Consider the following 142,082-nt stretch of genomic DNA (forward strand, 5'->3'; position numbering starts at 1 on the left):
TTCTGATCCCCAGCCTCACTACTGTCCTCAATGCTATACATTCCTTTGTCTCATGCCCTTCTGCACACTTCTCACACCTAGGAACCTCAAATAATGTATACAAAATGCTCCAGTCTGGTTTTAGACCCCATCATAGTACTGAGACTGCACTCATGAAGGTGGTAAATCATATTTGAATTGTGTCAGACCAAGGCTCTGCATCTGTGCTTGTGCTCCTAGACCTTAGTGATGCTTTTGACACCATCGATCACCACATTCTTTTGGAGAGATTGGAAACGCTAATTGGTCTACAAGGACAAGTTCTTGTCTGGTTTCGATCTTATCTGTCAGAAGATATCAGTTTGGCTCTGTGGATGGTTTGTCCTCTGACAAATCAATGATACGTTTTTGAATTCCTCAAGGTTCTATTTTAGGACCACTATTGTTTTCACTATATATTCTACCTCTTGGTGATGTTATTCGGAAACACAATGTCAACATTTACTGCTATGCGGACGACACACAGCTATACATTTTGATGAAACATGGTGAAGCCCCATAATTGCCAACCCTGAAAGTCTGTTTCAGACATAAGGAAGTGGAGGGTGGAAAATGTTTTACTTTTAAACTCGGACCAAACAGAGATGCTAGTTCTAGGTCCCAAGAAACAAAGAGATCTGCTGTTTAATCTGACAATTGATCTTGATGGTTGTACAGTTGTCTCAAATAAAACTGTGAAGGACCTTGGCATTACTCTAGACCATGATCTCTTTTTTGATGAATATATCAAGAATATTTAATGGGCAGCTTTTTCCATCTTCGTAACATTGCAAAACTCTGAACGTTTTTGTCCAAAAATGATGCAGAAAAGCTCATTCATGCATTTGTCCCTTCTAGATTAGACTACTGCAACACTCTACTCTCCAGCTACCTGGATAAAGTACGAAATACATTTCAGTTAGTGCTAAATACCTCTGCTAGAATCTTGACCAGAACCACATTTTTTTTCATATTACTCTGGCTTCCTTTTAGGGCTTGGGCTGATTTCAAGGTTTTACTGCTAACCTACAAAGCATTACAGGGACTTGCTCCTACATATCTCTCCGATTTGGTCCTGCCATACATACCTACACATACGCTACAGTCACAAGATGCAGGCCTCCTTATTGTCCCTAGAATTCTAAGCAAACAGCTTGAGGCTGGGCTTTCTCCTATAGAGCTCATTTTTTATGCAATGGTCTGCCTATCCATGTGAGATAAGCATTCTCGGTCTCGATCTTTAAGTCTTTACTGAAGACTCATCTCTTCAGGTGGTCCTATAATTGAGTCTGGCCCAGGGGTGTGAAGGTGAATGGCAAGGCACTGAACCGCCCTTGCTGTCTCTGCCTGGACTGCTCCCCTCTCTCAACTGGAATTCTCTGACCCTATGACGGGGGGCTGAGTCAGTGGCTCACTAGTTCTCTTCAATGTCGTCCCTAGGAGGGGTGCGTCACATTGTGCCAGGTTTTTTTTGCAATACTCGACTTGAGTGGGTTGAGTCACTGACGTGATCTTCCTGTCCGGTTTGAAGCCCCTTCAGACTTGTGCAGTGGAGGAGATCTTCGTGGGCTATACTCAGCCTTATCTCAGGGTAGTAAGTTAGTGGTCTGTTGATATCCCTCTAGTGGTGTGGGGGCTGTGCATTGGCAAAGTGGGTGGGGTTATATACTGCCTGGTTGGCCCTACCTGGGGGTATTGTCTGACAGGGCCAGAGTGTCCCCAGACCACCCTTGTCTCAGCCTCCAGTATCTACACTGCAATAGTCTATGTGCTGGGGGACTAGGGTCAGTCTGTCCTATCTGGTGAAATTCTCCTGTCTTATCTGTTGTCCTCTGTGAACTTAAGTACACTCTCTCTCTCTCAGGACCTGAGCCCTAGGGCCATGTCTCCTAAATCCTGGCTGTCCCCATCCCCAGTCCACCTGGTCATGCTGCTGATCCAGTTTCTACTGTTTTGCCTGCGGCTATTGGAGCCCTGACTTGTTCACCAGATGTGCTAACTTGTCGTGCTGCTGCTCCAGTTTCAACTGTTCTGCCTGCGGCTATGGAACCCAGACCGGTTCACCGGATGTGCTACCTTGTCCCGGACCTGCTGTTTTCTACCCTATTTCTCTTTCTCCCTCTCCCTCTTTCTCTCCCTCTTTACTGCACCTGCTGTCTTGACCTCTGAATGCTCGGCTATGAAAAACCAACTGACATTTACTCTTGAGATGCTGACCTGTTGCACCTTCTACAACCACTGTGATTATTATTTGACGCTGCTGGTCATCTATAAACTTTTGAACATCTTGAAGAACAATCTGGCCTTAACGGCCATATACTCTTATAATCTTCACCCGGCAAAGCCAGAAGAGGGCTGGCCAACTCTCACAGCCTGGTTCCTCTCTCTAGGTTTCTTCCTAGGTTCCTCCCTTTCTAGGTAGTTTTTCCTAGCCATGTCACGTCCTGACCAGCAGAGGGCGAATTTGTATTAGTTTTGGTCAGGACGTGGCAGAAGTTTTGTGTTATGTGTTAGTTAATTGGGATTGGACTCCCAATTGAAGGCAGGTGTGTTGAGTTGCCTTTGATTGGGAGTCCTATATAGTAGTGTGTGTTTTTTTGGGGGGTTGTTGGTAATTGTTTCTGTTCAGTGTGATATGCTGTCAGTACTGGTGAGCTGTCGGTATTTTCTTGTTTTGTAGTGTTCCAGTGATCTTTTTTTTTTTATTAAATGATGCTGAACACTAACTCTGCTGCATTTTGGTCCATTTCTGAAGACAGATGTGACAAGCCACAATGCTTCTACATCCACATTGCTTGCTGTTTGGGGTTTTAGGCTGGGTTTCTGTATGAGCACTTTGTGACAGCTGCTGATGTAAAAACTCCTTTATAAATGAATGTGATTGATTAATTACAGGCACACATTCTCTTTCTCTCTGACATGCAAGAGTTCAAATAGTTTCTTTCTGTTGCATGAGAGTGGTGGAAGAGTGCCCCTCCCTCTCTCACTCTGTTCCACCTTTTACTCACTGTCGCACTTTAGCAGTTGATGTTATTCTTCAATAACACAGACACCAAAGAAAATCAGGAGTAGAAAAATATATTTATTCAAAGAGAACAAATCATAGTCGTTATGCTGGAAAGTAGATGTTTATTCTTCCCTGTCCTCAGTGTTTTCTCCACTGAACAAAGAGACAGGATGTAGTTTCTACCCAGGCCTAACCTGTGGTTGACCAAGAGCTTAGTTCCTCTCTAGGTTTCTTCCTAGGTTCCCGCCTTTTTAGGGAGTTTTTCCTAGCCACTGTGCTTCTACATCCACATTGCTTGTTGTTTGGGGTTATATGCTGGGTTTCTGTATAAGCACTTTGTGACATTTGCTGATGTAAAAAGGGCTTTATAAATAGATGTGATTGATTGATTACAGGCACACATTCTCTTTCTCTCTGACATGCAAGAGTTCAAATAGTTTATCTTTCTGTTGCATGAGACTGGTGGAAGAGTGCCCCTCCCTCTCTCACTCTGTTCCACCCTTTACTCTCTGTCACGCACATACCTCAGAGATTCATACTCCCACTTTCAGTTTGTGTCACGCACACACAAATGCAATCACCTTAACATATACTGTTGCCTGTAGACGACATCTTATGGGAACTGGTTGCTCAAATCCCTCCTTCTTCTCTGAGTAGACAAATTGTTTGGTCCGAGGGTCGCTTGTTCCAGTGTTCCGGAAAGCAAGTGCTTTCTTGAAAAGGGGCCAACAATGTGTCCCAGCGGACTAGAGGCAGAGGGGTACAAGAGAGCCTGGGTCCTCTCTAGGTTTGTTCCTAGGTTTCTACGTTTCTAGAAAGTGTTTCCTAGCTACCATGCTTCTACATCCACATTGCTTGTTGTTTGAGGTTTTAGGCTGGGTTTCTGTATAAACACTTTGTGACATCTGCCTATGTAAAAAGGGCTTTATGAATAGATGTGATTGATTGATTGATTACAGGCACACATTCTCTTTCTCTCTGACATGCAAGAGTTCAAATAGTTTATCTTTCTGTTGCATGAGAGTGGTGGAAGAGTGCCCCTCCCTCTCTCACTCTGTTCCACCCTTTACTCTCTGTCACGCACATACCTCCGAGATTCATACTCCCACTTTCAGTTTGTGTCACGCACACACACATGCAATCACCTTAACATATACTGTTGCCTGTAGACAACATCTTATGGGAACTGGTTGCACAAATCCCTCCTTCTCTAAGTAGACAAATTCTTTGGTTCGAGGGTCGCTTGGTCCAGTGTTTCGGAAAGCAAGTGCTTACTTGAAAAGGGGCCAACAATGTGTCCCAGTGGACTAGAGGCCGAGGGGTAAAAGAGAGGGCATACGAGGGCGGCAAATTAAATTAGGCTTAACAAGGACATTAAGAGGGGAAGTACCTGAGGATTAAAGAACATTATGGTGAAGTGGTAATTCACAGACCCAGAGCACAAAGGATCCAACCAGTGCATTACTTCAAGAGAGAGGAGAGGTCATCTAGAACCAGACCCACGCAGACTTTCTACGCATCTCTCTGGGGATCCATTGTGCTGTTGAAATCTGCTCATATCCGCTAGCCTGACCAATCAGAGCAGGCGTGGAATGAATCAAGGAGTGAGAGGATGGGTATTCTCCAGTTTCTTTGACAACATATGTTCTAGGGAGCTTCAAAAGAGCTGAAACCCTTATATTAAAAACCAGTTTTCAGGGTCATGTGTGTTTATTGAAGTGAGTTGCTTTATGCTCTTGTCACCTTACCCATTTTGTGACATAATTTGTGAGAGGAGTGCTAATACACACATACATGTGTGCATGAAATAAAAACCAACCCACACACTGGAAAGAAGAATTAAAAACCATTTGAAGAAAGAAGTATTAGAGTGAGTGCATGTGTGCGTGTGAAGCAGAAGGAGGGTGGTCACTAACGGGGGAATAAAAGGATATGGAGGGGGTGGCTTGACACAATACATCTGTGATTGCAGTAACGAGAGAGAGAGAGAGAGAGAGAGTTCTGAACTTATGTAAGAAGGAGTGGAGGTAAGATAAGAATGCAAAGCTGGGTTGGAAAATAAAAACCAAAGCAAGAGAGAAAATACATTGACTGTAGTGAGGGAAGAGAAAGGAACAGGAGGAGAAACAGAAGGAACGGTTGGACAGAGACAAGAAGAGACTGAGAAGCTGCGAAGAGTGGCCAAACAGGATACTACTGAATTCCATTCAACATGGAAAATGTGAGCTTCTCTTTTTTATTTTTCAAATGTTCTGTGACAGTAGCTGATATATCTTATGATTCTATTTACATATTTCAACATTTTGAGTGTAATGTAACTGACTTTTATTTATTTTCTCTGCTCACAAATTGTGTTGTCTTACCGCAGATGGCTTTCTATTGTGTATTTGTGCATGATGGCTTTGTAATTTAGCATGAATAAATGTGACTGTGGTGTACATTAAGTTCATTAAGGGTCAAAAGGAAGTTGTTTTAAAGCAGAAAGTTGTTTAAGTTATTCAATGTTTTTACTGACACCAATGCAAATATTATGAAATGTATTCAAATGTACATTTTACTATTCGATAGAATCGAAGAGATTGTTGCCTTTTCTTAGATCTTTTCCATGAGACTGAAAAAGATTTTACATGCCTAAGTCTGAAAGTGTTTGTGCTCTGGTTTTGAAGTGTGTACAGATAAGATCTTGGCCCGAAATTACTGACCATCTACCTATAGAGACCATGCCAGGAAACCTGCAGACCTTTTCCCTTTAACGTAACATAACCAGCTTCTTACTTTTGTAGAGACAGGATCAAATGGCCTATTCAACCTATTTTTTATAGATCACATATCAGGCTCATTATGTTGGAAACATACAATGTTAATAGTCAACTAGTTGTGCTTTGGAAAGTTATAGTGACCATCTACAGTCTATCATTTTCTGTACTGTATGTATTTTGACAAGGGAACTGTCAAGGAATTATAAGTGGAAACTGGGATCTCTTGTCACCTGGAGAATATCCTTGAATGAAGCAAGAATATTAGTGAATAGTTGATTATTATAACTCTCCCTGATAATATCTCTCTGATCAGCGGTGGACTGTGTTGTTGTTACAGATGGAGCTGCCACCTCGACCAAAACTCTTTGACTTCCATGGAGTCTCCATGACCCACTATTTCACTGACAACTGGGAGAACATACAAAACTTCCAGGCCAGGCCAGATGATATCCTCATCGCCACTTACCCCAAAGCAGGTCTGTGTGTGTGTTTGTGTGTGTGTTTGTGTGTGTGTTTGTGTGTTGTCAACATTTTGTAAAGATAAATCTTTGACATGCTTCTCTTTCCCCATTTCTCCATCTTCCCTCCCCCTTCTTTCTCTCTCCCAGGTACCACGTGGGTCTCCTACATTCTAGACCTGCTGTATTTTGGTCAGACAGCCCCTGAGCGTCAGACTTCACTGCCTATCTATGAGAGAGTGCCTTTCCTGGAGAGTGACTTCCATATTCTCCCTCCAGGTTAGAATACACCCTGATATAACTCCACACACTGTGAAGCCTTTATCCTGTTTAGGATAGGGGGCAGTATTTTCCCGGCCGGATAAAAAACGTACCCGATTTAATCTGTTTTTTACTCCTGCCCAGAAACTAGAATATGCATATAATTATTTGATTTGCATAGAAAACACCCTAAAGTTTCTAAAACTGTTTGAATGGTGTCTGTGAGTATAACAGAACTCATATGGCAGGCCAAAACCTGAGAAGATTCCATACAGGAAGTGCCCTGTCTGACCATTTCTTGTCCTTCTATAGCCTCTTTATCAAAAATAGAGGATCTCTGCTGTAACGTGACATTTTCTAAGGCTCCCATAGGCTCTCAGAAGGCGCCAAAACGGGGAATGATGACTCTGCAGTCCCTGGGCGAAAAACAGTAGGGGTTTTGGAAAGTGGTCGTTCTGAGAACAATGACACGGGTGCGCCCGTGCATGTGAAGACTCCATTTTCTATTTTCAGTGTTTGAACGAAAACAAGGTCTCCCGGTCGGAATATTATCGCTATTTTACGAGAAAAATCGTATAAAAATTGATTTTAAACAGCGTTTGACATGCTTCAAAGTACGGTAATGGAATATTTTGAAATGTTTTGTCATGATACGCGCTGGCGCGTCACCCTTCGGATAGTGTCTTGAACGCAAGAACAAAACGCAGCTATTTGGATATAACTATGGATTATTTGGAACCAAAACAACATTGGGTGTTGAAGTAGAAGTCCTGGGAGTGCATTCTGATGAAGAACAGCAAAGGTAATCTAATTTTTCTTATAGTAAATCTGAGTTTGGTGAGTGTCAAACTTGGTGGGTGTCAAAATAGCTAGCCATGATGGCCGGGCTATCTACTCAGAATATTGCAAATGTGCTTTCACCGAAAAGCTATTTTAAAATCGGACACCGCTATTGCATAAAGGAGTTCTGTATCTATAATTCTTAAAATAATTGTTTTGTTTTTTGTGAACGTTTATCGTGAGTAATTTCGTAAATTCACCGGAAGTTTTCGGTGGGTATGCTAGTTCTGAACGTCACATGCTAATGTAAAAAGCTGTTTTTTGATATAAATAGGAACTTGATTGAACAAAACATGCATGTATTGTATAACATAATGTCCTAGGAGTGTCATCTGATGAAGATCATCAAAGGTTAGTGCTGCATTTAGCTGTGGTTTTGGTTTTTGTGACATTATATGCTAGCTTGAAAAATGGGTGTGTGATTATTTCTGGCTGGGTACTCTCCTGACATAATCTAATGTTTTGCTTTCGTTGTAAAGCCTTTTTGAAATCGGACAATGTGGTTAGATAAAGGAGAGTCTTGTCTTTAAAATGGTGTAAAATAGTCATATGTTTGAAAAATTGAAGTTTTTGGATTTTTTGAGGTGTTTGTAATTCGCGCCACGCTCTATCATTGGATATTGGCGAGGCGTTCCGCTAGCGGAACATCTAGATGTAAGAGCTTGATTACACATCAATAAAGTATGCGTAGGTCAAATCTTTGTCATGCTTGAAAACTGAATCCGGAAAACACCACACACAATACAATAACCCAAGTCCCCATCAACAGCCTTTTTACTGTCATGAAGTTGAAGGACTTTTTGAATGACTTGAAATCTTATACTGTGAGAAGTTGTGCCAATCACTTATTCCAGCTACATGACAATAAGCAGTTTTACTGTAAAAATCATCCTTATCTCCAAAAAGTAACCTATCCAGATCCCCACCCCTCTGTACACACAGGAACGGAGCTGGCAGACAAGTTATCCACCTCTCCTCGCCTCATCAAGACTCACCTCCCAGTCCAGTTGGTGCCCAAGTCCTTCTGGGAGCAGAACTGCAGGGTAAATTATATGTAACTCTCTGCTTGTTTTCTGTGTAGTCTGTGAATATGACTCTGCTCATGTCTGCTGGTGTAGCATATGGTTAACATTTATGCATCCTCAAACCTCCTGCGCTGCTTTTTGTCCAGTAAGTGAACTTAATTAATGACACAATTTGTGTGAATCCCCAATGGAGGGCAGCATAACACAATACACTAACTTTTGCAAACCTCTCTAGAACCAGCGTGCGTCTCCGTGTGGATTGCGAAGACTCTATAGAAATCCAGTCTTTGTAAACAGTTTTTGTTGTCCTAATTTTTTCCTCTTCCATTTCCTTCTGTGTGGTTTGTTTAAGTGATATTGCCCGAGAAGCCGGTGTTAGGAGGATGTATTGACATGGGGGTTGTTAGGCCTGAGAGGAAGTCGAGGTCCGGAAAACTGTACCAATATATCCTCCAAACACTTCGAGGACATTATCACTTTTATACAACGGGTTGACAAATTGACATTAAAAAATGTTCTTTTGATGAATTTATTCATACTTTTTAATCCTTCCATGGGATATAGTCCCATCACAAATCTAAGGTTGCTACCCAAGCCGGCTGGTCATCCTTTCTATCGGTTCAGTTGCCAGAGACGGGACCCAGTTGTTAAGTCTTTTTGTTCTGTATCTATAGACGCACCCCAGTCGTTCGTTCTAAATGTTCGATTGCCATACTGGTTGGCAATGTTCTTATACCTTGCTTGCTAGCTATCCAACTATGGCTAACTTACAGTCATGTCAAACAGAGCAGCCAGAATTACTAGTAACATTTATTTGGATACATCCATAACAATTAACTAATGATGCACGATTTCACCTGGTGTAGAAAATGTGCTCTCTTGTCAGGACACTGTTGGTCAGAGGAGCTAGCCAACAACATAGCTAACACACTCACTTCAAACTGAAGCTGAAAAGACTCCAAACTATCTGCATTTCACTTCATTTTACCTGTTTCCTATTGACATTTCTTTGTATATATCCATAAAAATGATGCCAGCTGATTCATGATTTCAACTGGCTGAGAAACGCTGCCTGCCTGTCTGTCTCGTCCTGACTCCCAACACGTTCATTACTATGGGACCGCTGGAGATTGAATTTGAATATTGAAACAATGTTGCAAATGTCGGAGAGACAGACAGCAAGATTTATACAAATGCTAGTCTAAAAGAAATGTGAGATAATGTCTAGATGCTTTTTCTAGAGGAGATCAAGTTTATAAATTGCCTGGCTGGGCTGATGAGACAGTGGATTGTGCAGTGAGATACAGAGTAAATAGGCATTTCAACATCATAGCTTTAGCGGGTGGTAACTTGTGGAACAGACACCGGCTGGAATGCGGTTTTAACCAATCAGCATGCAGGATTAGACCCACCCGTTGTATAATTAAATAATATACTCTTACATCAAGTAATGTTGTAATTGCAGCGATTTCTCTCTCTCTCTCTCTCTCTCTCTCTCTGTAGGTAGTGTATGTGGCCCGTAATGCCAAGGACAATGCAGTGTCTTATTTCCACTTTGACCGCATGAACCAGGCCGACCCAGAGCCAGGAGACTGGAACAACTACTTACAGAGATTCATGGATGGAAAGAGTGAGTAAACGAGAGAATAAAGGAGTGATTGAATGAGTCTGTGAACAAATCAATTACAATGAGTAAGAGATATAGCACAGTACAGATGTTGATGAGGCTCTGTGATTCTGGCTTATTGATCAGTCTTTTTCCTGACTATATATGCATCTCTATCTATCTCCCTAACATCCTCTCATGTCCACATGGCTGCTTTCCTCAGTGGTGTTTGGTCCCTGGTATGACCATGTGACTGGCTGGTGGGAGAGGAAACAGACTCACTCAAAACTCCACTATGTTTTCTATGAGGATATGGTTGAGGTGAGTAGAACAACTACCTCCTGTGCCATAAAGGTGCTGACCTCTTTGCAGATTATGTAGCACATTAACTTACATAAAGGAAGTGTGTATATCCGTGTTATGTTGTTATATTGATCATCTCTAGCATTAGCTTTCAGTGAGGAAGAGTACTGTAGTAGGATGTCCCTTGTGGGTATCCGTACCTATGTTTGACATGCACAGCATAGGCTAGTAGACATGCTGAAGCTTGAACCTTGTCGTGCCTCCTTATTTTAAATAATACTACATGGTTTCAGAGTGGTTTTAATAATCACAAAAACGTGAAGGACTTGCCATGTGAATCATACAGCCGACAGACTGTTTCAAAGCAAGAAGGGCACAGAAACAGAGATAAGCAGCGTAGATCATAATTGGGCTAGTTAAAGAGAGAGGACTATGTTACTGCGGGCAACGTTACAAGAGGTAGAAGCCGAAAGGGGTTCAGCTGCGACATCCTCTCTCAGAGCACTCATCCCTCAGGATCTCTATACTGCCACCTACTGATATGGAATCTCAGTGCAGTGCACCTCTCAGGAAAAGAGGGGCTTTTGAAAGGAGTGGATGTTTCGAAAGGAACCATATATGGAGATGTGGGATGCGAAAGGTGCCACTCAAGACGTTGTTTGGGTTATCGGATGTTACTCATGGTCTGCACAGATGACAGTATGGAATTTCAGTTCTGCAAAAAATAAATTATATTCACTCAGCGTGAGTTGTGTCTTTGAACGTTACCTACCTACGTTTTCGTAAAGGTAAATGGTAGCTAACGTTAGCTACCTTAACTTATAAGAGCATGCATTAATTTTACAATGCATTATTTATTATTGAATATTTAAAATAATAATAATTGAAATATCAAGCCACGGTGGTTCTAGTTGTTATGGAATTCCAGCGTTTCTAGTGTTTAAAGACACTTTTTGAAATCCCCACTTCTCCTAATGCGGTTCCTTTCGACACCCCCATTTTTCCTGAGAGATGCACTGAGAGATGCACCGAGATGTCATATCAGTAGGTAGCAGCATAGAGACTCTGAAGGATGACTGCTCTGACAGATGACATCGCAGCTGGACCCTATTGAAGAAGCCGGTGGGATTTCAGGTCTGGTGACTCCCAAGTTCAATGTGCTCTTGCGCAAACCTGGACAGGCCAGTGGCTAGTGCTGACGGACTTCGAATTAGCTCCGCAGAGAATGTTGATTGTATGGTTTACACTATGGGGGATGAAGCCGAGGATATATTAAAGGCTTCAGTGTTGACTGAGGAAGAGAAACTTAACTGCAGTGCTGTTAAAGATTTCGTAGGAGGACACAACATTATACTTCAGAGAGGTAGGTTCAATGTGCGCAAACAGAAGCTGGGAGAAACCGCCGACAGCTTTATCACAGCTGTTCACAAGCTAGCGGAACATTGTCAGTTTGACAGTTTGGCTCACTCAGGAAAAAACTGATCCAAAATCAGATTGTAGTGGGAATAAGAAATATCTCACTTGTTGAAATATCTCACTTGTACAGTTGGATTTACAGCTTACCTTGTCCAAAGCTATAAATCACGTTAGGCAGTGAGACAGTAAAAAACAGCAGGGAATGCTGTGCAGCGGAAGCTCTATGCAAAAATATATGTGTTCTCATACGTGTTAAAAAAACTGAGGGGAACACAGAGACAGACGTGGAAAAAACAATCACAGACAGGGCCAGTAACCAGTTCAAGCGTTTGTGGCAAATGTAGGAAATCCCCTTTCCACAACTGGAAAGATTGCCCAGGAAAGGATGAGGAATGCAGGAAATGTCACAGGAGAGGACACTTTCAGCTGTCTGACGATCAAAGTTTTCAAAAAGAAATTCCCCCCCCAAAATTCCTAGGCTACAAGGTGACTACAAAATCTGCCTCAAGAAGGATGCCATCCCCAATGCCATTACCACCCCCCGCCGTGTGCCTATCCCTTTATTGGCCAAAGTAAAGGACGAGTTGGGGAGGGTGGAAGAAATTGAGGCTGTGTCTAAAATAGAGAGTCCCACTGACTGGTGTGCAGGGATGGTGGTGGTTCCCAAATGCCAATGGGGACATAAGGATCTCTGTGGACATGACTAACTTGAATGAGGCACTCTGCAGAGAGAGACACATCTTACCATCAATGGAACAGACGCCGGCCCAGTTGGATGGCTCACAGGTCAACACAAAGCTGGATGCCCGCTCAGGATTTTAGGAGATACCGATGTCACCAGAGAGTAGGGCGCTCACAATGTGTATAACACGGTTTGGCTGGTACTGTTTCAACGTTTTGCCATTTGGAATCGCTTCCGGTCCATTTCCAACGAGGCATGTCCCAGCTGTTGGATGGGCTGTGTCGTGTCTTTGGCTATGCCGGGTTAAGTGATATGACATGCTATTCTATAAAATCATTTCTCTGTAATTAATATTACCTGATTAAGCTAATCAGGTAGATAATTAACTAAAAAGTCGGGGCACCACGAAAAAATGTTTATAGAGCTGTTATCTTCCGAATAAACTCTTAAAGACCTGGTAATCTTTTACCTCAGTAGTAGTCAATATTTAATCCTCACCTTATTTAGTCTCATCTGAAAGTTGTAAATTCTTGGTTATCTTCACAAACCCTGGCTAACAAGTTTAATCATATTTAGTAAATATTTATTTACTAAATACCTAAATAATCACACAGAATTACATATACACAGAATGGATCATACATTGATTACAAATTATGTCATAAAGAAAACGTCCCTGGTAGACGAAGCTGACATGACGGCTGGTTACACAAAGGAAAGGGGGTTGGATTTGAGTGAAAGAGCGGAAAGACTGAGGAACAAAGGGAGAAGCTATGCTATCGTAAATACAGTATCTTATGCATTCTAAATTACCTCACATTTGAAAAAGGAGAATGCAATAAATATTTACTCTGACCTGTGCTTCGGTAGATGGGAGGCAGGGTGGTCCAGCATGGATCTCTGGTCCTCTGAAGAATATCTGGTGGTAGAATGGATACTTGGTAGTACCGTCGTCGTGTGTTAGAACGTCCTCTCCTAGCCCACATCTACAGTTGCTGCGCTAACGCGACGGCTAGGAGGTATCACTTCTTTAGTGAATAAGAGTTCAAAGTTCATACCAAGTTGCCATACTTTAAGCTCATGCTATATTCTGGCTGGTATAGTCGAAATTCATCCTTCCGGGGTGCAGGTCGTCACCTTCACATTGAAATTCGATGCTAATTTCGTTAGGTTCTCTAAGGTTGGCTTAGTTCTGTAGGTGGTCTTTGTTCTTTCAACGTGGGGACCTCAAGTCCACACGTCCTTGGAACAGCTTATTATCTGAGCCCTTTTAACGTAGGACCGTTGCCCTAATGTCCTCAGAACAGAAAGTTACATTTTCGTCAAGGGCTTTATATAGGAGGGGAGAGAAGGGTGTGTTTCATAGTTTATAACCAATGTATGTTCACATGTGCAAGGCCACTGAGTTGAGCATAGTTCACTCATGAAAACCCAATTCTCTCATTTGGAAGCTAAAATTACATTTAATCTTTTCACAAACAGTTTCATATTTAAACGTTTTAATTGCACAACAATTCCATGTGAATCTGATAGCTAGAATGTGTAGACTTTCAAAGATACAGTTTATGTCGTCCTATCATCAGCAATAATGTCTCAGACGCAAACTGATCTGGCATCATATTCATTTAGTACCAACGCATATTTTCAGCTGGTTGGATTACTGAAATATGGTTCCGTTCCCATCTTTTGATGTCACCAGACTCTCTCTCAATGTTAACCAAGGGATTTTCAATAGTCACATCGGTAGAGTAGAGAGAGGAAAAAGGGGTAAGGTATTTATGGGGGTCATAAACCTCCCCCACTCAGGCCAACGTCATGACAGCTGAGTGGAGTCATAGTCCACTCGGACAACGTGCTCGATTGCGGACAGGACAAAGCAGAGCATGAGGACTCACAGCACTTCTGACTAGACTCCAGGAGACTGGCTTGACACTCAATGAAAAATGCACCTTCTCATAGTCAGAGGTCTTGTTCTTGGGACACAGAATCAGTGCAGCTGGAATACAGCCGGACCCAGACAAGATCAGTGCCGTCACAGACATGCTCATCCCCCAGAACGTGGCTGAAGTTAGGACCTTCTTAGGCATGGCCACATATGTGGGTAAGTTCCTCCCACAGTTTTCAGACACAACCGAACCCTTAAGAGAATTATTAGCCAAAGAGAATGACTGGTCATGGGGTCACATGCAACAGGCGGCGTTTGAGAAAATCAATGGAGACCTGGCCCCACAGAGAGTGCTGGCCCAGTACCGTCCCCACGCTAAGACAAAGGTATCAGCACATGCAACATCTTTTGGGCTAGGCGTGGTCCTCACTCAGATGAAGGACAACATGGAGTGGTAGATAATACTTTAAGTACAGTATCCAGTGTGTGTTTTCCTGCAGGATACGGGGAGAGAGCTGGACAGGCTGTGCTCCTTCCTAGGTTTGTCTCCTTCAGCAGAGGAGAAGGAGAGGGTGAGAGGAGGAGTGCAGTTTGATACTATGAAGAACAACAGCATGGCCAACTATTCCACCGTCCCAATCATGGATTTCAAGATCTCTCCATTCATGCGAAAAGGTAGATTTCTCCCCTATATCTCTCTCTCTGTCAGTCTTTCCCTCCTCCCCTCTCTATGTCCACCACCTTTTCTTTGCTCACATCTCTCTCTCTCTCTCTCTCTCTCTCTCACTCTCACTCTCACTCTCACTCTCACTCTCACTCTCCCACTCTCCAGGAAAGGTTGGTGACTGGAAGAACCATTTCACTGTGGCCCAGAGTGAACAGTTTGATGAAGACTATAAGAAGAAGATGAAGAACACCACCGTACAGTTCCGCACTGTAGTCTAGGTTGTGGTCAAGTTGATTGTCTGATTGTTTGTGGTCAGGTTGATTGATTGTTTATTTGGTGCATATGGACCTACGATAGGCTGGGGTGTCAGTCTTCCATTGGTCCACAGTGAACTGGGTTATGGTGTTGAAATATACAGGGTGAGGATCAAATCATATCCTAGAGTGTGAATGAGAAAGATCATGAAGTGTCTTATAATATCATTTTTTGAGAATGATTGATGCTACTTTGAGATATGAGCTATAGGTTGAGAACTGAAAACAAAAGTAAAATGAGGACATGCTGCACAGTACATTCTTAGCAATGTGAGCTATTTGTAAATCCTCTTGCCTGGTCTGTTTACTGTCGATACAGTAATAAATATGTGAATGGAGAAGAACATTATTAAGCATCAAGCATTGTTTTATGCTGTTTAGAAAATATACATACTTTGAAACTGTAACAATTCCTACTCGTATACAGTATGACTAAACGTAATACATTGATGTTCATGTACTTGCAATTAAATTAATATAAAATGTCTATATGACCCAAAGTGGTTAAAGAGCCAGCAATTTGCACATACACACACCCTCCACTTTTCACAGCTGTATGTTCATTAAAAAAAGCATGACACTTGCACTGTAAAAAGTGGGATGATGCTGTAGTTCATCTGAAGTGCTTCTACTGTTTGGAATGATAGAAAATTACACTTTGGTTCTTCCAACCTACTTTATTCAATTTGCCTGAAATCAAATAATGCATTTTTTATATCAGTGTGATTTTTATTTATTTAATGCAAGCTTCTAAACTGCTTCCAACAACTCATGCGCATGCACATTGAATAGCAGCAGGGGCAATGTAGTGGTGGCAGCTTATCAGAAGAGTTGGAGGTGTGGCTAATGGGGGGCTTTTTTTCCACATGTGAGAGTGAATGTCATTCCAGTTAATGTGGTCTATTGTATTTGACATTAAACGTTAAACTTGTACACTGCCAGCATCTGTAATGATACTTAAATAAATGCATGTGGTACTAAAGTGCCTGATGAGGCTTCATGTTGAGGTAGCCAATGCTTGCTCATTATCTCCTCAAATACTGTATGAACATTCACCTGTGACATCTGACCTCCTCACCAGACCTCCTTACCAAGTAACATTACAGAGTATCTTTTTGTATTGATTGTGGGCGTCTAGCCAGCAACCTGGCAATAAAAAAGGTTGATGCAGTAGGTGAAAGGTGTGTACACGCTTCACACACTGCCCAGGCACACACTCTGCAGCCTAGTCTCTGGTCAGGTAAGAGCTAGACACACATACACTGTTGAACAGTGATTTAGACAGTGTGTTGAAGACAACGCAGGAGGTTTAAGGGCACAGAAAAGACAAAGACACTATCTACCCCAGGACACTGCCCATTCAGTAGCCTATCAGGTGTGTGTGTGTGTGTGTGTGTGTGTGTGTGTGTGTGTGTGTGTGTGTGTGTGTGTGTGTGTGTGTGTGTGTGTGTGTGTGTGTGTGTGTCTTTTGATGGAAGGTGGGGGATAGAGTATGTTTGGGGTCAGGTCAGGTGTGTAAAGGCATCCACAAACAGGTTTGGTTTGTTCCTAGCAGAACTCGGCAAGGCAAAGCAAGCCTTGCATACTCCCTTAAAAAGCCATTCGCTTGAAAAACAAGAAACAAGCAGCAATTGTACCGTTTGCCCTCTTGAGACGGCATGTCAAAAACATAGCCAGTCTACTTCCTCAAAATAGTCTGAATTAATCTAAAATAATTCTAGAATTTTGACGTTTTTGCCGAAGAGTTCTTGGTTGAGTAATTTTACATCTAACTAAGATGTTTGGTGCAGTATTTTTCAAGTTAATTTTTTGTTGTTGACGTTACGGATACAGGTATCCTGTGTGTATTTGTTTTCTCTCCTTCTGCCCTCGTCACAGGTGGCAGTAATCAGTCGCCAATCTGAAGACACACCTGCTCCTTTTCTCTTACCCAATCACATCCCCTTTCCCTTGGTTTAAAAGAAACTCAATCAGTTGTCTCTGCAGCTATCTCTCTTTTGTTTTTGTGCCTACATCTCACATTGACTGTTACCATGTGAGTATGTATTGCTGTGGTGTATGGCTGTTTGTTTGTTGGTGGGAAAAGGGGATATCAAGCCAAGTCGCCCTTTGGTATACATTACCGGTAGGAAAACTTTGTCTGTCACCCGACCCCCCTCCCCCATTACCGTGTGTTTGAAAAATAAACCTAAAGTGTTAGATGGTAGATTTAGGTTGTCTGTTGTTTTTAGTTCTCACTGTTCCTTTTCACTCTTATGATTTGCATGAGATATGTTACGGGTCTCGTTTCCATCCCCCCTAGACTGCAGGGCCAAAGGGGTGCGTAACAGTTGAAAACTAGCCATCTGTCATTGAATGACAACAAACACTTCATTGAAGAATCCCTACTGTTGACCAATCACAGAACTTCGACTTACCCCAAGAAAGATTGTGTGCTTCAACAGCCCACAAAAAAAACATTGAACGGTGTCGAACACCAAAACTAACAAAAATGTGTCAACATTTTGTCATACTATATGCACAAACTGTTTTGACTGGGAAGCACATGGTAAGCTTAAGGTAATAATAACTTAACTCAAATCTGTGTCCAGCTGCCACTTAGTGGTGAATTTCTTGTAATGTAAGTGCCCCAGGCGATTTAGTAGTGACACATGAGATACTGAGAGGGAGAGCAGAAAAGCCCCTCAGCTCTGGAGTAGATCCAGAACAAACCAGACCCTTTCCCTCAAGTGAAAAGAAATTGATGGAGGAGAGAATGGGGAGGAGACAGGAAAGGAGGAGCACAGAGAATAAATTAGGAGTCATTTTGTAAGCAGAGCATTCACCCTGAGGTATCTTACTCAGAAAGAGCAGGGTAAGTCAGTTATTTTGGTACGTAGGAATTGCTATCATGTGTAGTATGATTTTACTGTCATCATTTGAGAAACATTAAGACTTAGGCTTTGTTAAAAGGATCCGACCCTTTATTTCAATTTTCGCCTAAAATGACATACCCAAATTGAACTGCCTGTAGCTCAGGACCTGACGCAAGGATATGTATATTGTTGATACCATTTGAAAGGAAACACTTTGAAGCTTGTGGAAATGTGAAATGAATGTAGGAGAATATAACACATTAGATCTGGTAAAAGATTATACAAAGAAAAAAACGTTTTCTTTCTGTACCATCATCTTTGAAATGCAAGAGAAAGGCCATATTGTATTATTCCAGCTCAGGCACAATTTATATTTTGGCCACTAGATGGCAGCAGTGTATGTGCAAAGTTTTAGACTGATCCAATGAACCATTGCATATCTGTTCTAAATGCTGTATCAAGACTGCCCAAATGTGCCTAATTAGTTTATTAATACATTGTCAAGTTCATAATTGTGCACTCTCCTCAAACAATAGCATGGTATTCTTTCACTGTAATAGCTACTGTCAATTGGACAGCGCAGTTAGATTAACAAGAATGTAAGCTTTCTGCCCATATCAGATATGCCTATGTCCTGGGATTTTTTCTGTTACTTACAACCTAATGCTAATCACATTAGCCTACGTTAGCTCAACCGTCCCGCGGGGGCGACACCGATCCCGTATAAGTTTTAATTAACCACTTTGGGTCATATAGACATTTCATATTCATTTAAATACAAGTACATGAACATCAATGTATTACATTTAGTCATACAGTATACGAGTAGGAATTGTTACAGTTTCAAAGTATGTATATTTTCTAAAACAATGCTTGATGCTTAATAATGTTCTTCTCCATTCACATATTTATTACTGTATCGACTTTCACAGTTTTTTTCTCAGACACTGAAAAACAGACCAGGCAAGAGGATTTACAAATAGCTCACATTGCTGAGAATGTACTGTGCAGCATGTCCTCATTTTACTTTTGTTTTCAGTTCTCAACCTATATGTAACAGCTGTCGGGAGAGAGAGTAGACCAAGGCGCAGCGGAGTTAGTGTTCATCATGATTTTAATTAACGTAAGAACACTATACAAAACTGAACAAAAACATGACAGCAAAACAGTCCTGTTAGGAAATAATCTAACAGAAACAATTACCCACAAAACCCCAACAGTTAAACAGGTTCTTATGTGTGACTCCCAATCAGCAACAACCAACAACAGCTGTGCCTGATTGGAAGCCACACGGCCAAAATCAATGAAACAGACAACATAGAAAATGAGCATAGAACGCCCACCCAATGTAACACCCTGGCCTAACCAAAATAAAGAACAAAAAACCCCTCTCTATGGCCAGGGCGTTACACTATAGCTCATATCTCAAAGTAGCATCAATCATTCTCAAAAAATGATATTATAAGACACTTCATGATCTTTCTCATTCACACTCTAGGATATGATACGATATGATCCTCACCCTGTATATTTCAACACCATAACCCAGTTCACTGTGGACCAATGGAAGACTGACACCCCAGCCGAGCCTATCGTAGGTCCATATGCACCAAATAAACAATCAATCAACCTGACCACAAACAATCAGACAATCAACTTGACCACAACCTAGACTACAGTGCGGAACTGTAAGGTGGTGTTCTTCATCTTCTTCTTATAGTCTTCATCAAACTGTTCACTCTGGGCCACAGTGAAATGGTTCTTCCAGTCACCAACCTTTCCTGGAGAGTGGGAGAGAGAGAGAGAGAGAGAGAGAGAGAGAGAGAGGAGAGAGAGAGAGAGAGAGAGAGAGAGAGAGTTGTGAGCAAAGAAAAGGTGGTGGACATAGAGAGGGGAGGAGGGAAAGACTGATAGAGAGAGAGGTATAGGGGAGAAATCTACCTTTTCGCATGAATGGAGAGATCTTGAAATCCATGATTGGGAGGGTGGAATAGTTGGCCATGCTGTTCTTCTTCATAGTATCAAACTGCGCCCCTCTTCTCACCCTCTCCTTCTTCTCTGCTGAAGGAGACAAACCTAGGAAGGAGCACAGCCTGTCCAGCTCTCTCCCCGTATCCTGTAGGAACACATACACACTGGATGTAGAAACAGCTAACCTCCTAGAGCAGCAGTTAGTATGGCTCTTGAGCATATGTGTGCACTGAGCTCATTAGATGCATCTTAATAATACTGTAACACACACCTAGCATCAGTATTCTACTCACCTCAACCATGTCCTCATAGAAGAGGTAGAGGATTTTGGAGTGAGTCTGCTTCTTCTCCCACCAGCCAGTCACATGGTCGTACCACGAACCAAACACCACTGAGGAAGTGCAGAGTAGACAAATTCATAGTGTGCATGGGGACTATTATCCCTTGCTCATTCAATCACTCCTTTATTCTCTCGTTTACTCACTCTTTCCATCCATGACTCTCTGTAAGAAGTTGTTCCAGTCTCCTGGCTCTGGCTGTGTCTGGTTCATGCGGTCAAAGTGGAAATAAGACACAGCATTGTCCTTGGCATTACGGGCTACATACACTATCTGCCGAGAGAGAGAGATTGCATTTATATATAGTGATTATATAGTGGAGAAACATAGAAGACAAGATACAAATACTGCACCCTGCAGTTCTGCTCCCAGAAGGACTTGGGCAGCAACTGGACTGGGAGGTGAGTCTTGATGAGGCGAGGAGAGGTGGTTAAGTTGTCCAGCACCTCCACCCCTTGGACAAACAATATAATAATTCAAAATAATGTTTGATGGATATTATCACTGTTCAGCAGTTTCTGTCATGATATTAGACTTTAGTTACTGCTTTGAAGACATCAGCTCAATTTTCTACAGAGAAATGACAAAATGGGAGAGGTATGAATAAGTTTTCCAATGCTCTATTCTAACCTGGAGGGTAAAGAGGAATGAGCAACTCCAGAAAAGGAACTTTCTCAAAGATGGGTCTCTGACGCTCAGGGGCTGTCTGGCCAAAATACAGCAGGTCTAGAATGTAGGAGACCCATGTGGTTCCTAAGAGAGGAATACAGATAGGGGACATATAAACAGTCATTCACAAACCCAAACCCAATCTTTAATGAAACATCAAGATCAGACTGAGAGAGACCTGCTTTTGGGTAGGTAGCGATGAGAATGTCATCTGGTCGGGCCTGGAAGTTCTGTACATTGTCCCAGTTGTCAGTAAAGTAGTTGGTCATAGAGACTCCATGGAAGTCAAAGAGTTTTGGTCGAGGTGGCAGCTCCATCTGTAAAAGTCGGACATGTATTCGATCAAGGATCACCACAGTATTGTTTATGCTTGGATATGAAACTTGAACAGAATTGTTTTGCCATCCGAATGGTTGAATTATTCAAACGTAGAGAGGAAAAACGCTCCATTGATATGTTTGCCTACAAATGTTAATACCTCTACGGGATCAGTGTCCCCCCCGCGGGACGGTTGAGCTAACGTAGGCTAATGTGATTAGCATTAGGTTGTCCGTAAAACAAAAAATCCCAGGACATTGGCATATCTGATATGGGCAGAAAGCTTACATTCTTGTTAATCTAACTGCACTGTCCAATTTACAGTAGCTATTACAGTGAAAGAATACCATGCTATTGTTTGAGGAGAGTGCACAATTATGAACTTGACAATGTGTTAATAAACTAATTAGGCACATTTGGGCAGTCTTGATACAACATTTTGAACAGATACGCAATGGTTCATTGGATCAGTCTAGAGACTTTGCACATACGCTGCTGCCATCTATTGGACCAAATAAAAATTGCGCTTGGTCTGATAAAATACATTATGGCCTTTCTCTTGGATTTCAAAGATAATGGTACAGAAAAAAACATGTATAGATATATTTTTTCTTTTTATAATCTTTTACCAGATCTAATGTGTTATATTCTCCCACATTCGTTTTACATTTCCACAAGCTTCAAAGCGTTTCCTTTCAAATGGTATCAACAATATGCATATCCTTGCTTCAGGTCCTGAGCTACAGGCAGTTTAATTTGGGTATGTCATTTTAGGCGAAAATTGAAAAAAAAGGGTTGGATCCTTTTAACAAATCCTAAGTCTTAATGTTTCTCAAATGATGACAGTAAAGCCATACTACACATGATAGCAATTCCTACATATCAAAATAACTGACTTACCCTGCTCTTTCTGAGTAAGATACCTCAGGGTGAATGCACTGCTTACAAAATGACTCCTAATTTATTCTCTGTGCTCCTCCTTTCCTGTCTCCTTCCCATTCAATCTTCCATCATTTTCTTCTCACTTGAGGGAAAGGGTCTGGTTTGTTCTAGCTCTACTCCAGAGCTGAGGGGCTTCTCTGCTCTCCCTCTCAGTATCTCATGTGTCACTATTCAATCGCCTGGGGCACTACATTACCAGAAATTCACCAGTAGGTGGCAGCTGGACACAGAATTGAGCGAAGTTATTATTACCTTAAGCTTACCATGTGCTTCCCAGTCAAAACAGTTTGCGCATATATTATGACATTTTGTCTAATTTTTGTTAGTTTTGGTGTTCGACAGCGTTCAATGTTTTTTTTGTGGGCTGTTGAAGCACACATTCTTTCTTGAGGAAAGTCGAAGTTCTGTGATGGGTCAACAGTAGGGATTCTTCAATGAAGTGTTTGTTGTCATTCAATGACAGACGGCTAGTTTTCAAGCTATTCTTTTCCCTTGAAAAATACTTCACCAAACATCTTAGTTAGATGTAAAATTACTCAACCAAGACCTCCTCGGCAAAAACGTCAAAATTCTTGAATTATCTTAGATTAATTCAGACAATTTTGAGGAAGTGTACTGGCTGTGTTTTTTATATGCCAATGTGTGAGAATTTTCCAGTCATCTGGTGATTCTCAGTAACTATACTGTTCTCTTTGAAGTATAAAGAAAAATCGACATAAGTTTAAATATTAGACATGTGTAAGCAGAATGATGGCTGAAGCCCATGTGAGTGTACAAAGCTGCATCAACATCGAGTTAACCATTAGATATGTAAAAAACAGAACGCAAGCAGAATATGTGTGGATGAGGCAAGGTAGACTAACAATACGTGACTGGTCTGGGCCAGTCTGATCTTGTGAAGCCTAATGGACACGCACATGGGTTAATCATACATAGACAACATCGGCCTGAACATGTGAAGACCTTTGGACAGGAACATTAGTTAATCAGTGATAGGCACCAGTAGGAGTATGCATGTCACGCCACCAATAGAATCTATGCCCCAATGTCTGAGCCAATAAGAGAATGGAAACTAAGTAAGACAACAAGATTCACAAAGTGGAGTGACGGTGTTATGTAAGGGTAAAACTGTATAAAACAAAGCACTAAGAATGAAGAGTCAGTTCTTCCATGGAATTGCTCGGCTTTGTTACTCTCTGTAATAAAGTCTATTTGAATTCACAAGCTCCGGTATCTGATAAGTATTTGATTCAATATTTTCCACAACACCTTCTCAAGAGGAGAAACAGTAGAATTGCTGCTTGTTTCTTGTTTTTCAAGCGAATGGCTTTTTAAAGAGCCAGCAATTTGCACATACACACACCCTCCACTTTTCACAGCTGTATGTTCATTATGCCTGAGAAAAGCATGACACTTGCACTGTAAAAAGTGGGATGATGCTGTAGTTCATCTGAAGTGCTTCTACTGTTTGGAATGATAGAAAATTACACTTTGGTTCTTCCAACCTACTTTATTCAATTTGCCTGAAATCAAATAATGCATTTTTTATATCAGTGTGATTTTTATTTATTTAATGCAAGCTTCTAAACTGCTTCCAACAACTCATGCGCATGCACATTGAATAGCAGCAGGGGCAATGTAGTGGTGGCAGCTTATCAGAAGAGTTGGAGGTGTGGCTAATGGGGGCTTTTTTTTTCACATGTGAGAGTAAATGTCATTCCAGTTAATGTGGTCTATTGTATTTGATATTAAACGTTAAACTTGTACACTGCCAGCATCTGTAATGATACTTAAATAAATGCATGTGGTACTAAAGTGCCTGATGAGGCGTTATGTTGAGGTAGCCAATGCTTGCTCATTATCTCCTCAAATACTGTATGAACATTCACCTGTGACATCTGACCTCCTCACCAGACCTCCTTACCAAGTAACATTACAGAGTATCTTTTTGTATTGATTGTGGGCGTCTAGCCAGCAACCTGGCAATAAAAAAGGTTGATGCAGTAGGTGAAAGATGTGTACACGCTTCACACACTGCCCAGGCACACACTCTGCAGCCTAGTCTCTGGTCAGGTAAGAGTTAGACACACATACACTGTTGAACAGGGATTTAGACAGTGTGTTGAAGACAACGCAGGAGGTTTAAGGGCACAGAAAAGACAAAGACACTATCTACCCCAGGACACTGCCCATTCAGTAGCCTATCAGGTGTGTGTGTGTGTGTGTGTGATTTGATGGAAGGTGGGGGATTGAGTATGTTTGGGGTCAGGTCAGATCAAATCAAATGTATTTATATAGCCCTTCTTACATCAGCTGATATCTCAAAGTGCTGTACAGAAACCCAGCCTAAAACCCCAAACAGCAAGCAATGCAGGTGTAGAAGCACGGTGGCTAGGAAAAACTCCAAAACCTAGGAAGAAACCTAGAGAGGAACCAGGCTATGAGGGGTGGCCAGTCCTCTTCTGGCTGTGCCGGGTGGAGATTATAACAGCACATGGCCAAGATGTTCAAATGTTCATAAATGACCAGTATGGTCAAATAATAATAATCATAGTAGTTGTCGAGGGTGCAACAAGTCAGTCACACAAGAGTAAGTGTCAGTTGGCTTTTTCATAGCCGATATTTTAGAGTATCTCTACCGCTCCTGCTGTCTCTAGAGAGTTGAAAACAGCAGGTCTGGGACAGGTAGCACGTCCGGTGAACAGGTCAGGGTTCCAGCAGGTCTGGGACAGCAGGTCTGGGACAGGTAGCAGGTCCGGTGAACAGGTCAGGGTTCCATAGCTGCAGGCAGAACAGTTGGAACTGGAGCAGCAGCATGGCCAGGTGAACTGGGGACAGCAAGGAGTCATCAAGCCAGGTAGTCCTGAGGCATGGTCCTAGGGCTCAGGTCCTCCAAGAGAGAGAAAGAAAGAAAGAGAGAAAGAGAAAATTAGAGAGAGCATATTTAAATTCACACAGGACACCGGAAAAGACAAGAGAAATACCCCAGATGTGACAGACTGACCCTAGCCCCCCGACACATAAACTACTGCAGCATAAATACTGGAGGCTGAGACAGGAGGGGTCAGGAGACACTGTGGCCCCATCCGATGAAACCCCTGGACAGGGCCAAACAGGTAGGATATAACCCCACCCACTTTGCCAAAGCACAGCCCCCACACCACTGGAGGGATATCTCCAACCACCAACATACCATCCCGGGACAAGGCCGTGTATAGCCCAGGTGTGTAAAGGCATCCACAAACATAGGTTTGGTTTGTTCCTAGCAGAACTCGGCAAGGCAAAGCAAGCCTCACATTCTCCCTTAAAACCTCTCTTGGGTAGGGGGCAGTATTTTCACGTCCGGATGAAAAGCATGCCCAAAGTAAATTGCCTGTTACTCAGGCCCAGAAGCTAGGATATTCATATAATGATAATTGGATAGAAAACACTCTAAAGTTTCTAAAACTGTTATAATAATGTATGTGAGTATAACAGTATGGCAGGCAAAACTCAGAGGACAAACCATCCCCCCCAAAAAAACATTCAGCCTACTACTATTTTCAATGGCTGTCACTTTTATTATAAGGCGAAGTCCTCCCAGATTGCAGTTCCTATGGCTTCCACTAGATGTCAACAGTCTTTAGAAAGAGTTTCAGGCTGGTTTTTGAAAAAATGAGCCAGAAATTGTAGTTTTTCTAAGTGGCGCCCATTTTGGCTGTAGTGTTTCCAAGCGCGTGAATGAGAGTGCGTTCTTTGGTATTTTTCTTCGGTAAAGACAATAACGATTCTCCATCTTAAATTGTATCGTTTCCTTACGTAATAGGGTACCTAAGGTTTGATTATAAACGTTGTTTGACTTGTTTGGAAAAGTTTATTAGTAACGTTTGGGATTCATTTTGTATGCATTTTGATGGAGGGAAACTGGGTGGATTATTGACTGAAGTGCGCCAGCTAAACTGAGTTTTTCTGGATATAAAGAAGGACATTATCGAACAAAAGGACCATTTGTGATGTAACTGGGACCTTTTGGAGTGCCAACAGAAGAAGATCATATAAGGTAAGGCATTTATTATATCGCTATTACTGACTTTCGTGTCGCACCTGCCTGGTTGAAATATGTTTTTCATGTTTTTGTATGCGGGGCGCTGTCCTCAGATAATCGCATGGTGTGCTTTCGCCGTAAAGCCTTTTTGAAATCTGACACAGCGGCTGGATTAACAAGAAGTTAAGTTTTATTTTGATGTAATACACTTGTGATTTTATGAAAGTTAAATATTTATAATTCTGTAGTTTGAATTTTGCGCAGTGCAATTTCACCGGATGCTGGCCAGGTGGGACGTTACTGTCCCACCTGCACATAAGAAGTTAACCGCTTTGGGTCATATAGACATTTCATATAAATTTAAATGCAAGTACATGAACATCAATGTATTACGTTTAGTCATACTGTATACGAGTAGGAATTGTTACAGTTTCAAAGTATGTATATTTTCTAAACAGCATAAAACAATGCTTGATGCTTAATAATGTTCTTCTCCATTCACATATTTATTACTGTATCGACAGTAAACAGACCAGGCAAGAGGATTTACAAATAGCTCACATTGCTAAGAATGTACTGTGCAGCATGTCCTCATTTTACTTTTGTTTTCAGTTCTCAACCTATAGCTCATATCTCAAAGTAGCATCAATCATTCTCAAAAAAGGATATTATAAGACACTTCATGATCTTTCTCATTCACACTAGGATATGACACGATATGATCCTCACCCTGTATATTTCAACACCATAACCCAGTTCACTGTGGACCAATGGAAGACTGACACCCCAGCCGAGCCTATCGTAGGTCCATATGCGCCAAATAAACAATCAATCAACCTGACCACAAACAATCAGACAATCAACTTGACCACAACCTAGACTACAGTGCGGAACTGTAAGGTGGTGTTCTTCATCTTCTTCTTATAGTCTTCATCAAACTGTTCACTCTGGGCCACAGTGAAATGGTTCTTCCAGTCACCAACCTTTCCTAGAGAGAGAGAGAGAGAGAGAAAGAGAGAGAGAGAGAGAGAGAGAGACGTGAGCAAAGAAAAGGTGGTGGACATAGAGAGGGGAGGAGGGAAAGACTGACAGAGAGAGAGGTATAGGGGAGAAATCTACCTTTTCACATGAATGGAGAGATCTTGAAATCCATGACTGGGTCGGTGGAGTAGTTGGCCATGCTGTTCTTCTTCATAGTATCAAACTGCACTCCTCCTCTCACCCTCTCCTTCTCCTCTGCTGAAGGAGACAAACCTAGGAAGGAGCACAGCCTGTCCAGCTCTCTCCCCGTATCCTGTAGGAACACATACACACTGGATGTAGAAACAGCTAACCTCCTAGAGCAGCAGTTAGTATGGCTCTTGAGCATATGTGTGCACTGAGCTCATTAGATACATCTTAATAATACTGTAACACACACCTAGCATCAGTATTCTACTCACCTCAACCATATCCTCATAGAAGAGGTAGAGGATTTTGGAGTGAGTCTGCTTCTTCTCCCACCAGCCAGTCACATGGTCGTACCACGAACCAAACACCACTGAGGAAGTGCAGAGTAGACCAATTCATAGTGTGCATGGGGACTATTATCACTTGCTCATTCAATCACTCCTTTATTCTCTCGTTTACTCACTCTTTCCATCCATGAATCTCTGTAAGTAGTTGTTCCAGTCTCCTGGCTCTGGCTCGGCCTGGTTCATGCGGTCAAAGTGGAAATAAGACACAGCATTGTCCTTGGCATTACGGGCCACATACACTATCTGCCGAGAGAGAGAGAGAGATTGCATTTATATATAGTGGTTATATAGTGGAGAAACATAGAAGACAAGTTACAAATACTGCACCCTGCAGTTCTGCTCCCAGAAGGACTTGGGCAGCAACTGGACTGGGAGGTGAGTCTTGATGAGGCGAGGAGAGGTGGTTAAGTTGTCCAGCACCTCCACCCCTTGGACAAACAATATAATAATGCTAAATAATGTTTGATGGATATTATCACTGTTTAGCCGTTTCTGTCATGATATTGAAGACTTTAGTTACTGCTTTGAAGACATCAGCTCAATTTTCTACAGAGAAATGACAAAATGGGAGAGGTATGAATAAGTTTTCCAATGCTCTATTCTAACCTGGAGGGTAAAGAGGAATGAGCAACTCTGGAAAAAGAACTTTCTCAAAGATGGGTCTCTCACGCTCAGGGGCTGTCTGGCCAAAATACAGCAGGTCTAGAATGTAGGAGACCCATGTGGTTCCTAAGAGAGGAATACAGATAGGGGACATATATACAGTCATTCACAAACCCAAACCCAATCTTTAATGAAACATCAAGATCAGACTGAGAGAGACCTGCTTTTGGGTAGGTAGCGATGAGAATGTCATCTGGTCGGGCCTGGAAGTTCTGTACATTGTCCCAGTTGTCAGTAAAGTAGTTGGTCATAGAGACTCCATGGAAGTCAAAGAGTTTTGGTCGAGGTGGCAGCTCCATCTGTAAAAGTCGGACATGTATTCGATCAAGGATCACCACAGTATTGTTTATGCTTGGATATGAAACTTGAACAGATTTTTTTAGCCATCCGAATGGTTGTATTATTCAAACGTAGAGAGGAATAACGCTCTATTGATATGTTTGCCTACAAATGTTAAAGCTTCTCTAGTGTTCGGGAGTTATTTACTCAGAAAAATAAGAACCTAACACTAGGGACAACAACATAAGTGTAAGGCGTCTACGTGTAGCAGGTAAGGCGGAGTCAGGCGCAGGACACAGAGATGAGTAATTCACGTAACTTTACTCAAAACAACAAATATTCCGGAAGGAAAATATACCAGCTCACAAATACAGACCAACTTTCAACAAACAAACACGCACAAAACCATGGGGGAACCAGAGGGTTAAATAAGGAACATATAATTATGGGAATGGAAACCAGGTGTGCACAATAAAGACAAAACAAACGGAAAATGAAAAGTGGATCGGTGGCGGCTAGCAAACAGGTGACGTTGACCGCCGAACGCCGCCCGAACAAGGAGAGGGACCAACTTCGGCGGAAGTCATGACAATAAGACGGAAATGTCATTTTGTTAATATATTTTTGCCTAATGCTTGTGCCACTTGTTAAATCTTACTTCACAATAAGCATTCTTTACACTTGTTACATGCAATGTAATTATTATCAAAACAATGTATCAACCAATATACTTTGCATTCAGGTGATAAAGTTGTATTCACCTTTTTTTCCAAGGTTAGTGTAAATTCCCTAAATACTAATAGTGGTGCAGTTGTTTTCAACCTGGTTAAGCTGAATGCGTTGGTTGTCAATGGATACTTGCCATTTAGTGCAGGTAGGTATGAGACATAATCGATTTATAGTGTAAGCCGTGGAGCTGTGCTCCTCATGCCATGTCTCAATGATCTCTGAGTTGGTCTGGAAACCAAACACCTTCATAGGGACATCAAAGACCTCATCTGGGGTAAGATACTGTACATTCCATCCTTTGTGGTCAGTGGATACTGTGATTAGGTGAAATTCATCACCAGTCCCATGTAAATCACCTCCAATACCTGTTTGTCCAGCTTTGTGCGGCACTCATGAAGCCAACTGTTGGAGCGGCCAAGGGGGTGAGGACCTGTCACGCCGTGATCTGTTTCATCTGTATTGTGCTTGTCTCCACCCCCCAACGGGTGTCCTCATTTGTCCCCATTTTCCCCTGTGTATTTTTACCAGTGTTAACTGTTTGTCTGTTGCCAGTTTGTCTTGTCCCTACAAGTCTTACCAGCGTGTTTTCCCATTTTCGAGTCTTTCTAGTTACTGTTTTCTAGTCTTCCCAGTTCTGACCATTCCGCCTGCCCTGAGCCTGCCTGCCGTTGTGTACCTCATTGACTCTGCCCTGGACTACTGACCATTCTGCCTGCCCTGAGCCTGCCTGCCGTTGTGTACCTCATTGACTCTGCCCTGGACTACTGACCATTCTGCCTGCCCTGAGCCTGCCTGCCGTTGTGTACCTCATTGACTCTGCCCTGGATTAATGACCTGCCTGACCTCGACCTGCCCTGGCCTGTCCCCTTGTATAATACATATCATGAGAACTGTACTATCCGCCTCCTGTGTCTGCAACTGGGTCATATCCTGAGTCGTGATAGGGCCACACTCTTTGAGAAGACACAGCATAAGAAGAGTGACAATGAACAGATCCATGGCGTTAACATGTATGAGTGCTATGAGCCAGCTTGAGACAATTTATATCAAACTCAGTCTGGGCATTTGATGATAACATCTCTGGCATTTAAAGAAAGATGATTGTTTGAAAAAATGACACTGTCTCTCTCAGTAGAAATTTCCACGACACTGGGGCAAAGGTTCACCTTCCAATAGGACAACGGACCTAAGCACACTGTTTTAGCTTCGTCATTATGCGGTATTTTGTGTAGATTGATGAGGGGGAAAAAACGATTTAATCAATTATAGAATAAGGTTGTAACATAACAAAATGTGGAAAAAGTTAAGGGGTCTGAATACTTTCCAAATGCACTGTATGGCAGAACCAAATTGGAGATAGGTAGGAGCAAGTCCATGAAATGTTTTGTAGGTTAGCAGTAAAACCTTAATCAGCCCTAGCTTAAACAGGAAGCCAGCATAGAGAGGCTAGCACTGGAGTCATATGATAACATTTTGGGGTTCTATTCAAGATTCTAGCAGACATACAGTATTTAGCAATAACTGAAGTTTATGTAGTGCTTTATCCGGGTAGCCGGAGAGTATAGCGTTTCAGTAGTCTAATTTAGAAGTGACAAAAGCACGGATTAGCTTTTCTGCATCCTTTTTGGGCAAAAAGTTATAGATTTTTGCAATGTTACAAAGATGGAAAAAAGCTGCCCCTTGATAGGTTCATCAAAAGAGTGATCAGGGTTCAGATTAACGCTGAGGTCCTTCACAGTTTTGTTTGAGATGGCTGTACAACCCTCAAGATTGTCAGATCCAACAGTAGATCCCTTTGTTTCTTGGGACCTAGAAATAGCATCTCTGTTTTGTCCAAGTGTTAAAGTTAAACATTTGCTGCAATCCACTTCCTTATGTCTGAAACACAGGATTTTGGGGCTTCACTGTGATTCATATAAATGTACAGCTGTGTGTCATCCATGTAGCAGTGAAAGTTGACATTGTGTTCCCAAATGACTTCACCAAGGGGTAGAATATATAATGAAAACAATAGTGGTCCTAAAACGTAACCTTGAGGAACACCGAAACTTACAATTGATTTGTCGGAGGACAAACAATCAACAGAGACGACCTGATATCTTTCAGACAGATAATGATGATCTAAACCAGGCAATAACTTGTCCGTGTAGCCAAATTAGGGTTTCCAATCTCTCCAAAAGAACGTTGTGAACGATGGTGTCAACACACACACACACTCATCTGATGGGCTACTGAATGGAAAGTGTCCTGAGTTCTAGGAGCATGAGGACAGATGCAGGGCCTTGTTCTGACACCATTAAAAGGTAATTTACAACCTTCACGATTGCAGTCTTAGTATTTTGATTGTGTCTAAAACCAGACTGGTGCGTTTTGTATACATTATTTGTCTTCAGGAAGGCAGTGACAGCTTTTTCAAAATGTTTGAGAGGAATGGGAGATTCGATCTCGGCCGATTAGTTTTTAAAATTTTCCGGGTCAAGGTTTGGCTTATTCAGGAGAGGCTTTATTACTGCAACTTTTAGTGAGTTTGATATACATCAGAAGGATAGGGAGCCGTTTAGGATGGCCAAGCACAGGAAGTAGCTCTTTCAGACAGTTTAGTTGGAATAGGGTCCTGTCAGTAGTTGCTAGGAGTGGTGGTAGGAGTCAGGCGCAGAGAGCAGAGGTAAGGAACTTTGTGTTTATTAAATAAAACACAACATGATCGACGCCAACACAACCGGCGTGGAAAAAATGCAAATTGCCCAGAACAGGTGCATAGCATGCATAAAAGATAATAGTAGTAGATCGCCAGCACATCCAAATACAAAAACACAACCTGACGCTAAATAATCCCGCACAACACTGGGCGGGCTAACCAGGCTTAAATAACCAAAATCAATAAACCAAATGAGGGACAGGTGCAAACAATAAGACATACCAAACGAAAAGGAAAAAAGGATCAGCGGCGGCTAGTAGGTCGGTGACGACGACCGCCGAGCGCCGCCCGAGCAGGCAGGGGAGCCACCTTCGGTGGGATTCGTGACAGTACCCCCCTCCTGACGCGCGGCTCCCGCAGCGCGCCGCCACCGACCTCGAGGGCGACCCGGAGGACGAGGTGCAGGGCGATCCCCATGAAGGCGGTGGAACTCCCTCAGTAGTGGGGGGTCCAAAATGTCCCTCCTGGGTACCCAGCACCTCTCCTCCGCGCCGTACCCCTCCCAGTCGACGAGGTACTGTAGGCCCCCCCCCCCGAAGTCTGGAGTCCAGAATGGCGCGTATCCTATACGCCGGGGACCCCCAATGTCCAGCGGGGGGGGAGGAACCTCCGGCACCTCACCTTCCTGCATGGGACCAGCCACCACCGGCCTGAGGAGAGACACATGAAACGAGGGGTTAATACGGTAGTAAGATGGAAGTTGTAATCGGTAACACACCTCGTTTATCCTCCTCAGGACTTTAAACGGCCCTACACACTGCGGACCCAGCTTCCGGCAGGGCAAGCGGAGGGGCAGGTTTCTAGCCGAGAGCCAGACTCGATCCCCTGGTGCAAACACAGGGGTCTCACTGCGGTGCTGGTCAGCGCTCTTCTTTTGCCGTCCACTCGCCTTGGTGAGTGCGTCCTTGACGGCTCTCCATGTGTCCTTCGAGCGCTGCACCCAATCCTCCACCGCAGGAGCCTCGGTCTGGCTCTGGTGCCATGGAGCCAGGACCGGCTGGTAGCCCAACACGCACTGGAACGGTGACATGTTGGTAGATGAGTGCCGTAGAGAATTTTGGGCTATTTCTGCCCATGGCACGTATCTCGCCCATTCTCTGGGCCGGTCCTGGCAATACGTCCTTAGAAACCTACCCACCTCTTGGTTCACCCTCTCAACCTGCCCATTACTCTCGGGGTGGAAACCCGAGGTCAGGCTGACCGAGACCCCCAAACGTTCCATGAACGCCCTCCAAACTCTGGACGTGAACTGGGGACCCCGATCAGAAACGATGTCCTCGGGCACCCCGTAGTGCCGGAAGACATGGGTAAACAGTGCCTCCGCAGTCTGCAGAGCCGTAGGGAGACCGGGCAACGGGATGAGACGACAGGACTTCGAGAACCGATCCACAACGACCAGGATAGTGGTGTTCCCCTGAGATACGGGAAGGTCAGTGAGGAAGTCCACTGACAAGTGTGACCACGGCCGCTGTGGAACGGGGAGGGGGTGTAATTTCCCTCTAGGCAGGTGTCGAGGAGCCTTGCTCTGAGCGCACACCGAGCAGGAGGAAACATAGAACCGCACGTCTTTACCCAAGGTGGGCCACCAGTATTTCCCCCTCAGGTTCCGCACTGTCCTCTCAATCCCAGGGTGACCCGAAGAGGGGAGATTATGGGCCCATCGAATCAATCGATCACGGAGACCAAGCGTTACGTACTGAACACCTGCCGGACACTGCGATGGTGCAGGTTCCGACCGTAACGCCCGCTCGATCTCCGCGTCCAGCTCCCATACCACCGGAGCTACCAAACACGACGCCGGAAGAATGGGAGCCGGATCGATGGCCCTCTCCTCGGTGTCATATAGGCGGGACAGTGCGTCGGCCTTCGTGTTCTGTGAACCTGGCCGATAGGAGATCGTGAACCGGAAACGGGTAAAGAACATGGCCCACCTGGCCTGACGCGGATTCAGTCTCCTAGCTGCCCGGATGTACTCGAGATTACGGTGGTCAGTCCAGATGAGGAAAGGGTGCCTAGCCCCCTCAAGCCAATGTCTCCACACCTTCAGAGCCTTGACCACAGCTAACAACTCCCTGTCCCCCACGTCATAGTTCTGCTCCGCCGGCCCCAGCTTCCTAGAAAAGAAAGCGCACGGGCGGAGTTTGGGTGGCGTGCCCGAGCGCTGTGATAGCACGGCCCCCACCCCAGTCTCGGACGCGTCCACCTCCACTATGAATGCCAAAGAGGGATCCGGATGAGCCAGCACTGGAGCAACGGTAAACAGCTCCTTCAAGCGACTGAACGCTCTGTTCGCCTCTGTTGACCAGCGCAAGCGCGCCGGACCCCCCTTCAGCAGTGAGGTAATGGGAGCCGCAACTTGACCAAAGCCCCGGATAAACCTCCGGTAGTAATTGGCAAACCCTAAAAACCGCTGCACCTCCTTTACCGTGGTCGGAGTCGGCCAATTACGCACGGCTTTAACGCGGTCATCCTCCATCACCACCCCCGAGGTGGAAATGCGATACCCCAGGAAGGAAACGGCTCGTTTGAAAAACTCACATTTCTCAGCCTTGACGTACAGGTCATTCTCCAGCAGTCGTCCAAGCACCTTGCGCACCAGGGAGACATGCGCGGCGCGGGTGGCGGAATAAATCAGGATGTCGTCAATATACACCACCACCCCCTGCCCGTGCAGGTCCCTGAGAATCTCGTCAACAAAGGATTGAAAGACGGCTGGAGCATTCTTTAACCCGTACGGCATGACGAGGTACTCATAGTGGCCCGATGTGGTACTGAATGCGGTTTTCCACTCGTCTCCTCCCCGGATACGCACCAGATTGTAAGCGCTCCTGAGGTCCAGTTTCGTGAAAAACCGCGCGCCGTGAAATGATTCCACCGCCGTAGCGATGAGAGGTAGTGGGTAACTGAACCCTACTGTGATGGAATTTAGACCTCTATAATCAATGCACGGGCGCAAACCTCCATCCTTTTTCTTCACGAAAAAGAAACTCGAGGAGACGGGTGACATGGAGGGCCGTATATACCCCTGTCTCAGAGATTCCGTGACATATGTCTCCATAGCCAACGTCTCCTCTTGTGACAATGGGTACACATGACTCCTGGGAAGTGCAGCGTTTACCTGGAGATTTATCACGCAATCCCCTCGTCGATGAGGTGGTAATCGGGTCGCCCTCTTTTTACAGAAGGCGATAGCCAAATCGGCATATTCTGAGGGAATGCGCACTGTGGAAACCTGGTCTGGACTCTCCACCGTCGTCGCACCGATGGAAACTCCCTTACACCTGCCTGAGCACTCCTCTGACCACCCTCTGAGAACCCCCTGTCTCCACGAAATATTGGGATTGTGATTGGCCAGCCAGGGAATCCCCAGCACCACTGGAAACGCAGGAGAATCAATGAGGAAGAGACTAATCCGTTCCCCATGATCCCCCTGCGTTACCATGTCCAGTGGCACCGTGGCCTCCCTGACCAGTCCTGACCCTAATGGTCGGCTATCTAAGGAGTGCACGGGGAAAGGTTGGTCCAACGATACCAGGGGAATCCCTAGCCTTAATGCGAGCCCACGATCCATAAAGTTTCCAGCTGCGCCTGAATCGACTAGCGCCTTATGCTGGAAAGAGGGAGAAAACAAGGGGAAAGTTACTAAAACGAACATGTGACCAACAGGGGGCTCTGGGTGAGGTTGGTGCTTACTCACCTGAGATGGACGAGGAGTGCTCCGCCTGCCATCCCGATTCCCAGAGGAGCTCCCCCAGCACCGGTCGGTAGTGTGTCCTCTCCGACCACACTGGGGACAAGGGGAGCCTCCTCCTCCGGTTCCCCTGGACGCGGCCCCCCCTAGCTCCATAGGAATGGGAGCTGGAGGACCTGGAGGTGGAACCAACAGGACCCCGTCTGGACGCCCGCGCGCAGCCAGCAGATTGTCAAGACGAATGGACATGTCGATCAGTTCATCCAGTGACAGGGTAGTGTCCCGACAGGCTAGCTCACGGCGGACGTCCTCCCGGAGGCTACACCTATAGTGGTCCATCAGGGCCCTGTCGTTCCACCCCGCTCCAGCAGCCAAGGTCCGGAACTCCAGAGCAAAGTCCTGTGCGCTCCTCGTCTCCTGACGCAGGTGGAACAGCCGTTCACCCGCCGCCCGGCCTTCAGCTGGGTGGTCGAACACGGCCCGGAAACGGCGGGTGAACTCGGGGTAATGATCCCTTGCCGAGTCTGGACCATACCACACTGCGTTGGCCCACTCCAGGGCACGTCCCGTTAAGCAGGAGACGAGGACGCTTACGCTCTCCTCTCCCGAGGGAGTTGGATGAACGGTAGCCAGGTACAAATCCAACTGTAGCAGGAACCCCTGGCACCCAGCCGCCGCTCCATCGTACTCCCTGGGGAGAGCCAGGCGTAGGGCTCCGGGTCCGGACGTCGGTGGAGGGGTAGATGGTGGAGGGGGATTTGGGGCTGGGGATGCGGTAGGGAGGCCACTCCTCTCCCATCGGTCCATCCTTTCCATCATCTGCTCCATCGCTGAGCCGATTCGGTGGAGGATGGTGGTATGGTGAAGGACCCGTTCCTCCATCGATGGGAGAGGAGGGGAGGCTGCTCCTGCTGACTCCATAGTTGGTGCGGGATTCTGTCAGTAGTTGCTAGGAGTGGTGGTAGGAGTCAGGCGCAGAGAGCAGAGGTAAGGAACTTTGTGTTTATTAAATAAAACACAACACGATCGACGCCAACACAACCGGCGTGGAAAAAATGCAAATTGCCCAGAACAGGTGCATAGCATGCATAAAAGATAATAGTAGTAGATCGCCAGCACATCCAAATACAAAAACACAACCTGACGCTAAATAATCCCGCACAACACTGGGCGGGCTAACCAGGCTTAAATAACCAAAATCAATAAACCAAATGAGGGACAGGTGCAAACAATAAGACATACCAAACGAAAAGGAAAAAAGGATCAGCGGCGGCTAGTAGGTCGGTGACGACGACCGCCGAGCGCCGCCCGAGCAGGCAGGGGAGCCACCTTCGGTGGGATTCGTGACAGGTCCAGTACGCAGCTGGAAGGTTTAGAGGCCATTACGATTTTCGTGAATGTGTTGAGAGATACAGGATAAAAAAAAAACTTGATTGTGTTCATTGATCCTAGTTCCTGGAAGTTCTATGCAGACTCAGGACAACTGTGTTTTGGAGAAATACGCAGATTCAAAGAGGAGTCCATAATTTGATTTATAATGATCATGAACTTCAGACTAGAGGTTGTGGTCAAGTTAATTGACTGTTTATGGCGCATTTGGACCTACCATAGAGACTGCCATATAACTGGGTTATGGTGCTGAAATATACAGGGTACGGATCCTATCTTATCAGTTTGAATGAGAAAGATCATTAAGTGTTTTATAATATATTTTTTAAAGAACTTTTGTTGTTCATTTCAGATATGAGCTACAGGCTGAAATAAGATCTGGACTAAAAACAAAAGTCAAAATATTTACCCTCGGTACCCACAGTACCTGTTATGAATGTGAGGTATTTGTGAATTCTCTTAGTCTGATTTTCCGTGTCTGAGAAAAAACTGTGTGAATCCATACTGCATGCAATGTGTGATTGGAGAAAACATTATTACCAAACATACGTTTTATGCATATCCTACTTTGTATGGATATTGTATGTAACAATTATTACTCTTATATTGTATGTAACAATTATTACTCTTATATTGTATGTAACAATTATTACTCTTATATTGTATGTAACAATTATTACTCTTATATTGTATGCCCTCCCCAAAATTATACTTTGACGGTCATGTACTTGTTTTAAAATACATATGAAATCTCTGTATGTCCAAAAGCAGTAAGTGAGCCAGGTATTTGCAAACGCATGCAAGCACGCACGCACACACACACACACACACACACACACACACACACACACACACACACACACACACACACACACACACACACACACACACACACACACACACAGTCTTGTACAGCTAACTTTGTGGGGACACTAACCTTAACCCTAACCTTAACCCAAAAACCAAACCTTAACCCCTCAACTCTGGAGTAGAGCCATAACAAACCCAACCCTGAAAAGCAAAAGAGTGAAGAGAGAATGGGGGAGGTGACAAGAAAGAAGGAGCACAGAGAATAAAAGAGTCATAAATTCTTGATCACCTGTACTCCACACACAGAGACGCGTACAAAGCTCTCCCTCGCCCTCCATTTGTTAAATCCGACCACAACTCTATCCTCCTGATTCCTTCTTACAAGCAAAAATTAAAGCAGGAAGCACCAGTGACTCGGTCTATAAAAAGTGGTCAGATGAAGCAGATGCTAAACTACAGGACTGTTTATCTATCACAGACTGGAAGATGTTCCGGGATTCTTACGATGGCATTGAGGAGTACACCACATCAGTCACTGGCTTTATCAATAAGTGCATCGAGGACGTCGTTCCCACAGTGACTTTACGTACATACCCCAACCAGAAGCCATGGATTACAGGCAACATCCGCACTGAGCTAAAGGGTAGAGTTGCCGCTTTCAAGGTGCGGGACTCTAACCCGGAAGCTTACAAGAAATCCTGCTATGAACTGCGACGAACCATCAAACAGGCAAAGCGTCAATACAGGGCTAAGATTGAATCATACTACACCGGCTCCAACGCTTGTCTTATGTGGCAGGGCTTGCGAACTATTACAGACTACAAAGGGAAGCACAGCTGCAAGCTGCCCAGTGACACGAGCCTACCAGACGAGCTAAATCACTTCTATGCTCACTTCGAGGCAAGCAACACTGAGGCATGCATGATAGCATCAGCTGTTCCGGACGACTGTGTGATCAACATACACAAGGCTGCATGGCCAGACAGATTACCAGGACGTGTGCTCCGAGCATATGCTGACCAACTGACAGGTGTCTTCACTGACATTTACAACATGTCCCTGATTGAGTCTGTAATACCAACATGTTTCAAGCAGACCACCATAGTCCCTGTGCCCAAGAACACAAGGGCAACCTGCCTAAATGACTACCGACCTGTAGCACTCATGTCCGTAGCCATGAAGTGCTTTGAAAGGTTGGTAATGGCTCACATCAACACCATTATCCCAGAAACCCTAGACCCACTCCAATTTGCATACCGCCCAAACAGGTCCACAGATGATGCAATCTCTATTGCACTCCACACCGCCCTTTCCCACCTGGACAAAAGGAAGACTTATGTGAGAATGCTATTCATTGAATACAGCTCAGCGTTCAACACCATAGTACCCTCAAAGCTCAATCCTAAGCTAAGGATCCTGGGACTAAACACCTCCCTCTGCCACTGGATCCTGGACATCCTGACGGGCCGCCCCCAGGTGGTAAGGGTAGGTAACAACACATCCGCCACGCTGATCATCAACACTGGAGCTCCCCAGGGGTGCATGCTCAGCCCCCTCCTGTACTCCGTGTTCACCCATGACTGCATGGCCAGGCACGACTCCAACACCATCATTAAGTTTGCAGACAACATAACAGTGATAGGCCTGATCACCGACAATGACGAGACAGCCTGTAGGGAGGAGGTGCTAGAATAACAACCTATCCCTCAACGTGATCAAGACAAGGAGATGATTATGGACTACAGGAAAAGGGGGACCGAGCATGCCCCCATTCTCATCGATGGGGCTGTAGTGGAGCAGGTTGAGAGCTTTAAGTTCATTGGTGTCCACATCAACAACAAACTAGAATGGTCTAAACATACCAAGACAGTTGTGAAGAGGGCATGACAAAGCCTATTCCCCCTCAGGAAACTAAAAATATTTGTCATGGATCCTGAGATCCTCAAAAGGTTCTACAGCTGCAACATCGAGAGCATCCTGACTGGTTGCATCACTGCCTGGTACGGCAATTGCTCGGCCACTGATCACAAGGCACTACAGAGGGTAGTGCGTACGGCCCAGTACATCACTGGGGCTAAGCTGCCTGCCATCCAGGACCTCTACACCAGGCGGTGTCAGAGGGAGGCCCTAAAAATTGTCAAAGACCCCAGCCACCCCAGTCATAGACTGTTCTCTCTACTACCGCATGGCAAACGGTACCGGAGTGCCAAGTCTAGGACAAAACGGCTTCTCAACAGTTTTTACCCCCAAGCCATAAGACTCCTGAGCAGGTAATCAAATGGCTACCCGGACTATTTGCATTGTGTGCCCCCCCCCCAACCCCTCTTTTTACGCTGCTGCTACTCTCTGTTTATCATATATGCATAGTCATTTTAACTTTACATTCATGTACATACTACCTCAATTGGCCCGACCAACCAGTGCTCCCGCACATTGGCTAACCGGGCTAACTGCATTGTGTCCCGCCACCCACCACCCGCCAACCCCTCTCTTATGCTACTGCGACTCTCTGTTCATCATATATGCATAGTCACTTAAACCATATCTACATGTACATACTACCTCAATTAGCCTGACTAACCGGTGTCTGTATATAGCCTTGCTGCTGTTATTTTCAAATGTCTTTTTACTGTTGTTTTATTTCTTTACCTACCTATTGTTCACCTAATACCTTTTTTTGCACTATTGGTTAGAGCCTGTAAGTAAGCATTTCACTGTAAGGTCTACACCTGTTGTATTCGGCGCACGTGACAAATAAACTTTGATTTGATTTGCTGAAATGTGAATTTGTCTCCCAGTGTCTGTTGGAAAGCAGTCTGAACCAAGTTAGCTCTAGGATTTTACCTGTGCTTAGCTCTATTCTTTTTATTTAAAAACTAAGCTCCCTAGGCCTTGTCGATGACATTTATACACATATCATGATGCAGCCACCACCATGCTTGAAAATTGGAAGAGTGGAATTCCCACAAACATAACGCTTTGTATTCTGGACATAAAGTTTATTTTTTTGGCACATTTTTTACAGTTTCTTTATAGTGCCTTATTGCAAACAGGATGCATGTTTTGGAATATTTTTATTCTGTACAGGCTTCCTTCTTTTCAGTCTGTCATTGATGTGAATATTGTGACGTAACTACAATGTTGTTGATCCTCTCCGGCAACTGAGTTAGGAAGGACACCTGTATGTTTGTAGTGACTGGTTGTATTGATACACCATCCAAAGTGTAATTAATAACTGCACCCTGCTCAAAGGCCTATTCAATGTCTGTTTGTTTTTTACCCATTCAATAATATGAGCCCTTCTTTGCAAACCATTGAAAAACCTCCCTGTTCTTTGTGGTTGAATCTGTGCTTTAAATTCACTGCTCGACTGAGCGACCTTACAGATAATTATATGTGTGGGGTACAGAGATGAGATAGTAATTTAAAAATCATGTTGAACACTATTATTGCACAAAGAGTTAGTCCATGAAACTGATTATGTGACTTGTCAAGCACAACTTATTTAGGCTTGCCGTAACAAAATGGTTGAATACTTCTTGACCCAAGACATTTAATCTTTGTAAACATTTCTAAAAACATAATTCCACTGTGACATAATGGGGTATTGTGTATAGATCAGTGACAAAACACTATATTTAATCAATTTTAAATTCAGACTGGAACATGACAAAATGTGGAAAAAGTCAAGGGGTGTGAATACAGTATTTACCCATCCTAGTTGTAAATGAATAAACACATATATTAGGCAAAGAAAATCACTGAATAAATGCCTTATAGATTACCATTGGTTTATATAATTCCTTATAACTGTCACGTCCTGACCAGTATAAGGGGTTATTTGTTATTGTAGTTTGGTCAGGGTGTGGCAGGGGTGTGTTTGTTTTGTGTTATCGGGGTTTTTGGGTATGGTTCTATGTTTTTGTATTTCTATGTTTTTTCTATGTTGTGTATTTCTTTGTGTTGGCCTGGTATGGCTCTCAATCAGGAACAGCTGTACATTGTTGTTGCTGATTGGGAGCCATACTTAGGTAGCCCTTTTTTCACCTGTCTTTTGTGGGAAGTTGTTTTTGCACTGCTGTATTTTAGCCTGTCGTTGGTTTTTTGTTTTCTTGTTTTTGTGTAGTGTTCTAAATAAAGTAAAGTTCTAAATAAAGTAAAGTTCTAAATAAAGTAAATATGAGCATTCACATACCCGCTGCATTTTGGTCTACTCACTACAACGCCCGTGACAATAACAGCCTAACTACATATTTCAAATTAGTGCATTTCAAGTTTTCCCCCTGCCCAATTTAGAAACAGTGCCTTTAAAAAGTATTAACAGTAACACTTAATTTTAAGCGTCTGTAATAAACCATTTACAAGGCATTTATAAATTGTGTTCACCGTTTATGAATCATTATTCCCACATTAATACACCATTTACTAATCATTGATAAAGTATTTTTGCACTCCCTAAAGTGAGTGCTATTTATACTTAAATGTTTTGAGTGTCCAGTGTAATTACTCACAAAAATATGGGCATGCCATTGGCAGACATTCCTGCTGTACCTGGTAAAAGACCCAACACGCAACACAGGATGTTTAAGGAAATATATATACATGTGTGAATAACTAGCTTTACAAATGTTGGAGTAGTGACTAATAAATGGTGAGCAAACGGTTTGTAAATGCCTTATAAATGCCTTATAAATGGTTTATTATGGACCCTTAAAATAAAATGTTACCATACCAGTAAATAAACTGGCCGTACCTGTGTCTATATGTCTCAATATTATTTATGGGTAATAGCAATTAACCCTTAGGATGTGTTTGTTCATTCAGAACTAAGATGCTGCTGGGCCCAGCCAAGGCAGTGTGGTCCCCTGGTCTTCTGGTACCAGTGCTGTGGGAAATTATGCTAGGCTGAAGCAGAGACAGCTCAGAGGTGAGTGCAGTGGGGGTAGGAAGAAAACAGAGGGACATGTTGGCGTGATGTGGGCTGGTGTAGCTGAAATGCCAGGGCTAACTTTTTGTCCTAGTCCGCACCTGACTGCATTTTTGGAGCAAACAACACAAACATCCCCACAATTGTCATTCACTGATGCAGGTCCTCCTAACTCAACCCCAAAATGAAATGGAGGCAGAAGTAGCACATGATCACTGATACAGGGTCAGAAATTCTTCACCCACCCTAATGGTTAAGGTTAAAATTGGAGGTAGCAGGTAGGTCCCGGACCTGTGTTTATAAGGAGGATTTCTACAGTACTTCGAGGTGAAAGTGAGGGAGGCAAGAAGCGGGGACCCAGGTCGTGTTCAGTAGGACACACGTTTGGAAGGCTTTTGAAACAGAAAAACATAGAGTAGAGTTTCCTATTGGAGGTGTTCAGGTAATAGCTCCCCATTGCAGTCCGTTTCAAAACATCTCCCATTTTTGACTATTTTACTCAACCCGAGAACTCGAAGGTTTCATGCCACAATGACTACCACCCTGTACCACTCACATCTCTAATCATGAAGTGCTTTGAAAGCCTGGTTATGGCACACATCAACTCCATCATCCCAGACCCACTTCAATTTGCATCCCGCACAACAGATTTATAGACGATGCAATCTCATTTGCACTCTACACTGCCCTCACCCACCTAGATAAGAGGAATACCTATCTGACAATGCTATTCATTGACTACAGCTCAGTGTTCAACACCGTTGTCCCCGCCAAGCTCGTCACCAAGCTTAGGACCTTGGGAGTGAACACCGCCCTCTGCAAATGTATCCTGGACTTCCTGACAGGCTAACTCCAGGTGGTGAGGGTAGACAACATCACCTCCATCACGCTGACTCTCAACACGGGGGCCCCACAGGGGTGTGTGCTTAGTCCCTTGGCTTGGAATGGCAACAGCAATGCCCTGGATTGCATGGCGCTACAGAAGGTGGTGTGGACAGCCCATTACATCATTGGGGCTGAAATCCCTGCCATTCCGGACATCTATATCAGGTGGTGTGAAAGGAAGGCCCGGGAAAATCGTTAAAGACTCCAACCACCAAAGCCATAGACTGTTCACTCTCCTTCCGCAAGTCTGACACCAACAGGCTTCTGAACAGCCTCTATCCCCAAGCCATAGGACTGCTAAATAGCTAACTAAATAGCTAACAAAATTGATTCTCAGACTATCTGAGTTGACCCTTGCACAGTGCCTTCGGGAAGTATTCAGAACCCTTGACCTTTTCCACATTTTGTTAGGTTACAGCCTTATTCTAAAATGTATTAAATTGTATTTTCCCCTCATCAATCTACACACAATACCCCATAATGATAAAGCAAAACCAGTTTTTTTCACATTTTATCAAATGTATTACATATAAAAAACTGAAATATCACATTTACTTTTAAGTATTCAGACCCTTTACTCAGTACTGTGTTGAAGCACCTTTGGCAGCAATTACAGCCTCGAGTCTTCTTGGCTATCAAATCAAATCAAATCAGTCACATGCGCCGAATACAACAGGTAGACCTTACAGTGAAATGCTTACTTACGAGCCCCTAACCAACAGTGCAGTTTCAAAAATATGGATAAGAATAAGAGATAAAAGTAACAAGTAATTAAAGAGCAGCAGTAAAAAATAACAATATATACAGGAGGGTGCTGATACAGAGTCAATGTGCGGGGGCAATGTTTAGTTGAGGTAGTATGTACATGTAGGTAGAGTTAATTAAAGTGACTATGCATAGATGAGAACAGAGAGTGGCAGTGTTGTGGAGAGGGGAGAGGGGGGGGGGCAATGCGAATAGTCCGGGTAGCCAATTGACTAGATGTTCAGGAGTCTTATGGCTTGAGGGTAGAAGCTGTTTAGAAGCCTCTTGGAACTAGACTTGGCGCTCCGGTACCGCTTGCCGTGTGGTAGCAGAGAGAACAGTCTATGACTAGGGTGGCTGGAGTCTTTTGACAATTTTTAGGGCCTTCCTCTGACACCGCCTGGTATAGAGGTCCTGGATGGCAGGAAGCTTGGCCCCAGTGACGTACTGGGCCGTTCGCACGACGCTCTGTAGTGCCTTGCAGTCGGAGGCCGAGCAGTTACCATACCAGGCAGTGATGCAACCAGTCAGGATGCTCTCAATGGTGCAGCTGTAGAACCTTTTGAGGATCTGAGGACCCATGCCAAATCTTTTCAGTCTCCTGAGTGGGAATAGGTTTTGTCGTGCCCGCTTCACGACTGTCATGGTGTGCTTGGACCATGTTAGTTTGTTGGTGATGTGGACACCAAGGAACTTGAAGCTCTAAACCTGCTCCACTGCAGCCCCGTCGATGACAATGGGGGCGTGCTCGGTCCTCTTTTTCCCGTAGTCCACAATCATCTCCTTTGTCTTGATCACGTTGAGTGAGAGGTTGTTGTCCTGGCAGCACATGGCCAGGTCTCTGACCTCCTCCCTATAGGCTGTCTCGTTGTTGTTGGTGATCAGGCCTACCACTGTTGAGTCATCGGCGTGCCGGATGTGTTGTTACCTACCCTTACCACCTGGGGGCAGCCCATCAGGAAGTCCAGGATCCAGGTGCAGAGGGAGGTGTTTAGTCCCAGGGTCCTTAGCTTAATGATGAGCTTTGAGGGCATTATGGTGTTGAACGCTGAGCTGTAGTCAATGAATGGCATTTTCACATAGGTGTTCCTTTTGTCCAGGTGGGAAAGGGCGGTGTGGAGTGCAATAATGGCTGCATCATCTGTGGATCTGTTGGTGCGGTATTCAAATTGGAGTGGGTCTAGGGTTTCTGGGATGATGGTGTTGATGTGAGCCATGGCCAGCCTTTCAAAGCACTTCATGGCTACAGACGTGAGTGCTACGAGTCTGAAGTCATTTAGGCAGGTTACCTTAGTGTTCTTGGGCACAGGCACTATGGTGGTCTACTTAAAACGTGTTGGTATTACAGACTCAGACAGGGAGAGGTTGAAAATGTCAGTGAAGACAGTAATTAACCTGAAAGCGTTGCTGTATCTAAGTTAATGTGGAAAAGTTTAACTTTGTCTCATTGGTTGGAACAAATCAGTTTGTGTATTATCCCAATAAACGACCCAGAAAAGTAGGATGGCAATTTAACTTATTTATTAAATTGAACGAGACAATGATATCCAATCAGTTGAGATTGGTTGGATACCATACAGTGTAACCTGAATTATTTAAAAACAATTACTGGTGATTCTTCACAACCAGAGGTCACTGATAGCACAAGCTGAAATCATACGGGATTCCCGCCCGGCTTGGCATTTCACTTTGAACAAAGGAGAAAACAAAAATGTCTGCTCCCCCTTTTTGTTAGCTTAGCACTTGGTGCAATGCTTGGATGGCGTGCAAGATGGCGGTCAGTGCAGATAATTTATTTGGTAGCTGAAGGAATTATTGGATTTCCTTACCCAATTATGACCATTGGATTATTTCTATTGTCATAAAACCCTGTATGAAAATGGTTTAGTTTATTTACCAAAGTAATTGATTACTTTCTGCAAGTTATTCACCTCTAAAACAAAGTTTGCGACAACACTAGATAGCCTGATAAGTTAGCTAGCTCAAAAACTAGCTTGTCGAACGTACATGGAAACTGCCACGACCAGAACCAAAAGGAAAGAAATGGAGAGATCGTCAGATGGACAATTAACCACAAAAGATAATTGTCCATCTTTTGGGTACTCCTCTTCAGAATGTAACTGTGGGGGGAAATACTGCAATGGGTGATGAAAATGCGGGTGAGCACGGACAACAATGCTCACATCTTGCGCCCCTCCAGTCCCCAGCTCAGGTCTTTACCTTACGACCCCGGCACTCCAGTCAAGCCCCAGGGGAAAAACATGAGAGGCCAAGAGGGTATGTCACTTCTTGAGATGCAAAACAATATTGTAATTCTTTTGACAGCAAAGATAGATGAAAGGGCAAATGGCTTAGAGGTCATGGTTAGGGAGAATATGATGAAAATTGAGGCCATCAAAAATCTGTTGACTTTATCTTTGGAGAAGTGAAAACCCTCAAAAGTGACATGAAGAAAGTGGAAGTTATCTGCCAGGAAAATGAAAAGAAGGTGGCTGAACTCGAGCAAAAGGTGAATGAGACGGAGAGATACCAGCGCAGGTGGAACCTGAGGCTCCATGGAATTCCAGAGCAGGCGGGTGAGGACATCAAATGCAGAGTTGTTGACATCTGTGGAGCTGTCATTCCCGAATCAAAAGCCAAACTTCAGGAAAATGTAGACATCATCCATCGTTTGGGAAGACTTAAGGATCAAGACAAGAGACGGAGGACAACCATCATCCGGTTCACCAACAGATCTACACGGGATCTTCTTTGGAGGCGAGCAAAGAATTGTGAATTCCTCAAACAGAAATTGAGGTTCACGGAGGATCTGACCTCAGCATACAAAGTGACAATAGAGAAACTGTGGCCGATGGTGGCTGCAGCTCGAAAGGCAGTGAAAACTGCATTTTTTATCGGTGCAAGAGTGATCATCGATGGGAAAGAAATGCGGCCAAATCAGAACATTTGAGTGTTAGCCAGAGTCTAACTCGGACAGAACTGTCAGGCCAAAAACTGATTACCAGGTGAAAAGCAGCCTTTTATTATAAAAATGTACACAAACACTTGAATGAGAAAAGGCTGACCTGATAACTGGTAAACTAAACACTAACTATAGGTGAATAACTGCTTATTGTAAAGTCTACACAACGTCTGCCCCTTGTGGGAGTAACAATACTTTGGTAATTGTATGACCAATATTATTTTTTCTTTTTTTTGAGAGGTTATTATAATGGGATGGAAATCCTTTTGAGTTACATATCCTTAGGAAAAGCTTATATTAGCATAACAAGGTTGTTGGTTGAAGTTTATGTCTTTATCTCTTTGTTCAATTAATGTCAGGGGTATTCATAATTTACTCAAGCGTAAGGCTATTTTCCTGTATTGCAAACGGTTTAATGCAGACTTTTACTTTTTACAAGAGACTCATGCTTGTTCTTCCGATCTAGCTTTTTGGAAAAATCAATGGGGCAATGATATCTGGTTATTATATGGCAACAACCACTCTGCAGGTGTAGCAGTTTTAAGAGGTGCATTTAAAGGGAAGGTCATCAGTAGTAAGACTCACCACTCTGGACATTGGTTAATTTTAACAGTAAATTTCAACAGTGAAATGTTTTTATTAGGGAATATTTATGCATCCAACAACAAACTAAACAGGATATTATTTCAAGAATTTGAAGAAATTAATAGAGTTATAGGTGTATTTCAGGATATCAAAATTATCTTAGGTGGAGATTTTAATTCTGTATCTAATGTGATGATTGACAGATATCCCCCTCCTTACAGATCCTGCATAGTTAATCCTGAGTTTAATAACCTATGTCTTGGTCTTGCATTAGTCGATATTTAAATATCCTGATAAAAATGAATTCACTTGGAGTAACAAGGACATGTCCAGACAGTCAAGAATTGACTTCTGGTTGATTTCTAATTCATTAGATAATTCTGTAGTCAAGGTATCAATTGAACCATCAATTCTTACTGATCATAAAGTTATATTCTTATCTTTAAATATTAATGGATCTGAAGTTAAACCGAATCGGAGTTATTGGAAACTCAATAGTAGACTGTTGGAAGATGATAATTTCAAGATGGATGCCAAAGATATTATACAAGACAATTGGAGGAAAGCCCAACTATTTAAGTCTTATGGGAAATATTGGGAATTAATGAAGTATGAAATAAGACAAACAGCCATGAAGAGAGGTAAAGAAATTGCTGAACTTAAAAGATTAAGGGAAGATAAACTTGTTAAGGAAATACTTTCTCTAATCTCTATGGAGGACCTTGATGAAGAAGGAAAGGGTCGGTTATTCTCTTTACAACTAGAAATGGACAGAATGTATGAAGAGAGAGCAAAAGGGGCATTTGTAAGATCAAGAAGGAGATGGTTGGAGGAAGGTGAAAAAAATACAAAATACTTTTACAATTTAGAAAGAAAGAATTCTGAATGTACATCTATTCATAAGCTCAATATAGAGGGCAAAGCAAATGAAAACCCCAAAGATATTTCAAAATATGTTTCGGAATTCTATGGTAACCTTTATACCAGTAATGCCTGTCCTACTAGTGACATATCTGCCTTTCTAGACTCTGTCAAAGACTGTGCAAAATTCATAGATGAAGACTTCCAAAAGTTTATTTCTATTAATGAAATAAAAAAATGTATCAGCAAGTTAAAAGAGAACAAATCTCCAGGGAATGATGGTATTATCAGTGAATTCTATAAATATTTTCAGGAGGATATTATTGAATTTATATTTCATGTTTTTAAGGAGGCAATTGATTTAGGGGTCCTGCCTGTTTCAATGACACAGGGCCTAATTTCTGTAATACCCAAACCAAACAAAGATTCTATGATGTTAGAAAATTGGAAACCAATCACATTAATGAACAATGATGGAAAGATACTTACATCCATCTTTGCAGAAAGACTTAAAAAAGGTCTTGACCAAATCATTGGCGATACCCAGTCTGGTTTTATGAAGGGCAGACATATATGTAATAATATTCAACTAGTATTGGACTTGATAGACTACAATGAGCACATTATGGAAGATAGCTTTATTTTATTTGTAGACTTTTACAAGGCATTTGATACAGTTGAACATTATTTTCTTTTTGAGACTCTTCGATTTTTTGGTTTTGGTCAATATTTTCAAAATGTAATTAAGACACTTTACAATAATAGTAACAGCTCTGTTAAATTATCACATGGAACTTCACAAAGATTCGACATTAGACGTGGAATTAAACAAGAATGCCCAATTTGTCCTTTCTTATTTTTATTGGTCACACAAGTTATGGCACTTCATATAAATAAGGATAGTTTTAGGGGTATTCAGATACAAGACAAAGAGATAAAATGTTCACAATTGGCTGATGACACCACCATTTTTTTTTGAAAGATCATAATGAAGTCAAGAAAGCTATTGAGTGTATTAATGCCTTCACACATGTATCAGGTTTATCTCTGAATATTAGGAAATGTGAATTATTTGCGTTGAAAAGATGTGACTTAAACTCAGTATGTAATATCCCTGTCACGTCCTGACCAGTATAAGGGTTATTTGTTATTGTAGTTTGGTCAGGACGTGGCAGAGGGTATTTTGTTTATGTGGTTCGGGGTGGTGATTGTGTAGTAGGGTGTTTGATTTATTATTTCCGGGTTTTGGTTTATGTTCTATGTTTTGTATTTCTATGTTCTTTCTGGGTTGTGGTATTTCTATGTGTAGGTTAATGGGGGGGTTGGACTCTCAATTGGAGGCAGGTGCTTTCTCGTTGCCTCTGATTGAGAGTCCTATATATGGGTAATTGTTTGGTGTAGTGTTGTGGGAGATTGTTTCTTGTTTTGCCTGTGTGAGCATGACAAGACTGTTTTGTTGTGCGTTCTTCATTTAGTTATTTTGGTGTTTTCTTGATTTAAAATAAATAACAAGATGAGCATCCACATTCCTGCTGCGTTTTGGTCCTCCATTCCTGACTACAACCGTTACAATCCCTGTAAAAGATGTGATCACATATCTTGGTATTACAGTTAGCAAAGATCAGAAAGAAAGGGCCAACTTAAATTTCTCTCCTATTGTAGAGAAAATTGGAAAGAGATTTAACTCCTGGTTATTAAGAGATCTTTCTTTATCTGGACGTGTACTTTTATCAAAATCTGAATTTCTGTCCAGATTAATTTATACCTCCCTTGCCTTGGATGTTCCTCTGTCAGTAACTAAAATGGTTGATACAAAATTATTTAACTTCATATGGAGGAATAAACCACACTATTTAAGAAAAGTGGTAATATGTAGCACCCAAGTTGAGGGAGGGTTGAATCCTCTGGATTTTAAAACCTCTAATATAATATTTAAAATTAAATGGATGCAAAACTATTTAAGAAATAAGGATTGCATCTGGAATATCATCCCTAATTTAATATTCCAACAAATTGGTGGTCTAGAATTCTTACTCAAATGCAACTTTGATGTGGGTAAAATCCCTATTAAGCTTGCAAACTTTCATAAACAAGTACTTCTAACTTGGAACCTCATGTACAAACACAATTTTTCCCCTAATAGGTATACAATCTGGAATAATAAACACATAAAATACAAAAACAAGTCTTTGTTTTTCCAGAACTGGTTTGACAACATTATTTGGGTTAAACAATTACTGAACAATGATGGATAACTATATGATTATCCAGAATTTATTAGAACACACAATGTTACATTCACTCCTGATGAGTATCAAATTACATTTACATTTAAGACATTTAGCAGACGCTCTTATCCAGAGCGACTTACAAATTGGTGCATTCACCTTATGATATCCAGTGGAACAACCACTTTAAAATAGTGCATCTAAATCTTTTTTGGGGGGGTTAGAAGGATTACTTTATCCTATCCCAGGTATTCCTTAAAGAGGTGGGGTTTCAGGTGTCTCCGGAAGGTGGTGATTGACTCCGCTGTCCTGGCGTCGTGAGGGAGCTTGTTCCACCATAGGGGTGCCAGAGCAGCGAACAGTTTTGACTGGGTTGAGCGGGAACTGTGCTTCCTCAGAGGTAGGGGGGCCAGCAGGCCAGAGGTGGATGAGCGCAGTGCCCTCGTTTGGGTGTAGGGACTGATCAGAGCCTGAAGGTACGGAGGTGCCGTTCCCCTCACAGCTCCGTAGGCAAGCACCATGGTCTTGTAGCGGATGCGAGCTTCAACTGGAAGCCAGTGGAGAGAGCGGAGGAGCGGGGTGACGTGAGAGAACTTGGGAATGTTGAACACAAGACGGGCTGCGGCGTTCTGGATGAGTTGTAGGGGTTTAATGGCACAGGCAGGGAGCCCAGCCAACAGCGAGTTGCAGTAATCCAGACGGGAGATGACAAGTGCCTGGATTAGGACCTGCGCCGCTTCCTGTGTGAGGCAGGGTCGTACTCTGCGAATGTTGTAGAGCATGAACCTACAGGATCGGGTCACCACCTTGATGTTAGTGGAGAACGACAGGGTGTTGTCCAGGGTCACGCCAAGGTTCTTAGCACTCTGGGAGGAGGACACAATGGAGTTGTCAACCGTGATGGTGAGATCATGGAACGGGCAGTCCTTCCCCGGGAGGAAAAGCAGCTCCGTCTTGCCGAGGTTCAGCTTGAGGTGGTGATCCGTCATCCACACTGATATGTCTGCCAGACATGCAGAGATGCGATTCGCCACCTGGTTATCAGAAGGGGGAAAGGAGAAGATTAATTGAGTGTCGTCTGCATAGCAATGATAGGAGAGACCATGTGAGGATATGACAGAGCCAATTGACTTGGTGTATAGCGAGAATAGGAGAGGGCCTAGAACAGAGCCCTGGGGGACACCAGTGGTGAGAGCACGTGGTGCGGAGACAGATTCTCACCACGCCACCTGGTAGGAGCGACCTGTCAGGTAGGACGCAATCCAAGCGTGGGCCGCGCCGGAGATGCCCAACTCGGAGAGGGTGGAGAGGAGGATCTGGTGGTTCACAGTATCAAAGGCAGCAGATAGGTCTAGAAGGATGAGAGCAGAGGAGAGAGAGTTAGCTTTAGCAGTGCGGAGAGCCTCCGTGACACAGAGAAGAGCAGTCTCAGTTGAATGACCAGTCTTGAAACCTGACTGATTTGGATCAAGAAGGTAATTCTGAGAGAGATAGCAAGAGAGCTGGCCAAGGACGGCACGTTCAAGAGTTTTGGAGAGAAAAGAAAGAAGGGATACTGGTCTGTAGTTGTTGACATCGGAGGGATCGAGTGTAGGTTTTTTCAGAAGGGGTGCAACTCTCGCTCTCTTGAAGACAGAAGGGACGTAGCCAGCGGTCAAGGATGAGTTGATGAGCGAGGTGAGGTAAGGGAGAAGGTCTCCGGAAATGGTCTGGAGAAGAGAGGAGGGGATAGGGTCAAGCGGGCAGGTTGTTGGGCGGCCGGCCGTCACAAGACGCGAGATTTCATCTGGAGAGAGGGGGGAGAAAGAGGTCAAAGCACAGGGTAGGGCAGTGTGAGCAGGACCAGCGGTGTCGTTTGAATTAACAAACGAGGATCGGACGTCGTCGACCTTCTTTTCAAAATGGTTGACGAAGTCATCCGCAGAGAGGGAGGAGGGGGGGGAGGATTCAGGAGGGAGGAGAAGGTGGCAAAGAGCTTCCTAGGGTTAGAGGCAGATGCTTGGAATTTAGAGTGGTAGAAAGTGGCTTTAGCAGCAGAAACAGAAGAGGAAAATGTAGAGAGGAGGGAGTGAAAGGATGCCAGCTCCGCAGGGAGGCGAGTTTTCCTCCATTTCCGCTCGGCTGCCCGGAGCCCTGTTCTGTGAGCTCGCAATGAGTCGTCGAGCCACGGAGCAGGAGGGGAGGACCGAGCCGGCCTGGAGGATAGGGGGCATAGAGAGTCAAAGGATGCAGAAAGGGAGGAGAGGAGGGTTGAGGAGGAAGAATCAGGAAATAGGTTGGAGAATTGTTGTTAGAGCTGTTCCTAAAGGTGCTATTCTTCTTTTAGGAGAATATAACAATACTCCAAGTGCAACTGTTGAGGATTTTGTAGCCTCAATACAATTAGAAGGAATTTACATTTTAAACTAAATGTAATAACATGTATATAAGGAGACTATGTCAATATGTTACTATTCCCTCTGCTAAAATGCACTGGATTGCAACCCTAGGACAAGTGAACTGGAACAAAGTTTCGTTGTTATCTGGTAAATATTGTATATCTAATAAGGTGAAAGAAGTATCATACAAACTCATTCATAGAATCTACTCTCTAAAGACCTTTATTATACACAGATTTAAAATAGCTATTGATAACACATGTGTATTTTGTGGTTGTGACCCAGAGACTCTTGACCATTTATTTTGGGACTGCTCTTATGTCAGAAGATTTTGGTGTGAGTTAGAAGATTTTATTTTAAAAGAAACAACTATTAATGTTAATTTGAAAGACTCTATTATGTTTTATTTTGAACCAAATGATATGGACCCTGATTTAACTTTCATTGTTAATTTGTTTATCTTTCATGGAAGATTCTTTGTCCATAAAATGAAGTGGGCAGAGAACAAACCCCTTTTCACATTATTTAAGATAGCATTGAAATATTATTTTGAAATGATCAGTAAATGTAAAAACAAAAAAGCAATACGCACCATAAAAGTATTTAACAAATTGAAAATGAATCTTGACATGTAATACTGTTAGGTTTTGTATATATATTTTTTTTTGTATTTGTTGTGTTCATAATAAAAAAAGTAAAAAATAAAAATAAAACAATTAAATTAAAAACGTTTTTAAAAAAAGAAGTTAAAAAAAATTATAATAATTGGTGCAATGCTTAGCTTCACTTGTGTGAGGAAAGTTCCCTCCATCAAGGGAACAGGTTTACTAAGTGACGTCTCACATTCAACATTTCTGCGATATGTTTCACGATGTTGACCGGAACGCGCGGAGAACAAAGAAATACCACCGTTGGTCTGGAGAGATACTTAACCGCTTCGGTGAAGCTATATATGGGGTGGCAGGAAGCCTAGTGCTTAGAGCGTTGGTCTAGTAACCGAAAGGTTGCAAGATCGAATCCCCGAGCTGACAAGGTAAAAATCTGTCATTCTGCCCCTGAACAAGGCAGTTAACCCACTGTTCCTAGGCTGTCATTGGAAATAAGAATTTGTTCTTAACTGACTTGCCTAGTTAAATAAAGGTAAGCATTTTTTAATTTTTTTTATTAAAATAAAATCTACTGTCGGGTCGCGTCAATTCGAATCTGGTGTCGGAACAAAATAGTCAGCACAGAGTAACTTCTGATTTCTTTGTACTTTAATTAATGCGAACACTTGAGTGGTAAGTATGTCGTTTGTATATACGGGCTCACTGAAACACCACGCAGGGCAGACAGAGAACTGAAATGTCATCACAAGTTCTTCTTTAAATACTTCTTGACAGACTTAGTTCCCCCTCCTTGCTGGGTCTGTCAGAGTAGAGACTGGGTGTGGTTTAGACTTACTCCAGCCTATTGTTGGCGTGCAGGTTGGTCCCAACCTCGTGACGCATCACATGTTGCCTGGCGTTGGATCTTGTCTTCTTAGTGTATACTCAAGAGTCAGCAACCACTCAATTTCCAGTGATTTACTTATACTGTTGTTTCTGCACTCTACCTGTTCCTCACATGCTCCCCTTGTGATGGGTTTCACAACCTCCTATCACTAAGTCAGCTGCCTACACCTTGTTACACAATGCACAGTTCTCCAAAACCCCTACATTGCACCCATTATCTTGTTATTGCTGTTGTTCAGCAAAAAGCTCTTGCAAAACCCTGTTTTAAAGCATCAGCATTCTGTGGACATGACCCACCATCACATGAGCCACTTTCTCTAACATATAGCAGTATTCAATTATCTATAGTTTATATACTTAATATTGTGGCATAGCTTCTCTGTTATTTTATATAGGTTATGCTAACAAATAGTTGGTTAAACCCTAACACTACTCAAATTTCAATCGGCTCGCCCTATGTCCTCCCTTAAAATACTACTAGCGATAGACAGAAATAACACTACGTTATGGCCCAACGCGTCTATTCCTTTCGAATATCTAAACATCGGCCGGTTCATATGCCCTGGCTCATAGTATTCGGTAAATCCCCTACAAACTGACTTTTGTCAGACATACAACACAGGAGGGGTTCTCTCCCTACCAGTATCTGGGTGAAAAGGAAAAACCACACACAATACCCTCTCAACAATAATCCTGCCTATAGCTATTATTGGTGTATACGCATCTACCTACCCAATTGCTATGGAATGAATTCAAAAGTGAGGCCTAGTTTTATCTTAGATTCCTCACAGGGGGCGCCAAATATGTCGTAACGTTGCATCGTTAATGTGATGACTGCTGTTTATCGAATAATTAGCTATGTTTATAACTACATGATTAAATTAATCAGGCAATCATTAACTCAGTAACCTGGGGCACCATGGGAAAAGTCTGTTTAATGAGTTTCCGTTTCCCAAATTAACTCAAAGAATATCAGAATATCGATTTTACAGCAGTCGCTAATTAATTAATTTCCTCTACAGTCTCATCCTGAACGTTGCATAATTCGTAAATCTGCACTAACCCGGGTCTCACTAAATCATTCCGTACCACAACAAGCTAAATGATAATATAAGATACACATACACAAACATACAGTCTAGGCTATTGATTGGAACTTAGTACAACGAAACAGGTCTCTAGCAGACCAACACAATATGACACATGTTACACAAAATGGGGATTTAGAGAGAGGGAGAGAGAGAGAGAGAGAGAGAGAGAGAGAGAGAGAGAGAGAGAGAGAGAGAGAAAGCGTGCACGAGAGAAAAGCACACTTGGATACATTTGTAAACTATGCTTAGTGTAGCTCTAACACCTTGCCCCGAACTGCCGCTCTTATGGGTCAGAATTATAATGATGTAGTTTCTTGTTCAAAGTCTCCATTGGGTATCTCTTCCTGGACCGAGTTCCTCTTAGGAGGTTTAGCCGAAGACCTTCTCCGATAGCAGCACCTCCTTCGTTACCGGGTGTAAGTCTCTGATTGTCCACACGATGTCAGTGTCCTTTCTCTTAGTGGTCTGTTCCATTGCACTCGTTCTGTGAGTGTGGACTTCTGAGGAGGCTAATCAGCCGTCTCAACCCTCCCAGCTTGGTTAGGAGGGCCGTGTAGACAACCGATGATTTGAAGAGAATAACTGGCTGGTTCTTCTTGAATTCCCCTTCTTAGATACAGTAATCAAGCGTAGCCTAGATTGTTAAGAGGTTCCTTTGTCCTCTTCCTCGTGTTGCGTTTGTGGGGTCGCGACTATCTTAGATCACACTGCAGCTGTGGTCTGTTTTAGTGTGATATGTAAATTCTTAACTCACATGTTTAATACCCCTGGGTCACAAAGGGGTGTTTCCGTCTTCATGGCAAGTTCTCTGGGGCGTATGTAGTTATGAGGCAAGGTATCACACTGTGCTATGATCTTGTTAGACAACTAAAATCACAGTTTATTGTTACAAAAACGTTCCCTCGGTCTGGATATTTTCTACACAATACACTGTATGTAAACATCACTGACATACGAAAACTCTTCAAGTTACAATGTTTTCATTAGAACGTCGTCATTTAACTTTTAATAACATAACAAAAACGACATTCATTTTCATATTCCATCTATCATTGTTACCACCGTTTTGGCTGATGAAATATAATGTCCCAAAGTCCATTTATTGCATGTTACCATTCTGAGGTAGATTCTCCGTAGAACCACCATACATTCCAATCCTCCACACTGAGAGGACAAAAGATTTGTCTGCTGTCTTACAATTTACAATGGGCGTGTGGTGTCATAAACCTCCCTCCCATCAATCCCTCTCCCCCTCTGCGGTGGTGAGAGATGTCTCTGTAGGACTGTGATCCACGGTAACCTGACCCGAACAGGCCAGTCATGATAGGTGGCATGTACCAAATTTGCCCTGAACTCTCTGATGATGCAGACCCACTCTGCCAAGCCCTAGCCCAAGAGAACCCAGACAGGGGTTCTTACACATGCTGTCACCCGTACAACTCAACTCTTTTATGCTCTGAGGTACAAAATGAGGGCTCCAATCAAAATGAGTGTCATATTTGGTATTTTATTAGGATCCCCATTAGTTAATGGAAAAGCAGCAGCTACTCTTCCTGGGGTCCACACAAAACATGATATAATACAGAGGACAGAACTATATAAATCATTTTTAAAATCATACAGCCTACATATCAATGCATACACACAAACTATCTGGGTCAGGGCTGCCCAACCCTCTTCCTGGAGATCTAACGTCCTGTGGGTTTTCAGTCCAACCCTAATTTAACACACCTGATTCTACTAATTAGCTGCTCAACAAGACCTTAACTAGCTGAATCAGAAACGCAAAATTAGGGTTGGACTGAAAACCTACAGGACAGTAGATCTCCAGGAAGAGGGTTGGACAGCCCTGATCTAGGTCAAATAGAGGAGAGGTGTTGTGCTGTGAGGTGTTGCTTTATCTGTTTTTCAAACCAGGTTTGCGGTTTATTTGAGCAATATGAGATGGAATGGAGTTCTATGCAATAATGGCTCTATGTAATACTGTACGCTTTCTCGAATTTGTTCTGGATTTGGGGACTGTGAAAAGACCCCTGGTGGTCTTTGCCTGGTGGGGTAAGTGTGTGTGTCAGAGCTGTGTGTAAGTTGACTATGCAAACAATTTGGAATTTTCAACACAACGTTTCTTATGAAAAGAAGAAGTGATGCAGTCAGTCTCTCCTAAACTCTTAGCCAAGAGAGACTGGCATGCATAGTATTTATATCATCCCTCTTACAATGAAGAGCAAGACGGGCCACTCTGTTCTGGGCCAGCTGTAACTTAACTAGGTCTTCCTTGCAGCGCTGGACCACACGACTGGACAGTAATCAAGGACAATAATCATAAGGAAGGCAATTGGGGGTTGTGCAATACGTTTTTCAGATGCAGCAAAGATATGTGTGTAGACTTAACATGTCCACTCTGAATGCATAGATACACACTGGTGCCCCACAATCCATGAGACCGAAAGATTCTCAGGGTACCTCTTTGGAGGGCTTTTCAGCCCATCTCTTCTAAATCCCCAAACCAAAGCCAGGAGCTGCCTCTAAACGTGTCCCCTCTGAAGTTGCTGTCCAACAGCCTGAAGATTTGCCTAAACAGTAATAATGAGACTGCTGCTATATTTTCAGTACCATTTGGGGGATTTTTCAGCTGCAACAGTCAATCTATTGGCAGAGGGACAAAAGCACTGTCCCCCACAGTTCAGCCAGCACCTCGCTGCTATTAGCAATGGGTGCCAGGTTCTGTATTGTACTCAATCGGTTGGGTTCTCAGGGTCACAGTTGTTGTCAATCCAATTGCCACCAATTGCCACCTCCATTTGTGAGCATGATGGACACAAAAATTGTGGCAGTGATGAGTGAAAGAGATCAGCCCTGGATTAGGGATGGAGGAACATGGATGATGCCTGAGAATCTAACAGAATTTAATCCAGCATCATCTAAAACAGCAATTTATCCAGCATCATCTAATAAGGCAATTGATCCAGCATCATCTAATAAGGCAAATGTTCCAGCATCATCTAAGACAGCAATTGATCCAGCATCATCTAAGATGCCAATTGATCCTGAATCATCTACAGTGTCAGTGGGCGGAGCCTTTGGTATCCTCATTGCACTTGTTGTAATTGTCTTTGCTGTCTATTGTTTTGGTTATCACTATGGCAACAGCCTCCAGGAACAATAAAAGGCTTAGAGTGGATGGAGAGCTTGACAATGTCTAACATGCTGGTTATAACCACAAAGTCTCTAGGTTATGTTTCACACTTTAAATCAGAATTATAGCTTTGTGATTAGTAGGCGTTTCTAATTTCTTCATGTAATCAACTGTATGAATTTCAAGGCAGCTTTAACAACAGATGTTATTTTTGCACTGCTATTTTTCTTTAGTTTAATTCCACAATATTATGTAACATGCACACGTACAAAAGCATATAAAAAACATCCACAACTTATAACACTTTTACCTATTTGACATGTTTAGCTACAATACCTGTCAACATTGATTGCATGGGTAAATGTTGGACTGTGCTCTGGTAGGGGCCTGAGTTTAGGAACAAAGCTAGCATCTGTTCAAAGTTAAACATTTATCATGTCAAAATGTAAAATAGGTGTACATCAATATGACTTTGATAATATTATTTTACTGTTTGATTTTGTCCCTCTAGTATTTATTTTGTTTATATTTTATTTTCACTCTCTCTATTTCTGTCTTTAACTTAACGACCATGTCTCGTTTTGTGTTTACCCTCTTCCTCTTTTGGTTAGTTTATTTAATGTAATAACTTGTTCTCAACTCAATTATCAGCTATAATTGTAAAGTTACATGAGTATACAGTGTGTGTGTGTGTGTTTTCAACTAAACAAACCATTGTTGACATTGTGCATGTCTATCATTTGCCTTTATCTCAAAGTAAGACATCATTAGCTCTCTTATTTATACAGTAGCGATAGTATCAGCATATTGTACGTTTCAGCACCATGACTCCAGCAGAGCTGAGGTGCATATGCACCAGTCAACCTGATCACAACCCCTAGACTACAGTGCGGAACTGAACGGTGGTGTTCTTCGTCTTCTTCTTATAGTCTTCATCAAACTGTTCACTCTGGGCCACAGTGAAATGGTTCTTCCAGTCACCAACCTTTCCTGGCGTGTGACAGAGGGTGTGTGAGCAGAGAAAAGTTTGTTGAGGCAGAGAGAAAGACTGACAGAGAAAGACGTAGGGGAGAAATGGAGAGGTCTACCTTTTCGCATGAATGGAGAGATCTTGAAATCCATGATTGGGACGGTGGAATAGTTGGCCATGCTGTTCTTCTTCATAGTATCAAACTGCGCTCCTCCTCTCACCCTCTCCTTCTCCTCTGCTGAAGGAGACAAACCTAGGAAGGAGCACAGCCTGTCCAGCTCTCTCCCCGTATCCTGTAGGAAAACACACTGGATACTGTACTCTTCCTCACTGAAAGCTAATGCTAGAGATTATCAATATAACACTGATATACACACTGCCGTTATGTACGGTAATGAGCTACATAATCTGCAAAGAGGTCAGCACCTTTATGGCACAGGAGGTAGTTGTTCTACTCACCTCAACCATATCCTCATAGAAAAGGTAGTGGAGTTTAGAGTGAGTCTGTTTCCTCTCCCACCAGCCAGTCACATGGTCGTACCAGGAACCAAACACCACTGAGGGAAAAAGCCATGTGGACATGAGAGAATGTTAGCGAGATATACATAGTCAGGAAAGAATCATGGCATCAGTACTCTCCCTCTTACTCATTGTAATTTATTTGTTCACAGACTCATTCATTCACTCGTTTATTCTCTCATTCACTCACTCTTTCCATCCATGAATCTCTGTAAGAAGTTGTTCCAGTCTCCTGGCTCTGGATGGGCCTGGTTCATGCGATCAAAGTGGAAATAAGACACTGCATTGTCCTTGGCATTACGGGCCATATACACTATCTGCAGAGAGAGAAATTGTTGCAGTTACAACATGAATTGATGTAAGTGTATATCATTTAAAACAAACAACACAGAATGAAATGGAAAAGCGAAAAATGAGGACAATAAAAACTATGTACAAAGACTGGGTTTCTATAGAGTCTTCACATTCCAAAAGGACTGGTTCTGGATAGGTTTGAGATTGTGTACTGTGTAATGCTATGCTGCCCTCCATTGGGGATTCACACAAATTGCGTCATTAAATAAGTTCACTTACTGGACAAAAAGCAGCGCAGGAGGTTTGAGGATGCATAAATGTTAACCATATGCTACACCAGCAGACATGAGCAGAGTCATATTCACAGACTACACAGAAAACAAGCAGAGAGTTACATATAATGTACCCTGCAGTTCTGCTCCCAGAAGGACTTGGGCACCAACTGGACTGGGAGGTGAGTCTTGATGAGGCGAGGAGAGGTGGATAACTTGTCTGCCAGCTCCGTTCCTGTGTGTACAGAGGGGTGGGGATCTGGATAGGTTACTTTTTGGAGTTAAGGATGATTTTTACAGTAAAACTGCTTATTGTCATGTAGCTGGAATAAGTGATTGGCACAACTTCTCACAGTATAAGATTTCAAGCCATGAAAATGATCCTTCAACTTTGTGACAGTAAAAAGCCTGTTGATAAGGACTTTGGTATAGTGCATGGTGTTTTCCGGATTCTGTGTACAAGTATGTCAAAGATTTGATCTACAGACTCGGATGCGTCTTGTAAGTGCAGAGTCATTGTCAGCTGATCAGTTATTTATTTGGAGTACACAGTGCCCTTCACACTTTATTGATGTGTAATCAAGATAAAGGCTTCACAGTGTGTAGAGTTATATCAGTGTTGTATTCTAACCTGGAGGGAGAATATGGAAGTCACTCTCCAGGAAAGGCACTCTCTCATAGATAGGCAGTGAAGCCTGACGCTCAGGGGCTGTCTGACCAAAATACAGCAGGTCTAGAATGTAGGAGACCCACGTGGTACCTGGGAGAGAGAAAGGGGGGTAGAGAATGTGGAGAAATGGGGAGAGAGAAAGAGGGAGAGAGAGGCATGTCAAAGAGCTGCGTCTTTGGTCATCCGTTTATCCCTACAAAATGTCGGCAACACACAAACACAGACCTGCTTTGGGGTAAGTGGCGATGAGGATATCATCTGGCCTGGCCTGGAAGTTTTGTATGTTCTCCCAGTTGTCAGTGAAATAGTGGATCATGGAGACTCCATGGAAGTCAAAGAGTTTTGGTCGAGGTGGCAGCTCCATCTGTAACAACAACACAGTCCACCGCTGATCAGAGAGATATTATCAGGGAGAGTTATAATAATCAACTATTCACTAATATTCTTGCTTCATTCAAGGATATTCTCCAGGTGACAAGAGATCCCAGTTAATTCCTTGTCAGTTCCCTTGTCAAAAGACAAAGTACAGAAAATTATAGACTGCATACAGTCATGATGACTTTGTAAAGTACAACTAGCTGACTATGACCATAAGGTACTATCTGCATTTGTTAAAATTAAGTTGTTGGCATAGCCTTGTTTTGTTCAATGTTCTCTACTAAGATAGTGCTCTAAATACACCAACTCAGGTTGTTATGTTCAAAAGAGTACTAGATAAAAAATAGCTTACAGTAACAACAGACGAGAAGCAGGTACAGGGTGTGGATTTAATAAATAGACGTGAACAAAACAATTACAGCGTCTGGACAGGAGAAACATAACATCAATGCTGACTTGGGAATGAAACTAAGGAAGTGACAGATATAGGGGAGGTAAATGATGTGATGGAGTCCAGGTGAGTCCCATAATAAAGTGCACGTAATGATGGTGGCAGGTGTGTGTAATGATGAGTGAACTGGTGACCTCGAGCACCGAAAAGGGGGAGCGGGAGCAGACTTCACACTGACACTATTTGAAACTTTAAAGCCAATTATCTCAGAATCATCCTTTTGCAGATAGAACCTCATAGTCCCAAGTTCTCACATTCTCAAACATAATGTTCCTGACATGTGGTCCATAAAAATAGGTTTAAAATAGGCAATTTTATCCTGTCTCTGCAAAAGTAAGAAGCTGGTTATGTTACATTAAGGGGAAAAGGCCTGCAGGTTTCCTGGCATAGCATATTGTCTTTACAGGTAGATCTATTTTTGGGTAAAGATTTTATCTGTACACACTTCAAAACTAGCACAAACTCTATGGGGTCTATTTAGACTTGGGAAATTAGGCATTTCTTACACACCTTTCCTACACATTTCTCAGTAGTTGGTATTCAGACTCACCTTATGCAGGTGCGTAACGGGCTTTGTAGGCGTTGTTACTTTGTGCGCGCTGAATAAATGTAATTCAACTTATAAAACCCCTCCCACTTGCTGGCTAACACATTTTCGATTGGAGTTTTCATTCAGTAGAGTTTTCACTGCATTTATCTAAAGCCATCCCTTTAAATTTGGTGTACCTTTCATTTGAATTTTCTTGAAAGACTCACTAGAATTTATGGAAAGAATGGTTCAGAATATTAGGGTATCAATGAAAGAAAGACATGTAGGCCTACATACACGCTGTCACGTCCTGGCCAGTATATAAGGTTAATTGTTTGTAGTTTGGTCAGGGCGTGACAGAGGGTATTTGTTTTATGTGGTTCGGGGTGGTGTGTTTGTGTAAAGGGTGTTTGATTTAGTATGTCCGGGTTTTGGTTTATGTCTAGGTAGTTCTATGTGGAGTCTAGTATGTCTGTTTCTATGTCTGGTGAATTGGTGTTGGGACTCTCAGTTGAAGGCAGGTGTTTTCTATCTGCCTTTGATTGAGAGTCTCATAAATGAGGGTGTGTTTGTGTTTGTGTTTGGTGGGTGATTGTTCTGTGTTCAGCCCTAGGCTTTGCCAGACTGTTAGTTGTTCGTTTTCGTATTTTGTATGTTCATTTTTGTAGTGAATAAAAATCAAGATGAGCATTCACGAACCTGCTGCGTATTGGTCCACATTTTCCGATGACGATTTCGTTATATCGTCAGAGGACGAAGACAATCGTGACAGAATCACCCACCACCAAAGGACCAAGCAGCAGGAGAACAGCATGGATGGATGGACATGGGCGGATTTAAGGAGGTTCGTGTCCAGGGCTATGGAAGAGTTAAGGGAACCCGAGAGGCAGCCCCAAGAAATTTTTTGGGGGGGGCACAAGGGCTGTGAAGAGGGGCAAGGATGGAGCCCCAGGCCAGCTCCCCGCACTAGCCCTGAGGTACGTGTCTCCAATCTGGTACGCCCAGTACCAGCACCCCGCACCAAGCCCAAGGTGCGTGTCCCCAGCCCCGCCAGTCAACAGTCGTCGGAGCTGCCCGCCAGTCAACAGTATTCGGAGCTGCCCGCCAGTCAACAGTCGTCGGAGCTGCCCGTCAGTCAACAGTCGTCGGAGCTGCCCGTCAGTCAACAGTCGTCGGAGCTGCCCGTCAGTCAACAGTCGTCGGAGCTGCCCGTCAGTCAACAGTCGTCGGAGCTGCCCGTCAGTCAACAGTCGTCGGAGCTGCCCGTCAGTCAACAGTCGTCGGAGCTGCCCGTCAGTCAACAGTCGTCGGAGCTGCCCGCCAGTCAACAGTCGCCGGAGTGGTCAGACTGCGCTGAACTGCCGGAGTGGTCAGACTGCGCTGAACTGCCGGAGTGGCCAGACTGCGCTGAACTGCCGGAGTGGCCAGACTGCGCTGAACTGCCGGAGTGGCCAGACTGCGCTGAACTGCCGGAGTGGCCAGACTGCGCTGAACTGCCGGAGTGGCCAGACTGCGCTGAACTGCCGGAGTGGCCAGACTGCGCTGAACTGCCGGTGGCAGACTGCTGAACTGCCGGAGTGGCCAGACTGCGCTGAACTGCCGGAGTGGCCAGACTGCGCTGAACTGCCGGAGTGGCCAGACTGCGCTGAACTGCCGGAGTGGCCAGACTGCGCTGAACTGCCGGAGTGGCCAGACTGCGCTGAACTGCCGGAGTGGCCAGACTGCGCTGAACTGCCGGAGTGGCCAGACTGCGCTGAACTGCCGGAGTGGCCAGACTGCGCTGAACTGCCGGAGTGGCCAGACTGCGCTGAACTGCCGGAGTGGCCAGACTGCGCTGAACTGCCGGAGTGGCCAGACTGCGCTGAACTGCCGGAGTGGCCAGACTGCGCTGAACTGCCGGAGTGGCCAGACTGCGCTGAACTGCCGGAGTGGCCAGACTGCGCTGAACTGCCGGAGTGGCCAGACTGCCCTGACCTGCCGGAGTGGCCAGACTGCCCTGACCTGCCGGAGTGGCCAGACTGCCCTGACCTGCCGGAGTGGCCAGACTGCCCTGACCTGCCGGAGTGGCCAGACTGCCCTGACCTGCCGGAGTGGCCAGACTGCCCTGACCTGCCGGAGTGGCCAGACTGCCCTGACCTGCCGGAGTGGCCAGACTGCCCTGACCTGCCGGAGTGGCCAGACTGCCCTGACCTGCCGGAGTGGCCAGACTGCCCTGACCTGCCGGAGTGGCCAGACTGCCCTGACCTGCCGGAGTGGCCAGACTGCCCTGACCTGCCGGAGTGGCCAGACTGCCCTGACCTGCCGGAGTGGCCAGACTGCCCTGACCTGCCGGAGTGGCCAGACTGCCCTGACCTGCCGGAGTGGCCAGACTGCCCTGACCTGCCGGAGTGGCCAGACTGCCCTGACCTGCCGGAGTGGCCAGACTGCCCTGACCTGCCGGAGTGGCCAGACTGCCCTGACCTGCCGGAGTGGCCAGACTGCCCTGACCTGCCGGAGTGGCCAGACTGCCCTGACCTGCCGGAGTGGCCAGACTGCCCTGACCTGCCGGAGTGGCCAGACTGCCCTGACCTGCCGGAGTGGCCAGACTGCCCTGACCTGCCGGAGTGGCCAGACTGCCCTGACCTGCCGGAGTGGCCAGACTGCCCTGACCTGCCGGAGTGGCCAGACTGCCCTGACCTGCCGGAGTGGCCAGACTGCCCTGACCTGCCGGAGTGGCCAGACTGCCCTGACCTGCCGGAGTGGCCAGACTGCCCTGACCTGCCGGAGTGGCCAGACTGCCCTGACCTGCCGAGTGGCCAGACTGCCCTGACCTGCCGGAGTGGCCAGACTGCCCTGACCTGCCGGAGTGGCCAGACTGCCCTGACCTGCCGGAGTGGCCAGACTGCCCTGACCTGCCGGAGTGGCCAGACTGCCCTGACCTGCCGGAGTGGCCAGACTGCCCTGACCTGCCGGAGTGGCCAGACTGCCCAGACCGCCCCGAGCTGACAGACTGCCCAGACCGCCCCGAGCTGACAGACTGCCCAGACCGCCCCGAGCTGACAGACTGCCCAGACCGCCCCGAGCTGACAGACTGCCCAGACCGCCCCGAGCCGACAGACTGCCCAGACCGCCCCGAGCCGCCAGACTGCCCCGAACTGCCAGACTGCCTGGAACGGCCAGAACCTGAGCCGCCTCCAATATAGGTGGGTTGGGGAGGGGGGGTGTAAGCACAGTGCCGTCGTTGACGGCAGCCACCCTCCCTTCCCTCCCTTTAGAAAGGGGGAAATCTTTCTTTTGGGTATTGTTTGGGGGTATTTATATTTTTTTTGTGTTAAGGTGCTTCTGGGGTAGCACCTTTAAGGGGGGGGTACTGTCACGTCCTGGCCAGTATATAAGGTTAATTGTTTGTAGTTTGGTCAGGGCGTGACAGAGGGTATTTGTTTTATGTGGTTCGGGGTGGTGTGTTTGTGTAAAGGGTGTTTGATTTAGTATGTCCGGGTTTTGGTTTATGTCTAGGTAGTTCTATGTGGAGTCTAGTATGTCTGTTTCTATGTCTGGTGAATTGGTGTTGGGACTCTCAGTTGAAGGCAGGTGTTTTCTATCTGCCTTTGATTGAGAGTCTCATAAATGAGGGTGTGTTTGTGTTTGTGTTTGGTGGGTGATTGTTCTGTGTTCAGCCCTAGGCTTTGCCAGACTGTTTTGTTGTTCGTTGGTTAGTTCTAGTAGCTTTGTTATTTTGTATTCAGTTGTTTTTTGTAAGTTAATAAATCTAAATATGAGCATACACGTACCTGCTGCATTTTGGTCCTCATTCCCCGACGACAACCGTGACACACGCATATTCATCTCCTTTCAGCACCAATTGGAAGATTTAAAAGTACTCTGATCTTATATTATTTTTTATTTACGGTTAGGAAAGTATTTGAATAATACAAAAACTGCTTTCCAAAGTCTTTTCGCACTAAATATATTGTCAAAGAAAAAATAGTGGTTTGATTCATCCTGAAAGTTGTCATTTTCAATTGTTCAATCAATTAAATATTGGACGGTGACAAAAGTGTACAGTAGGGATTGAACAGAAGTCCTATAAATCTCCCCTAATAATCTTCACTATGTCCCAAATTGTTGCACATTTTGAAATGTTAGCCTAACATGATCCACTATTGCTAGCGATCCTCTGGAACAACCACACAAATGTGAAAGAGTAAATAAAGGTAAACTAACAATGGAATGGAATGATGCAAAATATAAGGAAACTAACACTAAAGTGACAGCTATAAATATAGGCTTATGGGGGTATAACGGACTTTGGCTACCGATTGTGGCTAATATTTAACATGATACAAATTGTTCACAATACAGTGAAAGGTCCTGGCATATAATGAAAACATTTTAGAAATAAAAAATCAACTCGGTAGGGTTGGCAATATACTATCATTTGCGTATGGCTAGAGAAGCCTATAGGTTGGGTCTCCAAATGTCATCCTTGCAAGTTATAAAGCCAGCATTTCATAAACTTCACTGTGGAAAAGGTGATGTGTTGATATGCTTCAGTTTTCTGCCATATAACTAGTTTCACGTTTGTCTCCAGCAATCATATGGTAAAATAGATTTAAAACAATTGTTATTTACAATCCCCGAGCCAAACGGCTTATCTATTTACCTAGCTCTTATCAATAGCTCTTACCAATTTGTAAATTACAGTGCATGGGGAATGGTGTTATTTCTATCGGGAAAAAAGTAAAGCAGATGTTGTTCTACTTATTAATCGTTTCATCGTGTAAAGGTGGTGGAATTATGAGGGAATTAAGTCAAGGTCAGAATACGGCTTGTGTGTAGACACACCTCCGCCACACCTTAATTTCTATGATCTCCACCCCAAACAAATAGCGGGTGAATAGCATGCTTTTTTACCCCCTTTTTCCTCATATCCAGTTGGTAGTTAGTCTTGTCTCTTCGCTGCAACTCCTGTACGGACTCCTGAGAGGAGAAGGTCAAGAGCCGTACGTTCTCGGAAACACAACTCTCGTGCTTAAATTCAAGGTCAGAATACACTTAGAGCGAAAAGTGGATAAAAAGGGAATTCCGTTCCATTTACAGGCGCTTAACTGCGGTTGGGTTTCCCTCCAGACGTAGGCATGTAAAACCTGTCAGTCTCATGGAATAGTTGGAATAGATCAGGCAACAATCTCTTCCATTCTATCGAATTGTAAAATGTACATTTGAATACATTTCATAATATTTGCATTGGTGTCAGTAAAAACTTTGAATAACTTAAACAACTTTCTGCTTTATAACAACTTCCTTTTGACCCTTAATGTTGACCACAGTCACATGTACTCATGTTAAATTACAAAGCCATCATGCACAAATACACAATAGAAATCAATCTGCAGTAAGACAACCCAATTTGTGAGCAGAGAAAATAAAAAATGTGAGTCACATTACACTCAAAATGTTGAAAGATGTAAATAAAATCATAAGATATCAGCTACTGGCACAGAACATTTGAAAAAAAAAAAATCTAGAGACTCACCTTTTCCATGTTGAATGGAATTCAGTAGTATCCTGTTTGGCCACTCTTCTCAGCTTCTCAGTCTCTTCTTGTCTCTGTCCAACCGTTCCTTCTCTTTCTTCTTCCCCTATTCCTTTCTCTTCCCTCACTAAAGGCAATGTTTTTTCTCTCCTGCTTTGGATTAGATTTTCCAACCCAGCTTCACATTCCTATCCGACCTCCACTCCTTGTTACATAAGTTCAGAACTCTCTATCTCTCACTCTGGTTACTGCAATCACAGTGACATCACAGATGTGTTGTGTCAAGACACCCCTCCATATCCTTCCCTTTTATTCCCATGTTAGCGACCACCCTCCTTCTGCTTCACACGCACACATACACTCGCTCTAATACTTCTTTCTTCGAATGGGTTCTAATTCTTCTTTCCAGTGTGTGGGTTGGATTTTCTTTTCTGAACACATGTATGTTTGTATTAGCACTCCTCTCACGATTTATATCATGAAAGGGGTAAGGTTACTAGGTCATAAAGCAACTCACTTCAATAAACCCACATGACCCTGAAAACTGGTTTTCACATGAGGGTTTCAGCTCTTTTAAAGCTCCCTAGAAACAGAGCAATATGTTGTCAAAGACACTGGAGAATACCCATCCTCTCAGCCCTTGATTCATTCCACGCCGGCTCTGATTGGTCAGCATGCCTACCACTTTGAAGATGCAAAATATTTTCTATTATGAAACATAAGAAATAAACAAAAAAACAGAACTTGAGCGTGCTTAACTATTCACCTAACATGTTGCTGCAATTACAGCTGCAAGTCTCTTGGGGAATGTCTCTATAAGCTTGGCATATCTAACCACTGGGATTTTTGCCCATTCTTCAAGGCAAAACTGCTCCAGCTCCTTCAAGTTGGATGGGTTCTGCTGGTGTACAGCAATCTTTAAGTCATACCACAGATTCTCAATTGGATTGAAATATGGCCTTTACTAGGCCATTCCAAAACATTTAAATGTTTCCCCTTAAACCACTCGAGTGTTGCTTTAGCAGTATGCTTAGGGTCATTGTCCTGCTGGAAGGTGAACCTGCGTCCCAGTCTCAAATCTCTGGAAGACTGAAACAGGTTTCCCTCAAGAATTTCCCTGTATTTAGCACCATCCATCATTCCTTCAATTCTGACCAGTTTCCTAGTCCCTGTTGATGAAAACATCCCCACAGCATGATGCTGCCACCACCATCCTTCACTGTGGGGATGGTATTCTCGGGGTGATGAGAGGTGTTGGGTTTACGCCAGACAGTGTTTTCCTGACCTTCTTCCACATGTTTGGGGAGTCTCCACATGCCTTTTGGCGAACACCAAACGTGTTTGCTTATTTTTTTCTTTAAGCAATGGCTTTTTTCTGGCCACTCTTCCGTAAAGCCCAGCTCTGTGGAGTGTACGGCTTAAAGTGGTCCTATGGACAGATACTCCAATCTCCACTGTGGAGCTTTGCAGCTCCTTCAGGGTTATCTTTGGTCTTTTTGTTGCCTCTCTGATTAATGCCCTCCTTGCCTGGTCTGTGAGTTCTGTTGTGGTGCCATATTCTTTCCATTTATTAATAATGATTTAATGGTGCTCTGTGGGATGCTCAAAGTTTCGGGATATTTTTCGTTACCCAACCTTGATCTGTACTTCTCCACAACTTTGTCCCTGACCTGTTTGGAGAGCTCCTTGGTCTTCATGGTGACGCTTGCTTGGTGGTTCCCCTTGCTTTGAAGACTGTGTTGAAGACTCTGGGACTTTTCAGAACAGGTTATCTTTGAGATCATACTGAGATCATGTTACAGATCATGTGACACTTAGATTGCCCACAGGTGGACTTTATTTAACTAATTATGTGACTTCTGAAGGTAATTGGTTGCACCAGATCTTATTTAGGGGCTTCATAGCATACAAATGCACACACCACTTTTCTTTTCTTTTTTTTTTGAAACAAGTAATTTTTTAAATTTCACTTCACCAATTTGGACTATTTTGTGTATGTCCATTACATGAAATCCAAATAAAAATCAATTTAAATTACAGGTTGTAATGCAACAAAATAGGACAAACGCCAAGGGGGATGAATAATTTTGCAAGGCACTGTAGCTGACAACTGGCTCTCAGGGAATGAGGGAATGTAGACGACAGAAGATTTCACCTCTCTTAGGGGTCCCTCAGTCTCTTCCTCTTGGCCATTCAGCCCACAGTGACATGGAGCCTTCTCGCCAACACAACCATAGCTTGGCTTTTCCTCTTGCCCTTTCGGCCCACAAGTCCCCACAGTAGGGTGCAGATGCTCCCCGCGCACTCATAGATAGCATCCTAACTAACTCGCCCTCCAAATACACCTCTGCTGTTTTCAGTCAAGATCTCAGCAATCACTGCCTCATTGCCTGCATCCGTAATGGGTCTGCGACCAAACGACCACCCCTCATTACTGTCAAATGCTCCCTAAAAAACTTCTAATCGACCTGGCCAGGGTATCCTGGAATGACATTGACCTCATCCCGTCAGTAGATGATGCCTGGCTATTCTTTAAAAGTGCCTTCCTCACCATCTTAAATAAGCATGCTCCATTCAAAAATTTTTTAACTAGGAATAGATATAGTCCTTGGTTCACTCCAGACCTGTCTGCCCTTGACCAGCACAAAAACATCCTGTGGCGTTCTGCATTAGCATCGAATAGCCCCAATGATATGCAACTTTTCAGGGAAGTTAGGAACAAATATACACAGGCAGTTAGGAAAGCTAAGGCTAACTTTTTCACACAGAAATTTGCATCCTGTAGTACTAACTCAAAAAAGTTCTGGGACACTGTAAAGTCCATGGAGAATAAGAGCACCTCCTCCCAGTTGCCCACTGCTCTGAGGCTAGGAAACACTGTTACCACCGATAAATCCACTATAATTGAGAATTTCAATAAGCATTTCTCTACGGCTGGCCATGCTTTCCACCTGGCTACCCCTACCCCGGTCAACTGCCCGACACCCTCCACAGCAACCCGCCAAAGCCCCCACCATTTCTCCTTCACCCAAATCCAGATAGCTGATGTTCTGAAAGAGCTGAAAAATCTGGACTCTTACAAATCAGCCGGGCTAGACAATCTGGAGCCTCTCTTTCTAAAATTATCTGCAGAAATTCTTGCAACCCCTATTACTAGCCTGTTCAAACTCTCTTTCGTATCGTCTAAGATTCCCAAAGATTGGAAAGCTGCCGCGGTCATACCCCTCTTCAAAGGGGGTGACACTCTAGACCCAAACTGCTACAGACCTATATCCATCCTACCCTGCCTTTCTGAGGTCTTCGAAAGCCAAGTTAACAAACAGATTACCGACCATTTCGAATCCCACTGTACCTTCTCCGCTATGCAATCTGGTTTCAGAGCTGATCATGGGTGCACCTCAGCCATGCTCAAGGTCCTAAACGACATCATAACCGCCATCGATAAGAGACATTACTGTGCAGCCGTATTCATCGACCTGGCCAAGGCTTTCAACTTTGTCAATCACCACATTCTTATTGGCAGACTCGACAGCCTTGGTTTCGCAAATGATTGCCTCGCCTGGTTTACCAACTACTTCTCTGATGGAGTTCAGTGTGTCAAATCGGAGGGCCTGTTGTCCGGACCTCTGGCAGTCTCTATGGGGGTGACACAGGGTTCAATTCTTGGGCCGACTCTCTTCTCTGTATACATGAATGATGTTGCTCTTGCTGCTGGTGATTCTCTGATCCACCTCAACGCAGACAACACCATTCTGTATACTTCTGGCCCCTCTTTGGACACAGTGTTAACTAACCTCCAGACGAGCTTCAATGCCATACAACTCTCCTTCCATGGCCTCCAACTGCTCTTAAACGCAAGTAAAACTAAATGCATGCTATTCAATCGATCACTGCCCGCACCTGCTCGCCCGTCCAGCATCACTACTCTGGACGGCTCTGACTTAAAATACGTGGACAACTACAAATACCTGGGTGTCTGGTTAGACTGTAAGCTCTCCTTCCAGACTCACATTAAGCATCTCCAATCCAAAATTAAATCTAGAATCGGCTTCCTATTTCGCAACAAAGCATCCTTCCCTCATGCTGCCAAACATACCCTCGTAAAACTGACCATCCTACCGATCCTTGACTTTGGTGATGTCATCTATAAAATAGCCTCCAACACTCTACTCAACAAATTGGATGCAGTCTATCACAGTGCCATCCGTTTTGCCACCAAAGCCCCATACACTACCCACCACTGCGACCTGTACGCTCTCGTTGGTTGGCCCTCGCTTCATACTCGTCGCCAAACCCACTGGCTACAAGTTATCTACAAGTCTTTGCTAGGTAAAGCCCCGCCTTATCTCAGCTCACTGGTCACCATAGCAGCACCAACTCGTAGCACGCGCTCCAGCAGGTATATCGCACTGGTCACCCCCAAAGCCAATTCCTCCTTTGGTCGTCTTTCCTTCCAGTTCCCTGCTGCCAATGACTGGAATGAACTGCAAAGATCTCTGAAGCTGGAGATTCATATCTCCCTCACTAGCTTTAAGCACCAGCTGTCAGAGCAGCTCACAGATCACTGCACCTGTACGTAGATGGGCTGTTTACAGATGGGCTATCTACCTTCCTCATCCCCATACTGTATTTATTTATTTATCTTGCTCCTTTGCACCCCAGTATCTCTACTTGCACATTCATCTTCTGCACATCTACCATTCCAGTGTTTAATTGCTATATTGTAATTACTTTGCCACCATCGCCTATTTATTGCCTTAACTCCCTTATCTTACCTCATTTGCACTCACTGTATCTTACCTCATTTGCACTCACTGTATATAGACTATAAGTTTTCTTTTCTTCTACTCTATTATTGACTGTATGTTTTGTTTATTCCATGTGTAACTCTGTGTTGTTGTATGTGTCGAATTGCTATGCTTTATCTTGGCCAAGTCGCAGTTGCAAATGAGAACTTGCCTACCTGGTTAAATAAAGGTGAAATTAAAAATAAAAATAAATACACTTGGCGGGGAACGTCTTGACAAAATCGTCAAAAGCTTCCGCATCTTTGACCCAGTCCCAGTTAAGCCAAACAACACCGAGACGCTCTTAGCAGACATTGAGGACGCCTTGGATGGCTACCCAAATGCTACGATTGCCGACAGGCTCTACCTGTTGAAGCGAATGTCCAACAGACACATGACAAGGTTCATCCATCTACAAGAAAAACACGTGCAAAACGACTATGCTAAACTTGCCACGGTTTTGAAAATAGAATTCAGTGGTTTTGCGACTCGCAAACACGACAGCTCGTTGGCTAACAATATCAAACAAGCTCGAAATGAACACCCACAAGCCTACTATCATAGGCTTTGTTCAGCTTACTTTGGCATGCTCACTGAAACAGGAATGAAAGAGCTATTACCATTCAAACAACTGTTTCTGTCAAACATGTCTCCCAACTTCATTAACTACTTGGGCCCTACTGCTCACGTTGGTTTGCCGATCTCAACAGCAAGAGCTTGGGAGGACAGCTTTTGAAGCATCAAAAGCAAGCTGGGCTAAGAGCCGGGACAGCTCGGTTTTCGAGCTTGGTGCCGCACCCACCAATTGGAAGGTGCGGCATCAGGGACAGGTGTGGTAAAAGATGATGCACAAAAGGGGTGGCTACCAAGTAACCACCACACCGATAACCATCGCAGTAAAGATAGCTGTGATGAACGTCCCCAAACTAGAAAGTCCCGTAGAGATCGACCTGGGATCAGGACACAAGGGTAACAAGCGTAACAAGAGCAACAAAGTGTTCAGCAATGATCTAAACGTTAACCTGAAACAATATAGAAGCTCTGATAAGATATGTACTGCAGCGAAATAAATTTGAGAAAGAGGACAAGGATAAGTCATTGTGACTAGGCGTACAATTGCCGGAGACTGAGTCCACTGAAATTCACACCATTGTGTCAACATTCCCATTACCCTCACCCACACTCAAATCACTGTCCAGGGACCACTCGTTCTAGACACAAGCCCGCAGGTTTTGTCTACAGACTTTGATACAGATGTGGAGACGCACAAGGTAAGCAGCGTTGCAACAGATGATTCCTCTCCCATTCCAATAGAGGACCCACTGGGTCACGAAGGTGGGTTATCTGTCTTGAAAATCAACACAGATAACAAACCGCTCCACTTTGTTGGGGATATGACGAGAAAAACCAACTCAAACAAGCCATACCTTATGATGTATTGCCTGAGTGTTGTGTGTTATTAACGTCTGCCTAAGTTACTGCCTAGATCCACTAGCCGGGACAACCGGACGACTGGCTGGAACGTAGAGCCACAGAATGGACAACCTCCCATGTCCATTCTGGTGGTGGTCTGCAGCTTGCTGAAATCCTACCAGGGTAAACCACCAGGGGGGGACTGCTACGATGGTCCACAAACCAGGACATCCGATGGTCATTCTTATGGTGGGTTGCAAAATGCAGAATCCTTCCAAGTTGAACCCACCAGAGGGGGACTGTCATGACTGGCCTGTTCGGGTCAGGTTTCCATGGATCACAGTCCTACAGAGACATCTCTCACCCCTGCAGAGGGGGAGAGGTATAGAGGGATTGATGGGGGGGGGGGATTTATGACACCTCACGCCACTTGTAAATTTTAAGGCAGAAAACAAATCCTTTGTCCTCTCAGTGTGGAGGATTGGAATGTATGGTGGGCCTATGGAAAATGAACCTGCAACATGCAAAAAACTGACTTTGGGACATTATATTTCATCAGCCAAATGGTGGTAGCAATGATAGATGGAATATGAAAATGTATGTCGTTTTTGTTATGTTATTAAAAGTGAAATGATGGAATTATAACAAAAAGTATAAAGAAATAAAACAACAGTAAAAAGACAGGCTATATACAGTAGCAAGTCTATAAAAGTAGCGAGGCTACATACAGACACCGGCTAGTCAGGCTGATTTAGGTAGGATGGACATGTAGATATGGTTAAAGTGACTATGCATATATGATGAACAGAGAGTAGCAGTAGCGTAAAAGAGGGGTTGGCGGGTGGTGGGTGGTGGTGCAGATAGCCTGGTTAGCCAATGTGCGGGAGCACTGGTTGGTCGGCCCAATTGAGGTAGTATGTACATGAATGTATAGTTAAAGTGACTATGAATATATGCTAAACAGAGAGTAGCAGCAGCGTAAAATAGGGGTTGGGGGGGGGCACAATGGGGGGGCACAATGCAAATAGTCCGGGTAGCCATTTGATTACCTGTTCAGGAGTCTTATGGCTTGGGGGTAAAATCTGTTGAGAAGCCTTTTTGTCCTAGACTTGGCACTCCGGTACTGCTTGCCATGTGGTAGTAGAGAGAACAGTCTGTGGCTGGGGTGGCTGGGGTCTTTGACAGTTTTTAGGGCCTTCTTCTAACACCGCCTGGTGTAGAGGTCCTGGATGGCAGGCAGCATAGCCCCAGTGATGTACTGGGCCCTACGCCCTACCCTCTGTAGTGCCATGCAGTCAGAGGCTGAGCAATTGCCATACCAGGCAGTGATGCAACCAGTCAGGATGCTCTCGATGGTGCAGCTGTAGAACCTTTTGAGGATCTCAGGACCCATGCCAAATCTTTTTAGTTTCCCGAGGGAGAATAGGGTTTGTCGTGCCCTCTTCATGGCTGTCTTGGTGTGTTTCGACCATTCTACTTTGTTGTTGATGTGGACACCAAGGAACTTGGTGAAGCTCTCAACCTGCTCCACTACAGCCCCGTCGATGAGAATTGGGGCATGCTCGGTCCTCCTTTTCCTGTAGTCCATAATAATCTCCTTAGTCTTAGTTGCGTTGAGGGATAGGTTGTTATTCTGGCACCACCCGGCCAGGTCTCTGACTTCCTCCCTATAGGCTGTCTCATCATTGTCAGTGATCAGGCCTACCACTGTTGTGTTGTCTGCAATCTTAATGATGGTGTTGGAGTCGTGCCTGGCCATGCAGTCGTGGGTGAACAGGGAGTACAGGAGGGGACTGAGCACGCACCCCTGGGGAGCTCCAGTGTTGAGGATCAGTGTGGCAGATGTGTTGCTACCTACCCTCACCACCTGGGGGCGGCTCGTCAGGAAGTCTAGGATCCAGGTGCAGAGGGAGGTGTTTAGTCCCAGGATCCTTAGCTTAGTGATGAGCTTTGAAGGTACTATGGTGTTGAACGCTGAGCTGTATTCAATGAATAGCATTTTCACATAAGTCTTCCTTTTGTCCAAGTGGGAAAGGGCGGTGTGGAGTGCAATTGAGATTGCATCATCTGTGGATCTGTTTGGGCAGTATGCAAATTGGAGTGGGTCTAGGGTTTCTGGGATAATGGTGTTGATGTGAGCCAACCTTTCAAAGCACTTAATGGCTACGAACATGAGTGCTACGGGTCGGTAGTCATTTAGGCAGGTCGCCTTTTTGTTCTTGGGCACAGGAACTATGGTGGTCTGCTTGAAACATGTTGGTATTACAGACTTAATCAGGGGCATGTTGAAAATGTCAGTGAAGTCACCTGCCAGTTGGTCAGCACATGCCCGGAGCACACATCCTGGTAATCCGTTTGGCCCCGCTGCCTTGAGTAAGACCTGTTTAAAGGTCTTACTCATGTTGGCTACGGAGAGTGTGATCACACAGTCGTCCGGAACAGATGATGCTCTCATGCATGCCTCAGTGTTGCTTGCCTCGAAGCGAGCACAAAAGTGATTTAGCTCGTCTGGTAGGCTCGTGTCACTGGGCAGCTCGCAACTGTGCTTCCCTATGTAGTCTGTAATAGTTTGCAAGCCCTGCCACATAAGACGAGCGTCGGAGCCGGTGTAGTATGATTCAATCTTAGCCCTGTATTGACGCTTTGCCTGTTTGATGGTTCGTTGCAGGGCATAGCAGGATTTCTTGTAAGCTTCCAGGTTAGAGTCCCTCACCTTGAAAGCGGCAGCTCTACCCATTAGCTCAGTGCGAATGTTGCCTGTAATCCATGGCTTTTGGTTGGGGTATGTACGTACAGTCACTGTGGGGACGTCGTCCTCGAAGCACTTATTGATAAAGCCAGTGACTGATGTGGTGTACTCCAATGCCATCAGAAGAATCCCGGAACATGTTCTAGTCCTGTAGTTTAGCATCTGCTTCATCTGACCACTTTTTTATAGACCGAGTCACTGGTGCTTCCAGGAATCAGGAGGATAGAGTTGTGGTCGGATTTTCCAAGTGGAGGGCGTGGGAGAGCTTTGTACGCATCTCTGTGTGTGGAGTACAGGTGATCTAGTATTTCTTTCTCTCTGGTTGCACATTTAACATGTTGATGGAAATTTGGTAGAACTAATTTAAGTTTCCCTGCATTAAAGTCTCCGGCCACTAGGAGCTCCACCTCTGGGTGAGTGGTTTCCTGTTCGCTTATTTCCTTATACAGCTGACTGAGTGTGGTCTTAGTGCCAGCATCTGTCTGTGGTGGTAAATTAACAGCCACAAAAAGTATAGCTGGAAACTCTCTAGGTAAGTAGTGTGGCCTGCAATTTATCACAATATACTCTACTTCAGGCGAGCAAAATCTAAAGACTTCCTTAGATTTCGTGCACCAGCTGTTGTTTAAAAATATGCACAAACCTCCCCCCTCATCTTACCAGAGTGTGCTGATCTATCTTGCCTGTGCAGCGTATATCCCGCTAGCTGAATATCCATGTCGATTCCGTGAAACATAGGATATTACAGTTTTTGATGTCCCGTTGGTAGGATATTCGTGATCGTACCTCGTCTAGTTTATTGTCCAATGATTGCACGTTGGCGAGTAGTATTGACGGTAACGGCAGCTTTCCCACTTGCCTTTTCCGGGTCTTGACCAGGCATCCGGCTCTTTGTCCTCTGTACCTGCGTCGCTTCCTCTTGCAAATAACGGGGATGTTGGCCTTGTCGGGTGTTTGGAGAATGTCCTGTGCGTCTTGCTTGTTGAAGAAAAAATCTTTGTCTAATCCGAGGTGAGTGATCACTGTCCTGATATCCAGAAGCTCTTTTTTGCCGTAAGATACGATTGCAGAAACATTATGTACAAAATAAGTTACAAATAAAGTGAAAAACCCCACATAATTATACAATTGGTTGGGCGCCCGTAAAACTGCTGCCATTTCTTCCGGCGCCATTTTGTACATGATGTTTACATACTGTGCGTTGTGTAGAAAATATCCAGATCAAAGGGAATGTTTTTGTAACAATAAACTATGATTTTAGTTAATTGTGTAACAAGATCATCCACTCTTACAGAACGAATGCAAGGGAACAGACCATTAAGAGAAAGAACACTGACATTGTGTGGACAATCAGAGACTTACACCCGGTAATGAAGGAGGTGCCGCCATCAGAGAAGAAGGTCTTCGGCTAAACCTCCTAAGAGGAATTCGGTCCACGAAGAGATACGCAATGGAGACCTTCAACAAGTAATTACATCATTATAATTCTGACCCATAAGAGCGGCAGTTCGGGGCAAGGTGTTAGAGCTACACAAAGCATAGTTTACAAATGTATCCAAGTGTGCTTTTCTCTCGTGCACGCTCTCTCTCTTTCTAAATCCCCATCTGGTGTAACACATGTCATATTGTGTTGGTCTGCTAGGGAGCAGTTTCATTGTACTAAGTTCTAATCAATAGCCTAGACTGTATGTTTGTGTATGTGTATCTTATATTATCATTTACCTTGTTGTGGTACGGAAGGATTTAGTGAGACCCGGGTTGGTGCAGATTTACGAATTATGCGACGTTCAAGATGAGACTGTAGAGGAAATTAATTTATTAGCGACTGCTGTAAAATCAATATTCTGATATTCTTTGAGTTAATTTGGGAAATGGAAAGTCATTCAACAAAATGTCCCATGGTTCCCCAGGTTACTGAGTTAAGGACTACCTGATTAATTGAATCACGTAATTATAAACATAGTTAATTATTCGATAAACAGCAGTCATCACATTAATGATACAACGTTACGGCACACCAAAGCTGAAGTTGGTGGTCTGGTCCTTGCAGGAATCATCTCTAACATTAGCTTGGAAGTTAAAGTTCTTAGTCACAATCAAGACGTTCTGGGCGCTATTAACGATGTAGTAACGCTGCACAGCCTCAATCACAGACTTTGCCAACCTATGAATGGTTGGCTTTGGGAGATCAGGTAATGTTACCATGTTCAGAATGCAGTGGCAATCCGTCATGGTCAACATATAGATTTAGTGGTTGTAAAGATGGGGAGAGGTCTGTTCGTAATAAAGAGAAGTTCTGCTCTTTTGACAACACACTCTACAAAGCAAGCCCTGCAGGCTTTAGGTTTGTCTCATTTTAATTATTGTCCAGCCATGTGGTCAAGTTCTGCCAAGAAATACCTAGTTAACCATATAAAAAAAATGAGAAAGCTGTAAATGCAGTGAATTTAGCTTTGTCACAATTCTTTATTATTTTTTTTACAAAGGAGTTCAGAATAAAGTCCTCTTTCACCAGAGTGGCACCTAAATCACCACTTGTTATCACATGGGTGCCATAGTCTAGGACCAGCTTCTCTGACAAATGGTTTGCTAACTCAAGTTGATTGTTTTCTAGTGCATTTGCAATTTTCTCTGCCTGGCTAGCAAAACGAGAGTCAAGAGGGAAGTCAGTCCTCACAGATGATTATGTACCTAGGGACAACAACAAAATACCGAAATGTCATTTTGTTAATATATTTTTGCATAACGCTTGTGCCACTTGTTAAAACTTCTTATGGATGGTGGCAGTATTGAGTTGCTTGGATGACTGACGTGCCCAGAGTAAACTGCCTGCTACTCACGCCCAGAAACTAAGATATTAATATTATTAGTATATTTGGATAGAAAACACTCTGAAGTTTCTAAAACTGTTTGAATGATGTCTGTGAGTATAACAGAACTCATATGGCAGGCAAAAACCTGAGAAAAAATCCAAACAGGAAGTGGTTTGTAGTTTTTCAAGTGATTGCCTATCCAAACTACAGTGTCTGTGGGGTCATTTTGCACTTCCTACGGCTTCCACTAGATGTCAACAGTCTTTAGAACCTTGTTTGAGGCTTCTACTGTGAAGTGGGGATGAATAAGAGCTCATTGAGGACTGCCAGCAGGACATGAGCCTCAGCCATGCGCACTCACGTGAGAGGTAGCTCAGTTCCATTGCATTTCTGAAGAAAAAGGATTTCTCTGGTTGAAACTTTATTGCGGATTTATGATAAAAACATCCTAAAGATTGATTCTATACATCGTTTGACATGTTTCTACGAACAGTAATGGAATTTTTTGAGTTTTCGTCTGATCTGTGCGTCGTGAATTTGGATTTGTAAACTGAAGGCGCGAACAAAAGGAGGTATTTGGACATAAAGGATGGACTTTATCGAACAAAACAAACATTTATTGTGGAACTGGGATTTCTGGGAGTGCATTCTGATGAAGATCATCAAAGGTAAGTGAATATTTAGAATGCTATTTCTGACTATTGTTGACTCCAACATGGCGGATATATTGTATGGCATGTTTTTGTGTTTGAGCGCCGTACTCAGATTATTGCATGGTGTGCTTTTTCGGTAAAGCTTTTTTTGAAATCTGACACAGCGGTTGCATTAAGGAGAAGTTTATCTAAAGTTCCATGCATAACATTTGTATTTTCATCAACACTTATGATGAGTATTTCTGTAAATTGATCTCTGCAAACTCACCGGATGTTTTGGAGCAAAACATTACTGAACATAACGCGACAATGTAAACTGAGATTTTTGGATATAAATATGAACTTTATCTAACAAAACATACATGTATTGTGTAACATGAAGTCCTATGAGTGTCATCTGATGAAGATCATCAAAGGTTAGTGATTAAGTTTATCTCTATTTCTGCTTTTTGTGACTCCTCTCTTTAGCTGGAAAATGGCTGTGTTTTTTTGTGTATAGGCGCTGACCTAACATAATCACATGGTTTGCTTTCGCCGTAAAGCCTTTTTGAAATCAGACACTGTGGCTGTATTAACAAGAAGTAAAGCTTTAAAATGGTGTATTATACTTGTATGTTTGCAGAATTTTAATGATGAGATTTTTGTTGTTTTGAATTTGGCACCCTGCACTTTCACTGGCTTTTGTCATATCGATCCCGCTAACGGGATTCAAGCCATAAGAAGTTAAATCTTACCTCACAATAAGCCTTCTTTACACTTGTTACATGCATTGTAATTATTATCAAAACAATGTATCAACCAATATACTTTGCAATCAGGTGATAAAGTTGTATTCACCTTTTTTTCCAAGGTTAGTGTAAATTCCCTAAATACGAATAGTGGTGCAGTTGTTTTCAACCTGGTTAAGCTTAATGCGTTGGTTGTCAATGGATACTTGCCGTTTAGTGCAGGTAGGTATGAGACATAATCCATTTATAGTGTAAGCCGTGGAGCTGTGCTCCTCATGCCATGTCTCAATGATCTCTGAGTTGGTCTGGAAACCAAACACCTTCATAGGGACATCAACGACCTCATCTGGGGTAAGATACTGTACATTCCATCCTTTGTGGTCAGTGGACACTGTGATTAGGTGAAATTCATCACCCGTCCCATGTAAGTCACCTCCAATATCTGTTTGTCCAGCTTTGTGCGGCACTCATGAAGCCAACTGTTGGAGCGGCCAAGGGGGTAAGGGCCTGTCACGCCTTGATCTGTTTCATCTGTATTGTGCTTGTCTCCACCCCCCAATGGGTGTCTCCCATTTGTCCACATTTTCCCCTGTGTATTTATACCAGTGTTTTCTGTTTGTCTGTTGCCAGTTCGTCTTGTCCCTACAAGTCTTACCAGCGTGTTTTCCCATTTTCGAGTCTGTCTAGTTACTGTTTTCTAGTCTTCCCAGTTCTGACCATTCCGCCTGCCCTGAGCCTGCCTGCCGTTGTGTACCTCATTGACTCTGCCCTGGACTACTGACCATTCTGACTGCCCTGAGCCTGCCTGCCGTTCTGTACCTCATTGACTCTGCCCTGGACTACTGACCATTCTGCCTGCCCTGAGCCTGCCTGCCGTTGTTTGCCTCTTTGACTCTGCCCTGGATTAATGACCTGCCTGACCTCGACCTGCCCTGGCCTGTCGCCTTGTATAATACATATCATTTTTATTTTATTTATTTCACCTTTATTTAACAAGGTAGGCAAGTTGAGAACAAGTTCTCATTTACAATTGCGACCGATCATGAGAACTGTACTATCCGCCTCCTGCGTCTGCAACTGGGTCATATCCTGAGTCGTGATAGGGCCACACTCTTTGAGAAGACACAGCATAAGAAGAGTGACAATCCATGGCGTTAACATGTATGAGTGCTATGAGCCAGCTTGAGACAATTTATATCAAACTCAGTCTGGGCATTTGATGATAACATCTCTGGCATTTAAATAAAGATGACTGTTTGAAGAAATGACACCGTCTCTCTCAGTAGGAATTTCCACGACACTGGGGCAAAGGTTCACCTTCAAATAGGACAACGAACCTAAGCACACTGTTTTTGTTTCGTCATTATGGGATATTGTGTGTAGATTGATGGGGGACGACGACGACGATTTAATCAATTTTAGAATAAGGCTGTTACGTAACAAAATGTGGAAAAAGTTAAGGGGTCTGAATACTTTCCAAATGCACTGTATGGCAGAACCAAATTGGAGATAGGTAGGAGCAAGTCCATGAAATGTTTTGTAGGTTAGCAGTAAAACCTTAATCAGCCCTAGCTTAAACAGGAAGCCAGCATAGAGAAGCTAGCACTGGAGTCATATGATAACATTTTGGGGTTCTAGTCAAGATTCTAGCAGACGTACAGTATTTAGCAATAACTGAAGTTTATGTAGTGCTTTATCCGGGTAGCCGGAGAGTATAGCGTTGCAGTAGTCTAATCTAGAAGTGACAAAAGCACGGATGAGCTTTTCTACATCCTTTTTGGGCAAAAAGTTATAGATTTTTGCAATGTTACAAAGATGGAAAAAAGCTGCCCTTGATAGGTTCGTCAAAAGAGTGATCAGGGTTCAGATTAACGCTGAGGTCTTTAACAGTTTTGTTTGAGATGACTGTACAACCATCAAGATTGTCAGATCCAACAGCAGATCCCTTTGTTTCTTGGGACCTAGAAATAGCATCTCTGTTTTGTCTGAGTGTAAAAGTTAAACATTTGCTGCCATCCACTTCCTTATGTCAGAAACAAAGTATTCCAGGGTAGGCAATTTTGGGTCTTCACTGTGTTTCACCTAAATGTACAGCTGTGTGTCATCCACGTAGCAGTGAAAGTTGACATTGTGTTCCCGAATGACTTCACCAAGGGGTAGAATATATAGAATATAATATCGCTCTCTTTCAGACAGATAAGATCTAAACCAGGCAATAATTTGTCCGTGTTGCCGTATTAGGGTTTCCAATCTCTCCAAAAGAAGATTGTGAACGATGGTGTCAACACACACACACACTCACACACACTCACCTGATGGGCTACTGAATGGAAAGTGTCCTGAGTTCTAGGAGTATGAGGACAGATGCAGGGCCTTTTCCATTAAAAGGTAATTTACAACCTTCACGATTGCAGTCTTAGTACTTTGATGGGGTCTAAAACCAGACTGGTGCGTTTTGTATACATTATTTGTCTTCGAGAAGGCAGTGACAGTCTTCAAAATGTTTGAGAGGAATGGGAGATTCGATATAGGCCGATTAGTTTTTAAAATTTTCATGGTCAAGGTTTGGCTTATTCAGGAGAGGCTATATTACTGCAACTTTTAGTGAGTTTGGTATACATCAGGAGGATAAGGAGCCGTTTTGGAGGGCCAAGCACAGGAAGTAGCTCTTTCAGATTGTTTAGTTGGAATAGGGTCCAGTAGGCAGCTGGAAGGTTTAGAGGCCATTACTATTTTCGTGAATGTGTTGAGAGATACAGGATAAAAAAAACTTGATTGTGTTCATTGATCCTAGTTCCTGGAAGTTCTATGCAAACTCAGGACAGCTGTGTTTTGGAGAAATACGCAGATTCAGAGTCCATAATTTGATGTATAATGATCATGAACTTGAAACTTTTGATCTTGCGGGGACTAACAAAATGTCCCCTACTGGTACAATTTGTGTTTGTTTACTAAGTTAAACTCATCCACACACACACACACACACACACACACATACACGTTGTTCAGTATGCCTGTGAGAACCTTACTAAAGCTGGATTTATTCTGGATCTCCTCAACTACTCCTCAACGGTCCTGTGTGGCTCAGTTGGTAGAGCATGGTGTTTGCAGCGCCAGGGTTGTGGGTTCGATTCCCACGGGGGACCAGTACGGAGAAGAAATGTATGCATTCACTACTGTAAGTTGCTCTGGATAAGAGCATCTGCTAAATGACTAAATGTATGAATATTTACCTGTGACATCTGACCTCCTTACCAAGTAACATTACAGCTTATCCTTCTGTATTGATTGTGGGTGTCTAACAAGTAACTGGGTGATCAAAGGTTGGTGCAGTAGGTGAAAGATGTGTACACACCTCACACATTGCACAGGCACACACTCTGCAGCCTAGTCTCTGGTCAGGTAAGAGTTAGACACACCCACACTGTTGAACAGTGATTTAGACAGTGTGTTGAAGACTGTGCAGGAAGTTTGAGGTCACAGAAAAGACAATACAATATCTACCCCAGGACACTGCCCACTCAGTAGCCTATCAGGTGAGTAAGTGTATGTGTGTGCTTTGATGAAAGGTGGAGGATTGAGTATGTTTGGGGTCAGATCAGGTGTGTAAAGGCATCCACATACATAGGTTGGGTTTGTTCCTAGCAGAACTCGGCAAGGTGAAGCAAACGCCATTCACATGAAAAACAAGAAAAATGCGTCAAAATTATAGTTTGTATCTCTTGAGGTGGCTTGTCAACAACATTGCCAGTACATTTCCTCAAAATAGTGAGAATTAATCTAAGCTCATTCAAGAAATCTGTAATTCATTTGGATGTTTTAGGCGAGGAGATCTTAGTTAAGTAATCTAACTAAGATGTTTGGTGCAGTATTTCTCAAGTGAAAATTTGCATGAAAACTAGTCTTCTGTCATTGAATGACAAGAAGCACTTAATAGAAAAATCCCAACTGTTGACCAATCACAGAAAAACATCTAACCTCAAGAAAAAAATGTTGTTTGCTTGAATAGCTGGGAAAAACCCCCGCCGTACGGTGTTGAAAACCAAAATGTACAAAAACGTCACAAAATGTTTGCATAATATATGCGTGGACTGTTTCGACTGGGAAGCATATGGTAAATTTGAGGTAATAATTTGTTTGCTCAAACCTGTGTCCAGCAGCCATTGCAATGGTCAGCTGCCACCCAGTGGTGTATTTCTGGTAGTGTAAGTGCCCCCTGGTGATTTAGTATTGACATGAAATACTGTGAGGGAGAGCAGAAAAGCCCCTCAACTCTGGAGTAGAGCCAGAACAAACCCTTCCCTGAAAAGCAAGAGTGAAGAGAGAATGGGGGAGGAGCACAGAGAATAAAAGAGGAGTCATTTTGTAAGCAGTGCATTCACCCTGAGGTATCTTACTCAGAAAAAACAGCGTAAGTCAGATATTTTGGTTGGAAGGAATTGCTTTCACATATAGTACGTTTTAACTGTCATAATTTCAGAAACATTAAGACTTAGTCTTTGTTAACATTTGTAGGCGATCATATCAATGGAGCGTTATTCCTCTCTATGTTTGAATAATACAACCATTTGGATCACTTAATATATCCAAGCATAAACAATACTGTGGTGATCCTTGATCGAATACATGTCCGACTTTTACAGATGGAGCTGCCACCTCGACCAAAACTCTTTGACTTCCATGGAGTCTCTATGACCAACTACTTTACTGACAACTGGGACAATGTACAGAACTTCCAGGCCCGACCAGATGACATTCTCATCGCTACCTACCCAAAAGCAGGTCTCTCTCAGTCTGATCTTGATGTTTCATTAAAGATTGGGTTTGGGTTTGTGAATGACTGTATATATGTCCCCTATCTGTATTCCTCTCTTAGGAACCACATGGGTCTCCTACATTCTAGACCTGCTGTATTTTGGCCAGACAGCCCCTGAGCGTCAGAGACCCATCTTTGAGAAAGTTCCTTTTCTGGAGTTGCTCATTCCTCTTTACCCTCCAGGTTAGAATAGAGCATTGGAAAACTTATTCATACTTCTCCCATTTTGTCATTTCTCTGTAAAAAATGAGATGATGTCTTCAAAGCAGTAACTAAAGTCTAATATCATGACAGAAACTGCTGAACAGTGATAATATGCATCAAACATTATTTTGAATTATTATATTGTTTGTCCAAGGGGTGGAGGTGCTGGACAACTTAACCACCTCTCCTCGCCTCATCAAGACTCACCTCCCAGTCCAGTTGCTGCCCAAGTCCTTCTGGGAGCAGAACTGCAGGGTGCGGTATTTGTAACTTGTCTTCTATGTTTCTCCACTATATCACCATTATATATAAAGGCAATCTCTCTCTCTCTCTCTGCAGATAGTGTATGTGGCCCGTAATGCCAAGGACAATGCTGTGTCTTATTTCCACTTTGACCGCATGAACCAGGCCGAGCCAGAGCCAGGAGACTGGAACAACTTCTTACAGAGATTCATGGATGGAAAGAGTGAGTAAACGAGAGAATAAAGGAGTGATTGAATGAGCAAGTGATAATAGTCCCCATGCACACTATGAATTTGTCTACTCTGCACTTCCTCAGTGGTGTTTGGTTCGTGGTACGACCATGTGACTGGCTGGTGGGAGAAGAAGCAGACTCACTCCAAAATCCTCTACCTCTTCTATGAGGACATGGTTGAGGTGAGTAGAATACTGATGCTAGGTGTGTGTTACAGTATTATTAAGATGCATCTAATGAGCTCAGTGCACACATATGCTCAAGAGTCATACTAAGTGCTGCTCTGGGAGGTTACCTGTTTCTACATCCAGTGTGTATGTGTTCCTACAGGATACGGGGAGAGAGCTGGACAGGCTGTGCTCCTTCCTTGGTTTGTCACCTTCAACAGAGGAGAAGGAGAGGGTAAGAGGAGGAGTGCAGTTTGATACAATGAAGAAGAACAGCATGGCCAACTACTCCACCGACCCAGTCATGGACTTTAAGATATCCCCCTTTATGCGCAAAGGTGTGTATGTGTGTGTATGTGTGTGTGTGTGTGAGAGAGAGAAATAAACATTAAACTGCTGGAGCTCAGCTCTTCCAACTATCACAACAGACACACATGAACACACTGAGACACGTCATCACAGACACCAACACGTATGTGCTGGTGCCTGGTGTGGAGACATTGGAATACTTTATTCTGGATCTACTGAATGATCAAACTATCAATATACCTGTCTGTCTGTCTGTCTGTCTGTCTGTCTGTCTGTCTGTCTGTCTGTCTGTCTGTCTGTCTGTCTGTCTGTCTGTCTGTCTGTCTGTCTCCAGGAAAGGTTGGTGACTGGAAGAACCATTTCACTGTGGCCCAGAGTGAACAGTTTGATGAAGACTATAAGAAGAAAATGGAAAACACTCAGCTTCGGTTTCGCACAACAATTTAGGACTGTCTTCATTATCTAAAGCACTCTGCAGGTCTTAAGTATGTGACTGGATGTAAAAATGTATGGGCAGCAAAGACATACTGTCTAACTACTGTAAATAAACAACACCTGATATCAATTTTCTATTTTATTTCTCATGTTTTTTTAAACCAGATACGAGGTCGCATCACAAAAATAATACAACTTCATATATAAACAGTCAATGAGCAAATTAATTAAATGAATGTTTTAATGTCTCTACTACTGTACCTCTGCACTGTCAATACTGTATGGAGAGGAGAACGGATTGGTTTACTGTAGTATGGCACATACCGCGTTGGTGGAGGAAACACCACAAACATCCCCACAACTGTCAGTCACTGATGAAGGTCCTCCCAACTCAAACCCAAAATGAAATAAAGGAGGCAGAAGTTGCCCCAGATCACTAATACAGGGTCAAATATTCTTCACCCACCCTAATGGTTAAGGATAGAATTGGAAGTAGGGTAATCTGATCCTGGACCTGTGGTTATAAGGATGATTCTACAGTACCTCGAGAGAAACTGCAAAGTACACTGAAATCAGACAGGGTCATTGAAATGTAGACAACAACAGAATCCCATTGTACTGTACTGTACTGTAAATACCACACAAGTCAAGCATTTCACATCACAGGGAGAGACTGCACTGACCCTGAGGAAGGCAGGAAACAGGAAACATGAGATCTTGTCACACAAGGACCCGGGTTGTGTTCAGTAGGACACATTTGGAAGGATTTTGAAACAGAAAAAATGTATGAGTTTCTTATTGGACGGCTTCCGGTAGTACCTCCCCATTTCACTCCCTTTCAAAACATGTTCTCTCATTTTGTGCCTATTTTACTCAACCCGGGTCTCAAGTGGAAATATGGGGTTGACTTCTGAGCTCCGTTCAAGATCACTGGACAGTTTTGAACTGTTTTGAAATGATGCAGCTCCAAATGAGGATGTGCCATTGCCACTGCTCTTTAACCCCTAAACATTAAGCACTAACCATTGTAGCAGTTCCAGGTACTGTTGTGAAACCTTTTTCAACACTTCTATCCTGAACAGAGCCCTGAACATCATAAATTAGGGCTGGACAGTCACTGTTTCCAATATTCCTCCCCAAACCAGCGCCATTTATCACTCTCTTAGTAGACAACTGTTCTATACTTCAGAGACCTCAGCAAAACCACTTTAGATTGTCCTCACAGTAAATACCTTTATTTACAAACAGAAAAAAATAACAGCATTTACATACCTTCTTATGTTACATAATATACTTATGATTTTTCCTGTAATAAAAATACTTCAGTCTAGAGTGCTCAGGTCTAGGCTTATAGACGTCTGTAAAGTACTACTATAGTACAGGAGCGTTGTGCTTCACAGTAGGTCAGCGTTGTATAATGCAACACAGCTTAACTGTGTGGAGCAATGAGTACAGCTAAAAATAACTGAAATCCACGGTATACACTGATATGCTGCAACTGATAAAATGTTGTGGGTATGTTTACACTGTTGCCAGTATTATTGAATGTTAAAATGCAGTCATATCCTTTGACGGGCCGTGACGATAGAATGTACCAGAATCAGCAGGCGAAATGTACCCGCGTCACATTCGAACAAAAAAGTCTTAGAATGTCTAGTTTTAGCAGGAACTATTTTAGCTAGAGCTCCAGGCATCAGCCACAGCTACACAGGTCAACTTCCTTCCTGCAGTAGTATCTCTAGGAGGTTGTTTTCCTTATGTAATAAACATCACATTTACATACAAGGCAGACTGTACTGAAACAGCAACTCAATTATGAGCCGATAACTAGCAATCCTATGTTTTTGGAGTGTTGACTTCTACGCTACTTTCCTGCTAGAGGAACTACGGAAAGACACCATTGTCAGTCAGGTAATGCGTTATTAATGTATTTTGAAGCATAACATCAAAACAACCACCGACATGATCAATGTTTATGGCACATATCCCAAAAACACATTAACGTATGTATGCATCAAGTTGAAATATCAAGGACAGCAGATTAATACTATCAACGCAAACAAAGTCAATAAATTCATATAAAGACATTTTCACAGGGAGCACAATGGCTTTCATAAAAGTAGGAGCTACCACGTTCATATTTTACATACATCCATAAAACATGGTATCTAAGCAATGGATCCTCAGAGGGAATTATAGGGATGACCAATAGATATTTTAAGGAATCCCTGGGTTGTCATCAATATGAATCCTGTGCCCATTCCTTAAACAGAAGTGTTACAAAGAGTGAATGTATGTGCAGCAGTATGTGATGCTTGAAATGTAGCAAGTTAGTCAAAGGTACACAGGTGTGTATCTGTAGGCATGAGTGTGTGTGTGTTCTGTTGTTTGAACATGTGCTCTATGCTACAGAATCTGATTCCGGTTAGCAGCCTTTGAACCACTCTGATTTAGAGCAAACACTGGATAATGTCCCATATAAGACAACTGTTTTAGTCAGGGGAAGCTTTTCTGTATTTTCCCTCAGTTTCTTAAAATAAGTCCTCTGTCCATGATTCACATGGCAGTCTGAATGTAGTTGAGTCAATGTTTATAATAAAGTCTATCTAGTTGACAAGATATAGTTAAAGTTATCACCTAAGAGTTAAGGTATTACGTAAGTTTGGTTCTTGATGGTTTTGTTTGGGGCTTTGTCATTGGTCCAGATGTCCTGGGTTGGAGTTGAGGGTTCAGAGGTTAATAATCTCACTGCTGACGCTGGCTGAGTCATCCTGCCTGCTGACCTCCAGGTAGCTCTTCCCATCCTCCCTGCCTGCCCTCCCACTCTGTGTCTCAGAGTCTGGGGTGAGGAACGGCCTCGTGTCGTCTCCTCCCTCGTTCCCGAGATGTCCCGTGGAGGTTCTAGAGGGGCGCAGGGAAACGGGACAGGACACTGAGGAGGGGACACTGACCCCCGCATCCCCGGCCCAGCGATGCCCCTGGTGAGAGGGCGTGGGAGGAGCAGTGACCTGCCTGCTGGGAACACTGCTGAGCACACTGCCCCCCAGTGGCACGGAGAACTCTGTACGGGCTGAGCGGTCCTCGCTGCTGTCAGAGATCTGGGGGTCGCTGTTCCTGCGGAGCCAGGGCCCCCCCTGGCTGACAGCTGAGCCCGGTGAAGGAGTGGGTGAGGGGGCACACAGGGGCTGGAACAAGCTGCCTCCATGGAGGAGATGCTCACGGTGCAGGGCCTCATCGATGCTGCGGCCCAGGTCAATGGGGGAGGGGGGTCGCAGGTCAAAATCATACAGAGACACCCCTGACTCTTTCTCCTGCTCCAGGCTGCCGCTCTGAGAGTGCTGTAGTGGCCGGCCTAATGGCTGCAGCCGCAGCAGTGACCCTGTGGACCCGTCCGACATACCCCTTTCTGCAGACCTGCCCCTCTGGTTGCGGCCTCGGTTGCTGTCCTTGACACAGCGCGGCTGTGAGGGTGGAGCCTCACGGTTTCTGATCAGGCTCTTACTGATGTCTGCCCCTGAGCGTTCCTGCCCCGCCCAGTTATTAGGCAGCTCCCCTGCCCCTCCTCCTACTGATCCTCCCACTCCGTTACTTTCTGACTTCCCACAGGGCTTTCCTGTCAGGCTCTGGACTATCTTGGCCCAGCAGGTGTGTTTGTGTGTCGACCCAGAGGAATGTCCAGGGGAGGGGAGATCTCCTCCCGCCCTGCCCTCCCCTGCTCCCCCATCTCCTCTGTCTCGGGCCCCCCGGGGCCTCCAGAACACCCAGGATCCCAATAGGAGGAGAGAAAAGGCCCAGGCCAGCTCCAACAGTCGGGCCCAGAAGTGCACCAGCCACCAGCCCCAGCTGAAGCGCCTCCAGTCCCCCAACATCCCGTATAGCCACAGGGTGGAGTGGACATGGAGGCCACAGCACAGCGCCCCCAGGAGGGCACACGCTGCCAGCACACGACCCAGCACCAACCCTACCCCCCTACGCCCCGGCCAGGCTTTAACTGCCCTCCCCTCCTCTAGGACAGGTGGCTGGGCAGTGGGATGGCGGAGACGGGGGAAGACGTAGCACAGGTAGCCCAGACAGAGAGCCAGGCCCCAGCAGAGAGACAGGGACTGCAGGGTGACAGGCACGGCTGGGGACAGGGCTGGGGAGAGTAGGTCAGCAGCCAGAAGCAGAGTGCACTGTAACACAGCCAATACAGCTACCAGAGGAGGGCGCTCCAGAGCAGAGGGCAACAGACTCACTCCTGTCCCCTTCATGGCCAGCAGAGCCAGGGCAGCCTGCGCCCACACCAGTAATGGTAGAGGGAGGTTATAGAGAGCAGTCACCGCAGGCCGGGGAAGAATCTTCCTTGTTCCGTAGGGGTCAATCATGAACAGGGCTGCTCTTGCTGCGCCCACCAGGAGGAGGAGGGCATTAGCCAGGGTCAGGGCACCGCGGTGAGGGCAGTGCATGCTGGGGGATAGGGCCAGGCCCAGGGCGGCTCCAGCCAGGAGGAGCAGGAAGAGGCCAGCCGAGCCGTAGACATGGAGCTCCCAGGCGAAGGACAGCGTCCTGCTCAGGTCATCCCACAGCAGAGAGGTGCCGTTGGGGGAGGGGAAGGAGCTGGGAGAGGGGGAGGGAGCGGAGGATGGGGGGAGGCGAGGGCGTCCCACGGGGATGGAGTGGTTCCTCTGTGCTAGGCGGCTGTCATTTTTGGGGACGTACCGCCCTCTGACAATGTGTAGAGTAGGAGTGATGAGGAGAGGGGTCGTCCCTGGAGGCAGAGAGAGAAATTATGTTAATGAATCATATTGAACTTTCCCAAAACATCTGACTGGAATGATTGACAATAATAATAAATAAAAAAATTCTTTAACAGAGCAGAACCTAGCTATAACAAGTGGACACATACAATTTCCTAATTTCCTATGAGAAGTGTATTGAAAGCGCAGCAGGTTCTCTTCCACAAGGCAGCAAATAACCCAAAGGGAGTTGATTATTATGACCTATTCTCATATCAGGCCAAAGGACAACTCCACCGTTTTTTTCTCTCCAATGAGGGCAAAAATCAAATAGGGCAATTGTGAAATAGTTTACCCCTCTCAACCTCACACAAGTCTCACCTACATTCCAAATAGTAAAGTATGTCTCTCTCTCGTTATCACCCCCTCTGCTCCTCCTCTTCACCTGATAGAGTGTGTGGCAGGTAGATAGTATGTCGATATACACTTCATATACAAAGTATGTGAACACCCCTTCAACTGAGTGGATTCGGCTATTTCAGCCACACTTGTTGCTGACAGGTGTATAAAATAAATCGAGCACACAGCGATGCAATCTCCGGCGATCTCCATAGACAAACATTGGCAGTAGAATGACCTTACTGAAGAGCTCAGTGACTTTCAACATGGCAAAGTCATAGGATGCCACCTTTCCAACAAGTCAGTTCATCAAATTTCTGCCCTGCTAAACTTTAAATTGTGTTATTGTGAAGTGGAAATGGCTAGGAGCAACAACGGCTCAGCCGCAAAGTCGTAGGCCACACAAGCTCAGAGAACGAGCGCTTAAGGGCATAGAGCTTAAAAATCCTCTGTCCTGGGTTGCAACACTCACTACCGAGTTCCAAACTGCCTCTGGAAGCAAGTTCAGCACAATAACTGTTAGTCAGGAGCTTCATGGCCGAGCAGCCGCACACAAGCCTAAGATCATCATTCGCAATGCCAAGCGTCGGCTGGAGTAGTGTAAACCTCGCCGTCATTGGACTCTGGGGCAGTGGAAACGCGTTCTCTGGAGCGATGAATCACACTTAACCATCTGGCAGTCCAACAGACAAATCTGGGTTTAGTGGATGCCCCAATGTACAGTACCGACTGTAAAGTTTGGTGGAGGAGGAATAATGTTCTGGGGCTGTTTTTCATGGTTTGGGCTAGACCCCTTTGTTCTAGTGAAGGGAAATCTTAACGCTACAGCATATAATGACATTCTAGACAATTCTGTGTTTCCAACTTTGTGACAACAGTTTGGGAAGGCCCTTTCCTGTTTCACAATGACAATGCTTCCTGTGCACAAAGCAAGGTCCATACAGAAATGGTTTGTCGAAATCGGTGTGGAAGAACTTGACTGGCCTGCGCAGAGCCCTGACTTCAACCCCATTGAACACCTTTGGTATAAATTTGAATGCCAACTGCGTCCCCGTAGCAATGTTCCAACATCTAGTGAAAAGCCTTCCCAGAATAGTCGAGGCTGTTACAGCAGCAAAGGTGGGACCAACTCCATATTAATGCTCATGATTTTGGAATAAGATGTTCTAAGAGCAGGTGCCCACATACTTTTGGTCATGTAGTGTATGTGTGTGGAGGGTAGATAGTAGGTGTTTGTTGACAGTCGTCAGCTCTTACATAAGGCACCTCCCAGCAGGGCCCAGCATGGGGCCTACCGACTTAACCTGGATACAGAGTGTCTTCTCCTCTCTACAGGTAGAGTCTGGAGCACAGATTAGATAACACGCATCAAAGTGGTGCGCGCATCACACACACTCGCATGTCAGACGCACGCACGCACACCGCACAATTAATTGGAGGTATCTTGAGGTAAAGACATACACACACCACACAAACTCAGAGAGACATTAAGCTGGTAAGGAGGGCTGAATCATCAGCCATTTATATAATGTATTTTAATTGGAGCTTACTGCTCACTACTAGATGATGTAATTGATGAGAACATCTCTTTACATAATATAAAAAACATATAGTACATTGATATATCTGTAGAAAACTGCATGAAGCACATGACACATACTGAGACCATCAAAGACCTGTCACGTGGAATAAATCAGTTATCTACATATGACTGTTCCCCCTCCCTTCTCTGTCAATCTCACTCTCTCTTACACACACACACACACACACACACACACACACACACACACACACACAACACACTTTCTGCATTTCAACGCAAAACAATCAAATGAACAAAGATCCCAGCGCGCTCCACCTTAAAGGCAACAACACTCCAATCACAATCCCATTCATCACCTCCAACAGCCAGAGCTTTAGCACTAAGATAACACTGAGAGGGTGAACTACTATAACATAACACAACTTATACTGCCCAAACTGGAAATGTATTAGGTTTGGTTAAACATTAATCCAAGACAATTTGTAAACGTACATTCTCTCTGTCTCCCCCAACCCTCTTTAAAGACAAGCACACACGCACGCAACCACGCACGCACGCACACACGCACGCACACACACCTGGAGAAAGAAATTAATGGTGATCAATGGTGGAACAGAATCATCTGAAGTAAAAGTTTGACAGAGAACACTCAGAGCTCTTTGAGCTCCTAACTCACCCTGAAGAACACACTATAAACCTGACACACCGACTGACTGATGGCTGACTCCAAAATGTGTTACATGTCCTGGCTCTATCTCTATCTCTCTCTCTCTTTTTCTCCCTCTTTCTCTCTTTCTTTCTCTCTCTCTCCAAAGCACTCTCTCTTTTTCTCTCTCTACTCTTTCTCTCACTCTCTTTCAATTCAATTTCAATTTTCAATTTAAAAGCTTTATTGGCACGGGAAACATATGTTAACATTGCCAAATATAGAGTCTCTCTCTCTCTTGTCTATCAAACACAATATTTGCCTCAAACGTACATACGCTAACTCTCACACCTACTCAGGAAAAAGCACACACACAAATGGTCACACATACGCAAACATACACTCACACACCCTCTCACATGTGTGTAATTTCCTTCTCCAAACTACACTCCCTAAGCAGCAGGACTCAGACACGTCCCAGATGTGCTGATCACATTTCACAGCTGGAGGCACTTGGACCACCCCACCCTGTAACACACAAACCCAAGTGTTGCACACACACACACACACACGTGTTCTGACACACTAACGAGATCAACACACTTGCCAATACACACAAAATCATTCAGTTTCAGTACACTCCTGGCAGACCAAATGGAGGGTTGTTTAAACGTGGCTCAAATGTTTGTCCTGATGGTATCTAAGAGACTGACTCCCGATGGTATCTAAGAGACCGACTCCCGATGGTATCTAAGTGACCGACTCCAGATGGTATCTAAGTGACCGACTCCAGATGGTATCTAAGTGACCGACTCCTGATGGTATCTAAGTGACCGACTCCAGATGGTATCTAAGTGACCGACTCCAGATGGTATCTAAGTGACCGACTCCTGATGGTATCTAAGTGACCGACTCCTGATGGTATCTAAGTGACCGACTCCTGATGGTATCCAAGTGACCGACTCCTGATGGTATCTAAGTGACCGACTCCAGATGGTATCTAAGTGACCGACTCCAGATGGTATCTAAGTGACCGACTCCTGATGGTATCTAAGTGACCGACTCCTGATGGTATCTAAGTGACCGACTCCTGATGGTATCTAAGTGACCGACTCCTGATGGTATCTAAGAGACCGACTCCCGATGGTATCTAAGTGACCGACTCCTGATGGTATCTAAGAGACCGACTCCTGATGGTATCTAAGAGACCGACTCCCGATGGTATCTAAGAGACCGACTCCTGATGGTATCTAACTGACCGATTCATATACCCCATGTGACGCTTTTCCTTCTCTGTCTGCTTTCCCTCTCTCCCACTTCTCTCCTTCCCCCATCACTCTCTCCATCCATCTGGTTTACATTATTCACCCTGTGTACTTTCTCTGCCCCACCTCTCCTCCTGCCTCACTTTCTCTTTCACTCACTACCTCCTTACTCTTCTCTGTCCTCCCTATTGCCTTCTATCGTTCAAACTCTCAGCGTCACTCTTTCATCTCTTTCTTGTTTTCTTCTTTCCTCTACTCTACATTGTTTCCATCCTCTTCTCTCTGTCCATCTCTCCCTTTCTCTACCCCTGTGCATATTTTCTTGCCTGAGTCTACCCTGCACACCTTCTCCTCCACTTTCCATCCTGCCCTCTCTCGCCCACTCTGTCTCTGCCTCTTTCCTCCTTTGAGCCTGTTCCAGGGACTTCCAGGAAAAACTCCAGCTGCATAAATAATTCCACTTTAAATCCTCACAGGAAAAGGAAAGTTAGGCGCAGTCACAGCTGCCATTGTTTTCCACCCAGGAAACTACAACACCCCAAAGCCTCCTCTCTCTACCTGTCGTGGTCGACTGTTTGGTGGTACTTGTTGTAGTTCTTTCTGGTTCAGTTGCCTTTTTCGGTTGATTGGTTGTGCTTGAGGAAGTACTTCTGGGTTCTGCTTTTGTTGCCGTCTTATTGGTTGTAGTTGTGGTGGTCACTCCTAGTGTTGTGGTTCCTTGAGGCGTCACAGAATTTGGCTGTTGATTGGTGGAGCCAGGGGTGATGGGTCTGGGTAACGGTGATGTCACAGTGGGGGTCTGTCCTGCTATTGGTCTGTCTGTTGGCGTAGTGGCATTATCTGTCATATTACCTGAAGAAAGAGTCAAAAGATATGAAGCAGCCTTTCTGCTGACAACAACACTAATGTCACTCAAATACTACTTAAGAGTTATAACAACATGATAAAGAACTCAGTGGTTATAGCATAGTACTCAAGCTCCAGTTGTGGATGAAGGCATATTACTCCACCACTCATAGGTTGAAACATATTCCTCATAAACATCATATTAGTTACCCTTTAGTTACTCACCTGTAACTACTCCTCCAATGAAGGTTGGCTGTGTCACCACAGGTACGGCTGTCACTCTGTCAGGTGACTGTGTGGAGAGGATCCTATTGGCTGTTGTCAGCCCAGAGAGGCGGGGTTGCACAGTGAGGCTGACCGTCGGGGTAATCTGAGCTTCGGCCATCTTGGACACCAGACCTCTGCTGAACTCTGTCTGAGTCTGTGGTCGGAACTGTGGCATCTCATCTAGTGTAGTCAACGCAACCAGTGACTCCTCCTTCACAATCACTGTAGGGACAAGTTCACTTCCTGATCCAGTTGCCGGCCAGTCATCCAAATCCTCCGGTATGATTGGTCCATCAGAAGTCCTGCCCCTTGATGTTAATCGTTCATCACCTGAGGATTTGGTGGGTGGGAGAGCCGTTGGTCCCTTTGCAGATGAAACTCCACTTGGCTCTGCGGTTACCATAGTACCTGTCCAAGCCTCAACAGAAGTAGACTGGCTTTGGGTTGATCCACTGTTGAGTTTCTGAGAGGGGGAAAGGGGTTGACTTTGGTCTGTAGTTCTAGTGCCCATTTCCTCCCCAACCTGCCCCAGGTCAGAGCCCACCTGCCCCCCACCTGCTCTCTCTGTGGGCCAATCTCTGTTGTTGACTCTGACTGGCACATCGCTCTGGCCTCTGGGACGAGAGGAGGGAATGCTGGGTTTGAGGGATGTACTGATGACAGGGTCTGGAAGAGAGGAGGATGAGGAGGAGGAGGAGCTAACAATCACCTGGCTGGTAGAGGGATGGAGAGAGGAGAGGAGGAAGGTGAGGGTGAGGAGGAGGGATGCAGTGGTCATGGTCTGGCTGTTGAGGGTGATGATTTATACGGGCCGTCTGTTTGTCCGTCTGTCACACCATCCTCTTACTGAGCTCTGTAGACACAGAGAGAACAGAGAGATATGGATGAGGTTCACTCAGTGAATATTTAAGCAATAATTCCTGAGAACCTGGGAATTATCTTGTGCCCACTCCCGACAAGGGTTGTTCTGAGGCCCGAGGCGAAGCCAAGGGCCGGCACACAGCCCTTGGAGGGAGTTGTCACAAGATAATTAATGGGTTTGAAAGCATTATTTCTTTTATAAAATGGTTGCCAACATATTTATACAAATATTAATGACATTTTTTTATAACAAATATTATTATGAGTGCATTTGTTTTTTTATTCTGAAGTTGCTATCCAAGCAGGCTGTTTGTTAGTTATTTTCTCATGTTTTGACCCAGTTGTTAATTCTAATAATTCTATTCATTTGACGTTGCTATGCTAAACAAATCAATGGCATGTAGCTAGCTAGCAGAGATTCAATGATGGTGAGAGACAAGAACCTCAATAAATAACGATTTAATAAATATCCAATAGGCCTACATAGGCAACACCTATAACGGTTGGCGAGCCTGAGCTAACCAAGCTAGTTGGTGATGGTAATAGTGACGTTTCCATTGATGGCACACAAGTGGAAGAACTGTCCATGGTCCTGGCGCTGGTTGGTGACAGTCAGTGCTTGCCTCTTCGTTGGCGGAGAATCGGACATCCCACTCCCATCTTTGCCAGCTAAAATGGCACTCTAGAGCAGGGGTCACCAACCTTTTTGAAACTGAGAGCTACTTCATGGGTACTGAGTCATACGAAGGGCTACCAGTTTGATGCGCTCTTCTGAAATAACAAATTTGCTCAGTTTGCCTTTAGTTATACGTTATTAATAATGATTAATGATACTCATCTATGTGAAGACACTGATCACGTTAATAATTTCTCACAATAATTATCAACAATGACAATAAGGTGGGAAACAGATATCAATATTCAGCACTTTAATCTCAGTAATTGTTAAATTTTCAGATGATCACTTACATCACTACATTTAATAGGAAAAATGTCCCATTTTCACTAGGCACTGACAAACACTTTTAACAAATCATGAACTATATTGCACTATGTTTCAAAAAGTTATCAATTATGTAATGTTAGAAAAATCAACTTATTTTTAAATAAATCTTGTCACATTTTGAACTAATGACCAAATCTGCTGCATTTTTTAACACACTTAAATTGAACACAATTCTTCAATATTTTAATTCAACTTCGCCATGGCACTGCCATGTTGCCACTGACAACATCTGGTATCTGTTTCTTTGTTAGTGGGAAGACTGGCATTGCATGCTGTTCACCAGTGTATTGTAATCTGGTGTGTAACTTGACACTGCAATTGTGAGTGAGTCTTTCAGATGTGCATCAGTGAGGCGTGTTCTGTCTTTGTTCTTTATGAAGTTCATGACCCCGGATGCACCTCACACGAGAAAAACAAAATTACCCCAAAACAAACATAAATCCCCTAAACTAAAGGGAGGGAAGGGAGGGTGGCTGCCGTCAACGACGGCACCTGTGCTACACCCCCCCTCCCCAACCCACCTATACTGGAGGTGGCTCAGGTTCTGGTCTACAGCCACCCAGACTGTAGGCATACTCGCTTGGTTCCGGACCGTAGGCAGACTCACTCGGTTCCGAGCTGTAGACAGACTCACACAGTTCGGAGTTATAGTCAGACTCGCTCAGTTCTGAGTTATAAGCAGACTCACTCGGTTCCGGACCGCAGGCAGACTCACTCGGTTCCGGATCGCAGGCAGACTCACTCAGTTCCGGACTGCAGGCAGACTCACTCGGTTCCGGACTGCAGGCAGACTCACTCGGTTCCGGATCACAGGCAGACTCACTCGGTTCCGGACTGCAAGCAGACTCACTCGGTTCCGGACTGCAGGCAGACTCACTCGGTTCCGGACTGCATGCAGACTCACTCGGTTCCGGACCGCATGCAGACTCACTCGGTTCCGGACCGCAGGCAGACTCACTCGGTTCCGGACCGCAGGCAGACTCACTCGGTTCCGGACCGCAGGCAGACTCACTCGGTTCCGGACTGCAGGCAGACTCACTCGGTTCCGGACTGTAGACCCATTCACCCCTCTCCGAACTGTGGGCCGTCTCCCTCGGTTCTGCACAGTGGGCCGTCTCCCTTGGTTCCGAACTGTAGGCCGTCTCACTCGGTTCCGGGCTTAACACTCTTACCGGATACTCATGACGGGGTACTGTTGTCGGATACTCTGGACGGGGCACTGTTGCCGAATACTCTGGACGGGGTACTGTCGTCGGAAACTCTGGACGGGGCACTGTTGCCGGACACTCTGGACAGGGCACTGTTTCCGGACACTCGAGGCTGGGCTGACGCACTGGAAGCCTGATGCGTGGTACTGGTACTGGAAGTGCCAGTTTGGGGACACACACCTCAGGGCTAGTGCGGGGAGCAGGAACGGGCTGAGTTGGACTGGGATTACGCACTGGAAGCCTGATGCGTGGTGCTGGAAGTGCCAGTTTGGGGACACGCACCTCACGCACCTCAGGGCCAGTGCGGGGAGCAGGAACGGGCTGAGTCGAACTGGGCTGACGCACTGGAAGCCTGATGCGTGGTGCTGGTACTGGAGGTATCGGGCCGTGGAGGCGCACTGGCGGTCTCGATCGCACCTCCTGCACAACTTGAAGCAACATCTCAAGACATCAGTCAGGAAGTTAAAGCTTGGTCGCAAATGGGTCTTCCAAGTGGACAATGACCCCAAGCATACTTCCAAAGTTGTGGCAAAATGGCTTATGGACAACAAAGTCAAGGTATTCGAGTGTCCATCACAAAGCCCTGACCTCAATCCTGAAAAAAGAACTGAAAAAATGTGTGCGAGCAAGGAGGCCTACAAACCTGAATCAGTTACACCAGCTCTGTCAGGAGGAATGTGCCAAAATTCACCCAACTTTTTCACCAAAAAGCTTGTGGAAGGCAACCCGAAATGTTTGACCCAAGTTAAACAATTTAAAGGCAATGCTACCAAATACTATTTGAGTGTATGTAAACTTATAACCCACTGGGAATGTGATGAAAGAAATAAAAGCTGAAATAAATCATTCTCTCTACTATTATTCTGACATTTCACATTCGTAAAATAAAGTGGTGATCCTAACTGACCTAAGACGGGGAATTTTTACTAGGATTAAATGTCAGGAATTGTGAAAAACTGAGTTTAAATGTATTTGGCTAAGGTGTATGTAAACTTCCGACTTCAACTGAATGTAAACATTATTAAAGTAACCAGTGTTCCATTATTAAAGTGACCAGTGTTCCATGTCTATGTACATAGGGCAGCAGCCTCTAAGATGCAGGGATGAGTAGACGGCTAATGACTACGTTCAGGGCCTGGTAACATACACATCACTGTCTTAGGAATAAAATGTCACTTCTGCAGAGCACACATAATTACCTCTGCATATATCATATACACATTAACTTGGTAGAGCTCTCAGAGAAAAACACATGCAACCACATAAGCAGCATACACGCATGTACATATTATGCAACGCAAAGCTAGAGGGGTCAATACAGCATCAGAGGTATAGGGATATGTTTGTATCTCTCTGGTGTACTTGGGTTCATAGATATGGTCTTTGTGTGAATATCTCTCTTTCTTTATTGAGGAGTTTTTGTATAGCATGTGTGTGTGTGTGTGTGTGTGTGTGTGTGTGTGTGTGTGTGTATGTGTGTATGTTTGTATGCCTATGTAGAGGGGTGTTTATAGCTGTTCTGCTGTGCTGACTCAGAGGGCATGTCACTGAATTCTCCCAGAGGTCCAAGCGGCACGACAGCAGTACGCACACAGAGGGGTGTGGTGTGGTGTATAGTTACAGTGAGTCATTGACCCACACGTACGTGCACACACACACTCACATGCAAATGCACACACCCACACACACAGACCGGACTTTGGCCCACACCTTAAGCTGCATAATGCAGAAAGCCTGCAGAATGATCAGAGCAAAGGAGCACAGATGGTTTCACTCCTCCAAGGCAGATGAGCACTATCTCTCTATCTGTATTTTTCTCTTTCTCATTGGTTCCTTCTTTCTCTCCCAGCCTCTTTCTACAGTTTCTCTATACCTGTCACGGTTGTCGTATGGATTGGACCAAAACGCAGCGGGAATATGTATACTCATCTTCTTTTTATTTTGAAGAAGGAGAAACAACTAAATACGTATACAAAAAAAGAACAAAACAAAACAGTCCTGTCAGGTGCAACAAACACTAAACAAGGAACAACTACCCACAAATCCCATAGAAAAAAACACCCCTCTTAAATAGGACCTTCAATTAGAAGCAACTAGGAACAGCTGCTTCCAATTGAAGGTCAACCCAACAAACACCACATGGAAATAGACATACTAGAACATAGCCCAACAAACCCTGAAACACTAAACAAACACCCCTCTCAAAACAGAACATAGCCCAACAAACCCCGAAACACTCTAAACAAACACACCCTGTCACGTCCTGACCAAACTACAATAACAAATAACCCCTTATACAGGTCAGGACGTAACAATACCTATATTACTAACACCATCCTCTGTTCAACTGAACCACCTGGACAAGAGGAATTCCTACGTGAGAGTGATGTTCATTGACTATAGCTCAGCGATCAACACCATAGTGCCCTCCAAGCTCATCACTAAGCTCAGGACCCAAGGGACTGAACAACTCCCTCTGCAACTGGATCCTGGACTTCCTGTTGGGCCACCCCCCAGGTGGTGAGAATTGGCAACAACACATCCACCACACTGACCCTCAACACAGGGGCCCCTCAGGGGTGCATGCTTAGTCCCCTCCTGTACTCCCTGTTCACCCACGACTGCATGATTCCAACACCATCATTAAGTTTGCGGACAACAAACGGTGGTTGGCTTGATCACCACTGACAATGAGACAGCCTATAGGGAGGAGGTCAGTGACCTGGCAGTGTGGTGCCAGGACAACAACCTCTCCCTCAATGTCAGCAAGACAAAGGAGCTGATCGTGGACTACAGGAAACGGAGGGCCGAGCACGCACCAATCCACATCGACTCATCTGTAGTGGAGCTGGTCGAGAGCTTCAAGTTCCTCGGTGTCCACATCACTAAGGAATTTTCATGGTCCACACACACACCAACACAGTTGTAAAGAAGGCACGACAACGCCTCTTCCCCCTCAGGAGGCTGAAAAGATTCACTATGAGCCCTCAAATCCTCAACAAGTTCTACAGCTGCAACATTGAGAGCATCTTGAGGAATGCAGTGTTTCGTTTTCGCCTGACAAAATGGCACCGATCTCATCCAAAAAGTTGACTCAAGTTTGCCAAAAAGCACCTGGAAGCACCTGATGATCATCAAGACTCTTGGAAGAATGTTCTATGGACAGATGTCAAAAATATGACTTTGTGGACGACAAGGGTCCCATTATGTCAGGCAAAAACCAAACACTGCATTCCACAATAAGAACCTTATACCAACGGTCAAGCATGGTGGTGGTAGTGTGATGGTTTGGGGATACTTTGCTGCCTCAGGACCTGGACGACTTGCCTTAATAGAAGGAACCATGAATTCTGCTCTGTATCAGAGAATTCAACAGGAGATTGTCAGGCCATCCGTCGGTGAGCTGAAGCTGAAGTGTAGCAGGGTCATGAAACAAGACAATGATCCAAAACACACAATCAAGTCTACATGAAAATGGTTAAAAAGTAAAACATTTGAAGTTTTGGAATGGCCTAGTCAAAGTCCAGACCTAATCCCAATTGAGATGTTGTGGCAGGACTTTAAACGAGCAGTTCATGCTTGAAAATCCATAAATGTCGCTGAGTTAAAGCAGAGAGAGTGGGCCAAAATTCCTCCACAGTGATGTGAGAGACCAATCAACAACTACAGGAAGCGTTTGGCTGCAGTCATTGCAGCTAAAGGTGGCACAACCAGTTATTGAGTGTAAGGGGGGATTACTTTTCACACAGGGGAATTGGGTGTTGCATAACTTTGTTAATTAAATAAATAAAATAAGCATTCATTTATTTTGTTATTTGTAAACTCAGGTTCCCTTTATCTAATATCAGGTTCTGGTTTAAGATCTGATAACATTCAGTATCACAAATATGCAAAAAAAGAGAAAATCAGAAAGGGGGCAAATGCTTTTTCACAGCACTGTATAATATCAATATCTATCTCAATTACCTCGTACCCCTGCACATCAAAATATCAAATCAACTCGGTACTGGCACCCCGTGTATATAGCCAAGTTATCGTTACTCATTGTGTATTTATTCCTGGTGTATTTATTCCTTTTGTATTTATTCCTGGTGTTATAATTGATGTATTATTTCTCTTATTTTCTCTGTGCATTCACTCCAGGTCTGAATTAACAGCAGTAACATTGGCTGAAGGTGATGCAGTAGAAGACAGTGAACAGTACATGATCACACAATCCTATTAATCATAGTAAAACAGCCGTCAGTCTGTCTAATCCTCATACAGTCATCATGTCTGTCTGTCTTAACCAGGTGTGGGCTATTGAGTCAGAGGATGAGGTAGTGACTGAGGGGGATGATGTTCATAAGACCAGGGGTGAGCTGCTCTGGTACCAAGGGCCTCTGGGTGTGGAACACAGCACCGACACACCTGATCAAACTAATGGATGGGTTTAAGCAGGTGTATTAAATTAGAGCTGGGCTGAAACAAAAGCCTGCACACCCTGCTGCTCTCCTGGACCAGAATAGCTCACCCCACAGGTCTTATCAAAAACACCCCCCATCCTTCATTCTGGCATCCACTAACTCAAAATCCCCTCCCCTACCTACACAACCAGTTACTGTAACTCACAGACTAGGGAGAAACTACCCAAGGCACAGATCTAGGAGCAGCTTACCCTCACCAAATCCTAACATTAACCCTTAGAGTAGAAAACACATGTAGAAGAACAAACATATGTGCGCTAATCCTGACATGTGTGTGTTATGCTCATGAACAACACATGTGTGAAGTGGTTAAGGGAGTGACATACGTGAGTAAGTATGTGTAAGGACACTGTGTGTGTATGTGTGTGTGTGTGTGTGTGTGTGTGTGTGTGTGTGTGTGTGTGTGTGTGTGTCTACCATCATGGGAGAGTGAGCATATGTGAGAAAATCTATGGGTACATGTGAGGAATTTAAATCTTAAAAGGGGCAATCTGCAGTTCAAACAATAACAAAGACACCCCGCCACTGTTTCAGTAAACAGCTGAGGGATAGGGCTGGAGAAATGTAACCACTCTCAAATTCAAAGACAGAACTATCTGCTCCCGAGTGGCGCAGCAGTCTAAGGCACTGCATCTCAGTGCTAGAGGCATCACTACAGACTTTGGTTCGATTCCAGGCAGTATCACAACCGGCCATAGGGCGGTGCACAATTGGCCCAGCGTCATCCGGGTTAGGGTTTGGCTGGGGTAGGCTGTCATTGTAAATAATAATTTGTTCTTAACTGATTTGCCTAGTTAAATAAAGGTTACATTTGTTTTAATAAAAACATTTAAATGCAAGGACTAATCATTCATGATTTCAAAATTATAATTTTGACCATATGGTATTTGTTTACAATTACATTATTTAACAAAGAGTAAAACAAGTTCATATTTGGGGTTCTGATGGGGTATGACAGTTGAACTAAGCTCATGAAGCATTTATAAGTTATATTCTACAAGAATATGTCACGTGTGCTGCCACTCCGGCCTCTAGGTCGCCAGGCTACTGATTGTTGCGCACACCTGTCACAATCTTCACGCGCACCAGCGCCTCATGACACTCACCTGGACTCCATCACCTCCTTGATTACCTGCTTTATTTATGTCACTCCCTTTGGTTCCTTCCCCAGGTGTTATTGTTTCTGTTTCAGTTTCATGTCTGTGCGTTGCTCGTGTTTTCTTGATTTATATTATGTTTCATTCATTTATTAAATTATTTACTCCCTGAACTTGCTTCCCAACTCTCAGCGCACATGTTATAAAATCAATGGCTATATATCATGAACTTAAAAGTCACAAAACACATGTAGCAATCACAGATTGTCCCTGTAACTGAGATCTCGCTAATAGCATGTGATGCTCAAATACTCCCATATAGGTGTTAAACAATGCTGAGAAAAGAGACTAAGAAAGACAGAGAAATTGATGGATTTAGGGTAGGATAGTGAGAGAGAAGCACAGAGAAAGAGAGGAACAGAGAGAGAGAAAGAGAGGAACAGAGAGAGAGAAAGAGAGGAACAGAGAGAGAGAAAGAGAGGAACAGAGAGAGAGAAAGAGAGGAACAGAGAGAGAGAAAGACAGCGTAAGTAAGAGGTATACGTCTCCATCTCCACCTCGTCACAGTAGTTTTGCTGTTTATTTTCTTTCTCCCACTCAACCATCTCTTTCTCCCAGACTCCAGCCTTCTGTTGGCCAATCCACCTCCGATGAATCACTCTGTTTTACCCCCCCCCCCTTCACCCCCTTCCCTCGTTCTGGTGGTGTTATTTCAACATGGTTGTATTGTACTCTTGTGGGAGGAGATATAGGGCAGTGAAGATAGAGAGATAAACAGAAGAAGAAAATGAGAGAGGGAGGAGGGTTGGGAGAGATGCATGGAAAAAGGTGATGGATAGCTATATAACGAAGCAGACAGTGGAAGGTACAGAGAGGGGGAGTGGAAAGTATGGAGAAAGAAAGGAAAATAAACGAGAGCGAGGGAGAGGGTGAGGTGAGCATATAACGAAGCAGAGAATGTGGGCGGCAGAGAGACACGGTTTCAGGGGAAACTGACTCAGTGATGCTGGTATGTCTTGACCATAGCAAATGAGTCTGTGTGTATGTGATTGAGTGAAAAATAAAGTAACAGAGACAGGAGGGGATAGAGAAACTCTGAAGGGGCTAGAAGTGTGTACAATCTCTAAAGTTGTGATGAGGTGTGTGTCAAGATGTCACTCTGGGCAGCCTGGAACACAGTGGAACTGAGCCATCTCACCTTATCACAGGGTAAAACTAGCAACCTGGCAGTTGACTTTAAACAAACTGACAGTTGAAAAATGGGCCTACAAAAAAACATTGCCCCTCGATGGTAGTCTTACTACTGCAATCACAGTTCATCCAGTGTGAGTGTGTGTGCGTAGGCGGTGGTCCTGATTTAAGACACTCTGAGGGCCCTTAGCCAAACGGGATTCATAGAGAGGAGAAACACCCTGCTGCTTTATCTGAATCACTGTCAACATTAATCTCTCTCTCCCTCTCTCTCTCTCTCTCTCGCTCACACACACACAATACTACAGCATCTGTGAGTGTCTTGTGTCTTTCTGTGAATATCTGTACAGGGCAAATGGGTGCAGGGAGGAGGAGGGTATTTATATCCTGAGATCTGCCCCTTGAGGCAGAAGAATACTAAGTGCGGGCAATGGAATGGAGGAAGGGGTATGCCGTCACTCTCACAATAACGCCTTTATCCATCTACAGGAAGGCCTGAGGACAATATAATATTGTAGAACAACATGCAACAAGCTGAGGATTGCCATACATACAGATATATATTGCATGACACCACTACTACTACTACTACAAGTAAAGTTACACTTCTCTCTGTTTGTAACACTTCTTTTGCCGTAACTAGACTGCTAATGATAATACTATTGATTCTACTAATATCAGGTGCAAAAAAATGAAACAGGTGCAAAGCAAACCCTTATTTCCAAAAAAGAATGGCTTCCAAAAACCACAGGCAAATATCAGGAACTGTAAAGTTAATTCCTTAAGCTCAAACTAAACTGAACCTAAACCAAGCCGCATAAACATAGCAAGCCAAAATACCTCTACAATTCTGAAAGAAATCTCTGTTCCAGATTCAACTGAAATGACCACATTTCATAGCCACTTTTGACCCACACATTGCCCAGACTGACATACATGCGCACACACACACACACTCACACAAACAAACTCTTTCTCTATATTTCTTGCACACACACACACATTTTTGCCAGATTCCAGAGAGTCTGAGCATCTTAATTTGAGTGAATATTTCCAGAAACAGACACTATCCTGTTTGTGGACAGAGGGATCGCTGAATTCTCCCCAGCAAGCACCAGTCTGAACGGTGACATACTGGCCTTCATGCATGTGTGTCTGCGTGTGTGCGTGTGAGCGTGTGTGTGTGTCTGAGAGTGAGTGAGTGAGTGAGTGAGTGAGTGAGTGAGTGAGTGAGTGAGTGAGTGAATGGGAGTGACTGTGGGGTCTCGAATGTCAAGGTGGCCCTCTAATAAACAGGATTAAAGAGTCAGACTGAATTACGTTAGAACTTTAGAACGGGAAGACCGACAGTGGAGAATGACAGAAAAATAAAGTTCAATCTGAAGAACGAGAGAGTGGGAAACAGAGGGGCAGAGAGAGAAGAGAGGTAAGAGAGAAATAATGATCAACGGACTGATAGCATACATGCGGAGACAAAGGGAGAGAGAGTGAGAATAATAGGGGAGGTTTATAGCTCAGAAACAGATAGAGAAAGAGAGACAGAAATAGAGCACTCTAGAGAGATATGCCATGGAGGGACACTGAGCGGTTCCAAAGTCCAACAGAACAGTTAAAGCGGCAGTGCAGTCAAAAACTAGATTTTTCCTATGTTTTATATGTAATTCCACAATATGAGGTTGGAAGAATACTGTGAAATTGTGAAAATTATGATAATGCACATTTAGTGTAAGATTTGTTTTAAAAGACTGCTTGAAATTTCAGCTTGTTTGGCTCAGTGGGGTTTTTGGATTTAGGTTAATAGACCAATAACAAAGAGTTTGCCCTCCTCTCTTCCAATAACAGCTAGTTTTCAGGTTACACATCTCTCCCATTAGGCTCCTCCAATTAGACCCCTTTCTCAGACCACTCCCAGACAGTCCTAGCAAAATTCTTGCTTGATAAATTGCATTTAGTTATTTTTTACCATTTTAATTGAAACAATCACCGTAATGTACTTTATTGTTACCCAGAAATTATTTGATATTGAGATAAAAATTGCTGCAGTGGACCTTTAAAGTATTACTGCATTACCCTCAGCTTAAGGTACCTATGTATGGCCTACATGTCACGTCCTGACCATAGAGTGCTCTTATTTTCTATGATAGAGTAGGTCAGGGTGTGACTGAGGGGTTTAAGTAGTTTATTTTTTCTATGTTGTGTTCTAGTTTCTTTTTTTTTATGTTGGGTTTTTGTATGATTCCCAATTAGAGGCAGCTGGTCAGCATTGTCTCTAATTGGGGATCATATTTAAGTAGTTGTTTTTCCTACCTGTGTTTGTGGGAGATTATTTTTGAGTTAGTGCATGTTGCACCTGTGTTGTCACAGTTTGTGTTTTGTTTATTGTTTGTCTTGCAAAGTTTCACATTCAAATAAAAGATGTGGAACGATACTCACGCTGCGCCTTGGTCCGTTCCTACACACAGGCGTGACACTATAAGAGTGCCGTGTAGGTGAGAGGACGGGTGTGTGTGTGTTTGTGGTATGTATGTGTGGGGTAAAGGAGGTAAGAGGTGGTCGATATGATCCTTAAGATTCCACCATCTTGCAGGAATGTAAACAAACCGCTCACTATCAAACCAGATCATCCCTCCTCCTCCGACGACACACACACATACACACTCATTTATTCCCAACAACTCTGATTACCTGTAGCGCACTATCTCTGTCTCAATACCTTGATGAGAAAACATATAGTTATAAATACATTAAGCGTTTAAAGGATCCAATGATAAGCACAACATGCAGTATTTGTGATAACTGTCATGATAAGTTATCTCCAAAATGAGTTCATAAATACCTGGTGAAAGGAACTCCATTAAACCTATAGACACACCATCATGAACCCTCTATTCAGCCATGCACTAAAGGTCGTTGACTCTGACCCTCTGTCCGGGGCTATAACCCTGTCCAATGTGACTTGGACCACACAGAAGGGTCACATGACAAAGCCTTAAAGACGTGTCCATTGGTCCACTGGGTTGGGCTTGTTATTGTGGCTCCAGAACCAATCATCTGACTCCTGCCTTCATGTTTTGACCTCTGGATGAGGTGGACAGCCAACTACATCGGAGGCAGATATCTTCTCTGATGTTCTGCCTCTTCTGAGACAGGCCACAGTTCAAAGGCCAAGATTGACTCTGAAAGGGAGGTATTTTAACTACAGTTTGACACCCACTCACGCATGAACACACGTACGGACACACAAAGGTCAAATACGGGTTGCCTTTGTAACACTAAAGAGCGGAGCATACAGAGGATCATGGAACCCCAAAAACACATTTGTGAATACCAACACTATCGTTCAGATTGGAATACAGACAGAGCAGAGACACACACAGAAAACACACCCTGATTGGCAGACTCTTAACTGATGATAAGAGCTGAGAGTAGTGGAATACTGAGGAGGCTGCCCATCCAAAGTACTCTTATATTCGCCATCCGGCACAGCCAGAAGAGGACTGGCCACCCCTCAGAGCCTGGTTCCTCTCTAGGTTTCTTCTTAGATTCCTGTCTCTCTAAGGAGTTTTTCCTAGCCACTGTGCTTCTACATCTGCATTGCTTGCTCTTTGGAGTTTTAGGCTGGGTTTCTATATAAGCACTTGGTGACAACTGCTGATGTAAAAAGGGCTTTCTAAATACATTTGATTGATTGATGAGTCATCCATATGGATCACTTTCCCTGTAGAATGTTACACTATCCACAGCATAAAGTCAGATCACAAGTTCCGTGATCTACACACTTTTCAGTCTTCTGTCAGTTTTTTGTTCTAGGTTTTGTTCTCTGTTCTGTCTGCTCTGTGTTCTGTTTGCTCTGTGTTCTGTCTGTGCTCTGTGTTCTGTCTGCTCTGTGTTTTGTCTGTGCTCTGTGTTCTGTCTGTGCTCTGTGTTCTGTCTGTGCTCTGTGTTCTGTCTGTGCTCTGTGTTCTGTCTGCTCTGTGTTCTGTCTGTGCTCTGTGTTCTGTCTGTTCTGTGTTCTGTGTTCTGTCTGTGCTCTGTGTTCTGTCTGTGCTCTGTGTTGTGTCTGTGCTCTGTGTTCTGTCTGCTCTGTGTTCTGTCTGTGCTCTGTGTTGTGTCTGTGCTCTGTGTTCTGTCTGCTCTGTGTTGTGTCTGTGCTCTGTGTTCTGTCTGCTCTGTGTTCTGTCTGTGCTCTGTGTTCTGTCTGTGGTGTGTCATAGTGCTTGGTCAGTAGGTTTTGGGGTTGGTTGTGAGTGATGTTTTCTGTCGGGTAGCCTTTTTGTTCTTGAAGGTTTTGTCAGTCAGATATGGACAATTCAACAGTAACAGTTGTATGGTTTGTTTACATTTTCAATCATTAGTTTTTGTTTGACATCAATTTTAAAGTCTCAGCATCATTCTTTTACTGTGGAATTGCCCATATGTGAACTATCTGTCCTGCTGTTGATGGGTGATCTGTCTGCCCTGTGCACTTTACTATCTGGAGAGGATGTCCCTCCCACTATCCTGCCAGCTTCACACCCCACTCTGGCATAACATATGACAGAACTATAAACTCTTAAGTTTGCTTTGATATCCCATACCTTCAAGGTGGTCTGGAGTGTATGGTCTACACGTGTCCCTTCTAAAAGCCTCCTTCTCTAAGATAATACTAGGTATCAAAGCAGGCAGTAAATCCTCCAGGAGCAAAATGCTGTTCTTGGGGTTGACATTCTGTTATTCTAGTCGGTGGATCGACGTGTTTTTGTTTCTCTTTGCAATCCAAGTGGTCTGGCAGGGCTCTGTGTTCAATCCAGTAGCTCTTTGGAGCAGTTTGCCGCCCGTTACGATCCAGATTCGCAGTGGCACGCCCCCCTCTCTCCCTCCCTCCTTCTCTCCCGCCCTCCTTCTCTCCCTCCCTCAGCTGGATTCAACTGCGACTGTCGTTGAAGTCCTGATGAGAAACAGGTGAATCTAGATTCTCCAACGGCCCCATACACCAACCCTCTGCCTCGGGCCTTGGTTGGGCAACCCTCGTAAACACACTCACAAACACACAATACGCGTACCAGTTTGAGGACAGACCTCAGGCGCACTTTCAAATGAGCAGGCTAAACACACAGAAGCACTAATGGGGTTTGTTGTGTGCACATCAACGAGTTGCTTGCTCTTTCAACGAACCCTAAACCATTTGAATAATCGTAGTCCACGTCCAGAATCGAGATCTCAATAATCCCCTCATTGCGTGTGTCCAAACTGAACCCGTCTCCTCTTTCCGATTGTAAATTGGGGACCTGGGTATGTCATGTAACTAAACATGAGTAGGTCGTCGTGAGGAGAATAGTCTGGTGTTGTAGCCTATCTGGTATCATCGCATCATTGGGAAGAGAGGCTCGTCTTTCCTACCCGTTCTTTCCATACGACAGGCTACAGAATAAACGATGCTGCCAATTTTCGCAACTGGTTTAGAATTTCCGCAGCAGCCTGTGTCCCCAACCTGCTCTTTGCCTCTCACAGATTACCAACAATATAAAAACGACTGCATGCAGCAGCCACATAAATATTTAAAATTCGACTTTATTCATTCATATTGACAGGATATGGAATACATAGCGCACCATAGGCCAAAATGTATAATACATTTATAATAAAAACGCTATATGAATATGATATATTTAAGCGCACAGGCCACATATGGATCATTCATAACCTGCAGGCCTATCGCATCGTCTTCGTTCATACAGTTTTAATGTAGGCTATACCCATACTCGCCTTTCTTCATTCAAAACCTACCTGCGCTCATATGTCCTGTCCTCAGATATGACGTCGTCTGCATCCGATTATGACTCGGTCATATAGCAGCGGGCACCGATGCGTATCCACAGCCTCCGGTCTCGCGCTTCCACCTCTGGTGAAACTATAGGCTAAAATACGGAAAGTCAGTCTTCTGTAGATTTTGACTTGGACTACCTCAGCCAGTTCTCTCTACGATAAACCAAACCAGCAGGAGCAAGCACGGAAACTCACGCCCCTTTAAAATTGCTCCATCTCTCTCTCTCCCTTCCCCTCCCTCTCTCTCTCTGGCTCACATGCGGATCAACATGATTACCTCCAACCGCCCGAAGCGGTTACTATTACACAACTGATCTGCTCAAGCACGGAGACCCCGGGCCCACCAACAAATTAGCCGACATTTAGATTCCAGCCTTACATGATGGGATGAATACGGACGTTTTTATTTTCCACTCATAGTCAGAATATTGATTTTCACTCTCTCCCCCCTTCTTGCGCGCTCTCTCTCTCGAAGAAGAAATTATAAAATGTCAGGTCTTTCTTTGGCTATGTTTCAACCTTTTTTTAAATTATTATTCATAATTACATTCAGTTTTTACGTATTTTATGCTATCAGCATCTGGTAATGCGACTGTAAGACTGCATGCTGAGGGTGATAATTGACAAGGTGTGATAAAATAGTTCTGAAGCCAGCTATTTAACCTCTAGGATTGTCCGATTCTGACCATCAGTTCAGAGAGGTTGTTGCAGTAGTTATGAGCTGCTGCTGCCACCCCAGTGGTTAGGAAGTCATAAAACATCATGTGAAAGCTGGCTTGACACCTAACTGTTCCAGCTACAAGGAGAAAGGCGTGTTTGTATATGAAGAGAACCCCAACCTGAGGTCATGTCTAACTTCCAACTGAGGCAGGTTGGAGAATGGTGCAGGCCAGGGGAGACAAAGGGGTTGGAACAAACTGCGTTCTCATGGTGAAACTCTACCCTCCTCCTCCCCTCTCTTTCAGTCATGGAGGGAAAGAGGCAGACAGGGCCATTGGTATTTCCCTGCACCAAGCTCTGCACCCTGGCTCCATGCCACCCTATCATACACCCCCCCCCCCCTCCCTCAAACCTTCCAAGGATGGGTGTGTCCAGGTGATTCAGGAAGAGCCTAGGGACTGCTTAAAGGAGCAGGGGAGTTACAGATGACACACACACACACAGAAACACACTTGTAGTCATACACCTGTCCTTGTACAGTGTTTATCTAAGCTGTCCATGGACTCTGTGTCAACAGTGTTCTATTCAGTGCAGGGGAGTTTTTTTTAACAGTGATAAGAGTAGACCCTCACCCTTCCTCTAGTCCTCCAGGCTGAACTACAGTATCTGTCCTGCTGCACCCCAGATACAAGGCCTGTGTACATGTACTATCCACAATGCACTATGGGTGTGACTACACAGCACATAAAGGCTACGCTATAGGAATGACCACAGCACATGAAGGCTACGCTATAGGAATGACCACAGCACATGAAGGCTACGCTATAGGAATGACCACAGCATATAAAGGCTACGCTATAGGAATGACCACAGCACATAAAGGCTACGCTATAGGAATGACCACAGCACATGAAGGCTACGCTATAGGAATGACCACAGCACATGAAGGCTACGCTATAGGAATGACCACAGCATATAAAGGCTACGCTATAGGAATGACCACAGCACATGAAGGCTACGCTATAGGAATGACCACAGCACATAAAGGCTACGCTATAGGAATGACCACAGCACATGAAGGCTACGCTATAGGAATGACCACAGCATATAAAGGCTACGCTATAAGAATGACCACAGCACATAAAGGCTACGCTATAGGAATGACCACAGCACATGAAGGCTACGCTATAGGAATGACCACAGCACATAAAGGCTACGCTATAGGAATGACCACAGCACATGAAGGCTACGCTATAGGAATGACCACAGCACATAAAGGCTACGCTATAGGAATGACCACAGCACATAAAGGCTACGCTATAGGAATGACCACAGCACATAAAGGCTACGCTATAGGAATGACCACAGCACATGAAGGCTACGCTATAGGAATGACCACAGCACATAAAGGCTACGCTATAGGAATGACCACAGCACATAAAGGCTACGCTATAGGAATGACCACAGCACATAAAGGCTACGCTATAGGAATGACCACAGCACATGAAGGCTACGCTATAGGAATGACCACAGCACATGAAGGCTACGCTATAGGAATGACCACAGCACATAAAGGCTACGCTATAGGAATGACCACAGCATATAAAGGCTACGCTATAGGAATGACCACAGCACATGAAGGCTACGCTATAGGAATGACCACAGCATATAAAGGCTACGCTATAGGAATGACCACAGCACATGAAGGCTACGCTATAGGAATGACCACAGCACATAAAGGCTACGCTATAGGAATGACCACAGCACATGAAGGCTACGCTATAGGAATGACCACAGCACATAAAGGCTACGCTATAGGAATGACCACAGCACATAAAGGCTACGCTATAGGAATGAATGACCACAGCACATAAAGGCTACGCTATAGGAATGACCACAGCACATAAAGGCTACGCTATAGGAATGACCACAGCATATAAAGGCTACGCTATAGGAATGACCACAGCACATAAAGGCTACGCTATAGGAATGACCACAGGAATGTGTATAGTGTGAATGGGAGAATGTGTTGCTGTGTGTTTAGCGTATGACCGGGGAATTACCCAGCTACGTTCCCTGGCTAACGAGATTACAGTAATCTGGTCCTATCACTGGGCCTGTTTCAGCTGACAGCCTAAAACCACCCAAAAGGCCCCAATGAGTCACCAGCCCAACACAGGAGTCCATCTGTCTGCCTGTGCGATATACGAGAGAACATCTACACTGAGTGTGAAACATTTTAAGGACACCTGGGCTTTCCATTACATAGACTGACCAGGTGAATGCAGGTGAAAGCTATGATCCCTTAATGATGTCGCTTGTTAAATCCACTTCAATCAGTGTAGATGAAGGGGAGGAGACAGATTAAAGAAGGATTGTTAAGCCTTGAAACAATTGAGACATGAATTGTGTATGTGTGCAATTCAGAGGGTGAATGGGCAAGGCAAAATATTTAAGTGCCTTTGAACGGGGTATGGCAGTAGGTGCCAGGCGCACCGGTTTGTGTCAAGAACTGCAAAGCTGCTGGGTTTTTCATGCTCAACATTTTCCCGTGTGTATCAAGAATTGTCCAGCACCCAAAGGACATCCAGCCAACTTGACACAACTGTGGGAAGCATTGGAGTCAACATGGGCCAGCATCCCTGTGGAACGCTTTCAACACCTTGTAGAGTCCATGACCCAACCAATTTAGACTGTTCTGAGGGCAAAATGAGGGGGGGGGGGGGGGGGGGGGGGGGGGGGGGGGGGGTTGTACACTCATTGTCCATGTGTCTCACATGGAAATATATATCAGAGAGAGAGAGAGAGAGAGAGAGAGAGAGAGAGAGAGAGAGAGAGAGAGAGAGAGAGAGAGAGAGAGAGAGAGAGAGAGAGAGAGAGAGAGAGAGAGAGAGAAAGAGAGAGAGAGAGAAGGATTGACAGAGAAGGAGAGGACCACTGGGAGAGACAGAAAGATAACCTAAGCCATATTATAGACAAAGGGAGAGATAGAGAACATGACAGACAGATAGTTAGAGGGGTACAGTACATGCTTCAGGAGGTCTAGAAACAAACATGGTTTGCTTTCCGGCACACTTGAAGCCATATGTGTTCTTTGTGAAATGTCCTTGAGCTGAGAGAGGGAGTTTGTCGGTCTGAAAACACAGAGACAGTCACACAGAAATTCACAGCCTCATGTTAGCAAACATACCAGTAGTCAGACACAAACAGTCAGGCAGGCAGTAGATCACACACCTTCCTGGAACAATGAGGTAGATGCATACCATTAGGACTTCTAGACTGAAACTCAATGGAAAAACCGCTGTCCTGCCAGGAAGCCACACACATCTACCTCTAAATCAGAACAGATCTTTCCTTCCAAAAAAAGGCATGTAAATAACACTGCAGCAGCAGGATAAAAGCAATCAGATTAAGACCCATATTAATTTCATTGATGTGATAAACCCTTGCTTATTAGCCCTAGCTCAGGCTTCTCATATGCTAATGTATAACCACAGAGGAGTCAGTGGGGAGCTTAGCACCAAAATACCTCCACTGGCTCCGGCCTCTCTCTGGTTGTCTAGACACTCAGGGATAATCCCCCACTCTGGGCCCCGAAAATAGAGATCTGTATAGGGGTCACTCTCCCTCTCCCTCAGTCTCTCCCTCTCCCTCCACCAGCATTGGGTTTCATCAGATCTGGAAGGACAAGAGGGGTGTACCCCATTCCAGTCTCTGTGTCTGTACAGTATGATACTATACACATCTCAGTGTATATTTAACAGAGGATAAAACAAATATTGCAGCTGTGATTGTTTAATATAATAGCTATCACGTGTCTTGTATTGTTAGACAGAGGGGAGAGGAACAGTAGGAGACAGACAGACCATGTTTGGTGTATGTGAAAGGAAGGGAGAGAGGGGAGAACAGAGCACGTGTGTCGGAGAAAGAAAGTTGTGAAGAGGCAGATGTTCCATTGGCTTTCACGCTGTCTTTCCATTTAAGAAGAACACCAAAGCCATAACAATGAGAGCCACATGGAGACATACTCATACAGATAAATCAACACACATACATTTCTAGAATACTAACACACGCTCTCTCTCTCACACATTCAAGTACATGCGTGTGTACACACACACACACACACACACACACACACACACACACACACACACACACACACACACACACACACACACACACACACACACACACCATGCACACATGCCATACTCTTTCTCTGTAAAACATCTCCACACACACAACCTTCTCTCACAAACCTCACATGTTTCTGCACAGGGAGGCAAACACACCCCTACTACTGCACATCTGGCAGGGGACACAAGCCCCTCTTTGTGCTGGGGCTCTGGGAGTGTGCTCCCTAGTGGCTGAGGAGAGTAACACAATCGCTTCAGGGGACCAGCATCTTCTCCTTTCAGCATACACACTATAGACAGACAAGACACACACTGGGACCTATCACTTACACAACATACAGGGTACCAGGGCTATTTTGGTCATAGCGAACAAATGTGTTTGTGTTCATGTTGCAGATATCACCTATTTAGTCGACCTACGTCAATCCCCCCTTTTCTCCTCTATCCATCCCGCTGTTTTTCTTCCTCCTGTTCTTCCACTCCTATTTATATCTGTGTGCTCTCTCTCTCTCTCTCTCTCTCTCTCTCTCTCTCTCTCTCTGTGCCCTAAAGCTGGACCCCAGCTCCTGCCCAACTCAACTGGACTGGAGATGAAAGCTGACTCACTCACACATTAACACACACGTGGCTGCACACACCCCTTATACACACACCCCTTATACACACATACACAACCCTTATATACACACACCTCTTATGCACACACCCCTTATACACACACACCCTTTATACACACACACACCACAAACACCCCTTATACACACACACACACCACAAACACCCCTTATACACACACACACACCACAAACACCCCTTATACACACACACACACCACAAACACCCCTTATACACACACACACACCACAAACACCCCTTATACACACACACACACCACAAACACCCCTTACACACACATACACACCACAAACACCCCTTATACACACACCGCTTACACACACACACACACAAATAAAGAACCTATGGATGCAGACATACACACATATGCAAGTACACATACATGAATGTATGCTTACATACATAAGTAGCCTAGGCTACCCATTAATGCACACACATATCCATTCAGTATAGATGATGAATGTTATGTACTTCAATCACGTGTCTTGATCTATAAATGTCTTGATTTTTGAGTGACACACTCAAATCCATACACTCTAGCCAGGTCTGTTTGTGCTGTAGCTAACTGCAAATGGCCTGACAACAAACATAACAGAGCAGTTGGCTAAAAAAAGATCTACGTTACATTACAGTCAAACTCTCCCAGTGACTCCCATATAGCCCACACTATCCTAGACACCAGTGACAGCCCAGAGTGACATACACACACTTATAGCTCATAGCACTGAGGGCAGATAACTGCAATCCCAACTATAAACAGACATGCTGACGCACCTGACTAATGCCTATAGATACATGTACAGACACCATGGCATTTCACAGCTGGCTGGACATACTGCTTATTTTGGACAGACTCACAGACATGCTCAGTAAACATATAGAATCGTCAAGAGAGATTGAGTGGGTATTGCACCAGTAATGGGCAACATTGTTGGACATACGAACCTGCACCCGTCAACACTGCTAAATGCATTGGCACATAGGCTACCCTGAGGGCCATTGACTACTTAATATAAGCTCAGCAAACAATGAAGTTTAAAGTAGAATAATCTTTTAACAGTGACTGACCTTGAAAAATCACATGATACTATGATGCAGAATCTTCCCATATCTTATTGCCATCTACAGGCCACCTCTGACACTCTGTACCTTGTCTGTCTGGGTCAGAGAATAATAGGGATATACTATTTTGATATATGTCCCATTTATCCAACTAGAGTCCTCTATCTCTATGGTCTAAGCATACTACACTGATAGAAAGACAAATATAGGGGATCAAAAAGTGGGATTATCCACAACTAGACTTATTCAAAATGTGTGCATAATCTCCAAACAACACTGACAAAGGAAAATAGTCTAAAACCTGTTTATTTCAGTGTAAAAATTAACTGTTACAGAGTCTGTGTAGCGGTCCATTAATCCAGAAAATATATGATAAACACACGGTTTCTATGTGTGTAGTTCATATGAAGAGACGGCAGTGGAAAATGACACATAGCGATAGAGCTTCATTCACAGACAGAAATCGCAGTAAAATTAAACACCAGCCTTCAGTTTAGAGCTGAACACAAATGTATGACAGATAATGTGAGAAGTCTGGTTCAGAGTGAACTCTCTCTTTTATAACGTGTATCATATTTATAGATCTGTCTTACATCATTCTACAAAGTGATCAGGAACAATCTCCACACTGACAGTGACCTTGGTTTGCAGTTAATCATGTCATGAACCTAAAGAGAACAGGTAAGACTGTCAGACTCATAGCCTAGTTGCTCCAGAGAGGTGTGCAAAGAATGACATACATTCAGGTTAGCTTCCTGAGCTAACATAAATCACCAACACATAACCTCTACTGACCTCACCCCACCTCCTCCTTCACACACATTTTCACCTTTCTATTACACATTTTTTTTATTTTCTTGTTCATTCCCTCTCCCTCCACCTTTATCTTGACCTTCTTCTTCTCCTCCTCCTGTTTCAGACAGTGTGTTTCTTTCAGCTTCTGGAACTTCTTCAGGTCAGAACAGAACAACACCTGAGAGAGTGACAGTCAAGCTCCATTGACATCAATGCATGATTTATTGAAAGTTCAAGTTTCCTGTGTCTCAAGTTGGATGGATGGATAGATTAAAGAAAGAGAGTGAGCAGAGAGAGGAAGTGAACAGATGAGTGGATGGATTCTGACCACCAGTTATTTTTCTCACCGAGTGTGCCCAACCAGCATACGGACCCCATAGCTGCCTGAAGAAGTCCCCTGTGCAGATACAAAAAATCAGTCAATTAGTGATTGGTAATATTCAGAAGGACACTGTTAAAGCCTGTTAAACACATCCTTGTACCGTGAATCCTCACCTATTTGACGGTGGACCTTGTCTGTGAGGCTCTTCTGCCCATTGCCCGCCGCACAACTGTAGTCTCGTTTTGCGATTTGCCACACGTGTGTATCCACAGGCACAACACAGGCCTTTTCCAGAGACATCAGACACACACAGTCTGCCACCTACAAGGGGAACCCAGGTAACACTTTCTATGCCTGTGTATAATACATGTATAGTCAACCTGGTCTCAGAGCATTTAGTATTATTCTGTACGCAAATCCGAGACACTTCATTTAGTATGATACGTTAAGTTTCGTATGGAATGTATTAATTTGTGGATGTGAATCACTCATTTCGTATATGTTACAAATTACAAATCGTATTATGTTACAGATTTGCAAAACGGACAATATGTTAAGAATTTGAAAAACGTACAATATGTTGTGAATTTGCAAAATGTATGATATGTTACGAATTCTAGCTAGGTGGTTAGCGTTAGCGAGCTGGCTAAAGTTAGCTAGGCTAAGGGTTAGGGTTAAGTTTAAGAGTTAGGTTAAAGGGTTAAGGTTAGGGGAAGGTTTAGCTAACATGCTATGTACTGTCGGTGCAAATTAGCTAAATAGTAGTAAGCTGTTGAAAAGTTGCTAATTAGATACAATTCTAGAGTTGTCCATGATGAGATTCAAACTTGCAACCTTTGGGTTGCTAGACGTTCGCTATATATCCACCCCTACCAACCACCCTAAGTAACTATCCGTCTTATGTAACCATACCAAACGTAATATATCATACACATTTCAGTGTCCCGGATATACATTTACTATGTTATGTCTACATTTACTATGTTATGCACCCTTAATTGTCCTGAAGGGTTGAGGCATACCTTGGGGCCTACCCCGGGGAGGGTGCGCAGTGCGTCACGTGCCTGCAGGTAGGGGACACTGCGGAGCCCCTGGAGCCAATGGGGCCCACCGTGAGAGTCCAGGATCTGTCTGGCACTCTGCTGCAGGAACCTGGCCCTGTACCCAAACCCCAGGTCCCTCAGACGAGCCTCCACACTGTTGTCTGTCAATCAGAGGACAGAGGACATGTCAGAGCCCAAAACATTTGAAAAAACAAAGGATTTGAAAGCGAGAGATAGACAGATGTCAGACAATCAGCCAGAGTAGTGTTGGTGGTAGTGGAGGTGGAACCTGCGAGTGCATGCAGGGAGGGGAAGTCGTGGTAGCTGGTCTGGTCCAGCTGACACAGAGGGGTGCCCAAGGACTGGCACAGCCTCTCCACCATGCCCTGGATACGAGAGATGTGGTTGTTAGAGGTGCAGATGAAGGAGAACAGGCACTCTGTGGGGTCCTGACGCAGCATACGCACACCTGGGGGAGAGACAGAACACACACACTGTAAAGTATGAAACGCACATGCACGCACGCGCACACACGGAAGAGACATAATAGATACAGACACAGTATTACAAACACGGACCAACTTACCTGTGAAGATCTTGGCAATGCTGTTAAAGTGTGGGTCGGCTGCTCCCCAATCTCTGTACAGATCCCCCAGCTTCACCTTCAGCTGGAAATAATCATTCAGCAGCTCTTCCTCCTTTCTGTCTGGGTCAGGGGTCACAGCCACTGGCTCCCCCTCTTCTTCCTCCTTCACCTCTATCACTCCCTTGGATCTTTTCCCTGACCCCTGGAGCAGGGAACCTGCCCTCCGCTTCCTCCCATCCCCTCCTATGGCGTTGGGGCTATTGTATGTGTGGTACCATAGTGTGTCGTCTGTCTGGGTGAGAGTCCACACTCGTCCCCCCATCACTCCGGTCCAGTGGCCATCCCCTGTCTCTCGCCAGCTTGCAGGGAAAAGGGGGAGGGACGACAGAGGGTTAGGATAAATGGTTTGAGAGGTAGTGAGTGGATTAGAGATCATTTCAATACTTGCTAATGCCTTTGGCAGAGCCCTGGGTCATGTAACATATGGCCTGCCATTGCTCTATAGAATCAGCGAAGCAGTGGTCAAAGGAACTCACCGGAAGCTCTGTCCGCAGCCTAGTGTGAGGTCCAAACGGAGCTCTGATCGTGAACAGGCCAGGGAGTGCCATGACTTGGTCCCCGCCGACAGCAATGCATGCTGGGACATAGTGCTGGATCACTCACCACATACTGTAGTATCAGAGATATCTGATGAGATGAACAGTGGAGTATATCTGATGAGATGGATAGTGGAGGCCATGAACTCTTCGAAATAAGGGTTCTTCGCCTGTTCCCATAGGAGAACTATTCTCCTATGGGGACAGCTGAAGAACCCTTTTAGGTCATAGATGGCACCTTTTTTTCTAAGAGTGTTGCAACAAAATAAAATAAAATGTTATTTGTCACACTTTGTAAACAACAAACTAACAGTGAAAGGCTTACTCACAGGCCCTTCCCAACAATGCAGAGAAAAATGATAAATAATAGAATAAATCCACAATGAGTAAGGATAACTTGGCTATATACACGGGGTAGCAGTACCGAGTCCATGTGCAGGGGAACGAGGTAATTGAGGTAGATACATATAGGTAGAGTGACTAGGCAACAGGACAGATAATAAACTGTAGCAGCAGAGTATGTGATGAGCCAAAAGAGTTTGTGCAAAAAGGGTCAATGCAGATAGTTAAACAGTTAACCAATAGCTACCTGGACTAAATATTTAGCAGTTTTATGGCTTGGGGGTAGAAGTTGTTCAGGGTCCTGTCGGTTCTAGACTTGGTGCATCGGTATCGATTGTCGTGCGGTAGCAGAGAGAACAGTCTATGACTTGGGTCATCCTCTGACACCGCCTGGTATAGAGGTCCTGGATGGCAGGGAGCTCGGCCCCAGTGATGTACTGGGTCATACGCACTACTCTCTGTAGCTCCTTGTGGTCCAATGCCAAGCAGTTGCCATACCAAGTGGTGATGCAGCCAGTCAAGATGCTCTCGATCGTGCAGCTGTAGAACTTTGAGGATCTAAAAGTCCATGCCGAATCTTTTTAGCCTCCTGAGGGGGAAGAGGATTTGTCATGCCTTCTTTACAACTGTGATGGTGTGTGTGGACCATGAAAATTCCTTAGTGATGTGGACACCGAGGAACTTGAAGCTCTCGACCAGCTCCACTACAGATGAGTCGATGTGGATGGGTGCGTGCTCGGCCCTCCGATTCCTGTAGTCCACGATCAGCTCCTTTGTCTTGCTGACAGTGAGGGAGAGGTTGTTGTCCTGGCACCACACTGCCAGGTCACTGACCACCTCCCTATAGGCTGTCTCATTGTCAGTGGTGATCAAGCCAACCACCGTTTGTTGTCAGCAAACTTAATGATCGTGCATGGCCACGCAGTCATGGGTGAACAGAGAGTACAGGAGGGGACTAAGCATGCACCCTTGCAGGGCCCCCGTGTTGAGGGTTAGCATGGCAGATGTGTGTTGTCTACCATCACCACCTGGGGGGCGGCCTGTCAGGAAGTCCAGGACCCAGTTGAAGAGGGAGGTGTTCTGTCCCAGAGCTTGGAGGGCACTATGGTGTTGAACACTGAGCTGTAGTCAATGAACAGCATTCTCACCTAGGTGTTCTTTTTGTCCAGGTGGGAAAGGGCAGTGTGGAGTGCAATAGAGATTGCGTAATCTGTGGATCTGTTGGTACGGTATGCGAATTGGAGTGGGTCCAGGGTGTCTGGGATGGCAATGGTGTTGATGTGAGCCACGACCAGCCTTTCAAAGCACTTCATGGTTACAGATTTGAATGATACGGGGCGATAGTCATTTAGACAGGTTACCTTGGCGTTCTTGGGCACAGGGACTATGGTGGTCTGCTTGAAACATGTAGGTATTACAAACTGGGTCAGGGAGAGGTTGAGAATGTCAGTGAAAACAATTGACAGCTGGTCAGCGCATGCTCTGAGTAAGCGTCCTGGTAATCTGTCTGGCCTCGTGGCCTTGTGAATGTTAACCTGTTTAAAGGTCTTACTCACATTGGCTAAGGAGAGCAAGATCACACAGTCATCCGGAACAGCTGGTGCTCTCATGCATGGTTCAGTGTTGCTTGCCTCGACACGAGCATAGAAGAAATGTAGCTCGTCTGGTAGGCTCGCGTCACTGGGCAGCTTGCGGCTGTGTTTCCCTGCCACATCTAATGAGTGTCAGAGCTGGCGTAGTAGATTCGATCTTAGTCCTGTATTGACGTTTTGACTGTTTGATAGCTCGTCAGTCGTAGCAGGATTTCTTATAAGCGTCCAGACTAGTATCTTACTCCTTGAAAGCGGTAGCTCTAGCCTTTAGCTCAGTGCGGGTGTTGCCTGTAATCCATGGCTTCTGGTTGGGATATGTACGTACAGTCACTGTGGGGACAACGTCATCAATGAACTTATTAATGAAGCCGGTGACTGATGTGGTATACTCCTCAATGTTATCGGATGAATCCCGGAAGATATTCCAGTCTGTGCTAGCGAAACAGTCCTGTAGCTTAGCATCCATTTCATTAGACCACTTCCGTATTGAGCGCGTTACTGGTAATTACTGTTAGAGTTTTTGCTTGTAAGCAGGAATCAGGATGATAGAATTATGGTCAGATTTGCCAAATGGAGGGCGAGGGAAAGCTTTATAAGCCAATGCATTTCTGTGTGTGGAGTAAAGGTGATCTAGAGTTTTTTCACCTCTAGTTGCACAGGTGACATGCTGGTAAAAATGAGGAAAGACACATTTCAGTTTTCCTGCATTAAAATCACTGGCCACTAGGAGTGCCGCCACTGGATGTACATTTTCTTGTTTGCTTATGGCCCTATATAGCTCGTTGAGTGCGGTCTTACTGACAGCTTTGGTTTGTGGTGGTAAATAGAAAGCTACAAAAAACTATAGATGAAAACTCTTGGTAAATAGTATGGTCTGCAGCTTATCATGAGGTATTCTAAGGTGAGTAAAACCTCAAGACTTCCATAACATTAGAGATCGCGCACCAGCTGTTGTTAACAAAGGGACACACACCTCCCCCTTAACCGAAGCTGCCATTCAGTCTTGACGATGCATAGAAAAAACAGCTAGGTGTGTCCATGTCCTTATTCAGCCACAACTCCCTACAGTCCTTCAGGTCTTGTTGATAGGATAGTCTTGAACTGAGCTCGTCAGTTGGTTCTCTAGTGATTGTAGCTACGTTCGCCAATATAACGGAGGACAGAGGCTAATTATTTACTCACCGACATAGTCTTGTCACGTCAATGATAAAGAAATCACAAGAGAACCATCTTTGACTCAATGCATACAAAGTGCACTCCACCATCATCAGTTTTCCGTACAAAAAAAACAGTGTAGTTAAGATCAGAATGAATCTTGGATTGGCCACTGTGGGTGAAAATACAGCACTTGAAGAAAGAGGAAAATCAGACTATATGTATAATTATTTAACTACAGGTACCATAGATGTGAGTGAAATAGCTGTAAGTAGCAGTAGAAGTATTGTTATCCATTAGTTTACTCCAATTGGGGTAGGGATGTCAAGTTAGAGGGAAAAAAGTATAGAGAAAATAATAAAAATACATTATGCAAATAATTAAATTGGTAGAACCTACAATCTGTCTGCAACATTAAAGCTTATCTACCCCCCCCAAAAAAATAAAATAAACAACCCTAAATCAAAATACAGGTGGGTTATTATAAAGATTGTGTACACATTGCAGACACTAATCAGTTAGTCATGTATCTGATTGATGCTGGTAAGAATTCATCTGTCAGTAACTTTAGCTAATTTACTTTTTATTTTTTACCTTTATTTAACCAGGTAGGCCAGTTGAGAATAAGTTCTCATTTACAACTGCGACCTGGCCAAGATAAAGCAAAGCAGTGTGACACAAACAACAACACAGAGTTACACATGGAATAAACAAATTAACAGTCAATAATACAATAGAAAACATCTATATACAGTGTGTGCAAATGAGGTAAGATTAGGTAGGTAAGTCTATCAATAGGCCGCAGTAGCGAACTAATTACAATTTACCAATTAACACTGGAGTGATAGATGTGCAGAAGATGAATGTGCAAGTAGAGATATTGGGGTGCAAAGGAGAAAAAAACAAAAACAATATGATGAGGTAGTTGGATGGACTATTTACAGATGGGCTGTGTACAGGTGCAATGATCTGTCAGCTGCTCTGACAGCTGATGCTTAATGTTAGTGAGGGAGATATGAGTCTCCAGCTTCAGTGATTTTTGCAATTCGTTCCAGTCATCGGCAGCAGAGAACTGGAAGGAAAGGCGGCCAAACTAGGAATTGGCTTTGGGGGTGACCAGTAAAATATACCTGCTGAAGAGCGTGCTACAGGTAGGTGCTGCTATGGTGACCAGTGAGCTGTGATAAGGCGGGCTTTACCTAGCAAAGACTTATAGATGACCTTGAGCCAGTGGGTTTGGGGACGAATATGGAGCGAGGGCCAGCCAACAAGAGCATACAGGTCGCAGTGGTGGGTAGTATATGGGGCTTTGGTGACAAAACGGGTGGCACTGTGATAGATTGCATCCAATTTGCTGAGTAGTGTTGGAGGCTATTTTGTAAATGACGTCGCCAAAGTCAAGGATCGGTAGGATAGTCAGTTTTACGAGGGTATGTTTGGCAGCATGAGTGAAGGATGCTTTTTTTGCGAAATAGGAAGCTAATTCTAGATTTAATTTTGGATTGGAGATGCTTAATCTGAGTCTGGAAGGAGAGTTTACAGTCAAACCAGACACCTAGGTATTTGTAGTTGTTCACATATTCTAAGTCAGAGCCGTCCAGAGTAGTGATGCTGGACGGGCGGGCTGGTGTGGGCAACGATCGGTTGAAGAGCATGCATTTAGTTTTATTTGCATTTAAGAGCAGTTGGAGGCCACGGAAGGAAAGTTGTATGGCATTGAAGCTCATCTGGAGGTTAGTTAACACAGTGTCCAAACAAGGGCCAGAAGTATACAGAATGGTGTCGTCTGCGTATAGGTGGATCAGAGAATCACCAGCAGCAAGTGCCTGTATTCATCATTGATGAATACAGAGAAATGAGTTGGCCTGAGAATTGAACCCTGTGGCACCCCCATAGAGACTGCCAGAGGTCCAGACAACAGGCCCTCCGATTTGACACACTGAACTCCGTCTGAGAAGTAGTTGGTGAAACAGGCGAGGCAGTCATTTGAGAAACCAAGGCTGTTGAGTCTGCCGATACGAATGTGGTGATTGACAGAGTCGAAAGCCTTGGCCAGGTCGACGAATAAGGCTGCACAGTATTGTCTTTTATCGATGGCGGTTATGATATCGTTTAGGACCTTGAGCGTGGCTGAGATACACCCATGACCAACTAGGAAACCAGATTGCATAGCGGAGAAGGTACGGTGGGATTCTGTTTGTTAACTTGGCTTTCGAAGTCCTTAGAAAGGCAGGGTAGGATAAATATAGGTCTGTAACAGTTTGGGTCTAGAGTGTCTCCCCCTTTGAAGAGGGGGATGACCGTGGCAGCTTTCCAATCTTTGGGGATCTCAGATGATACGAAAGAGAGGTTGAACAGGCTAGTAATAGGGGTTGCAACAATTGCAGCCGGATAGCTTTAGAAAGAGTGGGTCCAGATTGTCTAGCCCAGCTGATTTGTAGGGGTCCAGATTTTGCAACTCTTTCAGAACATCAGCTATCCGGATTTGGGTGAAAGAGAAATGGGGGAAGCTTGGGCAAGTTGCTGTGGGGGGTGCAGGGCTGAAGAACCGGGGTTGCCTTTGCTTTCCTAACTGCTTGTGTATACTGGTTCCTAACTTCCCTGAAAATTTGCGTATCGCGGGGGCTATTCGATGCTAATGCGGTACGCCACAGGATGTTTTTGTGCTGGTCAAGGGCAGTCAGGCCTGGAGTGAACCAAGGGCTATATCTGTTCCTGGTTTTACATTTTTATGAATGGTGCATGCTTATTTAAGATGAGGAAAGCACTTTTAAAGAATAACCAGGCATCCTCTACTGATGGAATGAGGTCAATATCCTTCCAGGATACCCGGGCCAGGTCGATTAGAAAGGCCTGCTCGCTGAAGTGTTTTAGGGAGCGTTTGACAGTGATGAGGGGTGGTCGTTTGACCGCAGACCCCATTATGGACGCAGGCAATGAGGCAGTGATCGCTGAGATCCTGGTTGAAGACAGCAGAGGTATATTTAGAGGGCAGGTTGGTCAGGATGATATTTATGAGGGTGCCTGTGTTTACGGATTTAGGGTTGTACCTGGTCGGTTCATTGATCATTTGTGTGAGATTGAGGGCATCCAGCTTAGATTGTTGGACGGCTGGGGTGTTAAGCATGACCCAGTTTAGGTCACCAAACAGTACGAGCTCTGAAGATATATGGGGGGCAATCAATTCACATATGGTGTCCAGGGCACAGCTGAGGGCTGAAGGTGGTCTATAACAAGAGCAACGGTGAGAGACTTGTTTCTGGAAAGGTTTATTTTAGAAGTAGAAGCTTGCTTGGGCACAGACCTGGATAGTATGACAGAACTTTGCAGGCTCTCTCTGCAGTAGATTACAACTCCGCTCCTTTGGCAGTTCTATCTTGTCGGAAAATGTTATAGTTAGGGATGGAAATTTCAGATTTTTGGTGGCCTTCCTAAACCAGGATTCAGACACGGCTAGGACAACCGGGTTGGCAGAGTGTGCTAAAGCAGTGAATAAAACAAACTTAGGGAGGCTAGCAATTTGTGTAATAAAGATTGCTAACGTTAGTGGAATAACGTATTGTAATGAAACAGGCAGGCAGCAGGCTTCGAACCCTCGACCTTCTAGCCCGAAGTCCAGCGTGCTATCGTCTGTGCCCCCGTCGATATCCGTGCTTATAAACCCAGGGTCGTTACAGCATACTGATTACTTCGGCTCTTGCTCTGGTAATAATTAGTTAAGATAGTAGTTAGCTAGCTAGTCTACAGGCTACTAATTAGGTTAGCTCCACATGCCATGAGTCACCTCAAAATCATAGTACAGTAGCTAACATATTACGCAAATCTAAGTTAAAACCAGTTTGTCAGTACAAGATGTTATAGCTTCAAAATCTTACTTTGAGAGCAGATGTTTACACGTATCTTCACACCCTGGATGTGTGTGGGCCTATAATGACTTTCCCGGTGTTTGACTGTTGAGAATGGAAAAGAAATATTACGCGGAGTGACCTAACCTCTTTGACTAACATAATATATTTGTCACTTCGTTCTTACATTAACAGCCAATTTGACTTCCTAGTTAATATTTCTAACATTATTCTGCGTATTAATGATTTTTTTTTAGGAATTACTCAAAAATTCATTCGTCTACTGTCTGATGCAACCAACCAACACATTTGTGAAACCCCTCTCCACTCTTCGGGAACCTCCTGATATCAACACAACCAACGATTGGCTCGTTGAGAGAGCATAATATAACTACTGCAACAAACACCATTCATGATTGGTCCAAAAGACGCGACATGATTGGTTCATATGACTGTCCTTTCATTCTTTCCGTGATTAGGAAGTACACCCGCCCCTCCAGACAAATTATTTTTTGCAACGTGTTTGGCTGGTGTAAATTGTAAAAGATGGCGGATCCGTTGACGCTATTCACTTCTATTGGGCTAAGTGAGCAGAAAGCGAAGGAGACTTTGAAAAATGATGCCTTATGTTCTGCCCTAAAGGATGCTATTGCACAGGTATGACTTCAGAGATTGGTAAAAGTATGAAATCTTGGCAGCTCGGGCATATATGACAGTATTGACAGGATCATAAACCATCTATCGTTAGCTTTTTTAGTAACGTTAGTCATTTCACTGACTCTTTTTGGCTGTGGCATTTATTTCAGTCAAACAAGTTCATACTTTGATATGAGTCTGAGTGAATACATTCATTCAAACGTATTATTGACAAATCAAGAATAATAGTGAAAGAAAAGACCTGATAGTTCACTGTAAATTTTCACATGCACATGTTATAGGCCTGCCCCTTTGAATTTTCTTTGGAGTCCTCTTTCTAGTGTACCCTGTCATTAGAACTCATCTTACCCTGACTTGACCAGCTAAAAATAACCCAGATCTCCACTGTACCTCACTTGTTCTTGAAAGTAGCAATCCAGACTTCAATTGACAGCTTTCCTGTCAGTTCATCTCCAGGTCTAGTCTACTCTGGGACTTGGTATTGGCCCAACACTGGTTTCAATAGTGTTAAGTGGTGTCAACATTTGTAACACTGTCTATTTATTCCAACTGGTTGATTTCCACAGGCCCAGCGGGTGCTTGGGGTGGCAGGAGTGGACAAAGCGACAGGGACCCTCCTGTACACAATGGCCTCTCGTCTTCGAGACCCCAAACGCCTGGGCTTCCTCACAGATCACATCGCTCAACGCAAGATCTGTACAGAGCTGCAACTGGCAGGTAGACACACACAAACACACGTTTCCTGACATCACTGATTAATGTAACCGATGTGAAATTACTAGTTAGTTAGCGGTGGTGCACGCTAATAGCATTTCAATCAGTGACATCACTCGCTCTGAGATTTGAAGTAGGGTTTCCCCTTGCGTTGCAAGGGCCGCGGCTTTTGTGGCGCGATGGGTAACGATGCTTCGTGGGGTGTCAGTTGTTGATGTGTGCAAGGGTCCCTGGTTCGAGCCCAGGTTGGGGTGAAGAGAGGGACGGAACCTACACTGTTACATATGTCATCAGCATTTTGTCTCGTGACCATTCCTCTCTCTCTCTCTTTCGCTTTCTCTCTGTGTGTGTGTGTGACTTTTGGGGTGAACTATCCATAATGTGTCAGACTGTTTAAACATGCTCCTCTCGCCTCTCTAGCTGCTTTGGAGTTTGTGAAGAGCCATCCCCAGGACCCTATCAACCAGCAGGAGTTTGAGTCTTTGTGTGGAGTGGGAGTGGTTATAACACCAGAGCAGATAGAAGACAAGGTTAGGACTTGAGCTTATTTTGACCAGGAAAAACGTCTGGCTTTAGCCCTAACTAGAGGATCCAGCGATTTCCTGTTTACCCGTAATGCTGTAAACATAGTCTCTGTCCAGTGATGATGATTATTAACAGTTGCTAGGTAGTGTGAGGGGTTTTACTAACAGTGGTATGTTACAGGTGGAAAAAGTGATCAAGAAGCACAAAGACCAGCTGTTGCAGGAGAGGTACCGTTTTAACATGGGACTGCTCATGGGTAAGAATACAGCCCTGATAGAATATTGATTACCTCCTCTGGGACTGGAGGAAATTAATGTCTGTGTCGGTAAGGAGGAGAAGATGTGCGTCTCATTGAGAGTGCCTCTGTCTTCACAGGTGAGGCTCGTGGTGGCCTGATGTGGGCTGATGGGAAGATGATCAAAAACGAGGTGGACATGCAGGTGTGTGTAGCAATACATTTATGTTTGTCCCCTGAAGGCATTGTGTATATCAACATAGATATACTGTACCTCAGCTATGTGCTTATATTGTGACCCTGTGTTCAATCCTGACCCCATTCCCTCTCAGGTCCTCCATCTCCTGGGCCCAAAGACAGAGGCTGACCTGGAGAAGAAACCCAAGGTAACATTTCACACAGCTCAACATGGCTGTCTATAAAAAAAAAAAATGCAATCATATTTCACACGCAAAAGCGCAGATAATTTTACTAATCCATTATGTGACTGCATAATCACATACAATTTACTAAATGAATAAGTTCTCTATGTGCAGGCTCAGAAGGCTAAGGCTCCAGATGGTGAGGTGAAGGTGAAGGAGGAGCTCACTATGAATGGTAATGATCTGGGGACTCCACATAAAGCTGCTGTGGGTTAAGTAGTCACCCTGTTACAGGGGTGTTGACATACTTTTGTGTGTGTGTGTGTGTGTGTGTGTGTGTGTGTGTGTGTGTGTGTAGGGGAGTTAAAGATTGAGGGCAGAACGCTGATGGATGAGCTGAGAGGAGTGGCCTTGAATTTCCACAAACCAGGTGAGATGAAGAGCCACTTCATCCATGACCAATTTAAGTATACTAGCTTGTAACCCCTGACCTCTGACCTGTTTCTCCAGGAGAGAACTATAAAACAGAGGGCTATGTGGTCACTCCTAAAACCATGGACCTGTTGAAGCAGCATCTGGAGTTCACTGGAGGACAGGTATGGAGACAAGGGAATGTCACAGGTGGGATGACCAGAATGCATTTAAGGTGGAACTGCAGGTGGAACTGTTGATCACTCACTAATTGATCTCTCTCTTGGTTTTTATCTCGCCTGTCTATATTACTGTAGATTCGCACTCGTTTCCCTCCAGAGCCCAACGGTATTCTTCACATTGGTCACGCCAAAGCCATCAACTTTAATTTTGGCTATGCTAAGGTATGACCCTGACACACACTCCACCCACCAGCACCACACTCTTAACCACTACCAGAAGGCTAAGTATAGCTTAGGCTACATTTAGCTTATTGGCAAAGGCTTGATTTCATATGGGGTACTTGACAGAACCCTGACAATAATACAGTATCATAATTGTGTGTTGTCCTCTTTTCCTCTCGCCTTGTCCTCTCTCCCTCCTCAGGCTAACGATGGGATCTGCTACTTGAGGTATGATGACACTAACCCAGAAAAGGAAGAGGAGAAGTACTTCACTGCCATCAAAGACATGGTGGAGTGGCTAGGTGAGTGTCCGTTGTACAATGTTACTCTAACATCACAACAACACTGGCAAAGCATCCAGAGAACGGTTTTGCAATGACTGGTAATGACATGCCATAGTCAACCATAACACATTGCAACATCTGTATGTGTGTGTCTCAGGTTATAAGCCTTATGAAATCACTCACGCCTCCGACAACTTCCAGAGACTTTACGACCTGGCAGTGGACCTCATCCGTAGGTGGGTGACGCTATCTGTGTATCTCTTTATTCTCATATGTGTGGAACAATTTGCATGTGTGTGTCTGTGTGTTTGCTCATCTCTCTAGGGGCCATGCCTACGTGTGTCACCAGCGGGGGGAGGAGCTGAAGGGTCACAACCCGCCCCCGTCGCCATGGCGAGAGCGTCCTGCTGAGGAGTCATTGGTGCTGTTTGACAGGATGAGGCGGGGCCTGTTCGCTGAGGGAGAGGCCACACTCAGGATGAAGATAGTGATGGAGGACGGCAAGATGGACCCCGTGGCCTACAGGATCAAATACACAGCCCACCATCGCACTGGGGACGCATGGTAATACACACACACCACAGTGTTTCTTCTAACAGTTCATTATACTCATCACAGTTCTACCCCCTCCTGCCTTTCCCCTTCACAGGTGTATCTATCCTACCTATGACTACACCCACTGTCTGTGTGACTCTATTGAAAACATCACACACTCACTCTGCACCAAGGAGTTCCAGGCCAGGTATGCTGTGTTGTAGTTGTTTCTGGGTCAACCTTTCTTTAAGTTGTTGGTTCTTTAGAACCTTTGATAATCTTAATATGTTTGTGTGTGTCCTTCAGGCGGTCATCGTATTTCTGGCTGTGTAATGCTCTGGACGTGTACTGCCCTGTGCAGTGGGAATATGGCCGTCTGAACCTCACCTACACCGTGGTCTCCAAGAGGAAGATCATCAAACTGGTGGAGGAAGGAACTGTGAGGTCAGCATTACACACACGTATGGAAGCCCTGTTTAAGGCAAAACTATTTGTTTCTATGGCCAAACTGTAGGCTTGGGCAATACACCGTATACTGGGGTATTTTGAAACGGTATGATCCAGTTCAGGGCTCCAGCTATGCATTTGGTTTGCTAACTTGCTAGCTAAGTGGCTAGTTGTCAAGATCAAGCTTCTTGGTTACGGCAGAGACAGTAAATCACCTCCTGGATCATGATCCCTGTTGCTTAAATTGTTTTGTGTTTTTGTTGTTATAGCACCTTGTGTGCACATTCGGTAATTGTGTATGATGGTATGAAAATCTGGATTTCTCCCAACCAAACTATTTGTTTCCAGAGCCAAACTACATTATTTGTGCCAAAGTAGCTATCTGTGTGTGTGTGTGTGTGTGTGTGTGTGTGTGAGTGAGTGTGAGAGAGAGACACTTCCACTGACGGTTTGTGTTTCGCAGGGACTGGGACGACCCTCGTCTCTTCACTCTGACTGCTCTGAGGAGGAGGGGCTTCCCATCTGAGGCCATCAACAACTTCTGTGCAAAGGTACGAGAGAGGAATAGGAAGATGGTGGAGTAAGCAATGCTATTGTTTGAATGTTTTATTCCATCTTGCCAGGTGGGAGTGACTGTTGCCCAGGCAACGATGGAGCCCCACATGTTAGAGTCGTGTGTGAGGGATGTGCTGAATGACCACGCCCCCCGAGCCATGGCTGTCCTGGAGCCCCTCAAAGTCACCATCACCAATCTGCCTGAGGGCATACGGGTATGTCAACACTCACACAATCACTTTTGCTTCAAGGATTAGTGTGAATGCGAACCATTTATTTATTTATCTTCTCTCCTAGAATGATGTCCGTGTGCCTGACTTCCCAGCCAATGAGTTCATGGGCAGCCATGTTGTTCCATTTACACGCACCATCTTCATCGAGCAGAGTGACTTTAGAGAGGTAGGTGACAAGTTGTGTGGGTCTTGGTGCGCATGCTTTCAATACAAGGTCTGTGTACTTTAAGTGTGGGTGTTAACCTTGCTGCTCTCTCTCACACAATCTCCCTCTGCAGGTGATGGAGAAGGGCTACAAGCGTCTGACCCCAGATCAGCCAGTAGGCCTGAGGCATGCTGGCTATGTCATCTCTGTACAGAAGGTCATCAAGGTGAGATGCTTCTCTCAGATTGAAAGACTACAAAAATAAAGAACCATGTTAAGACTATGAACCTACAAACATGCCTGTTTGTCCTGGCAGGATGTTAGTCCTCTTTCTGTCCCCCACACCTTCTGTCTTCTCCTTTTCCTCTCTGATTCTCTCACTTTGCTATTATCTTCCGCTTTCTTACTGTTTCTCTCTCGCTCTCCATCTCTCTCAGGACGCCCAGGGCAGGGTGGTGGAGTTGGAGGTGCATTGCTGTAGTTCCCATGAGGCTGCAGAGAAACCTAAGGCCTTCATCCACTGGGTCAGCGAGCCCCAGAAGTGTGAAATCCGTCTCTACGAAAGACTGTGAGTCACTGAAAAGGCTTTGCGTGTGTCTGTGAGAGAGACACGTCTGTAAATACATCTGTCTGCTAGGTGTGGAATGATTTCTCTCTCGCTGTCAATTTTTTTTCGTCTGTCCACAGATTCCTTCACAAAAATCCTGAGGACCCGTCTGAGGTGCCCGGTGGCTTCCTAAGTGACATCAACCCTGTGAGTGTGTCTAAGTGTTACTGTCATGGACACACACAACCTCCGCACATACACACATGCTGATAAAGGAAAGGAGACAAGGAGAGGATGCTTGAGATTCACCCATGTCAAAATGTTTCTTATGTCCCCTCTGTCCCCCAGAACTCCCTGCAAGTGATTGACAGTGCCTTGGTGGACATCTCTGTGAGCAAGGCAAAGGTGTTTGATAAGTTCCAGTTTGAGAGAGTGGGCTACTTTGCACTGGACCCAGACAGCACAGCAGACAAGGTACGGTCCACCAACCAAAAACGGAATAGTTGATTGACACAGGTGGCAAAAAGGAGTGAGAACTGGGGTGTTAAATTGTTTACTTTGAAATGTAGAATGTCATCTTATGAAGTTGGTGACCTAAGAGACATTTCCATAGAGCATGAGCCAGAGGGTAACAGCAGCTTTCCTCTCCCTGCAGCTCGTCTTCAACAGAACGGTCACCCTCAAAGAGGATCCTGGGAAGATGTGATTGGGCAGAATGAGATCAAGCTGGACTGCCTGCTTCCCATGAGCCCTCAAACATGTCTGAATCCCAAATCAACCCCTGTCCCCTATACCTGACATGATTTAGATCTGAAAGTATCAATGAGTGTAAGCAATGATCCATCTTGATAGACCTCTGATAGGCTTGTTGGACTTTTTGCCATATTGAATACCTAACACATATCCAATCCAGATCTACAGATGTGCTTAGGAGTCGATTTGAAATCCAGAATTGGGGTTTTCGGGCATCTTTCAGTTTAGCATTTGCACAGACTTGGAAACTGTCGCAAGGTACCTCCCTTTTGAGGACCACAACTAATTTATAATTGGGGTAATAAGGGTCTTACTGTAAGTTGTATGATGTAAACCCATCATATCAAGCTCTGAGTCCATGGTCAAACTTATCATCATCATCAAGCTTAGCTCTGCTGATCTCACACAACATAGATGCTTACAAATGCAACATTTGGTGACACATTTGAGAGGAAACCATGAATAAAACCATGAAAAACAATTTTAAAATAGATATTAAAATGTGTCTGAGTCAGTGTTTACCTTGGGTTAATGTAGGTGTGTGTCTTAATCAACTTTAACAGTGAAAATTAAATACAATTATTTTTAAAAAGCAGTGACAGGGATGACATTCACTCACTCTCATACTTTGACACAATCAACTTAAAGGCACACTTGCATTGTTGGAGGAACACAGACCTTTTTTTAGGAAGTAGAGTGCATGCGAATTAACTCTTGCCTGCCCAGAGCTGTCCCAGCTCCACAAGAATAATTGGCACATTTCCTGTGGTCTCCCTTAAGAGAACTAGGCAAGAGAACAGTTAGAAGCTCTTTAACAGGTGGACTGGGACAGATGATGTTTCTAAAACACAGTACCCAGTCATTACCCTGCTGCCAGGGTTCTTCACTAAAATGTTACCTAAGTACAGTGCTGAGCAAACGTTATTTTCAAGCTTTTGGATGTGGAAAAGATTTAACTGGATAAATGAAAAGTGAGATGTATTGTAAGGTTGTTCCTGATGAGCAGCACACAGCCTTATGAACAATACATTTAATTCACACTTTAGAGCAATTAGATTGCTATTTAATCTTGAGTTATGCTTCATCTGGAAGCGTTTTTCTCACGAGGTTGTGATACGTGTGGCATGTTGCACTTGCATGTCCCCTTTAAAATGACCGTCACATCAATTTCTCGCGGCATCTGAAGGGGGTAATCTCGCGTTATTAACACGCCGCAGTAGAACGCCATCTGATTGGACGAAAGGGGTGTAGTTGTAAGATGGCGCCCAGTGAAATCTGACTGCAAAATAAAAGGGAAAATAATAGACAAAATAGCAAGAAACCGTGAAAAATCCAAGTCTAAAAGATCACTGAGACAATTTGTATCTCTCCTATGCTCAAGAAAAACGTTGCTACTGGCTTGTGGAGCTGCATTTCTGGGCGGATAGAGAGAGTGGATTTGGTCGGCCTGGGAGAAGAGAGGTAACAGTTAAGCCAGGCAGGGAGGAGAGTGGAGCGAGCTATACTGTTACTGAACTTAACACGTTTTATACTGACGTTCTATTCGCCACATTATATATTTTGTGCTTTCATTAACATGGCGTATTTTATTTGCTCAAGAACTGCATATTCTGTTTGTTTAGTAGGCCGGTAGGGAGGAGGGGACTCCACGGGAACGAGCAAAATACCGTAGTCAGCTAACGTTAGTTAGCTTGTAACGTTAGCTAGCTACAGTAGATTTACAGCACCAGTATCTCGCCTTTAGCAACACTAGCTAATGTACACTTGGCATTTGTTCAGTATCAATGACAATATGAACAATTACTTAATTCACACCCAGTCAAATGTGTGTTTCATCTTCGTTCGGTGTTCTCACAACCGACCTGCTCGAGCGAAGAACCAGGACAAGACCTACCTGGTGAGCGCTCGCCCTGACCTCGACTGTCACTGAACCGTTTTCATTGTTCCGACTTCCGAGTGGATTATTTAATTCCTCTGATTTGATACAACGCTTTTGCAGCTCCGAATCTCGATACCCCAGGCCAGCAGAATTAACCTTTTAGCTTATGTCAGATGTAAACATTCCTGCCTTCAACCACTGTCATAGTCCTGTCCGGATAGAACGGAGTCTAAGGCCACCCACTACCGATTGGTAGTGATTTGAACGGCCACAAAAGTTACCCCCTTGTCTGTCAGCAAATATTCTTGTCCGAAAACGTTAATTTTCGTCCAAAATGAAAGCAATTTTTTTGTGACAGACAACTAGTAGTGTACCACAACCCTATTTCCATATTCATTGTAACTTAAAGGGCAATTCCACCACTTCAACGTTTTCATTATCTACAGCACCTTATCTTTGTCTAAATATGTGAAAACGGTACCTTTCTATGATCTGTGGATAAAAACATAAGGTCCTAAAAAATGCTTCTCTGTGACCTCACAGGGTAGGATTAAAAGTAAGAAACTAAATTTCAAAACCTGCAACGACTTTCTAGCCAGAGGGAGGATATTTTTCTTGCTCCCAACGTCACCGTATATCTGTTTGAAAATCTGTAAAAAAAATAACAAATTTTTTTGGGCATTTGATGTTATCGGGTAGAACTTTTAACTTGATTTATTTCTATAAAATGTAGAAATGTGCATTTTTTTCACATATTGTGGAAAGAGATGAAGAGATGAGGTTGAAAAGTGGTGGAGTTGCCCTTTAAGCCTTCATGACAGTAAGTAAATTACTGCAGGTTTAAGGTCAATAACTGACATCCGTCTTGTCTATGTCCACACAGGCACCCCATCCTATCCCCTGTAGAAGAGTAGCGTTGGGCTGTGATGAATAACATGGAGGGTTCGGGGGGCTCGTTTGAGGATCTGGTGAGGCTGAAGGCCCGCAGTGTCCCCCAGCATCGGATGAAGGAGTTCCTGGAGTCCCTGGCCAACAAGGGCCCAGAGGCACTGCAGGAGTTCAACCATCAGGGCGGCGCTGCCGCCACAACCACTACCACCACTACGGTGTACCAGCAGGGAGCAAACTGCATATACACAGACAGCACCGAGGTGGCTGGGTCACTGCTGGAACTGGCCAGTCCGGTAAGAGACAGAGAGAGGAAAAGAGAATGTCGAGTTTGTGAAAGACAAGATGGATTTGGTGACATGATCCATATTATAATAAAAACCACCTTGTGCTCTACCTTCAGCAACAGCAGGTACAGGTGTCCCAGCAGCAGGTGATGGCAGCGCAGCAGCTCTCACCAAATATGACCACAGCCATGCACCAAGGCCAAGACATAATACAGGTATTATCATCTACTCTTTGTCTTTCTCACTCAATGTCTCGCTCTGTCCCTGCCACTCTCCTAAAAATGAGTGCCAATTATTGCTGAGAGCCTATGACTATCCTGGTTAAGCGAAATGTATATGTCTCCTGTAGGTGCAGATCGGGGGGCAACATCAGGGCCAGGTGGTTGGGGTGGGGGGCCAGGTGCTGCAGCTGCCCTCATCCTCCAATCAACAGCTGCAGGGGGTCACCACAGCCCAGCTAATACAGTCCGGGGACCTCACAGAAGAACAGCACCAACAGGTAAACACACATTCCAGTTGGTGTACACATATACCTAACGGATAATGTATTTTAACATCTCTCTCTCGCAGCTGCAGGCCCAGTTGATGGCAGCGGTGGCGGGTGGTCAACAGATCCAGATCCAGACGGTGGGAGCTCTCTCCCCCTCCCAGCAGCAGGGCTCTCCCCGGGGGAACACCATCCAGACCACCTCCCCCCTCCAGCCAGCCAAGAAGCGTAAGGTGGACATGCCCATCACAGTGTCCTACGCCCTGCCTGGTCAGCAGCTGGCCACTGTACTAGCAATCCCCCAGGGTCAGGGACAGCAGCAGAGCTACGTATCTCTGAGGCCAGACGTGTTGACTGTAGATAGCAGCCACCTGTACAGCGCTACAGGTACCATCACCAGCCCCACTGGAGAGACCTGGACCATCCCAGTCTACTCTGCCCCGCCAGGGTCACGTGATCAGGGCGGCGTCACACACATCGCCATCCCCCAGGAAGCATACAGCGCTGTGCAGGTTGGTGGGGGGACTACAACGACAATGGCACACACTACGCCAACGCAAGTTACGATCGGCTCGAGTCATGCAGTTTCAACGATGACAGGGTCGTCGGTGGGTCATGAAGAAGTGCAATACCAGACAGTGGCGGCCAACTCTCTGTTCCCGGCCCAGTTCATGCACGGGAACATCCACATCCCTGTGGCGGTGCAAGGGTACGGCAACACCACGCAGTCGCTCATCTGGGACCCCCAGCAGCAGGTGCTGCACACACAGGGAGGGGTGCAGGTCCAGGACGCACAGCAACTACAGGTCACTTTATTCAGCAGCTATAGATTATAATTCTACAAGCCCCAAACATCTACATCAAGATTGATATAACTTATAATCTTGATAGAATTTTTCTGTTTAGAGGTCTTAACTCGAATGGCCTGGTCTCTTGCTGCATTTGTTTTGCATATTGATAGCCCTGGTGTGTCTGCGCAGGGTCAGACCATGGCCGTAGCAGAGATGGAGGGCCAGGGGCATACAGAGATGATGCTTCCCTGTTCTCTGAAGCCTGAGGAGGGGCTTGATGTGTGG

The 142,082-nt window shown here is 44.4% G+C and overlaps 9 protein-coding genes across 22 annotated transcripts in view; 4 read left to right on the forward strand and 5 right to left on the reverse strand.

Moving 5' to 3' along the window:
- Positions 1–4,610: 4,610 nt before the first annotated feature.
- LOC115168438 (cytosolic sulfotransferase 3) lies at positions 4,611–16,223 on the forward strand. The gene is made up of 8 exons (XM_029723719.1): positions 4,611–5,246; positions 6,122–6,260; positions 6,393–6,521; positions 8,286–8,386; positions 9,872–9,998; positions 10,198–10,295; positions 14,761–14,935; positions 15,093–16,223. The coding sequence occupies exons 1-8, from the start codon at positions 5,238–5,240 to the stop codon at positions 15,203–15,205; spliced, it is 891 nt and encodes a 296-aa protein (XP_029579579.1). The 5' UTR covers positions 4,611–5,237; the 3' UTR covers positions 15,206–16,223.
- A 1,777-nt stretch (positions 16,224–18,000) lies between these two features.
- Positions 18,001–88,701, forward strand: LOC115168441 (cytosolic sulfotransferase 2). 3 transcript variants are annotated; one of them, XM_029723724.1, is made up of 8 exons: positions 18,001–18,095; positions 86,809–86,947; positions 87,042–87,164; positions 87,340–87,440; positions 87,525–87,651; positions 87,745–87,842; positions 87,991–88,165; positions 88,471–88,701. In XM_029723724.1, exons 2-8 carry the CDS (start codon positions 86,809–86,811, stop codon positions 88,581–88,583), a joined length of 876 nt encoding a protein of 291 aa, XP_029579584.1. In that variant the 5' UTR covers positions 18,001–18,095; the 3' UTR covers positions 88,584–88,701. The 3 variants fall into 3 exon arrangements, with proteins under 3 accessions (XP_029579584.1, XP_029579583.1, XP_029579585.1); XM_029723723.1 differs by lacking the exon at positions 18,001–18,095 and adding an exon at positions 85,540–85,701; XM_029723725.1 differs by lacking the exon at positions 18,001–18,095 and adding an exon at positions 86,494–86,576.
- On the reverse strand, positions 19,508–22,506 carry LOC115168440 (cytosolic sulfotransferase 2-like). Its single transcript, XM_029723722.1, has 8 exons — positions 22,293–22,506; positions 21,253–21,391; positions 21,036–21,158; positions 20,759–20,859; positions 20,552–20,678; positions 20,361–20,458; positions 20,038–20,212; positions 19,508–19,877 (listed from the first exon to the last, which is right to left on the reverse strand). The coding sequence occupies exons 2-8, from the start codon at positions 21,389–21,391 to the stop codon at positions 19,765–19,767; spliced, it is 876 nt and encodes a 291-aa protein (XP_029579582.1). The 5' UTR covers positions 22,293–22,506; the 3' UTR covers positions 19,508–19,764.
- Positions 26,841–28,899, reverse strand: LOC115168442 (cytosolic sulfotransferase 2-like). Its single transcript, XM_029723726.1, has 7 exons — positions 28,699–28,899; positions 28,482–28,604; positions 28,203–28,303; positions 27,992–28,118; positions 27,801–27,898; positions 27,478–27,652; positions 26,841–27,346 (listed from the first exon to the last, which is right to left on the reverse strand). Exons 1-6 carry the CDS (start codon positions 28,835–28,837, stop codon positions 27,482–27,484), a joined length of 759 nt encoding a protein of 252 aa, XP_029579586.1. The 5' UTR covers positions 28,838–28,899; the 3' UTR covers positions 26,841–27,346; positions 27,478–27,481.
- LOC115168439 (cytosolic sulfotransferase 3) lies at positions 59,630–69,421 on the reverse strand. The gene is made up of 8 exons (XM_029723721.1): positions 69,023–69,421; positions 62,375–62,513; positions 62,111–62,239; positions 61,614–61,714; positions 61,104–61,230; positions 60,854–60,951; positions 60,513–60,687; positions 59,630–60,414 (listed from the first exon to the last, which is right to left on the reverse strand). The coding sequence occupies exons 1-8, from the start codon at positions 69,029–69,031 to the stop codon at positions 60,302–60,304; spliced, it is 891 nt and encodes a 296-aa protein (XP_029579581.1). The 5' UTR covers positions 69,032–69,421; the 3' UTR covers positions 59,630–60,301.
- Positions 88,702–89,782: 1,081 nt separating the features above from the next.
- LOC115168437 (proline-rich transmembrane protein 3) lies at positions 89,783–114,096 on the reverse strand. Its single transcript, XM_029723718.1, has 4 exons — positions 113,848–114,096; positions 98,211–99,105; positions 97,698–97,991; positions 89,783–93,318 (listed from the first exon to the last, which is right to left on the reverse strand). The coding sequence occupies exons 2-4, from the start codon at positions 99,028–99,030 to the stop codon at positions 91,301–91,303; spliced, it is 3,132 nt and encodes a 1,043-aa protein (XP_029579578.1). The 5' UTR covers positions 99,031–99,105; positions 113,848–114,096; the 3' UTR covers positions 89,783–91,300.
- A 6,575-nt stretch (positions 114,097–120,671) lies between these two features.
- On the reverse strand, positions 120,672–131,031 carry ogg1 (8-oxoguanine DNA glycosylase). 7 transcript variants are annotated; one of them, XM_029723734.1, is made up of 9 exons: positions 130,961–131,031; positions 130,690–130,764; positions 123,666–123,798; positions 123,130–123,488; positions 122,833–123,012; positions 122,523–122,704; positions 121,674–121,821; positions 121,526–121,575; positions 120,672–121,356 (listed from the first exon to the last, which is right to left on the reverse strand). In XM_029723734.1, the coding sequence occupies exons 3-9, from the start codon at positions 123,773–123,775 to the stop codon at positions 121,180–121,182; spliced, it is 1,206 nt and encodes a 401-aa protein (XP_029579594.1). In that variant the 5' UTR covers positions 123,776–123,798; positions 130,690–130,764; positions 130,961–131,031; the 3' UTR covers positions 120,672–121,179. The 7 variants fall into 7 exon arrangements, with proteins under 7 accessions (XP_029579594.1, XP_029579591.1, XP_029579590.1 ...); XM_029723731.1 differs by having other exon boundaries at positions 123,666–123,816; XM_029723730.1 differs by having other exon boundaries at positions 123,666–123,816; positions 130,847–130,994.
- A 126-nt stretch (positions 131,032–131,157) lies between these two features.
- On the forward strand, positions 131,158–137,986 carry qars1 (glutaminyl-tRNA synthetase 1). The gene is made up of 23 exons (XM_029723727.1): positions 131,158–131,316; positions 131,883–132,033; positions 132,451–132,560; positions 132,736–132,811; positions 132,931–132,995; positions 133,123–133,176; positions 133,327–133,387; positions 133,511–133,582; positions 133,663–133,748; positions 133,881–133,967; positions 134,170–134,269; positions 134,409–134,487; positions 134,576–134,815; positions 134,901–134,993; positions 135,092–135,229; positions 135,696–135,783; positions 135,856–136,002; positions 136,085–136,186; positions 136,299–136,391; positions 136,603–136,733; positions 136,853–136,919; positions 137,061–137,186; positions 137,368–137,986. The coding sequence occupies exons 1-23, from the start codon at positions 131,206–131,208 to the stop codon at positions 137,416–137,418; spliced, it is 2,328 nt and encodes a 775-aa protein (XP_029579587.1). The 5' UTR covers positions 131,158–131,205; the 3' UTR covers positions 137,419–137,986.
- Positions 137,987–138,575: 589 nt separating this feature from the next.
- Positions 138,576–142,082, forward strand: part of LOC115168445 (glutamine-rich protein 1) — an 8,540-nt gene continuing 5,033 nt past the window's right edge. For 2 of the 6 annotated variants that reach the window (XR_003870670.1, XM_029723736.1), the window contains exons 1-6: positions 138,582–138,926; positions 140,228–140,528; positions 140,636–140,734; positions 140,869–141,018; positions 141,090–141,812; positions 141,987–142,082. The exon at positions 141,987–142,082 is cut by the window's right edge and continues 70 nt beyond it. Coding sequence is in view for 5 of the 6 variants with exons in the window: in XM_029723736.1 (XP_029579596.1) it covers positions 140,271–140,528; positions 140,636–140,734; positions 140,869–141,018; positions 141,090–141,812; positions 141,987–142,082 (1,326 nt within the window). In the remaining variant the exon portion in view is untranslated. Of the gene's footprint in view, positions 138,927–138,952; positions 139,363–140,227; positions 140,529–140,635; positions 140,735–140,868; positions 141,019–141,089; positions 141,813–141,986 lie in introns of those variants that run through there. The other 4 variants (XM_029723741.1, XM_029723740.1, XM_029723738.1 and 1 more) reach the window with 4 other exon arrangements.

The sequence above is a fragment of the Salmo trutta genome, chromosome 30 (assembly GCF_901001165.1).
Source record: "Salmo trutta chromosome 30, fSalTru1.1, whole genome shotgun sequence".
NCBI lineage: Eukaryota > Metazoa > Chordata > Actinopteri > Salmoniformes > Salmonidae > Salmo > Salmo trutta.

Coding starts and splice junctions, on each gene's coding strand:
- LOC115168438 (XM_029723719.1), top strand. Junction 8,387..9,871: donor TCTGGGAGCAGAACTGCAGG/GTAAATTATATG, acceptor CTCTCTCTGTAG/GTAGTGTATGTGGCCCGTAA. Junction 10,296..14,760: donor TCTATGAGGATATGGTTGAG/GTGAGTAGAACA, acceptor GTTTTCCTGCAG/GATACGGGGAGAGAGCTGGA.
- qars1 (XM_029723727.1), top strand. CDS start 131,206: ATGGCGGATCCGTTGACGCTATTCACTTCTATTGGGCTAAGTGAGCAG. Junction 136,003..136,084: donor ATCTGCCTGAGGGCATACGG/GTATGTCAACAC, acceptor CTTCTCTCCTAG/AATGATGTCCGTGTGCCTGA. Junction 136,392..136,602: donor CTGTACAGAAGGTCATCAAG/GTGAGATGCTTC, acceptor CATCTCTCTCAG/GACGCCCAGGGCAGGGTGGT.
- LOC115168437 (XM_029723718.1), bottom strand. CDS start 99,030: ATGACCACTGCATCCCTCCTCCTCACCCTCACCTTCCTCCTCTCCTCT. Junction 97,992..98,210: donor CATTGGAGGAGTAGTTACAG/GTGAGTAACTAA, acceptor CTCTTTCTTCAG/GTAATATGACAGATAATGCC. Junction 93,319..97,697: donor CAAACAGTCGACCACGACAG/GTAGAGAGAGGA, acceptor CTCTGCCTCCAG/GGACGACCCCTCTCCTCATC.
- LOC115168442 (XM_029723726.1), bottom strand. CDS start 28,837: ATGGAGCTGCCACCTCGACCAAAACTCTTTGACTTCCATGGAGTCTCT. Junction 28,119..28,202: donor TCTGGGAGCAGAACTGCAGG/GTGCAGTATTTG, acceptor CTCTCTCGGCAG/ATAGTGTATGTGGCCCGTAA. Junction 27,653..27,800: donor TCTATGAGGATATGGTTGAG/GTGAGTAGAATA, acceptor GTGTTCCTACAG/GATACGGGGAGAGAGCTGGA.
- ogg1 (XM_029723734.1), bottom strand. CDS start 123,775: ATGTCCCAGCATGCATTGCTGTCGGCGGGGACCAAGTCATGGCACTCC. Junction 123,013..123,129: donor CATTGCCAAGATCTTCACAG/GTAAGTTGGTCC, acceptor TCTCTCCCCCAG/GTGTGCGTATGCTGCGTCAG. Junction 121,576..121,673: donor CAAGGTCCACCGTCAAATAG/GTGAGGATTCAC, acceptor GTATCTGCACAG/GGGACTTCTTCAGGCAGCTA.
- LOC115168440 (XM_029723722.1), bottom strand. CDS start 21,391: ATGGAGCTGCCACCTCGACCAAAACTCTTTGACTTCCATGGAGTCTCT. Junction 21,159..21,252: donor CGCTACCTACCCAAAAGCAG/GTCTCTCTCAGT, acceptor TTCCTCTCTTAG/GAACCACATGGGTCTCCTAC. Junction 19,878..20,037: donor CTCTCCATTCATGCGAAAAG/GTAGATTTCTCC, acceptor CCCACTCTCCAG/GAAAGGTTGGTGACTGGAAG.
- LOC115168439 (XM_029723721.1), bottom strand. Junction 62,240..62,374: donor CGCCACTTACCCCAAAGCAG/GTCTGTGTTTGT, acceptor TCTCTCTCCCAG/GTACCACGTGGGTCTCCTAC. Junction 61,715..62,110: donor CTTCCATATTCTCCCTCCAG/GTTAGAATACAA, acceptor CTGTACACACAG/GAACGGAGCTGGCAGACAAG.
- LOC115168441 (XM_029723724.1), top strand. CDS start 86,809: ATGGAGCTGCCACCTCGACCAAAACTCTTTGACTTCCATGGAGTCTCT. Junction 86,948..87,041: donor CGCTACCTACCCAAAAGCAG/GTCTCTCTCAGT, acceptor TTCCTCTCTTAG/GAACCACATGGGTCTCCTAC. Junction 87,165..87,339: donor CATTCCTCTTTACCCTCCAG/GTTAGAATAGAG, acceptor TGTTTGTCCAAG/GGGTGGAGGTGCTGGACAAC.